General features: G+C 32.3%; 15 protein-coding genes across 21 annotated transcripts; 5 read left to right on the forward strand and 10 right to left on the reverse strand.

Moving 5' to 3' along the window:
* On the forward strand, positions 6201-11659 carry LOC109336490 (mitogen-activated protein kinase kinase kinase NPK1-like). Its single transcript, XM_019573114.1, has 17 exons — positions 6201-6632; positions 6717-6758; positions 7603-7668; positions 7763-7873; positions 7950-8030; positions 8115-8192; positions 8296-8378; positions 8907-8988; positions 9065-9165; positions 9421-9460; positions 9620-9676; positions 9765-9814; positions 9963-10110; positions 10182-10415; positions 10496-10821; positions 10910-10980; positions 11199-11659. The coding sequence occupies exons 1-17, from the start codon at positions 6354-6356 to the stop codon at positions 11297-11299; spliced, it is 1950 nt and encodes a 649-aa protein (XP_019428659.1). The 5' UTR covers positions 6201-6353; the 3' UTR covers positions 11300-11659.
* On the reverse strand, positions 12260-13964 carry LOC109336491 (microtubule-binding protein TANGLED-like). Its single transcript, XM_019573115.1, has 3 exons — positions 13670-13964; positions 13430-13491; positions 12260-13314 (listed from the first exon to the last, which is right to left on the reverse strand). Exons 1-3 carry the CDS (start codon positions 13834-13836, stop codon positions 12452-12454), a joined length of 1092 nt encoding a protein of 363 aa, XP_019428660.1. The 5' UTR covers positions 13837-13964; the 3' UTR covers positions 12260-12451.
* On the reverse strand, positions 14968-19360 carry LOC109336088 (kinesin-like protein KIN-14S). Its single transcript, XM_019572459.1, has 12 exons — positions 19227-19360; positions 19065-19148; positions 18821-18966; positions 18637-18733; positions 18285-18548; positions 17914-18193; positions 17335-17496; positions 16892-17107; positions 16768-16805; positions 16370-16533; positions 16175-16288; positions 14968-16077 (listed from the first exon to the last, which is right to left on the reverse strand). The coding sequence occupies exons 1-12, from the start codon at positions 19231-19233 to the stop codon at positions 15193-15195; spliced, it is 2457 nt and encodes an 818-aa protein (XP_019428004.1). The 5' UTR covers positions 19234-19360; the 3' UTR covers positions 14968-15192.
* Positions 22007-26425, forward strand: LOC109336089. The gene is made up of 9 exons (XM_019572461.1): positions 22007-22305; positions 22845-22932; positions 23524-23637; positions 24204-24286; positions 24487-24601; positions 24855-24946; positions 25218-25283; positions 25675-25768; positions 26046-26425. Exons 1-9 carry the CDS (start codon positions 22058-22060, stop codon positions 26148-26150), a joined length of 1005 nt encoding a protein of 334 aa, XP_019428006.1. The 5' UTR covers positions 22007-22057; the 3' UTR covers positions 26151-26425.
* On the reverse strand, positions 26633-33306 carry LOC109336087 (mannosylglycoprotein endo-beta-mannosidase). The gene is made up of 12 exons (XM_019572458.1): positions 33302-33306; positions 32960-33134; positions 32340-32478; positions 31776-32003; positions 31579-31637; positions 30999-31047; positions 30253-30483; positions 29697-29866; positions 29356-29560; positions 28255-28923; positions 27916-28143; positions 26633-27653 (listed from the first exon to the last, which is right to left on the reverse strand). Exons 2-12 carry the CDS (start codon positions 33118-33120, stop codon positions 26862-26864), a joined length of 2931 nt encoding a protein of 976 aa, XP_019428003.1. The 5' UTR covers positions 33121-33134; positions 33302-33306; the 3' UTR covers positions 26633-26861.
* LOC109335422 (putative UDP-glucuronate:xylan alpha-glucuronosyltransferase 4) lies at positions 37464-39866 on the reverse strand. The gene is made up of 2 exons (XM_019571556.1): positions 39119-39866; positions 37464-38537 (listed from the first exon to the last, which is right to left on the reverse strand). The coding sequence occupies exons 1-2, from the start codon at positions 39864-39866 to the stop codon at positions 37570-37572; spliced, it is 1716 nt and encodes a 571-aa protein (XP_019427101.1). The 3' UTR covers positions 37464-37569.
* LOC109336362 (mitochondrial Rho GTPase 1-like) lies at positions 41317-47979 on the reverse strand. Of its 2 annotated transcripts, XM_019572912.1 has the most exons (15): positions 47892-47979; positions 47572-47794; positions 47258-47390; positions 46815-46964; positions 46529-46705; positions 46124-46372; positions 45914-45982; positions 45698-45753; positions 45359-45440; positions 44870-45081; positions 44716-44785; positions 44438-44550; positions 43620-43770; positions 42517-42703; positions 41317-41652 (listed from the first exon to the last, which is right to left on the reverse strand). In XM_019572912.1, the coding sequence occupies exons 2-15, from the start codon at positions 47787-47789 to the stop codon at positions 41579-41581; spliced, it is 1941 nt and encodes a 646-aa protein (XP_019428457.1). In that variant the 5' UTR covers positions 47790-47794; positions 47892-47979; the 3' UTR covers positions 41317-41578. The 2 variants fall into 2 exon arrangements, with proteins under 2 accessions (XP_019428457.1, XP_019428456.1); XM_019572911.1 differs by lacking the exon at positions 47892-47979 and having other exon boundaries at positions 47572-47872.
* Positions 56798-58950, forward strand: LOC109335645 (protein YIPF1 homolog). Its single transcript, XM_019571802.1, has 6 exons — positions 56798-56952; positions 57166-57205; positions 57283-57363; positions 57494-57689; positions 58187-58454; positions 58557-58950. The coding sequence occupies exons 1-6, from the start codon at positions 56890-56892 to the stop codon at positions 58761-58763; spliced, it is 855 nt and encodes a 284-aa protein (XP_019427347.1). The 5' UTR covers positions 56798-56889; the 3' UTR covers positions 58764-58950.
* On the reverse strand, positions 58996-61310 carry LOC109335163 (uncharacterized GPI-anchored protein At3g06035-like). Of its 2 annotated transcripts, XM_019571256.1 has the most exons (3): positions 61173-61310; positions 59231-59763; positions 58996-59192 (listed from the first exon to the last, which is right to left on the reverse strand). In XM_019571256.1, the coding sequence occupies exons 1-2, from the start codon at positions 61249-61251 to the stop codon at positions 59264-59266; spliced, it is 579 nt and encodes a 192-aa protein (XP_019426801.1). In that variant the 5' UTR covers positions 61252-61310; the 3' UTR covers positions 58996-59192; positions 59231-59263. The 2 variants fall into 2 exon arrangements, with proteins under 2 accessions (XP_019426801.1, XP_019426799.1); XM_019571254.1 differs by having other exon boundaries at positions 58996-59763.
* LOC109335971 (glucose and ribitol dehydrogenase homolog 1-like) lies at positions 63671-67215 on the forward strand. Of its 2 annotated transcripts, none has more exons than XM_019572266.1 (4): positions 63671-63972; positions 65870-66246; positions 66448-66806; positions 67006-67215. In XM_019572266.1, exons 1-4 carry the CDS (start codon positions 63685-63687, stop codon positions 67026-67028), a joined length of 1047 nt encoding a protein of 348 aa, XP_019427811.1. In that variant the 5' UTR covers positions 63671-63684; the 3' UTR covers positions 67029-67215. The 2 variants fall into 2 exon arrangements, with proteins under 2 accessions (XP_019427811.1, XP_019427810.1); XM_019572265.1 differs by lacking the exon at positions 63671-63972 and adding an exon at positions 65033-65339.
* Positions 68320-71413, reverse strand: LOC109335968 (root phototropism protein 3-like). Its single transcript, XM_019572262.1, has 4 exons — positions 70597-71413; positions 70399-70468; positions 68951-70075; positions 68320-68803 (listed from the first exon to the last, which is right to left on the reverse strand). The coding sequence occupies exons 1-4, from the start codon at positions 70779-70781 to the stop codon at positions 68438-68440; spliced, it is 1746 nt and encodes a 581-aa protein (XP_019427807.1). The 5' UTR covers positions 70782-71413; the 3' UTR covers positions 68320-68437.
* LOC109335972 (nuclear transcription factor Y subunit C-3-like) lies at positions 72102-74446 on the reverse strand. Of its 4 annotated transcripts, none has more exons than XM_019572271.1 (3): positions 74429-74446; positions 74189-74222; positions 72102-73213 (listed from the first exon to the last, which is right to left on the reverse strand). In XM_019572271.1, the coding sequence occupies exon 3, from the start codon at positions 73210-73212 to the stop codon at positions 72436-72438; it is 777 nt and encodes a 258-aa protein (XP_019427816.1). In that variant the 5' UTR covers position 73213; positions 74189-74222; positions 74429-74446; the 3' UTR covers positions 72102-72435. The 4 variants fall into 4 exon arrangements, with proteins under 4 accessions (XP_019427816.1, XP_019427814.1, XP_019427815.1 ...); XM_019572269.1 differs by having other exon boundaries at positions 74189-74239; XM_019572270.1 differs by lacking the exon at positions 74429-74446 and adding an exon at positions 74345-74362 and having other exon boundaries at positions 74189-74239.
* Positions 81064-84886, forward strand: LOC109335969 (probable serine/threonine-protein kinase PBL7). The gene is made up of 6 exons (XM_019572263.1): positions 81064-81660; positions 81897-82141; positions 82851-83236; positions 83656-83788; positions 83971-84060; positions 84276-84886. The coding sequence occupies exons 1-6, from the start codon at positions 81375-81377 to the stop codon at positions 84441-84443; spliced, it is 1308 nt and encodes a 435-aa protein (XP_019427808.1). The 5' UTR covers positions 81064-81374; the 3' UTR covers positions 84444-84886.
* LOC109335970 (DNA excision repair protein ERCC-1) lies at positions 85438-89163 on the reverse strand. Its single transcript, XM_019572264.1, has 9 exons — positions 88889-89163; positions 88714-88813; positions 88507-88610; positions 87346-87445; positions 87146-87222; positions 86607-86706; positions 86388-86459; positions 86224-86292; positions 85438-86078 (listed from the first exon to the last, which is right to left on the reverse strand). Exons 1-9 carry the CDS (start codon positions 89128-89130, stop codon positions 85764-85766), a joined length of 1179 nt encoding a protein of 392 aa, XP_019427809.1. The 5' UTR covers positions 89131-89163; the 3' UTR covers positions 85438-85763.
* On the reverse strand, positions 97669-99248 carry LOC109336749 (E3 ubiquitin-protein ligase ATL6). Its single transcript, XM_019573546.1, has one exon. The coding sequence runs from the start codon at positions 99145-99147 to the stop codon at positions 98014-98016; it is 1134 nt and encodes a 377-aa protein (XP_019429091.1). The 5' UTR covers positions 99148-99248; the 3' UTR covers positions 97669-98013.

Raw genomic sequence — 118727 nt, forward strand, 5'->3', positions numbered from 1 at the left:
ATGAAGTCAAAACTTTAATAAATCATCTTTTATCTCAAATCATTATTTTAACTTGGAAATCAAAGATTAAAATATTCTAAACCACTTTTAAAACATAATATTTTCTAAAAAATGAAACATTTTCAACAACAACTCATCAAAATCATAAACTTTCAAGAATAAAATACAAATTTTTTTCCTAAACACATTAAAGATTCATTTGATGTTAAAATCATCACATTTAAACATATTCAAATAATAACAATAATTTCTAATATTTTCAAACAAATAATTCATCTGACCTTGTCCAAAGATATAGTTTTCCCATCTAAGAATAAGGACGAAATTTCAAGATTTACAAAAGTCAAAAACTACGTTAAGGTTCATATGATTTTATTATCATCCCTTTTAGTTATGTCTTCATAAAAAACTTAAAGAACGAATATAAACTCTACTTTATGAATAACATAATAAAAGCTCATAACTTTCTATGAAGTATGAGAAGAAGATGAAGAAGAGAAAATAAAAGACTACCTTAGTTTGTATAGGAAATTTAGTGTAAAAATGAGAGAATGAGGTGAGGTATTTATAGGAGAGTCTCACTCTCATCAAATCAGAAAATTTAATGCAAAGTAAGTNGTAAGTATATTTAGACTAGCATAGATGATGTGTCTAATGGTGGTGGAGTGAGAGGATTTGTTGAGTGATTTAGGGGTTTTTGAAAGTTTTTGCATTACTTGTGTAACAAGTAAGTGGCTCATGAAATGATGAATTCCAACTTTATTGATATGATATAATTTCCCGATAAACGTCGTGTCCAAAAAATTTCGGATAATTTCGTCCGGAAATATACAATCTCCCGATTTAGGACATTTGCTTGAAACATCAAAACTTGAATTTCAAGGTGAAAAATATCTAGATATGAGTTACACACAAACTTGGTGTCTATTTTGACTAGAAATAATATTTTGAAGTCAACGGAGAAATCAGAATTCAATTTCGAGTTACAGAACTCAAAAAATGGGCGCAAACTCGACAAAACGACCCGAAATCGTCTCGGAAACTTTTATTCTCTAAAAAATCTTGAAAAAATAGGGCAAGTAAGAAAATCATAATACAGACTAAAACTCAACTGAGGTTTAGCCTAAAACATTACTGATTAATTTCTATAATTAATCATTAATACTAATTACTTAATTAAAAGTGTTGTGCAAAACACGGTGTTACAATGTCAGTTTAGAAGTTTTATATATCATTAGTCCATCCTCCATCATTTAACTTTAATTATCATTGACTTTTGAAAAAATAACACAAATGAATATTGGATAATATAAATCTTTATACTGACAATATATAAATATTACATATTCCTTTTTTTATATAATAATAATATGGAGAAATAAAAAACTACAAGGAAAAAAGGACTAGGCACAAGAGTTTGTTGCACAATTTTATTACACAATGTCGTTGTAGAAATTGTAATAATATAAAAGAAGGTAGGGGTAATACTTTGATGTGTGAATTAAGTCAATGATTAATTTGATCTGTGTATTTTTATGGGTGTCAATTACAGATGTAATTTGACATGCTTTAGCTAAATCTCAACCCAAGCACATTCTTTCTGACTATGCAATTCAAAAAATTATGTTTCCTATATTAGTTTTACTCGGTGTTTAAAACCATATCAGTAGTCAGGGTAATGATATAATGATATAGTGGTTTAACCAATGATTCAGTAATTAAACCGTATGCTGGTTAAATTGGATATACCAACTTATATTGTAATCCATATTGATAATCTACTCAAAATTCACATAAACAAACAATTTAAGTATTTAACAAATTCAAAGTCTAAATTGCAAAATATATATCAATCCAAAAGTATCACTTAACAAACGCAAAATATAAATAAATGACACAAGTTCATAACTCACCCTACAAAACAAATAAATTTGGAGTTTTAACATTAAGGAATCAAAGTTGTCTCATATCGAGGTTCCATTTTTGCACCAAATTCTACATTCAGATAGCTGACTCCAAGGTACACAAATATCACTGAGATTACACATGAACCAAAAAGTGTAAGCTATGTATACCTTGGAAACATGAAACATGTGCCTTGGAGTGTTGAAGAATGATTGGAAAGGTGAGTCACTATGTAATGAGTTTTTAAGTTTTTAAGTTTTTTTTTTTAAAAAAGAATGTGTATAAACCAACCGGTTTAGTCAAATTGCTCACCAGTTTCGACTGGTTTCGATACTTGGCCGGTTCAACATCCGTACCGTACCGATTAGGGGTTCGGTTTGCTGGTTTTCTGGTGGAATCGGCCCCACGGTATGGTTTTTACATCACTGGTTTTACTATCACGGTTTTTCAAATTTTTTCACTTTTTTCACACTATCAAAAAATGTTTTTGTGTTTTACCTTTTTGGAAATGTAGTGTATTTTACTGTTTCAAAAAAATTCTGAAAAGAAGTTATCTTACTTTATCATAGGAGAACTGACCTTCCAAATGACCTCTCCCATATTGAAAAGAATGATACTTTGGGAAATAGAAAATAAACTAAGCCCCAAAGTTATAATATTTGTGAAGAATAATTGTTATTGTTTTTTTAAAATATTTTTTTATATTTTCTTCACATCCAATGGGAGAAGTATACCATTTAATATAAAAATTGAAAGTCACACCAATATAATGTATGCTACATCAATAAATTATTTGTTCATATCATATTTTATGAAGGACTTATAGCTATAAAACATACCCACATTATTGTTATATTATTTTTTATTAAGATATTGGAGAAAATTAAAAAAAATGTAAAATTTTATTTAAGGATTAAAAATTAATCCAGATTTTGGATTGACTAAAATACTTTATTGATTATGGAGATACCAAAATTAATTATCAATATCAATTGAGCACATTTTTTTGTTATAGATAAAATAAATTTAACTTCCTAATACAAAGTTTCAATGTAATATTTGAATATTGATTCACCTTGTTATGTTTTTACCTTTTTGTTCTCATATAAGTTCTCTATATCTTCCATGCTAGAGGGTATCAATTCAATTTCATGCTATGGTGTCTTTATCCGACTTTGATGCTAAAATCCAAATTGCAAACACAAGTCTTCTCACTTCCCCCACCAACTTGAATTTTAGCTTTAGTGATAATAGTTTTTGTGAGATTACTTTCTCAATTTGTCTATCATCTTTAGATCATCCATAAAAAACGTGCATGTTTCAAAACTAAAAAAAACAAGAAAAAAAGAAATTTGTGCATTTCTTTAAGTAATGTATGTCCTAGTCAATGTGAAAAAATGTGGATTTGCAATATGCAATAGTTTACTATACATATTTACTCGTGTCATAAATTAATGGTCTATGTTTGTGAGCTACATTGGGATGTACATATTAGCTGTAGGGGATTATATTTGAAATTTCCGTAGGGAATCTTGAAAAAGTGTTCCAACATTTTTAATAGTTAATCATAATATAAACTAGGAGAAACCTTTAAATATTGGGTCACATGGAATGCTACCAAAAATTAAAAAATAGTTCTCAACAAGGTCAACCTAGTTTAAAAAATATTAATAACTTTTTGGGGAAGAATTAGTGTAAAAGAATGTTATCATTATTATTTAGAGTGTGATATCTATATATTATCAGCACGAATATTTATATACATTTAACATATCATTCATTATTTATCTGTATTTTTTAAAATCAATAATAAATAAACATAAATAGTGAATGATATAATACAAATATATAAAACTCATATATTAGTAGTACATTCATATTTTTATATTTAATACAAAATTTTCATTGGTGTAAAATTATTCAACCTTGAATATTTGCCTAAAATATAGCTTATTCTTGAATAAAGGTAGAGTCTTATTCGCTAAAATTTCTTTTTTAACTAACCTTATAAACATGTTGATATTAAGGTACCGACAATATATTAGTTTAGTGATATAAGATCCCATTAGATTTTTAGGATGACCAAAAGTTCAAAGATTTGATTCCTATGAACGACACATGTTGAGATAGACAATCACGTACCCGAAAAGAATTAGTTCATTACCCAAAGGGTGAAAAGATACCTTTGGTAATACAAAAAAGTTGATATTAAAGTATTTCTATTGACACTTCTTATAAATCAAATATAATTTTATAAAATAAAAACTATAATATAATTAACGCTGACAATGTAAGAGTTTTATGCACTGTCAGTTAATTGTTCATCATTCATTTTTAATTATCATCAATTCTTTAAAAATTAATACAAATAATGATGACTGATAGAGTATATGTGTATAAATTTTTACACTGACAGTATATAGATATTACATTTTTTAATTAATGAGTGGAGAATGTCAATGAACACCTTAAAATATTAACAATGATGACATCTCTAACGATTGATAATGATGATATATCTCTATTATTACTAGCATGTTGACATACAATGTCGTGCATGTCAACCCGCTTTCATATTGTTTATAACATGTAGTTTATTATTAGTTTAATAATTCACACTAATATAGTTTAGTTCTATTATATTATGATGGTTATTTATCATGTTCCACATCCTTTTGAGAAACAATATAGGAAGAAAAATAATTAATGTAATTTGGTTGAAGAAAAAAATAGGAACAAAAGAAATTAAATTAACTATTTGTGGGGGAATTCATAGTTGCAATGAAGGAAAGAAGAAATAGTTAAGGAAATAACATGGAACATGCATCGGGTGGAGAAGGACATTGAGTTATATGGTTTTTTCAATGTTATTAATATCATAACATTTATCAAATTGGATAGGATACTGGTATAGTGGTAGATTTACTAATTAAACCATGTACCGATGAAGTTAGATATACATATATTTTATACTAATATTAATATTGAAAAATCAATAAGGAAGACAATAATTATTTTTAATTATACCACTTGTTAAAAAAATGTATATGTAGACCATATTTTAGATGTATAAAAATATAGTAGGTGTGCATTTGATCCTCCGTACCAACATTTTTGTAAAAATAAATTGTTTGCATTATTTTTTTAAATGAAACAAACCGGTATGGCCAATACAGTTTAATTGAAAATCGGCCAATATGACCAGTGTAATTGCATGATCAGTATAAATGTTGTATCGTACCAGTATTAAGACTAATTCATTGATTGAACCAGCCAATATGAATCGGTTTTGATAACAATGATTCTTGTAGAAATTAGAATATAGTAATGGCAAAATAGGGAATAATAAATTACACCATGGTAGGGTGATTATATTAGTTTTTGACTTTATGAAGTAGTATAAGTTTCATAATAAATTACATTAATTTATCTATAATTATAAATTTAACATATAAATATATAATCATTCCTGCCGTTATTAATTTTATATTTTGATTGTTACAAAATATATAATAAAAATAAAAATTATTAGTACTCGTAGATATCGGTTATTCACACCCACAAATAGTACGAAGTTAGGAATGAGAAAGGAATACATGCCTTGCCCAACCCCATTGTCATCCACGTTTATTTAAAAAACTATAAGTTTGATATATATATATATATATATACACATACGCGTGTCGACAACCACTTCGTGTTTGTCGACCCGCATTCTTATTTTCTAGTATTAAATATTTAATTTTTATGTATTTCATTTTAAAGAATTATATTTTTTTTATTGAGTATAGATAATATTAAATTTATGTAATAGAAATATATAATAATGAATTGTAATATTACTAAAACTTACATTAAAAATTGCATTGGTGATTTGATATTTTTGTTTGTATGTAACTTACTTTAACTTCCATTAATATTTATTTTATTATGTGAGAAAGCATTATAATAATAGTTAATTAGGGGGGGTAAAATAGGCAAAAGAAAATTATAAGATGTTTTGACTTTATATATAGTATAGATATAGATATATATATAGATAATTAGTACATTGTACATCATTAATATCTCAAATATCATGAACTCTTAAAATAAATTATATAAATGAATAATAAATAATATACTAACTATATATAAAATTTTATTCCGCATATAAACATTAAATTGATAAACTAATACTATTGGTGAATGCAATACACCCTTATTTACAAGTATTTTATATTTTTGGTAATACCAAGAATAAAGAAACAAATACTTTATATATAAACACTATTTTAATTACTTCCTTGAATCAAGCAAATAAAGCAAGGTCCAATTTTTGAACCTTGATTTCCAACACCTCTTTTCCCTCCTTACCCCGACCTTTGCCGACGCAGAAATAACTCATTTTTTTTGAAACCTTACTTACCAGTTACCACTTTCAGTGAAAGAGGGAAAGGTCAAATGCAATGCAAGACATTTTTGGATCACTTCGGAGATCTTTCGTATTCCGTACTTCGCCGGAGAATAACAATCACAACGACGCCGCCAGAACAACAACCCTTGCTGATAAGATCGGTTCCTCCATTCGAAGTTCTAGATTGTTCTCTTCTAGAAACTTTCTTCCATCGCCGCCGCAAATCTCTATGATCCGGTGGCGCAAGGGCCAGTTGATCGGATGTGGTGCATTTGGTCAAGTTTACATGGGAATGAATCTCGATTCTGGAGAGCTTCTCGCTGTTAAGCAGGTCATTTCTCTTAATTTTTAATCTCATTTTTTGTTCTTTGGATTTCGATTTGAGTTTGACTTTGAGATTGATTTTGCTTTTTAGGTCTTGATTGCCGCAAATAGTGCTTCAAAGGAGAAGGCACAGGTTTGTTACTATATTTACATTGCATTCTGTAATGGAATGTTCTGCATTTAGAAAGTTATCAGTCCTTTTGATTAAATTCTAGGTGCTTTTGTCAGTGAGTGTGTATAAAAAGAAATGCAATTAAAGTTATGCACAGGATCTCTGATTGCATCATCCACTAAAGCAATTAAATTGAGTTAATTAACTAGTAAGCAGAACAGTTACTATACTTACACCTATTATATATGTGTATATTTGATAGATAACATTTGATATGAGAGGGGAATTGTGCAGCCGGGTTTTGAACCCAGGTGCTTACCAACTGAGCTGCTTATTATATATTATATACACAGATATATAGGAAGGGTCAACTTACAAGGTGTAAGACCTTTTATACAATATAATTTTATTCGATCTAATCATTTAATTATAACTATTCTTCATCAATAAAATACAAAACAGTTTTGGGTTGATGTGAAATTATGCATATTTAAACCTAAGGCATTGCATTTCATTGCTGGCTTTTCCATTTTATTTTATTTCAAAATTGTTGGGACAGGAAAGTTTTGAAAATGATAAAAATCATCACATCGACAGTATCTTTTTCTTGACGTTAACGTGAAACCTTTTGAGGTTGGGGTTAGGGAATTGAGTGAAGGTTACGACTAATGAGAACACAGCTTTCATTTTGCTGAATTATGTGAATATCATCTTGCTTCATTCCACACTTGGGATGATTGAAATTTTGGGCAGTGATTATCTCTGAGAACTTAATTAAATTACTATAAGTCCTTGTATGCTGTTGTAGTGTTGTTTCATCAGCACTTGGTGTAATAATGTGATAACATTTGTATGCCATTAACAGGCTCACATAAAGGAGCTCGAGGAGGAAGTTAAGCTTCTTAAAGATCTTTCACATCCTAACATCGTTGTGAGTATGATCTTTTTTATTAGTGAATGACATTAACAAAGTAATTACCCCACCGAAACACTCTTTTTTACTGAATAGCTTTTTTGGACCATAGAGATATTTGGGCACAGTCAGAGAGGAGGACACTATCAATATTTTCCTTGAATTTGTTTCTGGTGGATCCATATCATCACTTTTGGGGAAGTTTGGAGCTTTCCCCGAGACTGTAAGTTTTTTAGCTACTGAATGAATTTACTTGATAATTCTATTTGCAACATTGTTGTAATTAATTCATTAATCAGGTCATTAGAATCTACACAAAACAGTTACTGCTAGGACTTGAGTACTTGCACAAAAATGGGATCATGCACAGAGATATTAAGGTGATTTTTCTTTTAAAGTCATTGATATACATGTCAACTTGATTCTTTTCCATTTGCTGGCGTGTCAGCTTAAATTAATTTCAGGGGGCAAATATTCTAGTAGATAATAAAGGGTGCATAAAACTTGCAGATTTTGGGGCATCCAAACAAGTTGCTGAGCTGGTAATTTCGAGCTTCTCAGTTTCTCCACTGTCCCTTAGTTATACTGTTTACATGATAAGGATTTTTTTCATATTGGTCTAAGAGGTTAATTACTTCGCTGCAGGCTACCATTTCTGGTGCCAAGTCTATGAAGGGTACGCCATACTGGATGGCTCCTGAAGTTATTCTCCAGACAGGGCATAGCTTGTAAGTCCTTTTCACATATTCCATGACATGCTGCTCTGTTTCCAATATGTTTGTAAATTGAGTTTACTCCTCTTTTTCCTCAACCTCTTCTCTACTCCGTTACCTCTCACATTTAAAACCTTTCTACTCTATGCTTATCTACAAATAAGCAAACAAAATTAAACTTAAAATTGAAATGTAAAATTAAACAGGTAGAAAACAATGTCTTTGTTTAGGATGTAGATAATTTAGGTACAGGAATTTTCCGGGAGCCACATAGGTGAGCTGTGCTTGTGAAGTTCATAGTCATATGCAATTTAAGAAGAGTTATTATATGTCAACTTGTCAAGTAATTTTCTTGTCTAGCATTAGTTATAGTGAATTAGTAGTGTGTTATACAATATACATAAATTGAAGGTCAACCTTTATAAAGTTTGTTAGGAGCTTCTTTTTTCTTTCTCTTAATTTTTTGTGTATAATTTATTTATTTTAATTTTTATGTATCCCTTGAAACTTAAAACCATTTTCTTTACACATTGATGTTTTTAGCTCTGCTGATATATGGAGTGTTGGCTGTACTCTGATTGAGATGGCTACTGGAAAGCCTCCCTGGAGCCAGCAGTACCAAGAGGTATAAAAAATTCTGATGTGTGAAGTTCTGTTTGGGTTGCTTTCTGAAAATCTACTAAAAAAGATTAGACCTTCAGGTTGCTGCTCTCTTTCATATAGGGACAACAAAGTCTCATCCACCTATCCCTGATCATCTCTCTGTTGAAGGAAAGGATTTTCTTCTAAAATGTTTGCAGAAGTATGCTACTTTTTCCCCTTTGCTCCCATTTTTTCCTAATTAGTTTTTTGTTGAAAATTTTCCTAATTAGTTTTAATTTTGGATTGTCGATGAATTCTCATGTCCTAAAATATATTTTGGAAATTTGATTGTGTCACATATATGGATCCCTTTTGTTGCTTAGTAAAAAAGAGGAGCTTAACCTCTCAATTCAAGAGACAGAAGAAGCCTGTTGTTAATTATTAGATCACAGTTCTTACATGTTATCCTTTGTAGGGAACCAATTTTGAGGGCATCAGCATCGGAACTGCTGCAGGTGAGATTCTATTTGTATTTCTCTTTTAACTTTACCTGAGAACTGCAACAATTTAAGTGGTCATTTGAGTTCTGCTCTATAAGTATCATAATATTTTGCAATAAATGATTCAGTTTCAGTTCTCTCTAAGATTAAATATAAGTTTGTAATTGGGTGCAGCATCCCTTTGTTACTGGTCAGAAGATGGATTCTGCTCCTTTGTCATATGCTGCCATGGTATGTATAGTTCAAAGTGATATATAAAAAGCAGTTTGAGTTATCTAATAAACCATCTTTTAAGGAGAATATCTTTTGCTTTCAACAGAGGAAATTTGAAGCTTATTCACCACCGTGTGCCCAAACTGTTGATTCCTTGTAAGTATTGGGGTATTATTTATTACCTTGTAATATTTAGCAGTTCTGTCACAGTAGAAACCATAAAGGGGTTGTTTTTAGTAGCATTTATTTGTAATTCATAAATGTCTTCATCAGGCTTTAGTGCTTTACCTTATAATTTATGTAGCCTGTGCAGCACAGCTGTAAATCCTCAAGACTTTGGAAATAAACAGTTGCGGGGAGTGAATGTTGATGACATGTGTGAGATAGATGACAACGATGAGTTCTCACAGAATGATGTCAAATACAGATCTTTGATGTCCAAAGATATTGAGGTGATTGGATTTAAGTTCTTATTTTGTATTTTTATTTAAAATTTCTGGAAACTAATTTTCTATATATTTAGAGTTTCAACCCTATGTCTGATCCCTCTGATGATTGGGGGAGTAAATTTGATCCTAGTCCAGACTTGGAAAAGAGAGAAGATGGTTTTGACATTAATGAAAGTTACATGCCACCCGGTCACTCTGAGGCTTTTAATGAGGGAGAGAAAGATTTTTCCTTTCCCTGCGTGCCTTCTCTGTCTGAGGAAGACGATGAGCTCATGTTGACAAAAATAAAAGCCTTTTTGGATGAGAAGGTATTGCTTTTAGTTGGAATCAAGTTAGTTCCCCGCTTCCAACTTTTCATTTGTCTAATTTTTGTGTCAAAATGTGGCAGGTTTTCGAACTGAAAAAACTCCAAACACCTTTACACGAAGAGTTCTATAATAGTTTAAATACGTCTTGTTTTCCCAATGTGGCTGATAGCACAAGTGATGAACCTACTCCAAAATACTTGAAATTACCTCAAAGTAGGTCACCAAGTCGGATACCAATTGGCAACCCACCTATAGTGGTTGATAATGCTGGAAGTCCTGGAAGTAATGGAAGATCCTCGTCAAATGTTGGCAATGTCAATGATGGTTCGCCGGACATTCGAGCATCTCCCCATAATGAATTGGAAGGACTGCCTGTAGACTCTCAGCAGGAGCCAATCAGCCTGAGGTTTGTTTGGTTAATTCTTTGCTCAGCTTGTGTTAAGCACCCTTTATTCGGTGTAGAGATATTTAAATTCTACATGTTGTGCTTGCAGTGTAAGCTTATCACCAGAGTTAAAGAAGATGTGGGGAGAAGAGCTTGCCATGGAGATGGAGAGACAACGAGGTTAGAAGTTCAAACTTGTTTTTTTTCCAGTTGTACTAAATTTACGAAAGATGCTTAAGTTTTATACTTAAGAAAGAGAAGTTTGCCTTTTTATTTTGTCCCTATTTTAAAAGAGGCTTCCAAGTTACAAGTTGTCTTTATCATGCAAAACTGTCAAACCACTTAGATGAATGAAACATATATATGCTAGCTTTTGTCATAATTTATTTATTTTGCAGAGAGGCGCCAAGCAGGTAGGGCGGGGAAGACATCATCGCCAAAGGATCTAGCTATACATCGTCCAAGAGAGCGGACAAGATTTGCATCTCCCAGCAAATAATACGTATTAGAGCATTCATCATTTCATCATGAACGGGACTAAGTTGTAGTCATTGGGAATGCAAACTCAATTGATGCCGCAGTTTTGTTGGGGATGTTAGTTATATTATACAAGATTTGGCCATTTACCATTAGACATCCCACATGCTCAGTTAAGTATTTCAATGTGTTAGCCAGAAGAAGCTTCAATGCTCTCCCAATTAAAAAACATTTTATACAGGTGTTGTAGATTGAGATGGAAATGCTCTCCCTCAACTTTGTGCTTAGATTGTATTATGAATATATAAATAATCAGAAATGTGTTGTGTGAGAGAGATTGCCTATGAATCTGATGCCATTTGTCTTTCTTTTTCTTCTATTATTCAATGTTGTTGCAGTAACTTTCACAAACTACCACTTCCAGCATGTTTGGCTTTCAGATGACAAAATTGAGTTAGATGAATGGAAAATAAAAGAGTTGAGTTGACTATGGTTTTGAGATTTTGTTAGTTAAAATAACCCATTCTCGTTTTTAACCAAAATATATGATTTTGGGTGAAGCTCAATTTTCTCCAACCAAGCCAATCGTCTTCTATATCACCATGTAAGTTAGGCTTGTTAGGTGCATGGATGCACCTCAAATTAAACTTAAAATACGACACTTTTTTGATGGGGATGGGGGAAATTGTTCAACTGTTGCCAGGTGCTCATACTTTGTTTCAGTTCTACCCATAAATTGCGACTCAATTGGACCCTTGTGAGTAAAGCCATTGTCACCGGTGGATTCCTTAAACCAGCCACAGATTCTGACCACCACCATCTAATATCTTGTGCTTGCACTAGTTCCTATATCTTCCATTGTGAACCACACCTAACGTAATCCAGCAGCAAAAAGGTGCACCATAACATCGAAGAATGCATAATAGAATTGGGCATCAAATTATTGGTGGGTGCAAACCGGGTAAAGTGGATCCTGGGAATGTTTTGGATAATAGATTTGTTCTTATTGGGACAAAAAATAGTTGGCATTGAATGTGTGATTGTGCTGAATGGATAAGAAAGATCCTTACCAAGTACCAACTAAACAAACAGAAACAATAGTACAAGTATGAACATTAAGAATAAAGCCGCGGCTTCAAATTAAAACCAATGTAGGTAGAGCATTTATATGTTGTTAAGTTCTTGGAAGAGGGAATTGCACTGCTGATGTTGGGCGCTGCTTCAATCCACTTACTAACACATCACTTTTCTGTACACTTTTCTTGCCCCTTAATGGTGAAATTAATCTGTTTGCCAGTCTTGAAGGAGAGAAAGATCGGCGGAATTTAGATGCAGCTGATCTCTTTGGTGAACTAATGCTCAAACTTGCAGGTCTCTTGGGTGATATAGACACAACTGGTGGGTGAAATATATGAAATTTAGATGCTGCAGCCAATCTCTTTTGAGAGCTCTTGCTCAAACTTGTAGTAGGTCTTGTGGGTGAAATTGACACAGTTGGTGGGCTTTTTTTAATCTTGACTTGAAATTTGGAGGTTGAAGGTGGAGACTTGACCAAAAATTTATGTGGTGTTCCTTTATTTTTGGATATGATTGGAGACCTTGTCTTCCAAAACTGTTTCTGCTGTGAAGACTGAGTGGACAAAAACAAAGGGTTGGGGAACAATACAGTCTTTCTAGCCCATGGCCTATTCTTGGGTGATACTCTATTGGCTATATACTTACTATTTTCTTTATCAAACTCTCTTACTTTCGGAGGAGAAACCTTAAAATTGATCCTGGAACGAGCGCGTTGAAGTGTCGGGGAATCTTCATACTGTAGTTTGGTTTGCTTCTCTTTCTTCCTTCTAGCCTTGAGCTGTGTGTTTTCATGGCATGCTTTAAGGTTTGTCCTTTGAGACAACGGAGTTTTCGGGTCCTCGGTGGAAGTTTTCATACCAGCTGCTGAAACTATTTCTCTGGCAAATTGACTTGCCTGTAAAATTTCACCAACAGTTTCACCTAAAAGCATTGCAGGCAATGACATTACCCTCCATTCACCTGCAAAAAGGGTTACAAATGAAGAGAAAGAACATATTAAGTAAAATAGATGCCAATTATTGCACATGACCCATTTAAATAAATTGACTTTGACTTAGCAATAGAACTACTTAACCTGTGTTTGCTGGAAATGGAAACTTCCCTTTAGGAGATTTGCTAGTGGCACCATTCTTAACCCTTCAATGGCAAGAACACAAACCATTCAAGTTCACAACTTGAAACAATGTAGCTTAATAATATAATGTTTTATAAACATCAAATTGAAACAAAATATATCACTCTGGTTACAAAAAAAAAGTATTTAAGAACTATTTGGCAACACCATAATATTTGAAGTTTTAAACAAAAAATGCACCTAAGAGATGTTTTGAGATATCCTCTAGTGGTTCCTGCAGTGACAGTGTGGTGAAGTTCATGAAGGCGAGCCATACAACGATCCACCTTGTTGAGTGTTTCTCTAATGAGAAGTGGATTGAGAGGGGGTAACACTTTCTTCTGCTTTGGTGGGCTTCTTGCAACCATGTTTCTTTTCACTCACACAACACACTATGCTCTCTCTCTCTCTCTCTCTCTCAGACACAGACCAAAACCAAAGTGTAAATGTGATGATGTAAAACAAATAAGATGAGTAGAGTCTTGTTTTCCAACGGTCGAGTAAGACTTCTATGTGTCTGTCTGTCCTCATTAAGCCAATTCCAACGGCTATTGCCTAAAAGCACACCTTTTTTCCTTGGGCCCCGAGTTTGATTAAGGACTTTTTTGGATCAATCAAATTACTTTATTTTAACAAACATAATGGTTCGTGAGAGAAAAATGTATACACTGATTTATACATTATTACTACTAGTGTGTACAGGCACTTCGTGCCTGCCGGTGAATATTATGTGATACTACATATTCAATTTTATATATTTCATTTTTTTGAATTAAAAGGTATTTTTGTGTTTGGTGTACTTTATATTATATTTTTTGTGTTTACGATAATGTTTAATTTAAGGTGAGATATGTGGTTAATTAATGTATTGATGATAGTTGCTTATGATTATATAGTTTTTTTGTAAAAATTAAATAATGTTAAGAGCAATATAGGAATGAAAATTACACCATGATGAAAGTTATTTCAAGTTTTGGCTTTATATATAGCATATATATTATCTACGAACAATGCATAATTTATCATTTTTTTGTACTATCTAATGCATAATTATTATTTTTTGTACTATCTAATGCATAATTATCATTTTTTGTACTATCTAAGGGATCTAGCAGAGTCCTGTACCAATAAACCAACATCTTGTTAATATAAATGACTCAGTCATATATTTTAAAACAATTATTTATATAATGCTAGTTTCTAGATCAAATATGACAGTGACTTTTACTGTAATATACATAAATGTTTACTTTTTGATTTTATCATGGATCTTATCATCCATCCTATTACAAGGAAAAAGAGACTAATCTCTGGACGTTACAAACTTACACTTCCAACTAGTGTTTGGAACGAATTTCGTGGCTATTTCTATTTAAAACATGAAAAGGGGAGATATTGACATTTGAAGCTGAAAATGAGAGATATGAACATGTGATAGCATCAGAGATTTACATGAAAAACATGTACATATGTTACTTGAAATTAGTCAAACTATGATGTTAATTTAATTGAAAGTAAAAGTAAGCATTGGAAACAATTCCAAACAAGAGTATTTGTCGTTGTTTGAGAAAACAAGGTTCACTGCATTTCACGTGATAGCATCAGATATGTTACACATCAAACAAACTAATATCAAATTATGATAGAAATTTAATTGGAAGTATTTGTAAGCATTGGAATCCGTTCCAAACATGAGTATTTGCCAATGTTTGAGAAAATAAGGTTCACTGCATTTCAGAGTAAGGTCGAGATGGCAAGAGCGACTTTCTATTATTTTTCAAGCCTTTCAGCTTAAGAGGACTCCACACTAAAGGTTTCCTTTGTAGTGCAAGGGCAATTGGATGCCTAGCCAACCGAGAATCTGCCTGTATTGGACTGCCCCTAAATTTGCTGCTGCTCCGAATAGACATCGGTGTTGTCTGAACTGATGAAGCTCTCAACTCTGGCAATGGAGCGAACAAACTTGAATACCGAGCTTTCCTTTGGTTATTCCTCAATGATTGTTGTCCCCCGAAACTGCTCTCACTAGTAAATTGAGAGGATGAGGTGCGTAGTGGTGTTTTGAGGTCATGAGTTGTGTCAGGGCGGAGTGTAGCAACGGAGACCCGCCTCCTTGTCTGAAGGACCTGCATTGGTGCAGCAGATGGTTGAGACGCTGAGGTGCGTAGTGGAGTTGTCATGTCATAAGCTGTGTCAGGACGGAGTGCAGCAATGGAGACTCGCCTCCTCGGCTGAAGGATCTGCATTGTTGATGGTGCAGGTAGTCTCACTGGCACTGCAATGGATACCCTGCTTCTTGGTTTTGCAAAGCTTTCTGTGTTTATTGTCATTGAATTCCTTCTTCTTCTGCCTGTGTTTTCCTTTCCATTCATGGAAGTGGTATATCTCTTTGATGCTAAAGGAGGTGATGGAGGCAAGAAATTAGTTATTCTTCTTAGTGGCATCCTTGATTTCGAAGGATTCAATGGTGGCTTCTTATTTGTTACGGGTTTCTGAGCTGCGGTTTGTGTTGATGACGAAGGTTGAGTTGAAACAGCAGCAAGTGACCTACTTTCTTGCTTTAGTCTGGTTTTTCTTTCTTCTGCTATCTGGTTCTCAAGGTCCCGAACCTGGCGAAATTGATCCAGAGTTGATGAGAAATATAACTTACAGGAAAATAAGACAACTTTTCTTAGTTACTTCAATGAATATTTCTGATGATTATACCTTTTCCTGAAGGTTTTTACAATGGTAATCTCTTGCAGCAAGCCTGAGTTGCAAGTTTTGCAAGTTATCCTGTAATTTCCTAGTTTCCTTCTCATCATTTTTGGCTTTTTCTGCCTGTTTTTGTGAAGAACTTTGGAGCGTTAGGATTAGAAAACCAGTTATTGTTATCAAAAGAGCAATTCTACTATAACTAACCATTTGCTTGTACTTAAACAGCTCGGTGAGGTCTACTTGCTTGCGAGCTGGGCCACTCTCAATTCCACGGACACGGGTGGCAAAATTTAGTGAACAAAGTGTCTCTCCTAAATCTGACGCACTTGGACTTACCTGCACAAACATCAATGTTTTGCAATCTCCTCCTGCATTTCAACCCCAGATCAACATTGCACATAAATAAATAAAAAATATGCACAGACCCACAACCCAGAGATCTTTTTAAAACAACTATATCAATTGCTATTGGATCTGTTTGATTTATCTAATAAATATAAATTTTACTATCAGTTATGAAGTACCAGATTGATTAACGGATTGAGTTACATATGAGTATTTTCAAAGGGTCACAAGTTCATAACACTGAAATGAAACCTCACCTAATGAGCTTTGCAGTATGTGAGTGAGCTTCGAGTTTCTGTCTCAAACAGAAGATACAAAATTAATGAGATAAAGGACCATTATGTAAAAATGTATGTGTATAAGAGGGGAATAGATAATTACCTGTATGGGATGTGGGGTGATTTGGAAGCAAGGGCAGAAATAACATCACCAAGTGCTGAAAGAGACTTATTTATAAATTGAGACTCCTTCAGTCTTTCTCCTTCAGCTTCAGTTTTTCCTACACGCTCACTTCCAGCCAAGTCTATTAGCCAAAGATGACTCCTTGTTCTCTGGCCATTGATTAAACTATCCCCCACAACAGTTACTCGCAACAAGCTGCATGTAAAATCACCTTTGTCATTATCAATAATGTGCAAGAAACATGCACACAGTCACCCAGAACAGTAGTGGTTTATTGAGATAATTGTTACATTGATTTACTGACACAGAATGTGACTGTGTCAACTTAAAAAGTGACATATTCAATTATTAAAATGTTAATTAAATAAAGCAGAAAATGGGACACATGAAGTAAGCTTATCAGTAAGAATTGTGATATATACCAATGAGAACGACTGCTAAGCTCGTTAGCACAGGTAGACCCCACCGATCTGACTCTGTTTCCTGTTTTGAGAATTTCCCACACATCTTCTGTTCCACTAACAGGAGCTTCAACAAGCCCTGGGACTTCTTGGGTTCCATCTGCAGCTTGCTTTATCTCCAACCTAGTTTAAAATTTGTTCTCCACTTCAGTCACATCACATTAGAAAATTCTACACATCAAAATTTTATGCTTGATTGTGGGTAGAGAGGGGAGATTTAGAGACTACATTGATTAGATTAGCTGCTATACGCAACTTCAGCTTTGATACATCAAAGGAATTTCAAATGCAGATAGTGGTTAAGCTTAAGACTATTGAAATCACATGGAGAAGGTCAAACTTAGAACCATGAAACTCTAATGTCACTGTTTTTTCAGACTCATTATGCAGCAAAGAAACAAGTCACTGGCATTATCAGCTCTTACTTTTATTAATAGTAATATCATATGGAAATAGCTGACTAGTTTAAAACAAAAGGAACTCAAATCCAATATACTAAATCAGAATATAAAAAGTTATTAAAGCGCAATGAAAACTAACCTCTTTGTTGGTTGGTTAGAATTTTCCGCCAAGAGATCTCTTATCTTCTCATTGTAGACCTCCAACATGCTGACACACAATTCATACTTGGTTATGCCACGTCTCTCTTCAGTTAACTGAAATAGTTCCTCCAGTGTTCTATAGTTAACTCCTCTGTGATCTGGTGTTCCCTCCATTGTAAATGTTTTCCCAGTTCCAGTTTGCCCATAGGCAAATATGCAGACATTAAACCCATCCAATACTGATATAACTATGGGTTTTGTCTGTGCAAAAACAGACTCTGCAATGTAAGACAATACAAGTTTAATCATTTCAAAAATGAACATATATCTTCAGTGCAACATAATCAAAACTTGAAAGTTGTCTTGTACCTTGATTATCTTCGGGCCTAAATACATGATCAAATTTAAATTGCTTCTTGGAAGAGTCAGCGCAAACAACTTGAAGCTCATTATCAGGAAGTGAATCAAAATTGACCACAGATGCAGACCCATTTGCAATTTCACTTCCACTCAATGGTCTACATCTGCAGAAAACTCTAATGTTCCCCTTCAGTTCAATTACTTCATTGTAAAGACGCCTACGCTCAGAGGACTCCTCCAGGAGCTTTCTTTTCAAGAGATCATTTTCAGAACCTAGTACCATACCAAAAAAAACCCTACTATAAGTAATCATAAAAAATGAGGCTGAATTCTAATTTTACGTTTATATTTAAGGTCATACCTAGAAGCTGAACAGACTTCAAAAAATCAGAGACAGGAAAGGATTTAGTTATGAGCCTCACTTCATCAGATAGGGCTACATGCTGCTGCTTCAAATCCTGATGCACGAATCATAATTTCAGTCCCTGAATTACGATAAACATCAAAGAAAGGGATATGCATTAAATCGAACCCTAAAAAATTACCTGAACTTTGGTACTCAAATCAAGAATTTTCTTCGGCATTTGAACTGTATCACCTTGATCGGGAGAATTTTCATGAATCCCATTGGATATGATGCCTTCAGCCATGACAGAGTTAGGGTTTTCGTTCAATTGATTTGGTACAACTTCTGTTGAGATGATATTCCAGAATGATCCAACAACAATTAATAACGTATTTTAATTATTTTGAGTTACTAATGGACAATTGAAAGAAAAAATTAGGAACCTGAGGCAACGATTGAAGAAGTGAGATTCTCAAGATCGCATTCAAGAACTAACGGATTAAGGATTTGAGTTTGAATCGTAAGATCTGAAAAAATGCAATAATTGGTTAAAGATATTATGATATAAGAAAGAATTGATTCATGAGAATGAGTAGGCGAATTACCGTTCATTTCTTTGTCAAGAAACGAAGAAGAAGAATTCCGAAATCAGAAATTTGCGAGTGTGAGCGAGGAAGAGAATAAGAAGAAGAAAAGAGAGTGATTCAGATTTTCAGAAAGTAAAAAAAGGAGGGTCTTCGTTTTTTATTTGAATTTTGAAGTTGGAATTGTCATAACGGCTACATGATATTTTGTGGAACGTTATCACGACACCCACTAAAGGTATTGGGCCCCGACCCGTTGGTTGGACAAAAAAAAAACAGATAACATGTTTAGTTTTTTCTTATCACAAATTGTATCTTTTATAAGTAAGAAATTAATTTTTTCAAGATATGTTTATATCTTCTAATAAATATTATTCCTAAAAATGGAACATTTAATATTTTAGTCATCCTATAAATCAAGGAAGACATAACCACTAGACGAACATTTTATTGATAGGACATGTTTAGTTTTATAACATATATATACTCTTTTCTTTTTTTAGTTTTTATTAGGATTTAATAGGTATAATGTAAATGTTTTTTATACCGTCAACAATTATTTATTGTTCATATGTTAAGTTCATTAATTTTCAAATAAACGTAATACAAATCAATAGTGAATATAATCTACTATATATTAATAAGAAGTTGATTTAATGATATAGATATTTTTTGATATCTATATATCATATAAGTTTTGACAAAAATTCAATTTCTAAGTTAGACAATTACTATGAGACTTCAAAAAAAGTTTAATTAATTATTTGTCCATATTGCAATAGAATACCTCTCCTTAAAAAACAGTAAATAGCTTATATATTATTTTTTTTACCGAGATAATCAAACTCCATACCCAAGGGTGAAGAGGGCCAAGTCTCATGAACAGACTCAATAAATATAAGAGAAATCCAGCTCAAGAGCACCTTAATATTAGCAAATCAAAGGGTTTTTTTTTTAGAGAAAAAGATGTATGTACTGACAGTTTATGAGTTTTATACACTGTTATTGTATCATTACTATTGATTTTTTATTATTGTTGACTTTTCAAAAAAGGTAATCTAAATAAACGGTGGATGATGAAGTGTATGTGTATAAATCTTTATATATTTTACACTTATTTTTTTATACTTTTGACCTCCCAGGCAGACCCAATAAAACATCATAAATTCAGACTTAGCCAGCTATTTTGGTTAAAACCCATTTCATTGCGACTAATCCACATAAACCATAGAATGAAAACATTCCCTTGAAATCAATTCCTCTCTGGGTATTTTTAATTTTTTATATTATCATTCATGTAATAAATGATACATTTTGAATGGCTGAGATTTTGCAACCATGCTTTTACCACTGATATTCCCTTTCATGGAACAATCTTATTTTTCTTAATAAAATTTAGATTAGGAAAAATATGCCTCGTATAAAGTTAATGAAATTTTACAATGATAATTTTCTAGTATATATCATACTCATTTGATTAATGTATTTCATTTATTTATGTGTTTTCTTTCTCCTCTTTACTTAAATATTTATATTTATATATTATGTTTGTTTATATAGCCTTGGTTCGTCAATTACATAATATTTGAGTGAAAGCTTAAACTAAATGAGACAAATTTTTTGTTGAACAAGCCTATTTGATCTAAATTTAGTTGGATTAATTTGTTGAAATTATTATTTTATCTCTAAACTCAAAAATCAAAGAAGGTACAATTATAAATATTATCTAAAAATTTGACATTGTATAAAAATTACTGAAATTAATTATGGCAAGTTTATTGAATTTGTTATGTTAATCTATTTTATACACAAGCAAAGTGTGACTCGGTTAAGTATTATATGTTTTTTCTCATTAATTAAGATTTGAGCCTGGCTTTTGAGTAAGAAGAAAACTTTGGGCGAATGTTGATTCCATTATATTATGAATGTGTTCATCTCAAAGAAGAATGTTTTTTAAGAGAAATATGTGACTAGACTAAAAAAAAAACAATTTTATCATAAGCATCAAAACATGTTTTAAAAAAATAATTCCTGAACAATGCTTAAATATGTTGTCAGACCATGTAAATATAGATAGTGTTTCTTTTAGATTTCTACTTTTTCCTTTAGTTCACACTTTAATTAATCATTTTAGTTTTTAGTAAGTGAATAAAATATCTTTTCATACTGACATAATTGCATACGGCTATACTTTGGGATTTATTTTTATCTTTATCTTTTTCAGCAAGTAAAAATATAACATGTGTACTATTTTGTTTTGTTTTAGAAATATTTTTGTAGAAAATGATTAAATATGACACACGTCATAATTTTAATAGTTGTAAGAAAATAACTTATCTTCTTATACTAGGAGATACTTTATTCTATATTAATAATGTAATTAACTAATATGACATATTAGTCTGAGGCACACTATCACTACAAAGTAAAAACAAATTTTAAACTATACAAAAATTAAAATGAAAATATATATAGACAAACAAAAAAAAGTGTGAATTTGCCATGCATGAAAACATATTGAATAATTAGTTTTTATTTTGCAAGCACCCAAAATGTAATAATATGAATAATATTAGTTCCTAAAGATTTCATAAAAAAACAATAAAATTTACTTACTCTTTGTTTAATTACACATATCTTCACTTAAAATTACCCTAACTCAAAAACTAATATGTGATCCACAAAAACAAAAACAAAAAAGAATTGAAGCTTTGTGTCTCAGTTTTCACGAACTAATGTGGTTTTGTGAAGATTTACCTTTTTTCATGATAAGAAAACAAGTTCATGGCATGGAGTTTGGTTTTGGAATATAGGAATAGAGTGTTTAAGGTAACAAGACAACATTAACAAAAATGGCTTCTTCTTCAACTATAACATGTAACTTCCACTCTAACTACCCTCCTCCAATCTCAGCCACTCACTTTTCCAACTCCTTATCTTCTTTCTCATACTCTCTACTTTCCCTTCAATCTTCCACCACTTCCTCATCCTTCAGAATTTCTGCCAAGTTCGACAAATTCCAAGGTGAACCTACCCAAGACCCTCAACTTTCATCCTCACTACAAGTACCACTAGCCCCTGTTGAGGTTGAAGATGACAGGTATTAATTATCACTTTACAATTTCCCGTTTCTAAATTATCCTTTTTCCTATGAGGAATGATATTTACATCCATTTTCTTTGTATCATGCTTAGATTTTCCTTGCATGAGAAATCCTATTATTGAAAAGATGTTGAAATGTGTTTTTTTACTTATTGTTTTATTGACTTAAAAAAGAAATTGGTAGTAGAATATTATTACTAGAGTATGTAGTTTCTTCATAACAGTGGATATTACTATCTAACATGTATGACTTTTAAGTCTAAGGGAACAGTGGATAGAGTTGTGGTTTCCATAGTACTCTCTATAAGGACTTTATGAGCTTCATTTTGTGTATGCTGGTTTGGTCTGAAGTCTATTCTGAAAAATTAAACACCATTTCTACAGAAAGCTTATGCTATTTAAAGTTTGTCCATCAATTTTGAGTCACTCCATAACATCTAGTTTATAGGAAGTTGATGCAATGATGATGACTTGTGTTTCGATATCGACTTTCCAATGGGTATAAGAAAAGTTGTTATTTTTTGGTTTTTGTTTCAGTTGCTTGCCTCCAGACTTGGAAGGTGCAGTCCGCCAATCAAGTCAGGCTGCTGGCTTATTTGTCTCTTCAGGAGGAATGAGAGCCGTAGTATGTGCCAAAACTTCATGCTGTCTTTGTTGATGTTGTTGTCACAAAATGTGAACCCATTTTAGGCTTGATTCCCCATATCATGTATATTATTGGAAATAAAAAATAGTATGAAAATTTTCAAATTATGTGTTGCTTGTTGCAAATAGAGGTGGATTCTTGTTTTAGATCTTTTCTCTAAGTACTTTTATGCAACCAAATGTCAGTACATGCTTCTATGTGGATCTTTTAGGTGAATTCCGGTCCTTTTGGCTTAAAGCCTTTAGGTTGAAGACCTTCTTCGACATTGCAACCTTTCTAAAGAACCCACCGAGCTTAAACTTGTTAAGATAAACTTCTTTCCAAATTTAACCTGTTTAACTTGACAAAAAGTAACACAATGATATTATTTTTGCTGAAGTTTTTGGATTGAAATCAAAATCTTCAATATTTTGCATCTCATGTTAGAAAATATTGACACATAGACTGTGTAGGCTGTGCAATGCAATTTCATAATTGGTTTGGTTTATCACTCAGAATGCTAATGATTCTTTGCTTTCAATCGTGTAGATCCCACACTTCTTGCATTAAATTTTCTTAACCTTCTTACAGGTTGAACTTTTAATCCCCCAACTACAATTTTTGGATGACGAGGGTGCACAGTTGGAGCTCTGGGAGTTATCAAAGATATTTTTAGATACACTTATGGAAGAAACCCAATGTCAGGTTTGTGACTTAGTGGGATCTATAACTAGGAGTTAGAAACTTTTAAGACATCAAAACATGAAGGACTTTCAAAATTCAAAATGCTTTTTCTATTCTATATTTTCAATCCACTAATGTATTTCTTGATGATGAGATTGCTTGTGTTGTTATGTCCTTGTAAGCCAAGTTGGTTTCCCTTGTATTTTCTCTGTTGTTGGATGTAAAAGCATTTGTATGCCATCTTTAGTATTGTACTTGTACTCCTACCAAGTTTTTTGTCTCCTCCTTAGCATGAGAGGCTTCTAATATGTCACTTGATTTCTATCATTAATTCTTAGTTATTGGTTATCAAGAGTTCAAAAATAGAATTTAAAAATATTAAAGAAACATTCCAGCAGTCTCCAAAATTCATTTGACATAAGGATTCACAAGAGATGGTTGTGCTATAATCACTGCCTTTTCTGCTTGACATAAGGATCCATAAAATAGATGCTCATAAAATCAGTAAATTTTACATTGTGTATACAAACACATTTATTTTGTATGTTGAAAAGTTGGTTGCTAAGTTCCATGGGTTTGATTGTTAGCGAGTTAAAGCCATATTTCCAGATGCTGGTGCAGCTGCTCTTCTTAAATATCGTTGGAAAGATGCCCTGTTTAGATTTGCAAGGTGACTCCCACTACATTGATTAATCCTCTGTTTTATTATGTTTAGATTTCTGCTTTTATCCATTTGATTCATACTTTTGCATTGCACTTAAGAACTTGATGGTAACACTGTTGCAATCCCATCAATGTTATTTTAATTTTATCCTTATATATAGTTAAACTATAGTTATATAATGTAAATCCCATTTTCTGTTTATCCAGCTTAAGTGACCGGAAGCCCGTAGACAGCGATGATGAGATTGTGATTATGGTTGTTCCTGATTACCAGATGCTAGAATATGTAGAGAAAATTGCATCCAATCTCTCAAATGATCCAGTACTTTCCTTAACTCTCCAGTTCCATCTTCAATGCAACCATATTTTGTCAGTAATTCTTGTGATACATGAAATTTAAACATCCATCTACTGAACAATGTAATGTCCTTTCCTCATTAAGGGAGAAAACTATATGTGAAAGCTTCATATATGTGTGTTTGACTTTTCATTATAGCACCTTGCATTAACTTTCCATGTATGCTAGTGTTTTAGTAGATATGTTTTTCTCATACAATCTGATCATATGTTGGCAGCCAAGGCCACTTATCATGTGGAATCCGCGTTTGATTAGTGAGGATGTTGGGGTTGGAATGAATGTCCGGAAGTTAAGGCGGTACTTTCTAAGGTATGTTTTTCGAGCTATTTTATTCAAATGTGTTGATTGGGAAACTTCTTAAACTTCAGATGACTATAAGAAACTTTAATGTCAACTAGAGTTGCATCTTTGTTTTGCTATGGTCTGCCCTCCTTTAAGCTAAAAATCAGATCATTTGAAGTTCCTTTACAGTTTGTGTTTAGTTCCTTTTGTACTTTCTTGATGCAGTTTATTTTGAAGAACCAATTCATTATTATGATAATATCAGATTACTGAACTCTAATCATCTCTTGTTGGACAGCACTTTTACAAATGTGTATTACATGCGGCCTATGCCATTCGGTGCAATCTTTAGGTGCTATCCTGGGTAAGATATTTTATTCCCTCCCATTAAGATTATTATACATAATTACTGGGCAGATTTCCTGTCTTGATTCTTGTCGCTCCCAATTTTCAGACTGTCTGCATACATAGTTACTTAACTCAATCCTAGACAAGCCAAAAGTTGGCATAACAAAATCACTTTTGGTGTTTAAAGTGAATAATTAGGTCCACTCTGTTTCTAGGTGTTGAGTGCAATCTAAACATGATTCAATATCATGTATACATTTTTCATCAAGTCATAAATTGGTGAAATTTCACACTGACTTTATGTTAATGATTTTTGGCTTTACCAGAATGGTGTGCTCCAATTTTAATAGTAAAATTCAGCACATCACGATTTGGTGTTTGATTCCTGTTTTATTGATCACATTCAGATTGTGGAAAGTGTTCAGTGATGACAAGGATAGGCCAAATAGATATTTGCTTGCCAAGGAATTGGTCAGCCGCCCCGATACTGAAGATCTTGAGGTCAGTAACTTCAATACCATACCACTTCTCCAGAATCCAGATCTTACAGATGCAATCATTTTCTATGTATATAGTTGAGGCAGTTATTGATTCCTGTTATAGTGTTAGTGATTATTTTAACTAGAAGGAGAAACATCATTAGAGAGGAAAGACAACAAAATTTGTTGGCTGATGATTCATAGTGAAAACAACCTAGCCTTAATATACATATTTCCCGAAAACCAATATGATAATCCATTAGTCTTTCTTGATGGGTATCCCTTCCTATATGATGCAGATTATATTTGGCGATGAGGAACAGAAGTCAGAGCAAGGCCAAAGTTTGTTTGAGAAAGCAGCAGGCATCTTCTCTTCGATTAATCGGTTCATGAAGGCTATGTGATGATTGGTGATGAATTTTCATACTTGTTCTCACCATTAGACCACTGTGCATCCCTTCGTGATTCATGTCGACGTATACATTTCTTCTTCAATAATTAATTGTTTTAGAAACCTTACAGCTTGTACCATATGCTAATACATGTATACATATTATGATGTATTTTGCTTTATGCCAGGTTGGCATGGTTATTCCAACTTTGCATAGAAGAAACATTTTTGTTTCCTGAAACTCTTGCAAACAATAGGACTTATCATATGACACACTCTTGCAAATGATACTATGGTCTAGAATTAATATCTACTGGTTAAGATATCACGTGACACACTCTCACCCTTCATTTTTATTGCATTGGTTGAAAAAACTAAGCAAAAAGATGAAGGTAATGGGACTTATCTGTGACATACAATGGGAAAGATGAACTTTCATATGTTGTTAGTGCAAACTTTTTGAATGAAAAAGCTGATTCAACTCAATATGAGTTAAACCATAAAGGTCATTAAATATAAAAGTTATTACAAAAGATGATTTCATACTAATCCAAGATAAATTAGAAAAAAAAACATAACTAAAGATAAATTGAGATAGATTCGAAGTAACGAAAGCATATAATAAGATTATTCTCCACCAGTCTATGGGGCACCAGCGTTTTCTGGAGCCTTTATTAAAGATAGAATAGAATGAGTTGATCAGTTGACAAGGTTGGTTGTGACATCACTGAAGAACTTCATGGATGGTTTGACCTTCCTGGTAATTCCAGCCATTCAGAGTAACTCGAGGTTTAACCCCCTGAGGGACCTCAAAAGATAATGTTACAGTCATGGCCTCTCCTGGAACTAGTGAAAAATAGTTATCTGAGTAATGAACTGGGAGAATTCTCGTGTCTCCCCCTTCCTTCTGGTCACTCTTTGAAGCGTGAACCGAAAAATGAAGAAAGAAAGCAACACCTATATCATTTCCCTTAATTTCAGAAACCTTCAAACCATCGTGTTTCCCAGCAACGCGTCTTTGTATCCTCTTAAGCCAACCAGTTTCATGTTCTTTTCCATCACCGCTGTGTACAGTTTTCAGTGAGTCTGTAGCAAACCAGCTATCACTTTGCCTAGATGTTAAGCTTTTAGAGTTTGGTATGTTAGATGTGTTTTTCACATGCATTTGAAATTTATGAGTGAGTCCATCAATGAAAACCTCAGATGTTATCTTGAGAGGTATTTTCTTCTCCCTATATGGCTCTAATAGCTTGTAATCTCCACCAGAAAGATGCAACCAATAAAAGTTTCGAGATAAAGTTTTAGAATCTGCCATCTTGTAGAATTTGAGAAGAAGAAAGTAGACTGGCTTTGGATTTTTTGACTTTGGATACTCCATCTCAACAATAGGTGTAACTTTCTTTGGCAGCAAAGAGAGGTTATCAATTACTTTGGAGAATGGACATTTTCCTTCCAGATCCCACACTGAGGCTTCAATAGCCATATTTGACAATTGTTCTGATGTAGTATTAACAACCTGTAAATATAAAAATGATACAAAACAATTAAGAAATCATTCCGAACGGAACCATTTAATAATTTGTAGAGAAAATTGTGATTTATTCCAATTTTCACCAGTTCATTACACTGATAAATTTATAATCCTTTAACTTGGTACTTAGGCTTTTTATCTCAAATTTTCACTTCATAGAGTAAAAAAAAAATGTCTCATCCTATAAAATGATGCATCTATTTTCATTCTCAGCTCATAAAAACATAAATTCTATTTAGAGACTTGCCTCTATAAAATATGTAGCCAGATTGAGCTGTACATGAACTGGCTCTGCAGCACATCGACAGCCATAGAAACCCGCTGTTTGGTCGAGTAGATGATCATAAAATTGACCTCTCAGACCTGTCCAAGGATTTTGTGTCTTCCAAATCAGTACACCTGTATATTTGCTCCACATTCGAGAAGTCCATCCCTCCAAAAGAGCTCTATATTGTATGTAGTTAACAAGCTGAGCCTGAGAAGTTGATTATAGCATAAAAGAACATCAAAGTCAACAACAGAACAAAAAAGATAGGAGGATGAAAAACGCCACATGACTTACAATTTTGATAAATATTTGTCTTACCTTCAAACAAAAATCATCAAGATCTTTCGCAGCACCATAAAGTTGAATCTGATCATGAACTTTGGTTGGTTTTGAATATGGAATGTATTTATGGTATTTCCATATGGGATTTGGAACTTCTTGTACATAACCATTTGGAAGTTTGTTAAACAATGGTATCTGCCATCCTTCTGCAGGCATTGTTGCTCTTATGGTAGCAGCAACTGGCATTCCTACAGAACCAACCTCTGGATTGAATCCGTATTTATAAAAACTATCCTTGAAAAAATCTTCTGGATTTTGAATTTCGTAAGGGCCGTCTTTAAAATCTCCCATCCCATTTGCGAATCCATCCCATAATGATCCTTGTATGTAAATGCGTGTGCCATCAAGATACTGGCTAGGATCCCCCAATGTAGGGGACAAAGCACCAACATTGTTGAAATTTTCATTTGCATGTTCAAAATAAGGATGAAGTCTTAGGTCATTATTTAGGGCAGCATTTATATCATCTGGTGGAGTTTGTTCATTTCCACCCACCCAGAGGGCAAGACTAGGATGATTTCTGATAAGCTTGACAGTGTCTCTTGCACAAACCAAGAAAACGGCATGGTCCAGTGGGCCATTTTCATTTGATATTGGATCACCGCGTCCATCAACATCTCCAGTAATCCAGAATTCTTGCCATACCTACAAGATATAAACCAGCAATGATCAATTCAAAACCTGCCACTCATGTAACATGAACATAGAGAATCTAAGATATTGGATGGGACCAAGGCCAGAGATATTTAAGTTCTAAAGCTGCTAAGTATGTAATGACCTTTTGGTCTAGCTGTAGCAGCACTTACTTTTGCTTATAATAAAAAACGCAAAATATCGATTAATCGCAAATAAGACTCAACTGAGAGGATAAGAAGCATAGACCTAATTTAAATAATGATGGAGTTATTCAATTTAATACAAACTACAACATCCACAAAGTAAATACTCAAAAAGAAAAGGAACACAGCTAAATTACACGGGCAGACAACAAAGCAGCATTAATGCAGTAAAAATATAACAGGAAAAAGAACAACAAGCAGCAGATATAAGCAAGAATGACAGTGTGGTACATCTTACAAGAAGGCCATAATAGTCACAATAATGATAGAATTCTGGCCTTTCAGCCAGTGCACCACCCCAGACACGAATCATGTTGAAATTCATATCTGCATGAAACTTGATATCTGTCTCATATCGCTTCTTTGACAATCTCAGTAGGCCATCAGACAATATCCAGTTACCCCCTCGTATAAAAACTGGCTCTCCATTGACTTTGAACAATCTACGAAATAAAATACATAAAAAACGTAATGTGAGGTAGCTTCATCTACTAACAAAATGGTAAAAGAGATAGCATCATCTACTAAGAAATAGGTAAAAGATAATAACAGTGGAGAAATATTAGAGACCACCATTACCTTCCACCAGTAGCTTTATCGATATGGCTCTCAATTTTGCGAAATCCAAAGTAATGGCTCCACAAATCAGACTCGCCAAATCCTTTAACAGCAACGTTAATAACAACATTGTGCAAAGCTTGCTTCCCCATTCCGTTGGGCCACCATAAATTGGGTTTATAGAAGAAAAGCTGCCAATTCAGACCGTTAGCATTCGAACAGAAGCATTGAAACATAAAATCCAAAGTATTCAAGTTAAACAGGATTAATAGTAAAAGGAGGCTACAAAAGTTATCACACGTTCTCAACATAGAAAAAAGAAAGTAACATAATTCATGCAGACAAGTGTCTTCACAAAACCTGTCCAAGAACCTATCACAGCGCTAAGAGATGACCATCAACACACATAGACAATAAGGCATGAAATTGTAAAAACTTACTCAAATAACCAAATTTCATGACAAAGATATATTCAATGTGTTCAAGTTCGTCACGTTTTAAAGGTCCAGGTTCTAGATAGACACATAAAGATAATGCGTTAAATTCTGTCATAAGCAGATTGGATGCTGTCACTGACCTCGGGAAATGTATATTGCATATGTGATTTAGCAGGGACTGAAAGGTGTATTGTTTGAAGCTTCTCTACTGAGTGAATGTTCCCCTCTAGTTCTGCTGTTACTTGGATAGTCAAAGAACACTCAGCAATGGTTAAGCTCCTATTTTCCAACTCAATTGTGGTATGCAGATATGCCCTCTTATAATTGTCAAAAAATGAAGATACTAAGTGGGGGTCAATTATTTTTACTGGCTGCATCAAACACAGAAACTGGAATTAGCTGGAAGTGTCATCGATTATAAAAAACAAAAAACTAAAGAATGCTTAATCAGATTTACAAAATATATGGAATGCATGTAAAGCAAAACTAACAAAGCAATTATGATGATGTCTAGCTGGTGTCTCTGCAATATTCTGATTTTGTTTTCTAGACATCTAAGTTGGAGCAACTTTGTTCACAAAATCTTGAAAACAACACAGAATGAAAAAAAGGTGACATTTTGTAAATGTTAGTAGAAGCATATCACCTAAAAAATAAAATGGAAACAAACCAAGCACTCTCGGTAACTTCTAAAACTATATCTGATAATGGCAATATATGGTAATATAAAACCCTCTTTCTTTTGGATAAAGGGAAAGGACAGTGCATTGAAAACAGAAGGATGAAGGTGGGCTTAAATAATCGGTCTGAATGGCTAATTCTCAAGTTTGTGGGAAAAAAAATACCAAAGACTACAGAAGGAACTAAAGCATTTCATACAACTCACCCCTGTAATATAGATGGAAACCTCATCCCATATTCCAGTATTCCTATCTCTGCAATCAAATTTAACACTTGCATTAGCTATTAATACATTTTGCTTTATATTGCTTTCCATGCTTCAGAAATCTAAAGAAGTCAACAGTCAACATGCAATGCTCAAGAAGTCCTATAATTTGTTCCTTTTCTCTTTTTGTGAATAGAAGGACACCATGAAGATGAAGTCACCAAAATAAATTTGAACAACATATCGTAAAGAAATTTCACTGCCACATGATATACCGAGACATGGTCCTAGTAATTTGATGCCTTTTTATTTTGCTTTTTATAGTTCAAACATTATGTCCTCTTTCACATCATTCATTCTGAGGGAACGTTAATGGCATAATATTATTTAATCCCATAAAATTATCAAATTCAATTATCCCTTAATGATGTTAGAATGATGAGGACATTGCTAGTTTGTTATCATGACTGCAATGATATATAACCTTGACGCCGAGTAAGCAAAACAGATAAAAGAATCGCATATTTTTTGTCAAGGAATTAAGAATACACACACCCCTTACAAGTAGTAGAAATGTCACCTTATAGGAGTCATCCAATCCCAACCCTCAACATATTGTGTGGCCACATCCTTTCCTATCTACACCAAAGGACAAAAAAGTGTCACTTAGTCTTTTACTTCTTAACTGATTTCAGAAGTAATCTACCACTTGAATTGATAATAGAAACTTTCACAGGCTAAAAAAAGTTAACCAATTAAGAAGGACATTTATTTGACCTCGTGATCACCGCCTTGTCCTCCCTGGGGAGGAATCATCCCAGGATGATCCGGAGGGTGAACAAGAACTGCAAGCAGGTTAGTGCCATCAGGATGAAGAATTTTAGTGACATCAAGAGAATGCCTCCGAAACATTCCTTTTGGAAGGACCATTTGGTGACCATTTAAAAATACATCAGCAGAGTAATTGATTCCACGGAAGTTCAGATCACAGTACTGATTGCCTGACTGCAAAAGGTTGAATAATTAGCAATGTCCATCAAACTCTATAAACAACAATAATCAATCCAGAATCAGTATTGTATATTCAAATCGACTTTTTTGGCGAGTATTGGATGCTTTCTCTATATTGAAAACCACTCCCATAGACTTTCAAAGCATCATATCATATTTGAATTTGGCTCAATTTAACATTCAACAAAAATTGCCAATAAAATGAGCACTATTAGAATATACAGGCGCATACAGAAATCCGATGTTACTAAAAATCAAAATAAGATCTTCTGACATGAAAATCTTAAACTGTATAGTAGTTAAATGAGAAAGCACTAGCAGAGATGATACCAGCTTAGAATGAAAGGTTGTAAAGAACCAGAAGGTGTAATAGTCTCTTCCTGAGTCACCAATATCAAAGATCGCTTCATTTCCAAGTCCATAAAAAGGATCAGGCACTAGTTTATTCTTCACCAAAGTTGCCAGAACACTGCCAAACAAATAAAAAAAAGGAATAGAACTTGTATAAATAAATAAAACTTTTAATCATCAAAACATAATAATTCACATTACAGAACATAGCTACCAAAATGCGCCGTACTGTTCTGTACGCATACATATTAATACCAACCAATATGTAATTCTTACTTATTACAATATTTTTTTGATACTAAACAAGGGTATCCCTTACTTTTTGGAACTATCCATTCGGGTACTGTTTCCTCCCAACAAGTGTCGCTCTCAGAAATTAAACACTTAACCTATTGGTTTCTGGGATTTGGCGGAGTCACATCACTCGACCAACACCTTATTAATTACTTATTACAATATAATTACAAGACATTATGCAATAACCAGTTTCCAACCGAAAATCGGGTAGCTACAGTGGAGAGAACTCCGTAGCAGTATTCAAGAATGAGTAAAAAATACATGAAAGTGCTATAAGTATAAAGATGAAGGGGATAGATTACGTTGAAGGAACAAGAGCTTCCATCCATGGTGAGGTGGGACCAGTGGGAGGATTAGTAGTTGTGAGTTGAATGCCATTGAAATGAACTTCAGTGGACCTTGCTGCCAACCACCCAGAATCTAGAATTGTCTTCCCTTCTGCTTCAGTCACATTCACCTTCATTATGGTTTTATGTTCTCTTTTCTTTTCTTGCTTTGAGTGAAGTGAGAGTGATGATGACACAATGATAATAGATAGATAAGATCTTTGTGGGTTAGCAGTTAATTCAGTCAGAAACAGAAAAGAGAAACATTGATTCAGCTCTGACACAAATCCAGCAATTTGTCTAAGAGATTTGATAGACGTGCACTTTGTCTATTTAAATCACTATTTTGGTAAGAAACGCTCTATTTGTTAGTTGGTTTTAAGTAAGAAAAAAATGACATGTCTTGAAATTTTTATATGAATCAAATTCTATCAATTAATATAAAAATTTTATTCTTTATTATTATTATTATTATTATTTTCTTAATTAGATGATATTTTTTTGATTGCATTAATAAACAAATGAAATATAAAAAATGAGACAAACAATCTTCATTTAGTTTTAAGACTTGATTCCCAAACTTTCTTTTTTCCATTTATTTCCTTACAAATACAGATATGGAGAAAAAAATGGACTGCATACTTGGACATAAGGAAGAGTATGGTCAAAATCGTCTCCAATATTATAGAAAAAATTGTATAAGTAACAAATAGAAAAAAATGGTACGATTGACAATTATAAAAAGCAAAATTATTAAATTGCATCTGCATTACTCGAAATGTTTTTTTTCCATGTGAAGTTAGCTTGATTTCTCCTATTTATAACGGTGTAATGCATTTTACACCTTTACATAAATATGAGAGAGTTGGGAGTGGTGGATGGAAAGAATACAGCATTATAATGTTATTTTAATCTACATAGTTGACTTTAAAATAATAAAACAATGATTTTTAATATTTTAACAATAAAATAACAGGCTGGGGAGATCACTAATTATTTATTTTTAGAATATGATACTTTTTGATTTAGATAAAAATTATAAATGGTCTAATGATGAAATATTCTATTAGATGTCAATAAGTTAAAGGATAAATAATTTGATCCTAACAATGAAATTTATTAAAAATAATAATCATACATATCAAAATGATTAGTTTTTTTTAAAATAAGATAAGAATATATTATGTAAAAATTGGTAGATATAATAGACATGTTCCTTAACAAAAGCACTACTAAACATTACTACTTCCCATCGAAAAAAACTAAACATTACTACTTTACACATGTACATAAGTTATTGAATGTATGACTATGCATAGTAAAATTCTGACACTTGTTTGTACTTTGTACGAGAGAATCATTTTGTGATACATTTTCCAAAGCTGAGTTTGGTCCCACTCTATCCGAGAAATAACTGCACATTTAAGATCATAATTAATGTTAATAAACTTTTAATGATCCAAATTTTTATTTATTTTTAAATTAAATAAGAAAATGGAAAATGATATATCATTGTACTAATTCTCCTACCTATAAGAAGATATTTTAATTATTAATGATTGAATTATAAGTGATATGTATTTTTTTTTGTAGGTATGAAGATTAGTAGGAGAATTTAGTATGAGCATATAACAATGCTCTTAGAAAAATGCATCCCTTTAGCGATCTCAACTTTTTCTTTATTTTAGGTTATTTGACAAAGGGCTGCATTATGCCAAATCATTAGTAGTACGATGTGATAAATAATGGTGTTGTAAGTGTGTTTGATACATATTTGGATGCAAGAGGGTCATCAGGAGCTTAATTTCTACTTTCTAGAGCAATTGAAGTCTCCTATGAGTACATTACTTTGTCATCTAGAAATGATTTTTCCTCCATCCTTTTTTACTCTTAAGATGCATTTGGTGATTCATTTGGCATATGAGGCTAGAGTTGTAGCACAAAATAGATCACATTAATTTGTATACACCAAAATAGTTAGGTAACTTATACTCTTTTATTTTTGTTTAGTTCTCCAAATTCAGATTGTAATGAAGATAATGAATATGATATGACAATTTTTATTACTAGAGTTTTTTCATTTATTTTATTCATTCATTAATGTCATTTTTATTCCTTGCAGATGAAGATTAGACGACTAATTTCTTTTTCATGCAACGAACTCATAAAGGAATCATTTTGATTTTTTTGGAAACACAATTTGTATCTATTTATATGTACCTCATCCAAATTGTATAATTTGTAGGATGGTAAGACTTCCTTATGTGTATGATATGTAGTTATGATATTTTTAGGTGAATATATTTAACTCGTTTTACATCGGATTGTATAACTTTTTTAATTTTAAATATTATGATGTGTTCCAATATTTATTTTTCCATTATGATTTCATATTACATTAGTCACTAAAACAAATTGAAATGAGACTATAAACATATGTATAACTCTTTTACTATCATCAATACTATACCAATAGGATAAAATTGTAGGTATAAGAAAAACATTCAAAAAAACCTATAGTGACAGAGGAAATACGTAGGTAACTTATAGTGACAGACAAAATCCGAAGTTATAGGTTGAAGTTTTATACTTACGCCCCCGACAATCATCACTAAAACCTATAGTGACGGTGAAAAACTTTAGGTATAGCGACTTAAATACGATGGACACAAACTTCCGTAAGTAAAAGTTCTTTGTAATATACCTACGATTTTTATCATTTACCAATGATTTTTGTCCGTAAGTATATGACAAATTTCTTGTAGTGAGTTGATATGTTTTTTTATACTACGAAAAATATCCCTTTTAGAATGCATAAAAAAATAATAAATAATAATAATGTATAAGTATTTTTGCAATTAGAGTTGTATAGAAAGTTCATACAACTCCATTCACCTAAACGTTTAAACAAAATAATAATAATAAAATGATTTCATGTTATACACTAATAGTATAAGTATTTGTATACTATTAACAAATCATTTACTATTCATATGTTAACAATCGTTGATTTTCAAACAAAATTAATACAAACCAATAATATATAATGTATTGACAATATATAAAATTTTACACACATTGATAAAAACAATAATTTGTTCATTTCATATCATTTGTTATTAAAGGTTAACGTACACAAACAAAAAGTATATTTTTTGTATTTTAAAAAGGACAAAAGATATGATGTAGGTAGTAGAAATAATAACCCATATTTATATTTATGTCATGACTCATGATAGATACAAATCTAATAAAATGATAATTGAAATATATACATCAATTCTCGTGCCTCAAAAAGAATAATAATACAATCATAATCTCATTTCTTATGGGGATTCCAATTATATTGTTATAAAAGAAATTAGTAGGAGACACCCAATCTCAATTATAAAGATTAGATTCCTTGTTATGGATATATTCTACATTAGTTGGATTTGCTACCACCGAGTTAAAACATTGCATCTATAACTCTAAGCAACAAAGGGTCAGAAGGAGACACTACAATAATTTTGGCAATTTACAAATGTAAAAACCATCTCCAAGATTAAACCCAAATGAAGTACATAAATATCTTAATTATATAATATATATGATTCAACTGTGCATAATAAACTTATATGTAACCTCCAAAACAATAAAACAGTAGGGTTAATAAAGCATTTGCATGGAACCTCAAGTTTTTATATGGTTGGGGAGGGATAGAGAAGAAAGAAGTTGAGGGGAGAAAAATTATGAAGAAAGTATATTTTTCTCTTCTTTAATTGGAAAGAGATAAAGGTGGAAAGAACAAAAATAATTAGGATACACATAAAATTCTTTCTCATCATATATGATTTGGAGAGAAAGCACAGGAGAAAGAGCTTGATACATGAAATGACAACTATAACCTTACAAACTCTTATTTGTTAATATTTTTTCATTCTTTTTATTTAATGGCGTTTTTGTCTTTTCAAATATAATGTTTTTTTATTCTACTTTATATTCAATCAAACAAAGAAGATAGACCAAGTTATTTATCTAATGGTGTAAGACATTACTAAATTTTCAGGATGACTTAAAGGTCAATAATTTAATTCGTAAAAGTGACACTTGTTGAGAGAGTCAATCGCACACTCCGAAAGTGGGTTACTTACTAAATAATATTAAATTTTATTCATTTTATCATTTATTTCTTATTTCTTTCCCTCTTTATCTTTCTCCTATATTTCTCTTTTCTCACTTTCTTCTCTCAACCAAACAAAACATTAAGTTTCACACACACAATATAAGTGTAATATTTATGTATTGTCATTATAAAAATTTGTACACGTTCAATATATAATCCATTATTTATTTATATTATTTTATTTGAAGAATCAATAATGATTAAAATAAATAGTGTATGATGGACTAATAACATATCAAACTTTTACATCGTTGAGTGCAAACATTTTTATTTCAAAAAATATTTGTATACATTAGTTAATTTTTTCACCCCAAATTATATAAAATTACACTACCATTCCATTTGTAGACATTTTGAAACATGCAATGCAACTTGCATCTTCTATCCTCTCGTCATGAAACTGTGAACCTATAACCTAATTCTAATCCACATAATGTTTCCTTCTAGGATCTTTAACCTCGATTTTCCAATGCACGTCACACAAAGTAGCATTTCTTGCTATTCTTCTGTGTTTAATTATCCTTTCCTCCATTTTCTTTGTAAGGCCACAATAAGATTGCAACTCCACCGGCATTGCATCATAAACCATCCACCACCTTTTATGAGCTGAATCACTTGCAAAAATATGGTGATTCTCCATGTCCCAATTACAATCATAATCTCTATAACAATTCCATGGCTTCAAACCCAAGTAATGCATGACATAAATGTCCTCAGGAACCTCATTATCTTGCTTCTCATTCTTCTTTTGAAAAATCTTGAGGTAGTTCAACTTTCTTGGCAACCTATGCCACCATGTGAATATTTCATTAACAAAACCTTGGTCACCTCCATTATATGGTTTCACCTTCAAACTTTGCATCATAAAATGCTCAAACATGCACATTGAAGGTTCAATAACCATCAACCCCGAATTGAATACCATAAGGTTATTAGGTGCAGCCGATAATTGAGGGTAAGTGAAGAAATCATCGATGTTTTTGAGTACTAGAATATCAGAATCTAGGAAGATGATTTTGTCATACATTGTGAGTTGCCATACTCTAAGCTTGCTATAGTTCCATTCATTATATGAACCTTTTTTGGCAAAAGGGTTTAAGATACGTTTAATGCGTCTAATTTTCCAACCTGCAGCTTTTAAACCTTTTATGGAGTTGGGACCAATGGAATAATCTGCAAGGAGGAGTAGGTCTATGTTATAGTTGTTATCATGAAGAATGCTGTTATTGCTTTGAAGGGTGATGCTTTGTGCTAGAGCTATTGCACCACAAACATAAGCTTCTGAGGAGTGGAGGATTGTTACATAGGCTAGCCTTGGAATTTGCATGGTGTAATTGTATTTCAATGTTGCTGCTGATTGTGACATATAGGCCCTCCACACCTCTTTACCTGAACATGATCATCATAAACAAAACATGTTACTTCTTTTATTTTCCGAGTGAGGCAAGCTATGAAATTTACATTTGATTATTCATACTCTTCATTAGTACAAGTTGCTTATTCATATTCCTATAACCAATTATGTTTTTTATAATGAAAACATAAGAGAATAATTACTTAATATAAAATGGGAATAATTTCTATTTAATGTAATGAATGGTAGCAATTTAAACAGATTTGATTTGATTGGGAAATTATTTTCAGATTTTTTTATCTAATCATGACCTAACTAGTTTAGAGTTTATGATTCAAATTCTACTCATTCCGCTTAAGGAAGCAAGACTCCTTACATCTAAATCTATTATATAGGAGTCTCCTACACTTGCTATCGCATTTTTTATTATCTTGTTTGATTTTGTAGTAAGTTAAGTTTCTAGGATATGTATAATAAAATTATAACCCACCAGGCCACTATGTTCTTCATTCTTTTTATTCTACTTTTATCTATCAAACAAGATGATCAAATAACATTCAAAAAGAAATAATTTTAAAAACTTATTGTATCTAGCTTAATTGAAACGAAAATGTACCTTTTACTGCATAACCAGGAGCAACCTTGCAGGTACCAACAGGCATAAGCATTTTTTGTCTAAGGCTCTTCAAATCAGGTCTATACACCCAATACTCACCTAATTGATGCAAAAATAGATCATCACATTTGAAAATATCTACGATGGGACCACAAGACCCAATAAACACAACATAAACATCTTCATCAACTTCCAACTCCTTCACCCACCCACTCTCCATTGCCAAATTAGCTACCACCAAATTAACTTGCAACCTAAACACATCCCTAACACCTTCCACACATGGAACTCTTGCCACCACCACATTGAGATCTTGATAATCCTCCAACTTTGGCATTGGCAAAATAGGGCACTTGGAATTATTTTCACTAATCCATTCAGGAAAAATGTCTTCCCATTTCATGTTTTGATCTACATGATCAAACTCAATAGATACTGTCTCTACTTGTGGGTGCAGTGCATCAAGTTGTTCATATAATAAACTGTTATCATTAATTGTTGTATCAATATTAACTAGACCCACCTTAATACTCTTCTTGCTCGTGCCAGTGATTTTTTCTATAGCATCAAACCATGCAGGCTTTGTTTTCTCCACCTGATCAAGTATGGTGGTGATAATAGGGAGTCTTTTGGGCTTCACGGGAAGTATAAAAAGCGAGAGGGTTATGGAGACATGCAAGAGAATGAGATAAGGATCAGCTTTTCTCTTTGATGATAAAAAGGAAAAGGAAAAAAACTTGGAAATCATAATTGGTTCCAAAAGTATTGCAAGTGTGATAGTTTTGAAGATGTGTATATTTGACGATATTCGTATAAGGTTTTGCTGGGTCGAAATTTTGCGTGAAGCCTTATTTTGGAGGCACCTTTTGTCACGATCTCATCATGATTACAACAAATATAATATTCTTGCTAAGAATTTGTTGGGGAAATGAAACATAACCAATCCATCACTAGGATACCATGCGTGCAGTGTGACACAGAACCTATCTATTGCCAATAAACTTTATTCCATAATTCGAAACTCTAATCTTGTATACAATACTAAATTAAAATGAATGCTATCGGACAATTTTAATTTATATGAATTTCCATTCCTTTTTTAAATCGCAAATACCTTCCATAGACATAATCGAATTTGATAAGATTATGATGAGCAATAAAAATCTTCATAACAAATATTTAAAACATTTAGTTTCTTTATGAATTAAATGTCGAAACCTCTAATTAACAATCTCCGCCACTCCATGTTTATTCTTCAAAGGCCTAGTTATAATGAGTGGTCCATTTGTGGTCAAATAGAAAAACTTGTAAGAAAATATAACCAATATGTCATATTTGGAAACATAAACATTTATATTTGTTAGTGTTATCATTTAATAATAAATTTTAATTAGAATTAAATTTTTAATATATTGTAAATCATTTATTGATTGTCTCTACATAGATATGTCTTCACACAAGTCTTTTTCTATTATTTATTATCCCTTGCGTGTCTTTTTTTGTTTTGAGGATAACATGCCTTAGAGAGGATCACATATAACCTTTTCTTTTTATCTACACATCTCTATTTAGTAGAATTACAATAAATAATACAAAAATATTATTTTATATTTTTATAATATATATATATATATTCAATTAAATGACACATTTTAATTGATATGAAACACAAATGAGCACACCAAAAGGAGATAGGAGACCTTCCTTCTTGAAACATAATGTTATTATACGAAAAAATAGATGGGAATAACCCGACTTCAAAACCGCATTCACCTCTCCCATCCATGCAGGGTGAGGTACCTACATGTAGGGTGAGATCAAGATCATATTGCCAAGCTTAACCTCCGCAAGTGTTCTGCAATAAAGCTCATCCCACAGGAGCTTCAACTTAGTTACAAGTTACAACTTCAAATTTGCTGGTTAGACAGAATCTATAATTACTATAGCACTTGAATTTATGCCCAAGAAGGCCATTCAACAAAATAATGGCTATCAGCTCAAAACAAATAAGTAGAGGAAGAGACGGGGGGAAGTGAAAACCAACATACAGTAGTTTGGTTCATATAGCGCACTTAAAAATCTGATAACCATTTCTATCGATTTTCGGCAATTGCAAGGCTAAAGGATCTTTAACTACAACCTTGTCTATAAATTGTAGAGATAGGCTTTCATTCTTTCCAACTTTCCAGTAATTAACTGGGTCGACATGATAACCCATTATTATTGTAACTTCACGAAGTCCCTAGCCAGCAAAAGATGGGGGGAAACACAATGAAAACTTGTATTGATATTGTAAAAGAAAGAAAGAGAGATAGAAGACAGTTTGAATCTCTACAACAATTGGCATAAAATAGCCAACTTAATGTTGAAGGTAGCATAGCTACGTAGCTAGCCAGGGAAAGATGCATCTTCAGATCACAGGGTATAAATAGAGGCTGGACCATTAACAAAACCTGTCTTTTAACCAGAAGAATTCTTCCTTGAAGCATATACCCGATAAGCAGCCAGACCAACTACAGCCACTGCAGCTCCAACTGCAATATTTTGAGATAATAAATTTAATGAACAATGGAACAAAAAGGGCAGAAGCATTAAATAAAAAACCACTATTTGTCTATTAAATCAATGACCTAAATAAATAAACCTGTTGTATTTTTTTGTTTTTTAAGTTTATACAGGAAGGCATCCCTCTAAGGGTCCTATTACGATTTGGGTTTTGGAGGAGAAAGAAAGGAAAGACTTGTAGTCGTCTCACAAGTGTATTTCATGACTCTGAAGTCTTCCATTTTCCTTCCCCTCCAAAACTCAACTTACAACGGACCCTAAGTAGTCTACTGTGTGGCCTTAGTAACTCGTGTATTTATTAATCTGCTAAACTTTGATATTGCTGATAATTTATAGCCTCAATAATCCTTAAATTCCAAGGTAGAACGATATGAAACAAGATCAAGGTAAGCCCAGAAAAAATATGAAACAGATCAACTGAAAGAGTGAAAAATGAAAATAACAAGATTCAGATAAAGGTAAGCCACTAGGATTGAACTAGTAGTGAGGAATTTGAGTAGTTTTCATGGAGTAATAGGTTCAAAACTCATTATTTTACCCCACACAAAAATAAAAAAGATTCACATAAAGGTAAGATGACGATAAGAAGCTTAATGAGTGTACAGACCTGTGCATCACAGTTGCACAATACCTCAAGATTATGAGACAACATACCAAAAACCTTTAAAATCAAAGCTGACAACTAAACAAAAGACAAAGAACATCTAAATCATGACAATCACATCACCACAATGCAAGCAAGATTAAAGGCACATTTCAGTTAACACATAAGATAAAACAGCTTAAAATGTGGAATGTAATGAAGGAATGAGTCAAGCCAAAAGCTGTCATACCTGAAACAACCATTAGAGAACGATTTATAAGCCTGTGGTACTGCTTGCGACTTCTCCCAGCTTCAGTTTCTGGAATGCTTAAATGAGGGTGTTCGGCAGCAGTTACAATACGGCGGAAAAGACTGTTGAAATCCCCTAACTTCACACTTATTGGGATAGGAGCCTCTACTCCCATATCCTGACTAACCTGCAAAACAGACAAGTCAAAAGTGTCATTGCAGTTGAGTAAGGGGAAGGCAGCTTCTTGAACATTTTTCAGCATAAAGCACATGTGGCTAATTGTTAAAATTACATGTACCCAGGGCTTCGCTTCACATCACATTACTCACACAGCATGACAAGAAAACTATATAATTATGAATATTAACAGAGCAGTCAGAGTGAAACCAATCAAAGATAATCTACAAAATAGTCATAATAAAACTTCTGTTTGGAATGAGTATCTTGTTTGGTAAGTTAGCCTTATTAGTTGTTTATTTTCTCATCTTCAGAGCACACCGGCTAGATGAATCAACCTTATGCTACAAATCTTATACTTAGCTAATATGGGAAAACTAACCCAATGCCTTATTTGTCTTCTCAAGTCAATTCTAATATGGAATTCGGAGATGAAAATCTGAAAAATCCAAATGGAAAGTAACATATAATTATGAAGTGTGTTTTATCTTTTGCATAGTCATGGCTCATGACCTGTATCTCTAAATTATGCCATTAAAATGGTAAACCAAGTAACTCACTAAAAAAATAAACATCCCAGTAAAATGTAAATATCTCAAAGAGGTGCCACAACACAGCTCTTATATATAAATAGTGAAACAACAAAAATCAAACTGGACTTCCAAGGTGGGGAATAAAATTTCATAACGACAAAAAAATATATCAATAGACAGACTATTACTACTTAACCATATTTTATGTTTGGAAAATTAAGATGAAAAAACAATTTCAAAACATGTTGTCTTCACTAACTCAAATAGATTTCTTTTCTAACCATCCAATAATTTAAAAGCATATGTTAAGCACAATCCAAAATCACAAGAACAAACAACATGCACACTTCTTATGCATACAATCATGCAAAGAAATAAGCCAATAAAAAATACCCTAGTCGACTCTTGTATAGCCATTGGAAATGAATCCAGATCATCTTTAGTTGCAACTATAAGGCAGGGCACCTCAAAGCCAGTATCTTCTCCATGACCAGCGATTTCTACCAGCAGTTCAGATGACGCCCTCCAGGAGGACTCATCAGACCTGCATTAATAATTTGGTCAGCTCTATATATCCACATTTTTTCAACTATGGGTTGTCCATGCGAAATGGCCATGAAATGATAGCTAACTCAGATTGCCATGGATGAGAAGCCAATTTAATCAAAGCCTTTTGAGTTCATATTATATAAATCCGAAATGACTTAATCATCTTGAATTAACTTGTCTTCAATTTATGTGTGTATATAGCAAATGCAAGTTTATAAAATTGTGTCAGATATTGTTTCTCTCAGCTATGCCTATAAGCTGTTTTAGGAAGCTCATCCAAACTCACAACAGATATTTCTAAGTGATTATCAATTATGATGTTAAATTATTGCTTATCAGCTAAAACTATCCAAACAGACTACAAAATATTAATTAAGAGATCAATTCAGGGGAATGAGTGGCACTTTCTTACAGATTTTATATATAATACTTTGAAATAAGTTATTTACCCTGTCCTGATGCAAAATATCAAAATAAAAACAAATACATGATGAGTGTTCTCTGCAATAAAATATTTTATTTCATGCCTTATCTGCATTCTGGGTTCAACATAAACATGAAACCATTTCTAAAAATACAATTATGAACTCAGTACCTTTTGCAAATAGTAAAGTAACAAAGATAATCCATAATGAATAGAGTTATTTAATATCAGCAGTCACCTGTCGTGAACAAAAACAGCTATGTCACATGAGGCTAAAGATTCCTTGTTGGACAGCAGATTTCTAACTCCATCTTCGGGAATCTCTCTCAGTACAAGATATTTTTTGTTTTCCTGCAAAAAATATGATAAAACGCATAGTTGAGATGAAAGAAATGCCACGAAAAATAAAATGAATACAAAAGAAAGACTACTCTAGTATTAGAAATGGGGAGGGAGAAGAAACTTTTTGCTTAGTAAGCAGCAGATATTGTAAAATGACACAAAAGTATCATTTACCACAGAAATATCAACAACATTTACAGCATATCGGTCCTCGGTGGTTGGGTTGGAGTTTTCCGAATATGGCCTGCATTGTTAATTCAGCAACAGTAAGGCTAAAGTTACATCACCAAGGCAGGAAGCTTCAAGATAAAATATAAAAGGAAAAAACCTTCCAATAAAAGAATTCAATAAGGCAGATTTTCCAGCATTCCTAGGCCCAAAAACAAAGCACTGCAAAACATTTCTTTCTGAACGTTGCTTCTTGCGATCTAAACGCCTTCGCCTAGTCACACGGATAGCGGATGAAGGATCACCAGTGTAACCAATGTATATCAGATTCTCCACACTAAAAGTTGGGTTCAGAAGTGTCATAAGTGCCCACTGTCCAGAAAAACGAAAAGAACAATGGTTATGAATGGCATGGCAGATAAAACACCATATGCAATAAAGGTACAAGAATCAGATATATAGCCATACATATTCAAATTAAGGAAATAGATAAAATAATTGGTTGACACAGTTTAAGCAACCTTGATTCCAAGGCACTTTCAAATTTGAGTGATGAAACTCTCTAACACAATAGACACACACTTATAAAAGCATCATTAAAAAATGCAGGGACAGTGGAACAGAGAGAGGATATAGAAAACTTGCACACCTCTGACAAAAATGCATCAAGCGATAGTCCTCCAAATGCATTTTTCTCTGCAGCATTCTCATATAGAGTTCCAGTCCAAGGACTGCAATCAATAAATCATAATAATATAAAATAACATTGGCAAGAGTCCTAATTAACATTCAGGCTTGGAAAAGGCATACATAAGAAAAATTACCATAGCTAGGGTTTGTAAAAAGATTGAAAAAAGACAAAAAGTATATACCAGATCCTCATAACACTTTCCCACTCCCAATTCAGTAAAAGAAACCAATGCAAAGTAATCTACCTGTAATCGTGGATAATAATGTATCAAGCACAGAATGTGAGAAATCAATCTACCTTTCTGGGGCTGTAGAAAACAATTCCTCAAGTTCACGAGGTCGCAACATCCCATCCTGGAGGAACAAAAGATATAGACAAACTTCAAGAAAAATTAGGCAGGTTAAAATTTGCAATCTACATCACAAGAAAGCCATTTGAGAAAATGTTTGAAAATAACATAACAGGAAGCATAGAAAAGTAAAAATATTCAAGGCATGTGCACAAATGACGTACTCCATCACCGTCAAAAGCATCAAAGATTGCTTTCAAGAAATCAAGTGCTTCATTTGTCAGCTCCACACTCTGCAGACATCAAAGCCAATTTATATCAGAACAAGATAAAAACTCACTGCGCTCCACAAATTGATCTCAGACAGGTAAACAAAATCTACACCATCCACAATCGACAATGTTAAAATTCATGATTCATCTCAAAATAAATACCTGATCGGGAGCCAGTTTCAAAGGCGGAATTAGATCATCAGCAAGCTTGATTTCATCATTATATCCGAACTTCCTAAGAACAGTCCATGTTGTCTCAAGACGCCCCTTTTCTATGAAAAGGGCATGAAGAAAGAGGAATCCTGTCAATGTAAGCCCACGCTCATTGACACCTTCAGACAATTTTTCTTGCACAACCTTCTTTACACCCACAATTTCAGATGGTTGCAAAGGTGCATTGAAACATTTAACCTGTTGACAGATTTGTTAGATTTTTTTCACAAACCTTATGCAAATTATCTTGCTAAAACATAATAAATAAACTTATAATCACACTTCAAAGTGCTAGATAATTAAAGGCCTGATTTCAATATTTAATGTTGTCATCTGAAAAGAGGGATATACAACCTGAAAATCATTCAGCTCAGCATCACTAAGGGCACCATCTCTGTCATGGTCACAGAGGATAAAAATCCGCTTCAAAGCCCGCACACATCGAGGCTTTAGAGTCTGTGACTCCTGATCAAATAATGGAGCTGTTGGATGAAGAACAGCCTTTTGCGCGTAGTAGAAGACTTCGGGGACCTTCAAAAATGGAATTCAATTATAATCGCATGAAACGTAATTCAGATATAACTCATCAGTACCTTCAATATAGGATGTCAAAGCATTTAATGCCATAAAAAGAAGATACCTGGATATGCCTGGATGCTGAACACTCAATGCAAGTTTCAATTTCTCGGAACTGTTGCATTATTGGTGACATCACCTGTTCTAGGCTCACCTGTTGATTTTCATCTCTCAAATCAAGCTTACAACCAACCACTATAACTGGGACTTTCACCTGCTCAATGGGTTCAAATATCTATGTCATCCATATGTACATTACACAAAAAAGCAGGGCAAAAAAATTATGTCAATCTAATCAAACTGTATGAAGCACAGATGTAAGTAGATCGGAACTGGTTTTTAACAGTTTCCACTAATGCATCGATGTCCCCCTCTTTCATTGTCAAGAAACAACTATTTTATCCCTCCTCTTAACTCTATATTCACTGCTGAAGAATAAAAAATAGAGCTGCAATTGAATATACAATCCTTCGATAGGGCAAAAAGATTAAAACATAAGATGATAACCTCTAATTTCCGGACATGTGGGAGCCAAAATGTACTCAGATTTTCAAGTGTCTCAGGCCGATCACAAGCATAAGTGAGAACAACTGTGTCAGCGCGCTGCAATTCTTCAGCAACTTTATCACTATCCTCAGATCTGCAAAATAATAATAACAAACAATAATTCAATCAACACATTCAGATTTTTAAGAATAAACATTAATCAAAGAATAAACAAATCTACAACCACAAATTCAAATTTCTGTTTAGTTTAAATTCAATATACAGTAAATAGCGGAATCAACAAACGAATTTAGAAAACAAGTTCACAATTATACCGAGAAGATGTATCAATGATTGTGATTGGAACACGATCAGGATAGAGATCTTCGGGCAACCTAGTAGGAGGCAAGATATGAGGAACATTAATGGGGAAATTTTCAGCAGCGGCAGTTATGATGAGACTTGATTTTCCAGTTCCTTGATCTCCGGCAACAACAATTCGAACTCCACTGTGACCATGTGGATTCACGGTTCCAGAAGAAGCTTTCGCCATAGAAACTGCAAATAATATGAAGAAAGAGAAAAAGGAGTGAGAAGAAGTTGGAGTGAAAGAGAAGAGAGAGGAGTGTGAGAGTGAAGGATGAAAAACCCTAACCTTGTATCGGTAGTGAGAATGGTGAAGGTAGCAAAATCAATCGATTAGTTATTATGTAAGTATATATATGTTTGTGCGTATATTTAAATAATCTTGGGTTTTGCAGCTATAATCAAGGCTTGTATCCATTCCCTAGGAGTACAAAGGGCTATCATATACTGATACTAATATGAGAAATAAATGTATGTTGAGTTGGAATATGAGTTTGTTAGACTAATACAATACGAGTATAGATATCATCATCTGATAATATTAAATTGTGTATAGATATTATATTCTGATATATATTATTAGTGTAATTTTGTTTACACATAACACATTATTTATCATTTATTTATATTATTTTTTTTACGAGTTAATGATATTTAACATATATGTCAACAATGTAAAAATAATTACATTGTTTGTATATACATATTAAATGCTTAACATTTTTTATAAGTAAAGTAATTTTAACATGTTATATTCCTTTATAATGAACAAAATATTATAGTGTTATATAATATATTAGCTACCAATGGGTATTGGTTCAAGTGGTACAAGTTTAATTTCCCTTAAGCAAAATCTCGGGTTCGAGTTTTGTGATTAAAAAAATATTCATTATGAGTGTTAGCCTCACATACATGTGGATGTTGTCGAGTCGGACAGGATTGCGTTTAGTGCGAGGATGCATGTGGTAAACAAAAAAACTTCTATATGACCACCAACAAGACATTGGCTTAGTGGTGTAAGCTGGATTCCCAATATTAATGGTTCGATTATTGGGAGCGACACTTATTTGGAATGACAGCCACGAAACCCAAAAAATATTAGTTCATTATCTAAAAAGTTAAATAATACTATGTACCAAAAAAAACTTATCTATAACTAATGTGTTTTTTATCAACTTACATTATTATTGTTTAGGATTGAGAGTAAAGTCTTCATTGGCCAAAAAAATTTAAAAGTAAAGAGAATAATACCTAATTAATATGCAATTTATTTGTTATATTTTCAATTTAAATAAAAAATATTAAAAATGTAATTCCATCTTATTCTTCTCTTCATAGATATTAAAATTACATTGGATTAATCGGTTCAACTAAAAACTATTAAACTTAACACATATTTAAATAATATAGTAAAAAATTATATTCGTCATACAATCATAATATTTCTATTAAAATTTAAAATATTGTTGTGGAAAATCATATATCACTAATTTGTTTATACTTCTAAAAAATAATTTACAATATCCAAACAATTTCTTTTAAATATTATCAAGTATATCCTATGTGTAACTGCTCCTCCAAACAAATATTATTCTCAGGAATTGAACTCTTAACTTTTTAAACAATTTCTTTTGTTAAAAGTAATGTAAATAAATTACCACCAATATTATACTAATTATACTTTTAACAGATAGATTATAATTACTTAACCCACAGAAATGCTAATAATACCGCGATAACAAAAAGCACCGCCGTCCACGTCTAGTTAAACTTGTGATGTTTGAACAAATCCTTTATGCATTTACTGATTTTCCTCTTAAACTCCCAATCATTCCACTCATAACAAGATTCTAAGACTGCCCCTCATACTTCCACTCATAGATATTAAAACTGTACCGTACCGGCCAGTTCAACCGAAAAATCGGTGAATCGGTCCCCTAACCGGTACGGTACAAGTGTTGAACCGGCCAAGTATCAAAACCGGTCAAAAACCGGTTCAAACCGGTGAACCGACCGGTATTTTATTAAACCGGTCAGTTTATACACATAAATTTTTTTTTTTTTTAAAACTTAAAAACTCATTACAAGGATGACTCATCTTTCCAACCCTTCTTCAACACTTCAAGACACATGCTTCCAAGACATACTTAGATTACACATTTTGGTTCCTAACATTCGTGTGTAATCTCAGTGACATTTGTGTAATCTTGGAGTACTGTCTGAAGATAGGATTTGGTAGAAAAGTATAATATTCATATAACTTTGGTGTTAAATGTTAAAACTCCAAATTTATTTGTTTTGTAGAGTGGGTTATGAACTTGTGTCATTGATTTATATTTTGCGGTTGTTAAGTAATACTTTTAGATTGATATATGTTTTGTAATTTAGATTTTGAATTTGTTAAAGACTTAAAGTCGTTTGTTTATGTGAATTTTGAGTAGATTATAAATATGAATTATAAATTTAAGTATCTCCCTATTTGAATTTTTTTTGTTATAGGTTTATATATATATAAATATAAGTAGGTATGTCCGGTTTAACCGGCATGCGGTTTAATTACTGAACCACTAATTGAACCACTGTACCACTATATCAGTACCTAACCGGTTTGATAACCGGTACAGTTTTAACAACACTGCTTCCCCTTTATATATTTTCCCATTGGTATAGGCGTAGAGCTATCATCTCCATGTTATCTTTTTTTCTAATACTACTAAATATATCTTCTTACCATTTTAAGGTAAGAAATTAATTCTTTTTTCCATTACTATCATGATATCCTGTACATTCGCTTTAATCCCATAGCTTAATGGATTAGAAGGCCAATCCATTTACATTTTTTAATTAACATTAAAAACACTTTAGGAAAGAAAAAATCATCCATTTCAAGACCACAGCTTTAATAAAGTAATTTGATTTATTAAAAAAAGTTGTTTTAAAACCGTTTTTTTACCATTGTTATGTTTTCCCCCCTAAAATCACTGTTTAAAAAAATTAAAATCATTTTTAAGAAAATCACCTTTTCTAAAAAAATTACTTTTTAATTTTTTAAAAGCACTTTCTTTTTCAAAAATTGACTTTTTGAACTTCCAGAAAAAAAAATCATTTTTCAACATTGAACGTTGAAGATTTTACATATAATTTTTTAGTGAATATTTAAATATACAATGTATTCAATAATAAATTGTTACTATTAATCACATTATATTCACATGTCCTGTGAAGAAAATAAAAAAATTAATAGACAATGTTTGTGAATATTTAGTTTTCGACTAATTGAATATTCAATCAAATAAATTTTCATTCATCTATGATTAAAATATCTATTATTTTTTGTCCATTTAAATTCATTATGTTTTAATAGATAAAATTGTTTTGTCTGAATTTGAATAGATTTTGAGTAATTTTTTCACAATATCTTAAGATATATTAGATCTATTTAATATTTGTTCCTAGGTGCTCATCATTTTTGTTGATATTGAAGTGACATCTATTTTAACTATATAATAATAATAAATAATAAATAAAGAAGACTTTGTCATTGCTTTTTTAAATAAAAAACTTTCCTCCAAAAGCTCTCTACCTCTTCCTATACATCCTCACACATATGATAACATGACAAACTCTTTTATCATTTGTTTTTTATATATCTATTTATTATATTATCCTTATTTTCATTATTGATGTCACTGAATTGAAATAATGATCAACGTACACCATGGCAAAAAATATCATAAATGATGTTTTAACTTCCCAAACACACAATTTTAATTATTGATGTCATTAAATTGAAATAATAGTCACTTACCAATTCGTTATATGCCTCTTCATTTCTCTGATTTGTCACATTATCCTTATTTTTATTACTAGTGGCATTGATGTCATTGAACTAAAATAATGACCAACTTAAGTCATGGCAAAAAATCATAGATGTTGTTTTAACTTCCTAAAAACAATTTTAATTACTGATACCATTAAATTGAAATCATGACCAACGTAAATGATGGTCAACAAAATTATAGTCGATGGTTTAACTTCCCAAAACAATTAAATCATGGCTCGCCTTCAATATCATTTGAAATCACAGATAAGCCACTTTTGAATTTCACTTTAAATCTGGATGAAGGAATGATTTATAAAATGATTTTCTTCATTTTTTCTTTATGCCTTTAGAATGTCATTTGCCCCCTCTCATTTCATTTTTTCTTTATTATATGGGTTGTGTTCTTCTTCATGTTTGTCTTCTTAATTTTGCTTTATATTTGGTGAGGCTCTTTGATTTTGAAAGAAAGTGATATGTTTAATTTACCAAGGATTATTATAGGGTGATCTTCTTCCAATTTTGTTTGCCATTTGTCTTCTTAATTTTTTTTTTATATTTGCTTAGGTTCTTTGTTTTTTAATCTTAACTTTGGTCATATCTTTCAATGAAGTGTTACTTATGCTGTAATTTTTTTTTTACTTTTCTTGTGGTTCATGAGATTCATATTCATTTATGTTTATTGTTTAATGTTTTCACTGTTCTTTATTTTTTAATCTTAACTTTGGTCATATCTTTCATTGAAGCAATGTTATTAAAACCGGACCGGTCATCAAACCGGTGAGGGTACTGGTTTAGTGGTTTAACCAGTGGTTCAGTAATTAAACCGCATGGGATTAAACCGGTTAAACCGGACATACATGCTTATATATATATGTGTGTGTGTGTGTGTAAACCTGTAACAAAAATATCTAATATGTAGATACTCAAATTTATAATCCATATTTATAGTCAAAGTAAGAATTCTCATAAACAAACAACTTTAATAAATCCAAAGTCTAAATTACAAATACAAATAGTAATCCACAAGTACTTGTCTTACTTAACAAACTCGAAACATATGACGCAAGTTCATAACTCAGTCTACAAAACATATTATATATTTAAAACTTTAACATCAAAGAGTTAAAGTTGTTTCATATTGAGGTTCCATCTCTTCACCTTTAAGTCCAAAGCTTGACTAATGTTATCTTCAACTAGGTTCACATTGCATCATCATCATCTTCTAAATTTAATTGATCTACAACAATATCATTTTTCATACATCAATTTTTATACAAGTTAACAATAAAATAAATTAGTTATTAGAACCAAAACTGATAATGCAATAAAAAACATTACATGTATGAAAAAAATAAAAAATAAAAAAGTTATTAGTTGTGCATCATCATCTTCTAATTCTATGCGGTATGTGCCTATGTGGGGTTCTTTAAAATTACATGTATGAACCAACCGGTTCAATCAAATTTCGGCCGGTTCACCGGTTTTGACACGGTTCACCAGTTTTTCACCGGTTTACACCGGTTTTGATGCTTATCCGACACAACACTTGTTTCGTACCGGTTATGGGACCGGTTGACCGGTTCTCCGGTTGAACCGGCCAGTCCGAATCAGTTTTAATAACATTCCATTGAAGTGTTACTCTTATTCTGTAAATTTTTTTTTAACTTTTCTTGGTTCTTGGTATTCATCTTCGTTTATGTTTATTATTTAATACTTTCACTATTTTTTTTATATATCTTACCTTTGGTAAAAACTTTCATTGAAGTGTGACCTATTATGACTTGATATTGTTTTCCTATTTTTTGTCTTATGTCACTAACTATTTCTCCTCCGTTGAACTGTTATTCGTATGCTGTCATTTCCTTTTTACTTTTCTTAGTTCATAATATTCATGTTCATTTGTAAAAGTGTGGGTAAACCCTTAGAAACGATGAGCAACTCTATGTCCAGGAATAAATCTAGCATTTGTTCAGTGTAAACGATAATTTCATTTTGAACTTCATTCAACAATTATGAAATATATTAATGTCAAGTATAATCAAGGAAGCATGATCATATTCACATTACTACCATACCCTTAAGGGTAATCATGCATCTAATTTTTTATCAACAAAAAAACAATTGATTAGAGAATATACTCACAAAACAATAGTTTACGATGCTTAATACAAAACACTCACATGAGTTAACCATAGTTAGGATTCTTAATAGTCAATCATAACATATAATTAATGTGTAACAATCTTTCATAAATGAGCTAAGCATTCTTTATGTTGCTTCACTTGGGGGCTCAAGCACCACTTAGTGGTATTGCCTTAATCCTTATGGAATCCATTGTTCTTACAATGTATGTTAGCTAGCTCTATCAAACGTCTTGCCTCTTTTGGGTTTTAGAAGTGAATCATTTGGAACTAAATTGATGATTGTTGGAACCATATTAGGTAATGTCTTGCCTCTGTTATGCTATAATATTATTTTTTACTTTTCTTGGTTAATGATATTTATTTGTGATTGTTGTTCAATTCTTTCACTAATTTTTTTAATATCTTTGTTTTGGCCATAACATTCATTAAAGTTTTACTATTAGGCTATAATTTTTTACTCCTCTTCATCATAATATCAAACTACACATTATTTTGATCTAATTTTGGTGTACAATCCAACATAGAGTAATATAATATTATCAATAGATCAATATTGACTTTTCTGTTTTACTTTTGCTTTGCTGTACTTTAAATGTATTTTTTCATATTCAACTTTTGATATATATTGTGATATGTTTGTTTCATATTGACCAATTTACTCACACTTATCTTCTTCTTTAAACTAATAGATACTCATATGTGTCTGAAATTATTTTCAAACATTATTGATATTAATCATGCATAAAAGTAATTTGCTCCTATACAAGTGCACAGGTAACTACTAGTTATAGTAGTAAAAAAGTGTTGAAAGCGTATGAAGCTCTTGCTGGGCTCCAGTAACACGTAGAGTCATAATGCTGAGCCGACTGGGCCCAAACACACTGCTGGAGAGAATAAAGGCAGACCCTTAAAAATGATACATCCACTTGCTGAGATCAAGGATGAAGCAACTAATACTCATCCATAATCATATCTATACTATTTATATGTACATGTATTATATAATAAATAAGATATTTATATAATAAATTTAGCATTATATTACAATTGTTAAAATTTAGTATGAAATAATAAATTAGATAATATATTATATTTTTTGTATTAATAAATGTATCTTATCATCTAGTGAGTAAGAAATTAATCTATTTCAGAGTATATGATTGCATATCATAACAAGCGTTACTCACAATAATTGAATGTTTGATCTTTTAATCGTTTTTGGGATATACTGGAACTTTACCACACTAGATCAACACATTATTCACTTAATAATAAAAAATTAATATATACATATATAATTTAATTAAAAAATAAAATTATAAATATATGAGTACTCACATAACAAGTATCATAAAATATGTTCTCACAAATAAGTTATTATTGCAAGTACACATTACATTATTTTTACAAGTACTTACATGATCGATTTTTTTGTCATCCCTAATAAAAACTGCATGTTGAAGTAATATTTGAAATAATGTTTGTATTTCGTTTAGCACTTTTCATAATTAAATCGATGGGCCAAGAATATAATGGCCCAAGTGATATTTCCTTTTATTTCAGCAACTATATAGGATGTAATATCCCGATGATCGATGAGTTAGAATTTAGTATTACTCGATTCCTTACATTTATAGTTTTTCTGTTTTTGCCTAAAATTGCTTTGGTAGGATTCCACAATTTAATAATAGTGTTTTTATTGAGCTCTTCTAGAACATTGGGTTTGGGTTCATGAAATGAAAGCTTCGCCTTAGACATTTGTCCAACAATATTAAGAGTGTGTTATTAAACTAGGATTGGTGAACGACTCGGTCAGAGTAACCAATGAATCGATGGTTGGATCGGTTAACTCGGTTTATATTAAAAATTCTAAAAAACTCATAATACTACATAACAACATTTAATAATTATATATTGAAATTTTAAAAACATTAGCATACCTCATTAAACAACCAACAAAGAAGATTTTACTTATATAAAATAACACAAACAAGTTGAAAACATTATTAAACAACATATAAACTATGTTTTAACTACAACAAAAATGTACAATAAATTTAAAATTTAATTAAATAAAGAAGATTTTGCTATAACATAAGTTAATAAATGACAAATATGACTACAGATAAGTTAAAAGTACTGAAAATGACATTTATTTGGTTGTATTTTAAAAAATAATATTTTTTGATTGACTCGGTCGATCCAACCGCTCCAACGGTCCGACCATCCGAGTCATTAATTTTAGGCTTAAACTAACTGAGTCAACCCCATTTTGATGCAAAATCAGTTAGATGAGAGGTTCGGACCGGTTAGATGTCCGATTCACTGTTGAACCGGTCAGACCAGTCGATTCGAAGCGGGTTTTATAACACTATTTAAGACTACCACCTAAGCTTTTCTCATGTGTTTAAATCTTAACACATAACTTCTCTATTTATTGGGTTAAAGTTCACTAAATATTTTGTTTGTTACAGATATATAATAATTTTAAGCCTTCATTTGTTTTTTCAAATTCAAGATCAATACATGAACGACAACTATATGAATGAAAGAAAAAAGGTGCAGCTAATAGTGAGAGCAGAAATAGCTAGGTTGCATTTTTATTTTGAAAAAAAATGTTAATTTTCAAATTGGTCGTCCATATCAAATTGTCTTAAGATTGTGGTATTAATGGATAAAGTTGTAATACTAAATTATCTTTAATTGTTAGAGTGATGGTTAGCAAAACCAGTTTATGTCTGAGTTAAGTTATATTAGTTACACTCAATCTTATATATTTATTTTTAAATTCAACAAATCAAATGAGTTAGTGCAATAAGTGAATTGTAAGACTCATCAATTTAGTCCATTATATTTAAAAAAATGAATAAATAAAATTGAATGTAACTAATATAACTTAACTCACTTATAAATAAATTTCTTCTAATATAACATATATTTAACACAATTAATGTAGACGGGAAAATGGAGAGGGCATTTCCTCTGGTTTGAAATTCATAGCTAAGTTTATTGAATCGTATAGGAATTTACTTATTTTATTCATAGAAAAAATATATGCACACAATATAATTTTTATACTATTATTATATTATTTACTATTCATTTTTTAATTATTATTTACTCATCTTAAATAAAATAAAAATAATACAAATGAATGATTATTTATAAATATTACACTATTTTATTTATAATATCATGCATGGCAAATGGTATACAAAACGCCACTGGTTGTAAAAATAGGAGTTGAAGGAGTGGGGTATGAACAAAACAAAAACAAAAAAGGAAAGAAAGGAAGAAGATATTGAAATTGGAATGAAAAAATGATGGCAGGACATCATCATTATAGCTCCATTGATCACCATAAGGTTTCAGGATCTGTGCCCGTAAGTCATCCAAATTCATCTTCCATTCTCATCATTATCGAATACATGCATGATACAGCACGTGAAATGTTCTAATTTTTTGTCTTTTGTTGTTTTTAGAGGATATAATAACAATAATATACTAGAGACAAGATACAATAATAACATAACATAACATAACATGTGCACTAAATTCTACCTTATGTAATATGATCTCAATTTCAATCAATTCAGGCAATTCCAGATCCACCACCTATCACTGTAAATTTCACAGGTTTAATTCCCCTTTATTCTCCTCAATTTCATTACTCATTATCGTATCTTAGCACTGAATTTTTTTTATCTCTGCAGGTTCAAATTTTCAGCCATTTCCTTCATCAGGAGCACAGGGCAAAATCACTAGTGCCTCTAGGCCTCCACGTGATGCTGATGGTATATCACATGATCTCATTTCATTACTAAAAGTAGTATCTTATAAAGAAGAGTGTGTTGGTAACATTGTTCTTGAATGTACTAATGATTTGAAAATGCAACATTTTATTATTGATTTTAATGCATGCAGATACATTTTCAAAACCTGCATCTGGTTCTGATGAACCCCAACAACAGCAGAGTAGTGGTTGGTTTCGGGCTTTCACTATTGCTGCTTACAAACCATACTTCGATATCGACACTTGTGATGTTCTAGAGAGGATTAAGGATTCACTCTTCCCATTTAGAGGAACTTTCAATGAAAAAACTGCTACCAACCCTGATTTGTTAGTCTCTCTAATTCCTCATTTTTATTTAACTTACTCATCACTCATTATTATACTACCACCAATGCTATAGTTAAGCGCTATACTCTTTTATTTATTAATAATCAGTTAATCACTATCATATTAAATAAGTGTTTTTTTTTTCTTTTGCATCTTCTTGATGGTTGTTGTGTGTGAATAATGAAAATAGTCAATTTTGTATAAGGAGTAGGTGTGAACTTATTGAAAGAGACAACTCTTGTTACATATATACCAGTGTCCCATGTAGAGGATGATGCATACCATTTTGAACTTTGGAGAACAAAACATTGTTTTACCATAATAAAGAGGATGAGCTCGGACATAACGGTAAGGCAGCTCATCAAAACAACCTCCCTGCATATATACACATTCACCATAAGGAAGTCTCGTGCATTCGACTGTCATTTGTGACTGTCATTTGTTACTACCTGGCAGCAAGTAATTTTTATTTCATAATAAATGTACACACTACACAGGTATGGACCATTCTGGATTTGCACAACCTTAATATTTGTAGCAGCATCCATTGGCACATTTGTGACATTTATATCAAACAAGCTCAAGAATGAGGAATGGAATTATGACATAAATCTGGTGACTTGGTCTGCTGGTTTGTTTTACGGCTATGTCACCATTGTTCCTCTTGGTTTGTATGTAATCCTCAAATACTTCTCAGTACCATCAGGCCTTGTCCAACTATTCTGTCTCTATGGATATTCCTTGTTTATCTTTATTCCAGCTATGGTTAGTTACTGCTAAATGCTCATACAAATTTTCTCCCTTTTAGAAAAAAATTATGAAATTTTACATTTTGATCATAACCATAAAACCCTTTGTTTGGTGCAGTGTTTTTCCATTGTTCCATTGGAGATATTTAGATGGGTGATTGCAGGTGTGGCTGGATTCATGTCAGCAACATTTGTGGCACTTAACCTCAGAGCACATATCATGTCAGCAGGTGAAAGCTGGTTCTTAATTGTTGCTAGCATTTTTCTTTTGCAGCTGGCCTTATCTGTTGCACTAAAGATCTACCTCTTCACAGTATCGGTTTGAGAGGAAAATAGTATCAGCATTAATCAGTTCAATAAAATATAGATAATGATGAAAGAGCTTCCTGTGCTTTAATATTTTCATTACTACAATTTGTAGCTGAAATGTGATGACCATATTAAACTATTATGTATTCATTCATTTCTGCCAAATCAGAGGCCAATAATGATAGTTTGTGTTTTTCAAGTTTTATTCTCATCAATAATATTCTTGGACAAATACATATCATCCCACAAGACTCAAATTTTATTTTCAAATATATTGACAATCAAATCACAATATACAATATTCAATATCCATCACAAGCAGATTATGAATTGTGAGGCTATTTGCTATCACATTACAATCCTGAAACAAGAACTTGGCAAAACAATACACTCACATTCCCATATCCACAATTATATAGAAAATAAATATACATTCTGTCTCAAAAGCAAAGAATAAGGAATGAATTAAAGCACATAAAAAAATCCACCAAATAAAGCATATGAAAAAGAGAGTAATCAAACAAAGAAAGCAGTGAAGAACAATGCCAAGACCAAGCAATAATAACCCTTCCAAGCATGAGCAAGCAGAGAAGTAGCAGAAGAAAACTCTCCAGAATAAGAGTTAGTGCTGAGAACAAGAACCATCCAATCATCCTCAGAACCAAGACCTGCTATAGTATACTTAGAACTATTAAGATACTTTGTAAATCGATATGTTTTGGTATAATTGAGAAACAAAGCATCAGAGTCCAACTTGTGCACACAAACAGGCATGATGATACCATCATTTGTGGTGTTGATATTGATCTTGCATTTGTCAATGTTCTTTTGGAAGTTAGGACTCTTAGGGTGGATACCAGGGACAGGATAGTAATTAAAGTTTTGACATGGTTTGTGTTCTAGATCTTCTGCTATCTCATTAGCTAAGCAAGATGCCTTATGATGTTCTGTGAGGATAGGAAGGTTCAGAAGTTGTCTATATCTGTTGAGGTCATGAAGTAGTTCCTTCTTCTCATCTGTAGGAAAAGAGTCACATTAAGCAAAGCAAAGGACATCACATTTTATGTGTATTTGTTTCGTTATAACAACAACTAAACTTTTATCTCAATAAGTCGAGTCGGATTTGTTTTGTGATATATGTTAATGAATTTTTTCATTGATAATTTTTTGGTCAAAAGACTTTTATTTTGAAAAAAAATGGATAAAACTTTACAAATAAGTACATAATCAATGATTGTAAAATATAAGCATATGTAAATTGGTGTATAATAAAATAATGTATGAGATAATTATGTATGTTATGATTCAGTATTACTTGATTGGTTAATCTGAGCAATTAGAATAGTTTAATAAGAATATAAGGTGGTAGCAGACTTAAAATATGAAGATGTTTTTTACAATAATTTTTTATACAGTGTAATGCTTATGATCTAGCCATTAAATGATAATTACACAATAGATTACTTGTCTCGAGTTTTGATAGATTAGAACATGAATGTAAGTATAATATAATCAAATAGCTCTTATTAAAATGATATATTGTATTAATATTTTACTCACATGAATAAAGTATGAGAAAAAGATGTATGTACTGAGAGTGTACAAGATTTATACACTTCATTATATCATCCATAATTGATGTTTAATTATTATTGATTTTTCTAAAAAAAAATAATCCAAATGAAGGGTGAATAATAGTGTGCATGTATATAAATTTTTACACTATCAGCATACATATTTTACACTCATAAAATTTTGATGATTTTGTATTAATGTGAAAGTTTATATACACGTAGAAGTTTTAATATGAAGGTTGATTTTATTATAAAATCACCTATCCAAAAGGGTGTTGTAGTCTACGTCCCAAGTTAATTAGAGTGCTACATTTTTTATTTTTTTCTTTTAATTTTTTTATTTTATCCACATATTAATATATGATTGGATTGAGACAAATAATGAAACACTACTGGGGACAGGTCCCATCCGAGTTTAACCACTGTAAATGGACCACTCTTCTTAAAATATAAGCATAAAAAATAAGAGAAAATAATTGTAAGGTCAACTCCTCTCTTAAAGAAACCAGTACTGGAATATGTGGTTGAGAATTTTTTAAAGAAGTTTTATTTATTTTTAATAGATTATAACATGTAATCATAATCGTTAAAAAAAAATTTGGTCACATGTCATTATCCTATCCAGCACTGGACTCTCCAGTACCATAGAGGATCCATTTCCGTGATAGAAATTAATGTAGAAACATTATTGACTAACTAACAAATCAGTTAAACATAGAATAGGACAAAAATAAAGATCATATAGGTAAAAAATAACAGTTTGGAAAAGTTTTTAGAGTAATATATACATTAGAATGATAATATTTTTCATTATATATTTGGACATGGGAGAGTGAAAGAGAGAAAGTTACCTGTAGAAAACACTGGACTAGGAAACAAATGGAAGGCAAGGAGAGACACAAGGCAGACAACAAGTTTAAAGGATGCCATGTGTGATACTTAAATGAAGTGCAAAAAGAGAGGACCACTTGCAAGAACAATATGGTCATGATTGTAGACCATCTCCATATATATAAGACCCTTAGAGGGGAATAATTTACAGTATAAGCTAGGGTGATTAAAAATAAAATAGACTTTTGCTAAAGATTAATAACAGGGTGCCAAAAATAAAATAGACTTTTGAATACTTTAATACAGAAATTCCGAAATGAATAAGGAAGTAATTGTTGTTAAACATTCCTTTTGCTTTTTCCTGGGAGGGAGATACTCCTAACTTTTATTGGTACCTTCCTTGTCAGAAGAGAGGACCTTCCACACTATTATTCCTTTACGTGGGCAACTACCGACGCTTGTTAAGTGCTTCTTCTTACACGTGGTGCCCATACAAAGTTTCTTTATTGGGTTTCACCACCATCAACCACCGCAACCAGCCGCGGTAGCTCTGCTACTTCTACCGCTACCTGTACGCAACCACAAAAATCGAGCTGCATTTGATGCACTTGATGTATTATCCAAAACGAAGATATAAACTTTTAGCTACATGGTTATATTTCACTTTTCAATTGCAGTTGTGATTATATTTACATAATTATAGAAAAAATGCATTAAACATGGTCATAAGTGTGATTACCAGACCAATTAAACATTTATTTAATGTTACAAGACCTCATTAAATTATCAGAATAAATGTTAGAAATTTAATTATATCCTGAAATGAATTAATTTCGTTGTAAAATGTAATTTAAAACCACATCATTACTATGAGATCTGAATTTATCAAAACCCCTCAACCATAGTTTCTTCTCTACACCAAAGAAATACGAGCTTAACTAGGTAATGGGATATGTCCCACGTGACAATGTATTAGGTTCAAAAGCACTAAATAGTAAAAGAGAATGCCCATAAACTATGTGAAATTATATGCATATCAAATGTTTTGGTATTATCATCCATCATATGTTGGAGTTGATGGTTTTACTAGCTGTTTATGAGTCAAGTGAGGGGAATGAATTGAAAGTTGTGAAATGGAAGGTTTGAAAACATTTTTGTTATCCCTTATTTCTATTCTAAAACTGATCTCGTAAACCTAAGAATCGAGTAATTTTTGTACATTAAAATGGTGGACATTTTCTAAAATTGAAACATTATGGTTGTTTTGCTCCCTTTTAAACTTAGAGATCTAAACTTTAGATCACACAAACATTCTGTGGGTAATGTGTTTTTATTACTAAATTAAACAAGTCCAAGTTTAAACCTTATTTCGTTTAAGGAAACCAAACCTACATAAGTAGAACAATCATTTCTCTCTATGCTTAGATCATGTCTAATACTGAAATGTTAGATTCTGATTAATTTTATGATTTATAATTTAATTTTATGATTTATAATTTAATTTTAAAATATTAGTGTGCACAAGTATTTCGTGTCTGTTGGCGAATATTGTGTGATACTACATATTCATTTTTTTATATTTTATTTTTTTGAATTAAAATCTATTTGTTGTGTTCGGTGTACTTTATATTATATTTTTTGTGTGATTATGATAATGTTTAATTTAAGGTGAGATATGTGGTTAATTAATGTATTGGTGGTAGTTGCTTAGGATTATATAGTTTTTTTTGTAAAAATTAAATAATGTTAAAGGCAATATAAGAAATGAAAATTACACTACGAGGGAAGTTATTTCAAGTTTTATCTTTATATATAGTATAAATGTAAAATTTTTAAGACAATATATTAATATCTTATCTCATAATTAATAATGCGTTGGTCTAGCAGTGTAGGATTTCACTGGATCGTTATTGTCGAATGTTCGATTTATGAGAGCAATATTTATTGAGAGAGTCAACCATAAACCTTAAAATGAGAAATATCTTTGGTAGAACTTATGATCTTCTCCATTAATGAAGAGAAATGTAACTTTTAATTATATATATCCTTTTAATTATAATGTAATCACACTTTTATTATTAAAAACAAGTGAAAAATATATATTTGGATGATGATGTTACTCCTTTAGTAATACAAAAGAAAAATGTAATGGAACTTTCGGCATTGAAGAGTATCTAATTTTTTTTCTTCCACAAACACATCATGATCATGAACTTTGAAGGATTTGTTTCGGCTAGACTAATTTATACTCCTAAAATGCGTCTATTGGTGGTCTTAGTGGTAAATACTCCCAGGGTGCCTCAAAGCTCTGAGTATGCCACATCAACGGCACAGTGAAAAAGAAGAAGCTAAGAATACGTGCACACTAAAAGCCAAACCTTGCGTTGCTCCATGTAATTAATAACCGTTTATAACGTGTCAAATGCATGCGATCCACATGACACGTCAACACCATCTTCTGCCACTCCTCACCACGTGTCATATCCATCTTCTTTATAATCTCAATGTCATTACCATTCTCCACTATATACTATGTGTTGCCGTAGACTTTGTTCATCACCAATTTCCTTAACAACCAAATCTACATTATTTTGCTTTAATTCCAAAACCATTCGTCACTACTTCAACTTAAACAATAAGTTTCTAACCACATTTTCAAGAACAACTCATAACATCCCAAAAAGCTTATTTGTAAGAATGGCTTCTGGTGAACAGAAATTCCCACCACAAAAACAAGATACACAGCCTGGGAAGGAACATGCCATGGATCCAGAACCCCAATATACATGTCCTGACTACAAGCCATCAAATAAACTTCAAGTATATAATTTGAGGATTTATAATTTAATTTTATGATTTGTAATGTAATTTTAAAATATTAGTGTGCACAAGTATTTCGTGTCTGTTGGCGAATATTGTGTGATACTACATATTCATTTTTTTATATTTTATTTTTTTGAATTAAAATCTATTTGTTGTGTTCGGTGTACTTTATATTATATTTTTTGTGTGATTATGATAATGTTTAATTTAAGGTGAGATATGTGGTTAATTAATGTATTGGTGGTAGTTGCTTAGGATTATATAGTTTTTTTTGTAAAAATTAAATAATGTTAAAGGCAATATAAGAAATGAAAATTACACTACGAGGGAAGTTATTTCAAGTTTTATCTTTATATATAGTATAAATGTAAAATTTTTAAGACAATATATTAATATCTTATCTCATAATTAATAATGCGTTGGTCTAGCAGTGTAGGATTTCACTGGATCGTTATTGTCGAATGTTCGATTTATGAGAGCAATATTTATTGAGAGAGTCAACCATAAACCTTAAAATGAGAAATATCTTTGGTAGAACTTATGATCTTCTCCATTAATGAAGAGAAATGTAACTTTTAATTATATATATCCTTTTAATTATAATGTAATCACACTTTTATTATTAAAAACAAGTGAAAAATATATATTTGGATGATGATGTTACTCCTTTAGTAATACAAAAGAAAAATGTAATGGAACTTTCGGCATTGAAGAGTATCTAATTTTTTTTCTTCCACAAACACATCATGATCATGAACTTTGAAGGATTTGTTTCGGCTAGACTAATTTATACTCCTAAAATGCGTCTATTGGTGGTCTTAGTGGTAAATACTCCCAGGGTGCCTCAAAGCTCTGAGTATGCCACATCAACGGCACAGTGAAAAAGAAGAAGCTAAGAATACGTGCACACTAAAAGCCAAACCTTGCGTTGCTCCATGTAATTAATAACCGTTTATAACGTGTCAAATGCATGCGATCCACATGACACGTCAACACCATCTTCTGCCACTCCTCACCACGTGTCATATCCATCTTCTTTATAATCTCAATGTCATTACCATTCTCCACTATATACTATGTGTTGCCGTAGACTTTGTTCATCACCAATTTCCTTAACAACCAAATCTACATTATTTTGCTTTAATTCCAAAACCATTCGTCACTACTTCAACTTAAACAATAAGTTTCTAACCACATTTTCAAGAACAACTCATAACATCCCAAAAAGCTTATTTGTAAGAATGGCTTCTGGTGAACAGAAATTCCCACCACAAAAACAAGATACACAGCCTGGGAAGGAACATGCCATGGATCCAGAACCCCAATATACATGTCCTGACTACAAGCCATCAAATAAACTTCAAGTATATATATACTCATACTTAAACTCTTACTTTTATTTTTATAAATAAATTTATGATTAGTTAATGACAGTGATTAATAATCTAATTGCAATCTTAATTGGCTTCGCCACAATCCAACATTTTCCTTAATGGGTTAACTATATTGATCATGAATATTCGTATTAAACAATCCATTGATTATTGACTATTTGTAATATACATGATTGATTATGAATTTATATATATGTCATGAATCGCTTAATAAAAATTAATCAATCATGGCATAAACACTTTGTAGATATAATGCCTCTCAACACAACATTTTATCATATGAATCGATTTCCTAATGTTATAATATTTGTGTTCTAAAGAGCTTGCAACAATTCATTATGCCATGAGTATGATGTTGCTACTTGTAAGAGCACACATTTTGAAGTATTGTTCAAATTATAAAACAGAAATAACATGTAATGATTTGTTTTGATACATATATGTCATATAATATATTTTTCTCTCATTATAGTTGACATGGTATGTTTACAAATTTCCAGGGGAAGATAGCAGTAATAACTGGTGGTGACTCTGGGATTGGAAGAGCTATATGCAACTTATTTGCCTTGGAGGGTGCCACTGTGGCCTTCACATATGTGAAGGGACAAGAGGACAAGGATGCAAGGGACACTTTGGAAATGATCAAGAAGATCAAAACTTCAGATGCTAAAGATCCAATAGCCATAGCAGCTGATTTGGGTTTTGATGAGAATTGTAAGAAAGTGGTGGATGAGGTTGTGAGTGCATATGGCCACATTGATATTCTGATCAACAATGCAGCTGAACAATATGAGTGTGCATCAGTGGAGGAAATTGATGAGCCAAGGCTTGAGAGGGTGTTTAGGACTAATATCTTCTCATATTTCTTCATGACTAGGTAAATGATAATATAGTGTAATATCTATACACTAACATAGTAAAGATTATCAATTTTATTTAAGAGTCAAATGATGATTGAAAATGAATATTGTATGATACATTGACAATATAACAGCGGTAACAAATTATATGAGTCATGCACAACATATGCGCTTAATAATAATATAAAAATGGTGCCTTGATGTTATAATATTGGTAGGCATGCCCTGAAGCACATGAAGGAAGGAAGCAGCATCATCAACACAACATCAGTGAATGCATACAAAGGGAATGCCAAACTATTGGACTACACCTCCACAAAGGGTGCAATTGTGGCATTTACAAGGGGTCTCTCTCTTCAACTAGTTAGCAAGGGAATAAGAGTTAATGGAGTTGCACCTGGACCTATATGGACTCCATTAATACCAGCCTCATTCAAGGAAGAAGAAACTGCTCAATTTGGTGGCCAGGTTCCAATGAACAGAGCTGGTCAACCTATTGAGGTTGCTCCCTCCTTTGTCTTTCTTGCATGCAACCAATGCTCCTCTTATATCACAGGACAAGTGCTACACCCCAATGGTAACACTATTACACAAGTTAAATATGGTTTTATATTGAACTTATTCTATAATTTGTGTCATTTATTTTTGAAGAAAATCAATTTTGAATAGGTGTCTAATAAATTATAACTTAAACAGATTATGGTTCTGATGTTTTTACACTATAACCAGAATGTGTTGAGGTTACTAATTAATATGGAAAAAAATTCCCCATGCAGGTGGAACAGTTGTGAATGGTTGAAGAATATGAAGATATATGGGAAAAGATGCATGGAGGAAGGAAAATTTAAGTGAGAGTACTACATGTGCACTTACTCGTTTGGTTATTTTGTTCAGAATAATGTATCACCTCTCTATAGGAGAGTACTTTTCTCCTCATCTCAATTCAGAATGTTGCATCTGTCTTCCTTTTACTTATTCTTTTATTTACTTCAAAAAGATCATAAAAGATATTTGGACTTTATAAAGTAAAATACGATTGCTGCTACAACAACAGAGGTTCTTCAAGGTTTGACAAACATACCAAGAACCTGATGTTCCAAAAGGGAGTAAGCGGGAAAGAAGTGAGAATTGAAGTATGTTTTCATAACCAAGAAAAACATGATTCTATGACTCATTGTACTCTATAATATGATGTTTGAAAGTAAGAGAGTCACATAATCAAGTTTTTCCTTTAACTATTTCCCTCTTTTCCTAATCATGGAACTCCTATCCTAGGCTTCCTTCTCAGCCTTCACTCATCTATGTTCCTCTCACCAAGTTCTTCAAGGCTTCGATTTTATGAGACTACATTAGAAGTATTTTTTCTGTTAGGTGAAACCAATTTTTCAATTCTATTATTGTCTTTGGTTTATATTGTTCTTCTACTCCAAGCTTTGGTATAGTAGCGTACTTATAAAACCTGCAAACCATGGAGACATATTACTGCATATAACCTAGAAGAATATGAATGGCTAAATATAAATAAACTTGAACAGTTAAAATGAGGGATTAAACTATGTCTTTTGCACAAAAGCACTGACCGTACATAAATTTCTTTGGCCTGATTTGAGGAGTATACTATCCTTGTAGTCCGATTAAAATAGCTTATGCTTTTTGCAATGCTGCTTCCTCTTCTGTAATGCTGTCATAGACTCTCAACTAGATGTAGCAAGAATCCATCAGCACCATGTCTGGCCACCGGAGAAATTGATATAGGAAGGTTATTAACTTATTGAACATGACAGAAGAGAATGTTCTGGTGCGTTTTATTTATAGAGAACACCAAACACATAATATTTTGTTTTTTCCTATTCTGATAAATTATCAAAGCCACCTTATTCTAGATATGTCTGCCAATTAAATGGACAAAGAAGGAAATGGCTATGGTACAGTGTATATCTCTATTTTAGAACCCAAGAACAAATAGTTAGTTGAAACTAATTGTTATACCTATCCCACTTTTTCCCACTTATCACCCTAAATGGAAGTTATTTCACTGGAGGATGGCAAGCAATATGAAGCATTTTGTTTTAAAACATTGAGGTTCAAGATGAGGCAAGTAACTATAGCATAAATTTCTTATGAGATACAAAACAATAACGTTAGCTATCACAGAAAAATAGAAGAGGTCCTCATTTTCAACTACTTTTACATGATAAACAATCTCTTTTAACAAATGCATCTCTTCAGTTGCTTTTGGAGCTTTATTTTGCAGGTATTTAGTTCCAAGATTTGTGTCTTGATCAGTTCAACATCTTTTCTCATCATCATTATCTCCTGGCCACTTATCTGCCTTCTTTGGAAATCTTTGCTTATGCTGATGACAGTCTGAGTATTCGTTCTTCGGTAATTCGATCCATTACTTGTCATTGACCTCCCCATCTTCACTTGTTCTAGGAGGACAAATCGTGTTGTTAAGTTCAAGGGCAACCTATCATTGTTCATCACATGCTGGCGCGCTTCTTGTGACAATCTATGGTATTCCAGGATTCTACACACATCTGTTCGATCTTCTTCTGCCAAATATGGATGTGCCTGCAAAATAGGAACAAGTCTCAGTTTTCAACCACCTAGTGCTAGAGACAGATGTAAAACAAGGCAAATATTTTTTGTCCAAGTAGTTCCACATAGATAGATCTTACTTAAGCTAGTGATTTAGAAATGATGTAACATCACTATTACCTTAAGGAACATGTCAATTGCTCTATAGAGGTTGTCATCAGAGGATCTAACATTTTGTGGTAATACTTCAACCAGTGATCTGAAACTTTCCATTGTGAGATTTGCATCCCTTGCAACATGGATGAGATACCCGTCCATCAACTTTCCAACATTATGGAGTTTCGGTACAGGATTGCTTGACATGCCACAAACATAACATTGCAACACCCTCAGGATAACAGCTACATCATACAAAGGATCATTTTCTCCTTGATTCTTAACCAAGAGATCTTGAATATGGCACTGCTCTAAGATCAAAGCTACTCTCCTTTCTAACACACACAATAACTCCGGATTTATTTTCAGCATTGCTCCAACCTTCAGTAGGTGAAGCAAAAAATTGCAAGTGACTGAATGTTCTTCGGTAGGTAGTATTCTAATCAAGCATTCAATTGAAACTCTACGAAGTTGAAGAGTCATGTGTTTAGGAGTGACCTTGTCAAGTCCATGTGTGACTTGAGAAAACCATTTTGTTGCCCAATGCTCTATACAAGAACCTAAAATCTTTGATTTTATTCCTCGTCTTTTAATACATGTAATCACTTCAATAAAATGATCTATTCGGAGAAGCGATAAATCCTCAAACCACCAAGCATCAAAACTGTATTCTGAGTTATTCATTTTACTTGTATTCACATTCAAGCACTCAGCATATTCACAATTGAAACTAGATGCATTTTGGTTTGTACATGCCTTCCAAGCTATTGCTTCTGAGCAACGCTTTACTATTTGTAACTCCTTGGCCCAAGAGGAGATAGATTCAGTGCTTTTAAGTACTCTAAATGTGTCTTTCCATGAAGATAAGATTAGAAAGCTCAGAAAAGCTTCTGTCTTGGAAATAAGATTCCCTTCTTCAAGGTCTTCACTCATTTCCAAGAAATGTGCAGCACAGTATACTGGGGCAACATTGGCTGAGGTTATGTCAATTTTCCATCCATAACAGAATTTGACTATTAATTCGAAAGTTTTTTTACCACCCGGAAGATTTTCAATTTGGATATTGAGGATATCATCGGCGCTTTCTCTGTTGATTTTCCTCTGAAAGACAAGCCTATTCAAATATTCGCTTCTTGAGACCATGGCAAGCTGGAAATCAACAAAATCATATGCAGGTTAAATCTCAAGAATATTAAATATTAGCCTAGTTTTAGTTTAGTAAAGCATAGCATTATTCACAGTAAGGAGGAAGAATTCTTGTAATGCCCTTCCCTTTATTTTCAGGTACTTAGTTCATACCAAAATCAAAAGATTAAAAAACTGCAAAGTTGGAGAAAGAATTCTGACAAGTAATCTACTTGTGATTCAGATTCCAAGGAGTAGTTGAAACTTGCAAGTTTTCACATTATCTTAGATATTGTACATGATCTTGTTATTATGGCAAGAAAATTAAAGTAGTAGTTTGGTCTTACCTTGTGCAAGTGAAAGCTAGAATCACCAACTTGTATGATCAAATCAATAGCTGAATTTGCCTGAGCAATCCTGAATCAAACAAATGGAATAAATCAAATTCAGAAAGCCAATAGGGCCAAGTTGTTATCCACAAGAAACCCATGAAGAGACTGCTGATTGCATAACTTATGAGTTATCATAAGCATATAAATATTTACCAGTTTTGGTTTCTTCTCTCTAAGGAATCAGCAACCATAGGAACATTAGGTGGTAAAATGACACATCTGTTAAGCTTCCTACCAGACACTGTCCCATCTAAGGGGTTTTCACAGTTCACAGCCACACTCTTCCTTCCTATAGTGGCCTTGTCATCATGCACTGGTAACTGAAACTTGTTCTTCATATCTACCTGAAAAGTTTCACTAGTGGAGATTATTTAGACAGGAACTGAAGAGTTTCAGAATGGATTATGGAGGATAATGTGGACAGAAATAGTAACACCCTTTCTTAATATAGTCATGCTTTGAGTTGTCCTGATTGTCCATGTATAATTGCAGAATTTATGGCTTTCAAGAGGGTTTGTTGCCTTTTACTATCTACTATCCCTGTCACTATAACCATTGGAATAAAGAGCTGGGGACTTTGACAGATTAGAGTCAATATTATAATCTCATCCACTTATTAGAAATACAAAGCAACCCTTCTCCATCTAAGTCACCTTCATCATTTAAGAATGTGTTCCCTTGGTGTATAACAAAAGTAGCACGTCTACCAAAACAGATTCTAGCCCTATGATTTTATATGGTCAGAAACTTGCTCTTGCAGCCTATATTTTTCTGCTACTAATGATCCAATTTATCATTCAATGCTCCTTAAAAGCATTTGGGCGAACTGGTTAATAGTAAAAGGTTGAGGTTTTCAATGAGATGGTTCTAAAATAGTAAATTTTTTGACACCCTCAGTTTTCCAATGTTTAGATTGCCATAGAAGACTATTTTTTGGGCAGTGTCATCATCGAGAAGACATTATTTGTTTTGTCTGGTGGCAATAAATAGGGTGCATATATTATAAAAATGATCAACATGTACTCTAGCAAAAACTTGAAAGCAAATTATATATGACACGCTTCACACAAGAGAAGCTAAATTCCTAGTAAAAAGTTTACTCTACACTTGTATTAAATATTACCATGTTTAGATAACAAATTTAAACCAAGAAATATTACTAAAAGTTCAAATGAAGGTTCTCACTAGCACATGATCTACATAAAGTTTTGCGTTGCATGCAAGTTATCAAGTATTCCCGATTATTTAGTTTAGCACTCAACTGATAACAGTGCAACATGAGTATAAGCAAGCCAGGAAAGATGGTGAATACCAGAAACAAGGGGAAAATCGAAAATGATTGATAACATTACAGCAAAAAAGGTATGAAAATTACTTTAGCTTGTCAAACAAAATTGTTTTGGGTTAAAATGCAACAAAGATCGTTTATAAAAGATCAGAGAAAAATGGCGATAAGGCAACTTAAGCATAAAAATATATTGACTAACAAAGAAAAAATCTCTACAGAATGTGATGAATTCATGTGGGAAAAAACTCAATCGTGTTCAGTGTGTTTTAAGCTTCAGAAGATAAGAAAACTAATAACAGAACAGACACAATGCCAGAGGCTTAAGTTCTTATCATGTTTCTTATTAATAAATCAGGTTGGAATAATCACAACAAAATCATAATCATGCATCTAGAGCTAATATCTGATAAGTCATAAATGGTTATTTGCCAATTTTTTGCAATACAAGAAGATTCTCTATAACAGAGAATGCTGAATTCCAACAAGAAAAGGAAGGAAATTAAAATTCAAAAGCCACAGAATTAAATTTTATTATAATGTCCAGAAATGAGCACTCCAACTCTAAGTTTAACTTGCAAGCCATATACAATTTATTGAAAATAGAGAGATAGTGGCTATAAGGCAACATGCTATAAAGCTCCTGCTGCTATTCGCAGGGTCGCCTAAAGTTCACCTAAATATCGTTGCACTTCCATAATAAGCAGCTAATGATCCGGAGGAGATGATTGCTGTTGTTCTGGTGGCTGTGGCCACATTTGTGGTGCCATGTAGGTATTATGAGACTGCTGAGCATACATATTAGGGTCCATCACAGGCTCACCCATTATGACACCGGGAGCCCCAACTTGGGGTGCATGTTGCGGTGGCATATAGCAATAAGGGAGACCATCAGCAGGCCCTCCTGCACCAGGCATTGTTCCCCTAGGCATTGATGCAAGAATTTCATCTTTCAAGTCCTCTCTAGGCACAATGTCAACCAAGAAATCGAAGATATCAGTTCTATTGATAGCTGCAGCAATGTCATTCTTTTGAAGCGTTCTCCTTTTGTTCTCTTCAGTGTGATTCCAAGAGCGCAAGGTTAACTCTAATATGAACATCTCACATGCCCTTGCAAATATGACCGGTGCCTCGGCTGATATCATTCTAACATCCTCATCAGCCTTCATAATCTTCTTGATCCTTGCCAAGGGAAGGCTGTGGTTCTTGAAATCAGTTACCTTCTCGATTTCTTGGTATTGGTTTGCCCAAAAGGTTTGGAGCTGTTGCTGAAGTAGTTGCTGTTGTTGCTGATGAATATGCTGATAAGCAAGTTGATTTTGTCCCATCTGAGCTCCACCTGGTTGACCAGTGGATTGAACGGTCCCATAGCCAGGTGATCCAGTTGTCTGGTTGTGCTGGTATGGATTTGAACCATATGGCATTGGTGCTCCACCACCAACAACCCCCATAGATGGGTGCTGGTTGTGCCCTTGATGGTCCATCCTGTTCCAGGTGAAATCAAACAAATCAATCCTACACTTCATATGCAACCAAGACAACAATACACGCATGCTTCTTTGGTCTTTGATTGCTCAAGCAATTTCAGGATGAGAATGGTAGTTAGGTAAAAAATGATGTTTCATGTACATGAACTGTAGGACAGCTATGAAGTCCATTTGAAGTTTTTAAATTTTGTAAACGATTGTATACAATAAAAGTGATACATAGAAATAAATATATGTAATGTCAAGTAATATATGTTCACTTCCATTGCGACCAACCAGTGTCAAGTATCAGGTACTACAATATACACATACTACAATCAATATACATGCAACCAAGTGTGGAACTTAGTCACTTACAACATATACAAAACCAGAAACCTAATGGGCCTCCATTGTGGTGATTCCCAACTATGTGTGATTCACTTCTCTGTGCATACATAAGCAGAACAACTGAAATTCAATCAGCAAATGTTACCCCAAAAGACTAAAACATCTTTCCATTGAAGAAGCTTCTTCATATCACTCAAAAATCTGATGAGCACAACCTACCAATTCAACTACATCTTCAGAAGTAAATTTGTTCAGAAGTTTATTTTTCCACATAACATCAACACAGGAAAACAGGTATATTTCATAGCCACAAATGTCCATCCGCATTATTTGGATTACACCAAATGACTCATGTTGTTGTTCCATCACACATTAGGTTCAGAGTACCGAAAACTCGCCACAGAGAAATCAATGAAAATAACATAGAACAAAAGGGAAGCAATAGGTTATGAAATTGTGGAAAGTACCCAATAATACAAAAATGTTTCTAAAAACTAAATAAAATAATACACATGTCGTACTTTTAGTGGCTGGAGGAATAAGTTATCCTCTAATATAAAACACAAAAACTGAGATAAGCTATTGTAGACAAATTTAGATACATAAATAAAATTACATGCAAAGATTGAGCAAGAGTTGCTACCTTCTCTCTATGACAAGTGATGCTTTGCTTTGCTCTGTAAATATGAAGAATATGAAAAGGTAAAAATAAAAGGACAAAATGATCAGAAATTATCCATTATTCCCAAGATCTATGAATGAGAACAACAAAAACACTTTTTGTAATGATTTTCCGTACAATGTGAAGATCCAAATCGGTTTGATCAAATAGCAGATAACGAAATAGGAGTAATAGATGAATATATGAAAGAACAGAGCTTACGTAACGATTAACAATGTTTTCTCGGAAACTAACCTAAGATTGGAAAAGTACCAAAATAACTGAGTATGACCGGTTCTGTGTACTTTGTCACAACACTTCCTTGTTCTTTTATTGTTTTTTTTTCTTTCCATTTTTATTCCTATTGGGCCCCATAGAGCCCAGATATTTTCATTATATCTAAGGAAATTCTATTTTGCAAATTACTTCATTAGATTGGATAATTAATTAAGTTTTCATAATAAAAGTTCTTCTACCTTAACAAGTCAATGATTACCAAAATAATGTTTGCTTTCCCTTTTTTGGGTAGAAAACCCTCTGTTTTCTTTCCTTTAATAAATAGTCCGATTTTGAATTTTGAATTTTATATATAATTTAATTTCAATCTAACTAACTATTATTTGTACCAAAAAATCTAACTAACTATTATATGAGATAACATTTATCTCAATTTAAAGCAAAGTATATGATAACATTTAAATCTAATGCATATGCTTTTAGGTTCAAAAATAATTATTTTCTGTTATGGAAGTATGTAGTGCAAAATGAATATTTAAATAACCCAGTGTTAATATGATTTTGTTCTCTTTACACATAGCTAACGAACAAGCTATGTATATAGGGGTGTAGAGGCCACATTGCCATAATAATTTGTTCTCTTTTACCTCATCGTGTGAACATATAGTTCGAGGTTTTTTTTTATACATTTTCCTTATTTTTTATAGATAAATAATGTGTTATTTCTCTGTCCCAATTCTATTTCTGCGATACGTAGAGACGGGCAAATTAGGGACAAATGATCTTCGTTCAAGACTATCATCATTGTTTCCACTGGAGTTGTTTTTCAGAAAATATAAAGTAGTTTGTTACTAATGATAGAGAAATAACAAAATTGTCAAATTGTTCTCATGGGTTACACAATCGAACACAGTATACCCTGACTTTGGCCAGATAGTTCTGTATTATCCTTGGGAAAACAATCAAATAATTTTTGGACAATTTGTTCCTATGTTATGTATTAGAGAATATAAGGATTTATGTTTTGTATTATATTTACAAAACACATAAATATATGGATTTAATGTGTATATATAGTGTAATTATTTTTTATATTGTCAATAAATCATTCACCATTTATATGTTAATAAATAATATGTTCCAAGTATAAGAAACTTTACTATGACAATGCATAAATATTAAACTCTAAATATATCATTTAACCTTTTATATTAATCAAGCTAATGACTTATATTGCTATTTTCTGGACAAGAGACTAGACCAATTGAACATGAGTCATGAACAATAATATTTAACTTCCCCAAACCTTTTTAGTTGTGTTATTTTCTTCTCCATCCTTCATTTAGTTTTATATAATTTATATTTTCATACACCAATTGTATCCAATACAATTTGACTGCAATTTGGTCTCAATAACCTGCTCTCCCAAATATGTGAGTGTTGACTGTCCTTCCAACGATATTTCATTATATTTGATGTCATTTTCTTTTAAAACAAACATGGATGATAAAAACCATTGGTTCAACATAGGAATGTGCATGTGTTTAGACTCAGAAGTTCAGTGAAGGAAGGTAGATGAGAAAATGAGTAGAGACTGTCATCACTAGCTCCCAACTTGGTGAAAGCGATGAGTTCAGCAATATTTTTCAATCAAGCTCATTTGAGACAAATTACAATGATAATATTTTCTGCACAAGATTTGGAACGTTATAAGATTATATCGAGGGAATAAAATATTTGCAAGAGTTGAGTACAATTAAATGAGTCATAATAGTATAAAAATTTATACAAAATCTTTTCCACCCATTCTTCTTCAACTTAACAGTCATTTGACTTGTATTTTATACCTTTTCTTTTTCATTATCTTCTTTTCAAAATCCAACTTGCAAACAGATTATGTCCGAATTCTTGTTACAATTTTATTTTCCAGTCCAATGGAAAAGTTCCACGTAATTAAAATAAATTTAAAAAAAATACAAAATAACATTTTTATATTACTTGGAGAAATCTGATTAGTTGAGGACATATGGACACAATAATTTTGGGAGAGAGGATCATTATTCCTATTTGATAATATATGCTAATATGTTATCTAATTCCTTCAATTACTATACATCATTCAGTATCATCTTAATTAGTTTGATTAATTAGTTACACAAATGAGTTTAAGAGAACTTAGACAAAAGCAAAATTCAACAAAACTTTGTTCTTTTATTTTCTTTTCTGATGTATGCTTATCAGATATAGTTACTGGGGGAAATTAAAAGTTGGGATAGAAAATTCCCATGCCTAAAAATACTACAACTGCTAGAAGAGTGTAATTGGAAGTGTTTTGAGTAAGGTTTTATGTTCTGGTCACAGTTGCATTGCTGGAGTTTCTGATTGATGCTCGCCAATGCAAACTGATGTGGTCCATAGTTACAGTGTGATGTAGTTGCTTCAGCCCCTCCACCTGCAACTGATACATGTTGCAACACATATCAAAATATCTCATATTTAGTTCCGTAATTCTCACATTTATCTTATTAGAGAATATCTCATAAAATTATTGTAAAGAATGACAAACCAAGTATCCAAGTAAACAACATATCCAAGTAAACAACATATCCATACCATACCATGTACTAAGGAAGAATGGTTAAGCCTATAATTGTTCTGGTAAATGAAAATTTGATAGAAAATCGTATAAAAGGTACCTTGCAGAGTGTAAATGCTATTTGTGAATTATTTTAACTCTACTTGTTAAATAGAATATCTGTTTAGGCCAAACAAATAAGCTCAAATTTGAGATTAGGCTAGATTCTTTAAATGACCCAAGATGTTGGAGGGAATATAGTGGTAATGATCACTTACCCACCCAAAAATCAAAAAGCATGTCACATTAAATTTGCAAAAGAATATCTCAGACTCCATCACTTCTCTATGTATTTTATAAGCTTTACTAGAGAATCTAATCAATCTATCAACATTCGTAATTCATAATGATTAACAAAATAAATGCAAACATATTTGATTCATGTTGCTTGAATAATGCCTAATAAATCACTAACCAAAGAAAGGAAAGTAATGGTTGGATGTTCAATGGTATTTATGCAAAATGGTTTGGTAAATTAAGGAAAGTACCGCAAATGCACATGGTAGATTGATATGATATGCATTTGAAAGCGAAATTTTAATTTGCATGAGAACAAGGTCCTACCCGTTAGAACCGAACCGGACCGGACGGTCCGACCGGTCTGACCGCTGACCGGACTCGAAAACGGCTCTGGTTTGCCATCTTAACCGAATGAGAGTTTGACCGCTTTGAACCGGAAAAAATCCGGTCCGACCATGTTAAACCCGGTTAAACCGGATTAACCCAGTAAGTAAACCGGACGGCTCACTTAAAAATAAAAAAAAATGGGACAATGTTATAATATTTTGTTTTACTACGATCTAAAAAAAAAGATAAAGATGTATTATTTCAATATAATTATGCATAATTATTAATTATATAAAATTTTACATTTATATATAACTATATATTTATAAATAAAAATTATTAATTATGTACGAAATCACCCGATCAGACCGGACGGTTTAACCGTTTAAACCTAATACAAGATCTTTGCCGGTTTGACGTCGGGCTCGAGTTTCACAACACTGGTCCTACCATAACTTTCAATACCCCAAAAGCTTAAAATGAATAAATAAATAAACTGCATCTACCCAGTTGAGAGAACAACAAGGAGTCAAAGACTGACCTTATAGCAAGAATGGGTCTTAATGGCTGTCATAGTCCAAACCAGGTCAGAGAAATTATTGATCCATTGATGTGGGCTTCTATCCACTTGTTATTATCTCTCATTGAATATTCTTCTCCGTGAAAATTCTTCAATTTACCTACTAATTAGGACCACATTTTACCATAATGAAATGATTTTGATTGGATTAATTTTTCTTTAGAGAAATTACATTTTTTGTGCTACCAAGTATATCCCATCACTATAGGAGTAATCACTATAAGAGTAAGTAACTAATTTCTTTTGTTAGGTATGATTGATCCTCCGAACAAGTGTCACTCATAGGAATTGAACTCATGACATTTTGATCAAATCTAGCAGAGTCTTACACCACTAGACCAATATTTTATTGATAGAAAAATTACATATGTGGCAACAACATAAATATTAATTATATTTTTTCTCTTATTTAAGTATTTTTTAAATGAAAAGAATAAAATTATAAATTTTACTGACTATCTTATCATTCTTTGCTTATTTTAATAAACAAAATATTTATCTTTTATTTTAAAATGAAATATATGAGTTTCCTTTCTTACTCCTCCTAAATTTAACTTCCAAATATATTAGAAATATTATTTATCATATAGAGTAAATTATTGTTCTTTTAGTAAATTCTTGTAACTCCAATATTGGTGGCTGAAAGCAAGGCTATACGTCACCTAAACTTCATAGTTTTACATCTGCCAAAAATGTGATAACTGAGATAACATTGAAACAGTGTTTCCTTTATTATGATGGTACAGTCCAGGTGGGTAGCTTCATCATTCATGTAGTTACTTCTATTAATTTCATTGACATGCTTTGTCCATAGCTGAAACAAGATAAGGACAACCTTCACAGATAATGAGAATAGTATGAGGGAAAAGTAGCAATTAGTTATTAGAGTAATGTATATACACAACAAATTCTACAACTTTACTCCTAATAAATTGTTATGTCTATTTTATATTTATTATCTTTTATTTTTACACGCATCTCAAAATACTCATTCTAAAAATAAATAATAAATACAAATTAATATATATTAATTATCAAAATAACATTTTTATTGCATCTAAAATAAGGTGGGAGCAAGGTGAGGAACAACCAATTGATCAATTTTTGTAGCAATTATTATTGAGACGCTTTTACGAACTTGTATTAATCCAGTACAATGACATAATTGACCAAAGGCACCTACTTTGTGTGCATTGCATTTATACAATTATTTCTCTTTTTTTAAATGAATTTCTTTGTTACATAATCGTTAGACATAACTTGTGTCAACCAGTTTTGTAGCTACTAATAAGTATCATAACTGACTCTGTGAATTGATATCGACATGCATAAGTAATGCTATTTGTATATTTTAATTTTAACTGCATCTATCTATCTTTACTTATTTTACATATTTTATCTTTATATGTATGTATAAAACTTATACAAAAGTCAATGGTTATACAGATTTATTGTCAAAATTGGCATTATTTGAACAACATTAGCAATAATTTTTGAAAGTTTGAGCATATTTTGTTTTTGTGGTCATGAATGACTTAACTTTATGGAGGATGAGAAGCATGTGATTTCGAGCCATATGATTGGCATACTTCCGTGACAGACAGGGGTATGACTTCTTGTTGCTACTAAGTATTAATTCCCTCATTTGCACGTCGTTAGTTACTTCACAATAATGTTAAACACATATATACGTTTTCCTTTTTTCATATTTACATACTTTATATTACAGATTATAGTAAAGGAGTTTTTCTCAAAATCATGTCTCCATCACCTCCTAATCTCATGAATAAAGTTCACTTAAAAGTATAATCATAAAAATGCATGTACTGGTAGTATATAACTTTTATACACTGTTACTGTATTATTTATTATTTATTTATATTTTATCATCATTGATTCTTCAAAATTTCACATTAATAATACATATATTATACTCAAACATAATTAACTAAAAGTTTATCTGAATAAAAGGAATACATAAATTCCTAATCCAGTTCTCAATGTTATTATGATGACTACAATTCATTTTCAATTATGTGAGATTGCATGTTATGCTAAGTTATCTTGTTATGTTGTTGTTGATAGGTTAGAGTGGTATGTTGTTTCTATTTAGATAGCAATTCCCTTTCTTTTGGGACAATATAGTGTATGATACTTCCACTTAATAAAGTCTTAGTAGGGTGGATGTATTATCAATAAATGTATTTAAAATTTTATATTTTTTGTTTCTGATTTATTCATGTGACATCGGCTTGCATGTTTTCTAACTTTTCTTCTAGGATTTATTAATATTACTGGAATCCAAACAAATTTTGCTGAAACTAAAAGAGCAAAGGAAAAAGAGTTAGCTTCTGTGTCTTACTTTGGAGGTATTAGCTAGTTTATATAGTTCTATTCAGCAGTTACTTTATATATATTCACTTTTATGGAGGAAACATTGAAAACAATGTTGTTTTCACCGTATACTGAAGCAATTGTTTTTATCTTTTCTTCTGCAACCTTCAGGACCAAAATGAATAGTAAACATACCAAGTAGAAAGATACAGTGGAAAATGTTTACTAGATCAGAAAGCATGCACACACTTAAGCATTGAATTCTCCCATTTTGAGTTATGCTTATGCATGACCAGGAAGTATTATTATTATAGGTGGTGACTGATGAAAATGCCAACTTGTTAGATGGCTCAGTTGCCTAGCTTATTTATCCAGCAGCAATAACAATAGCAATATCATATCCATGCTTACTGATAAACCAAAAGCACAAATTATCTTTTTGTTTTCTTTAACAAAAAAACAAGACTGAGAAAAGGACATGCTATATATGCAATTTGGTTTCGTTGCAGATGACCTATGATTAGGAAATTATTAGAAGGAAAACATGATCCAAAGTTGGTGCAAAAACTTAAAAGATTTTCTAACACAAAGAAAGAGACAATTCCTTAGAAGAAGAGACAAATGAAGTGCACCAAAACCACTTGATTATTTATTCACGAGAAAGAGAGGGAAAGGATGACCCTACCCTCCTAGGAAAGGAAGCTCAAAACTAATAAACAGTAATTTGCACCTTCATTGTTTACTATAAACAAAACTCCTCTGCCTCACCCTCTTTTCTCTTCCTTCTCATTACAACCTTCTTTTCCTTTTCACTCATGGAAGTCGATACTACTACAGAGAACCATACTTACACACGACAACACTCGCATTCGGAAAACCATAACCATCACCATGGCCATTTCCCCACCAAAACCATTGTCATAACTATCACAACAGTCACCACAGTTACAATCCTACTTACCATTTTTCTGGTCATATTCTTGCTCCGTCGGCAAAAATCTTCTACCAAGAATGAAACTTGCAAAGATAAGAGTAGAGTGCTACATGACACAAGCAGCAAGCTCATTGCTTCAACAACCTTAACCTTCACTTCTAGCCCAGGTAACTAGTAGCAATCTATGTAACAGTTTATTAATTTGTCTAACATATACTATATATGCAAATATGGTTTTAATTTTCTCTATGAATTAACCCTTTATGCAGATCATTACATAAATTTGTCACCAGTATACTATATAATTTTCTTCAACTATAATTGAAACTTGTCCTTAAATGTAAGGATAGGGGCTTAATATTTCAGAAGCTAACCTTTTAATGCTTGGACATATTAATTTCAGATGTGAAAAGAGGGTGTCTTCATGGTGGAAATTTAAACAGGACGCCAGTACCTAAATTTAGGGGGGTCCAAGTTTTCACATACAAGGAACTAGAAGTGGCCACAGATGGATTCAGTGAAGCAAAAGTGATTGGTAATGGAGGGTTTGGTTTGATGTATAAAGGGGTCCTAAGTGATGGCACTTTGGCAGCAATTAAATTGTTGAGCAGAGAAGGTAAACAAGGTGAGCGTGCCTTCAGAACAGAGGTAAGTGAGTGAGCTTCATTTAATGATACTATATCTCTCTGTTTTTGTTTTTGGTAGGCAATGATTTAATATCTCTTGTTGTTTACTTGCTCTTTCTCTATTTCGGTGTCTCCTTTCTTTCCCTTGTATTAGATGCATTTTGTTCAGAGACATTGTTTGTCCTTTTCTTAAGTGGAAAGCTTCTATTAAGGAAACTAAAACTAAGAACAAAAAGAGAGACACAAGAAACAAGTTATTTAAATGACAGAAGACTTTTACAACATATCACATGACATTGATGACATCCTTAATATACTCTGACATCTATATAGCTTATGGCATCACATTTGACTTGAGCAATGGTATTTGTTAGTGATATACTACATAAAATATTCTTAATTAGCATCTTCAAATCTGCAAAGAATATTTTCAACAATGGAAATAATTCATCATAACATGAACAGGTCAAGTTATCAAATCATCGAATGCTAGATACTACTATTTAATCATAATCTTATTAATTTATTCCTAAGCCTTAAAAATACTGCAAGTAAAGACAATTTCAGTTAACTTTAATTTTAAAAAGAATTCTTCGGCGTTTTGCAATCAAAATTGGGACTATGAAAATTGGGACCACGAAAATTGGAATGGAAGCCCCATATCTTTCTATCAGTCAAGCACATGGGTCTGAATGATAATGTATTCATTTCTTCCTCTGTATTTATTGCAGGTTGATCTCCTAAGCCGCTTACACTCTCCTTATTTGGTGGAATTACTTGGCTATTGTGCTGACCATAACCACAGGCTATTGATATTTGAATACTTGCCCAATGGCACACTCCATAACTATATTCACTCCTCCAACAATCAAACTCAACCGTTGGATTGGTGGGCCCGGCTGAGGATAGCCCTTGATTGTGCCAGGGCATTGGAGCTTCTGCATGAACATGCTGTTTCACCTGTAATCCACCGAGACTTCAAAAGTAACAACGTTCTACTGGACCATAATTTCCGTGCCAAGGTGTCAGATTTTGGATTGGTAAAGATGGGATCAGAGAAGATGAACGGCCAGGTTTCCACCCGTGTGTTAGGGACCACTGGATATTTGGCACCAGAGTAACTATACCAGTACCCCATCTCATCTTGAATTGTGAAACATGGGATAAGATCTAGTTCATAAAATGTTCAACAAATGAGTCGTGATTTTTCATTGATCAAGAAATATTATTACTGATTATTAAATATTGAACATTTAAATCAATTGATCAATCAAAATCATGGCACAAGATTGTGATACTGGACAAAATATCTTATATCCTAAAACACCCTACCTTATCCTGCTATATAAATTGCAATGTTAAAAAATGATGCATGCAAATAGTCATAGTCAAGTCCCTATCAAGCAGGCTGTAATAATTTTTTAAATATGATGGTCTTTCATGTAAGACATAAATTTCATGTTGCACGCCATTCATTATTTAGTTTACTTCACTAGATGTATAACTTGTCCCTTGAATTTTGGACATGATATGTAGGTATGCATCCACAGGCAAACTTACTACAAAGTCAGATGTTTACAGCTATGGTGTGGTTCTTCTGGAACTGCTAACGGGACGTGTTCCAGTTGATATTAAGCGAGCCCCAGGAGAGCATGTCCTTGTAGCTTGGGTCAGTAACCAGCACTCGCCCATTTCACTTTCAAAAAGATTCTGTTTAAATTAAAGATAAAAATACCAAGCATTTCCTCCAGAATGTTATGAGGAGGCTAACCCTTAACAGCTATAACAATCACCATTCTCAAACATGAATCATGTTCTTATTTTTGTAAAATGATCTCTGTCATTTGTCAGGCTCTTCCAAGGTTAACAAACAGAGAAAAGGTGGTGGAAATGGTTGATCCAGCTCTACGTGGACAGTACTCTAAGAAGGATTTAATTCAGGTGAAAATTGGTTTGATTAGTGATTGTTTCACTTATATTATCCTTGATGACTAAGAGCTGCATGACATTAAGTGCCAGCGTCTGGCAATAAACCTCGATCTCCCCCTTCCCCTTTAAAAAAAGAAAGAAAATAGAACTCTGCCTATCAAAAAATAGACTACTCATACTATTCTTATTAACTAACCATTTTCTTTTTGCTACTATGGGGTTTACAGGTAGCTGCCATTGCAGCAATGTGCATACAGCCAGAAGCTGATTACAGGCCCCTCATGACAGATGTCGCACAATCACTAATACCACTTGTTAGGAACCCATCTTCTCTTGGCTCATCAAGTTCCCTGAGATTTCAAAGACAAACACCTAGTCCTAGTCCCAGTCATTAGGTGCATGTTTCTTCAATGACTTGCTTGAGAATAGCAGAAGCAGCTGCCTTAGAAGCAAGTGCTTTTCATTCTTATAATGAGATAGTGGGGATGCAGTTTCATACTTGATAGGGGCATCATCAAATAGGCAACTTTGAACAGTTGAATTCTGTTACCCCTGCTGCCTTCAACAGTTGAAAAAAGAAAGAGAAATGCAAAACAAATAAAAAAAAGTTTCTAAATCTGCCAAGAGGACCAATAAAGACAAAATCAATTGCATTCTATAGACTGTTTTAATTTGTTTTCATTTTCTTATCCCTAAATATAAAATTATCAACTCCTTTTTACATTGTCTTTGTTATGACAAAGTTGCTAAATACATCGTACAGACTGAAGAGGAACATGCAGTTATTTAAGGTTAAGTGGGCATAGCTAATGCGAGTAGAACTTTTCTTCTGTAATGAGATGAAGCTTAATACCAAATCAAACTGAATCACTTTTGGCCACCGGAAAATGACATAGAATACAAGTTTTCACCTCCACATAGGAGAGCAATAGTTTATAGTTTCTTTGTAGCTGGCAAAGAGCTCACTTTTAAGACATTAGCTCATAAGAGGCAATTGGACAGCTATAAGGAAAACTGATCCACTTTATCTATAAGGAGAGATACTAACACACAAATATGCATATAACCGAATAATGCTGACCTGTTTGGAGTTCTGTCTCACTATTTCCTTGGCTGGATGTGAGGGATTCCCCAAAAAGCTTGAAAGCACAACAGGGACCGCTACAGGCCATTTCAATAGATATTTCCAGGATAAAAACATCAAGCAAAATGATCCTGGCAACCAACCCTCAGATTCAAGATAGATAAATTTATAAGGAAGACCAAACAGAGGAGGAGCCAAAACTCTGAATGACGTGAAATTATTACCCTTTACCACGTCCCATGTATATTTCTTAATGTAATGGAGATATGAAATATCCAAAATATGAGCACAAGTAACCTATGAGATAGAGATCATAAATGCCTCAGCCAGGTAGTAATACATTTTTTATTGTCGTTTGCTAACAAAGTTACAAAGTTATTACACAGTAACCAGTATTTAAATTTAAATCTTCAGAATCTCACTCTGAAATCTGAGTCTGGATCAGCATAAACCTATACAACTCCAACACTGCCCCAATATATGTGCGGGGAAGGGCAAGTTCCAGAATCAATAAAATTTAAAGGAGCCCATACTGCTTCTAAACCAAAGAAGAGTTCCATGTTGGTTTTCTTTACGTGAATGCCTTGCTCAAGGAAAAATTAACAAATCAGCAAAAAACTTAATAGTAATTTTATGTTTCAGCTTCTGGCTCTCCATTTTCCTCGACTTGTGAAGTGATGTTCCTCTTTCCATGTCTGTTGGAATATTTGGCAAAAGCCACAGAGAGGGCAGATTTCACGGAAATTTCAGGTTCCTTCTTCCTACGTTTGCTCACATCTTCTACATCCTTTTGCTTGTCTTCATTGACGAAGGAAGATTCAGCATCGTTCCTGATTGATGTATCTGGACTAGCTGGCTTGTTCTGGACAGCAGTCTCTGGAATAGGTTGCCTACTGGATTCCACACGCTTAAAAGGTTCATGGAATGTGTCCCACAAGCGCTTGACCTGATAACAGAGTGTACAGAATATTCAGTTTTTATGGTTACTACCACTGCGGGCAGTGGCACTGGGCACCAATTCATCCAGCCACATCCACAAGAAAATAAGCACAAATCATTGCCCTAACTCACATTCCGGGCCAGAAGTATACCTTTCTCTCTCCTATGCCAGGGCAACGAGCTAGATCTTCCATAGATGCACCCATAATGTGAGATAGAGACTGAAGACAGTAAAAGGAAAAAAACTCAGCTTGATGGAAGTGTTTTGTGAATAAAATCAGTCATTACATGCGTAATAAAGTAATGACATGCATACCCCAAATGTAGTACCAAGAGTGACAACATCAGTCTTGTTAACATGGCGAACCGTCGTAAGAGCATGTGTTAGCTACAGTTGAAAGTAAAATAGCTTCAGCCAATTTGATGACCATGCACAGAACTTAATCAACATAAGAACTGCATCCCTAATATGTTGTTATTGAAAGTACTGAAACCTATAATAAATTAATTTGTAGACCAAAAATCATAAGCATACACGTGATAGATAATCTGTATCCATTTGGCCTTGAATAATGTCTGCAGGCTTGTTTTCATAGACTTTTATGGTCTCCAAGTAACGGCCACATTCCTCCAAGCTACAACAACAGAAGAATGGAATGACACAACATCAATTAGACAGATAAGAGGAATCTTGCTTGATGCAACTATAGATATTGAAATTTATATACACGAACAGTAATCCCAAGCTCCGTTAAATGGTACAAATTCTGCTGAAACAAAAGTTCCATTGTTCCACAAGAAACAACAGTAAGCTTTTCTCCTTTAAAGAGGTACATTTTTTTCTATAACTATGTCACTTAAAACAAGAAAAGAAAAGGAAAAAATAGCTAATTGCATAAACATTCTTCATTAAGTTTCTGCACAAACTTTAATCCTTAATAAAAGGTTTTATAGCGTCAATTTTTTTAACTTTATTAGAGTTATAATGGCAGCATTCTCACACTCCTAAGAGTTGAGGAAAATTACATCTTCAATAAGCACTTCACAAGCAGTAAAAAGGAGTCTCGATTTCACCTCCATGCACATAAGAGGGTACATTCATGAAGCAGAGCTGTTTTTGTAACTTCTAGTAGAGGCTTTTTCACATCCTCCTGCGACCAATAAGAAATAAATAAGGAAAATGTCACTTCATGTAGACAATGGAAACATTAATGAACATAAACCAAAATAGATGCTACTAGAGGGTTTGAAGAATTATATAACAGGGGTCTGACCACATCGACATGGCATAAAACTACACGAAGCTTGAAATTCTTCTGCAACTCCCTTATTCTGTAATATAAGTAGTCTGGATGCAGCAGATGATACCGAAGGCTGCATCAAACCATCCCCTTCAGTCAGGTTGATGCATAAACAATATTTAACCCATTTACACATCTAATAAAAAGGGAGTCCCACTGCACGAGGCTCCCACCAAGTGGTGTGTGTAGAGAGTAGATGTACGCAGCCTTAACCTCTTAAACGATCAGGTTGTTTCAAGGATTTGAACCTATGACCTCCAGGTCAGAAGGCAAACAACCTTACCGTTGCGCAGAGGATCATCCTTTTTCACATAACCATAATAATAGAAACACGGAAAGTGAAAACAAGTTATACAGCATGATGATAAACCTGAAGGTTTCAAGTAGTGTAACATAGTTCATTTACTAAATATACAAATATATATGTTCTAATTACAAGAACTCAAAGATAATTATTCCATATATATGCCAAAACGATACTGACAGAGTATACCATGAGGAAATCCATTGTTGATTGGCAATATGATATGAAAAATCAACAAGTGGTCCAATATATTAGCCAAAAACATTTTAACCAATGAAACTTAGATAAATAATAAAAGAACATTACTTCAGCAAGTTATGTGCTCCGGGAAGCATCAATGAGACACAGGACACAAATACAATATCACAAGGCATAACGAAATTTCAAATTGAAAAAACTATAGGACATGGCACGACTATAAATTCAGTATAAGGTCGACATAAAAGCACAAATCTTATTAAAAGAGAGAAACAATGTTTTAAAAGTCAGCATAGGACATTTTAATCATAATAAAATGCTAGCAATGATCTAATTAGTAATTACTATGGCGTTTCTATCTATAATTGAATAAAAAATAGCAAAACTAAAGTGAAAAAAACTGTTAAATAAAGCTAGAAGTATCCTAATGTTCCCTAAAGTACTTATGAATCATCCATGTCGCTATTTTGGAATTTTGTGATTCATAGTATGTGGTCCAAAAATATGGAAGATATGTAACCAGGTATTCAAGTGTCCATTTAACCCTTGAAAGAAATGAGTGAAATAGTAAATGCACTGCGACACCATGTGTATTAGTTTATTAGGGGGGGAAAAGCAAGTTGAAAAAGAACCTGATATATAGAGCACAAGAGCTTTGGCCAAGCAAGTAATCACAAACAACATCAGCAAATATCCATTTAACATTCCTAATGTGTTTGAGCAACGGATTTCCTTTCTACAAGAACCGATAACAAAATTAATTTCAATTTCAGATAACAACAACAACAATAATAATAGTAATATAAGAAATAAAGTAAATGATAGTGATTTGATTATACCTGTCTGTTACTGACAAGGATTGCATTGCGATTTTGAGAGGATGAAGGTGCAGGAACCGCGGAAGCAGATGAAGTGGACGTTGAAGACGGTGCACTTTCCCTAATTCCAAAATGAATTGATTAATTAACAATTATTCGTTATAAAACAAATTTAGAAGCAGAAATGAAAGTATACCTTGATAAAGAAGAAGGTGAAGGAGCGGTGGTGGTAGGAGGTGGAGGTGGTGGCGGAGAGTAGAACTCGGAGGATTTGAGAAACGAAAAAGCTTCTGAGAATGTTTGCGTTTGAGACTGAGAAGGAACGAAGAGAGAGGGAGGAGTTGATTTCGATAGTGAACTTGCAACTACTTCTTCATATGAAGGTATTGTAATTACTTGCTTCTTCTTATTTCTATTGCTCTCTTCTTCCTTCTCCATCTTGCTTTCTTTCTCTTCTTCAATTTGATGCAGTTATTAAGATTGAGTATCTCTACTGGCTTCTGTTTCAAATGGGCTCGTTAGATTATTGGGCCTGGTTGCGAGGATCTAAGCCTTTCGTAGGCCCGTTCTTTGTTTTGACCCGTTTGGACTCGGCTCTTGCAACTTCTTATTACCAATGTTAATGTATGAGATTCATCACACCATTCTATCTCATTGATTAAAAAAAATTAGTAAATCAAATAGTAATTATTTGTGTTTTTTTATCATTAATAAAGTGCGACAATGAGTAGATCACAATTGTGGGATAATGGGTGTTATCCTCGTCCACATCTTTGAATTTTAATTGTTTCTCACACTAATATTACTTTGTGACCCATACTCAATATTTTATATTTTATCATTACCACTTTGAATCATTAATATAATATTGATAAATGTTTCAAAAAATATTGAAAGTAAAAAATATGTATACTCAATGTGTAAGAATTTTTTACATTATCATTGCATCATTCACTATTAATTTGTAATCATCGTTGACTTTTAAGTAAAAATAATACAAATAATTGATAAACAATACATTGACCGTAGATAAATCTTTACACTATCGTTGTACTCATCTTATACTCATGAATTAATGATATAACATAACAAGGTGAATAATCAATTCCAGTGGGTCTCACTAGAATATTAAGATAGAGTCTTGAAAATTATGATTTGAATTGTGATAAGTTAAGAGCATTGATAGTTGTATTATGTTGCATTTAACACTCAAATTTTAAGTTGAGCATCTAATTCAAACTTCAAATTCATGCAAGTTCACTTCCTTCATTAAAAACAACTGTCTATAGAAAAATACCAGCAAAGACTCCATTTAAAATTCCCATGGAACTATAAATATGAATGTCAACTTATATTTTATTGGGTTTTTCCTAGCATGTCTATCAACACGTATAAAATATTCCAATATTATTATGTGAGCCTGCTTTAGAAAATCCCATGTTTTATTTATTAAAATATGTTCATAGAAACAGCAAGTGCGGGTTTATTCAATCTTTTGTCAAGTGGATTCGATTCTAGTTCTATTTACATTTGTTCCTATCCTCTTTGGAGAATGTGGAAGCTTTTCTTTCTTTGTGCAAAAGAAGAATAGGGGAAAAGAAAGGTAGCGTGCAAAGTGCAAAAGTTCCCTTGTAGTTAGTTGAGCTATCTTTGATGGGGTCTAAAGTCCTAATATTCAACAAAGAGAGCACCTTCAGATTAACCCCCTCAGCTATCAGACATGTACCTTCGTTTCATTCCCTTTGTATCAGATACTCCGAATACTCTACTAATAAGGGCATTGGTCTAATGGTGTAAGGCCTCACTAGATCACCAAAGTCAAGAGTTTGATTCCTACGAGATGGACATTTGTTGAGAGAGCAGCACGAATCCCAAAAGAGTAAATGATACCCTTGGTAGTATAAAAAATATATTTTCATACTCTGGGAGCGGAGCCCATGTTAGTTGTTACGGATAAGGATCACACTTATATAGCTGAATTTATTATAAAACCTATTATTTCAACACATAATTTGGGGATCATATCTTTTCTCTAGTAATTTGTATTACTTTATATGTTATGAAATTTGATTCATTAAAAAAATATTTAATAATTAATTTTTTTAGTCAATCATACATGAAACTAATAGTGTAATTTGCATGATAGATATGTGCACCCAACTTAAACTATAATGCTTCCGTACATTGAGGAATTATATGTGCGGCTGGAACAAGATCATCTGTCCCAATTCTATGTTCTTACCTATTAAAAATTGACACATAAATAAATAGAAATTTTTTTAAAACAAAATGATACATTTTTATATTACTTATTCAAAGTTGATTGCACCGAGGCAGAGTTTGGAGATAAGGTATGAGACATAGGATCTCTGTCCGTGCGGCTGACCCAATTATTTTATATTTGCTGATTGATAAATCAAAGTATAGGTGTCCACCACGTCTAGTAGAAGAAAAAACCGCCATTTGAAGACAACTGCACTAATAGTTCAGCGGCAGGTAGGTGCAATCTGAAATTGGGATACTATGTGTTGTGTAATCAACTGATGTGCCAAATTCGTGTTCTCCTATAATACTAGTACTAGTGGAAGGGCACAAAAGTAGTTGGAAACTTTGAAATTAAGATGAATATATCTTGATTGCTAGCTTATGTTGAGAAGACAAATTAATTGAGAATTGTTTTTGTAGGAAGAGGAGGTAGGGCTAGAGTGAAGACATGTGTATTGAATTCAGGCAAGAGTCAGTCTTAGGTTGCTGGATGACTACCTAAAAAGACATTTTGACATTCAATAACTATAAATGGAAATATAGATTGAGAGATGGTAGAGTAGGAGTATGATGATGCAAAAGAATAAGTGAAAGTGTGGACTTCCCTCAATTCCCCTCTATAGAGGTTGTGTGTTGTATGTTCTACAATGAGATGCTTTAATCATGACAAATTATCATATCATATTTGTTTGGACAGGTGTGGATTGTTTTATCCATGTCAGATGTCTTTGTTGTGTCTTTGTTCTGGCTAGTACATCTTTTATTCATGGTGGTCGGTTTGACGCATGTTTATGCTCTTGTAGATTTATATTAGTCTTGTCCTTGTTGCATGACATAGAGTAGCTCACAATGTTCAGACAATGTGTTCAGCGTTGTAGTAGTGTGAACCATGTTTAGGCGGCGAGTTAATCATGTAACATATGTATGTGGTTTTACAGGTATTTACTAGGCAATGTCTAGTCATCATTGTTATTTCCCTTAGTTAGGTCGGTCATTCGAGCATGATCGACAACCACATAGGTCGAATCTTATTTGTCTGATAAGATAAGTTAGCCAGTATTTAACTAATATGAATACTAGAATATAACAAGAATTCTAGGTGAATCTAATGAATGTAACTAAACAACCAAGCATGAAGAATAAAATGAATTCATTAACATTAAAAGATTTCTAATTCTTCAGTATCTGTGCCAATATAATAACTAATGTAATTTCCAATTAAAGTTGACAATGAAAGCATGCCAATTAAAACTTAGGAAAAGGGAACCATCAACATTCACCTACTCAGTAGTCGTGCAATATCCCAGAATTAAATAATGTTATTAAAGCACTAGAGTTCACATATTAATACTAATGCTTCTATTAGATTTGGTTTCCCACAAGTGGCGCAAGGTTTTAAAGTCTGGTTTGCTGTGCCTGCAGTGTCTCACTTGGCAGTTTCGGTAGCTAGAACCTGTAACCACTTTTATTGAAACTTTTACATATAAGCAACTTAATTAGGGTAGGTAGGGAACCCAAGTACGGGAGATTCAAATTTAACAGGAAAAAAAAAAAATATATATATATATATATATAACATAATATATCGTATTGGTATATTATTTTCTAATGAGATTCTTCTTCGTTAATAAATAAAGAAGTAATGTGAAAAAAGTAAATAAAAAATAACATATAATGATGTTTATATTTTTTATTTAGAATAAGATTAAACTTTTATCTTTAAAATATAAAGGAAAAAATCATTTCTCTTCAATACTTGAGAGGAGTGACACTTGTTCATTCTTCTTAAGTTAATATATGCAACCGACAACAAAATCTGCTCTTTTGGGCAAACTGTGTGATAAAAAGATTTAATAAAAAATATCAACAGAAAAAGTTTACCAAAAAACATAAATATTACTAAATTGGAATTAAACTGTATGGAATAAGTTACAAAAATCCATCTATATTCAGATTTAAATGTGGAGGATTTGGCAAAAGGCCCATCATTAAAATATTTCCCTACCTTTCCACTTTAATAAAATCCCCAAACTTTTCAGAAGAACCACTCAAATGAATGGTTTACACATCGTTAACTTAAACGGAAAAGTGTAGAAATATGTAAAGTGACAAGCCCAGTTAGGTCTTCCCCTAACACTAACAGAAAGTAATGGTAAACGCGATCATGGGGTTGGTAGAATCTCTTTACAAAATGCATTCACAGCTACTTGCAGGGGGCAATATCCTGGAGTGCTTCCATGGACTAGGAATAGGACCAAACAAAATGAAAAATAATAGATTACAAGCATTAGAAAATAATATATATATATATATATATATATATATATAAAAGACACTTATTTACACCTAATTTAAGTTATAATGATTATATTTAATCTTATATATTCATTTTTTTAATGCAACAGACTAAAGGAGTAAAATTTAAAAGTCATATAAGATTCATTTTTTTCTCTCACATTCACTCACCCTTTCAGTAGGTTAGATTTTAGAAACGCCTCAAAAATCTCTTTCCATGCGAGTAAGGATCCTCTTCATTAATGAAATGGAGAGACAGTTACATATTTTTCACTTATTTTTAACGGTAAAAGTGTAATTTCATTATAATTAAAATGATATATGTGTAATTTAAGTTATATTTCTCTTACTTTTCTCCAGAGAGAAGAGCTTTGTAAAAGTAAAAAAAAAATAATGTGAATGTTGATGACATAATGGTGAATGTTGATGGCGTTTTCCAACCAACTGTCATTACCTATTTCAAAAAATATGTTATATGGCTTTGTCTATCATCTACACTAAAATAGCGCCCTAGCAGTATGATAATGGAAGTGTCATGGCGGAAAAAGCAAAATTCAGGGTAAATGAACTTTTCTTGGTATAGGGTTGTTGAAATAAATAGTGGGTCAGGTTTCCTAATTTTGAGTTAAACCCTAACTCCTTTTTATTTTTGAAGAATCTCGTTCCTCCTCTTTATCACCTTATAATCTACAACTACCTTATGTCTACGCCGTTGTTGTCTGCACTCACCTTCCCGTTGTCGTCAATATGGTTTCCTTTTTCTTATTTTCTTAATTGCTATATTATTCTATTTTAAAACTAATATTTATTCTATAATTTCTAATTAACTTTTAATTTTATTAAAAGTTATTACCTTCCATATAATATATTTAGTAAATTGCATGATCCGAATGTTCTGTTAATTTTATTTTTTGAAATGCAGTTTTTCTCCATTGCAGTTTTTTTTCCGAACTACACATTATTTTTTCTAATTAATTTTTTGTCAACCACTAATCCACTATGGTATTGCTATTTATATGCAACGCCATGCGCAATGTCATGATGACGAAATTTTAGCAAAAGCCTTGGCCGTGATCCACTATAGACAATACTCTCCTATGCTATTCATTATAAAAGCCAAGAAAATACTATCTTTTATGAGACTTTAATTTTAGAGTTTAAAATTTATGTACTATCAACACTACTTTTATTTGAGAGTTAATAATAATTAATTAATAATAAATAATTTGTTGACAGTATAAAAACACATTGTGGATATATAAATATTTCATCCTTAATTTTATTCTATATTTACAAACTTGATGTCACCTATAAGTTAAATATTGAAGTATCTAAGTAGATATGTTTATTGCCATTTGGTGCGTGTTTGGTTTGGTAGAGTAATAAAAAATTACAATTGGAATTGAATTTTCAAATATACCTCTGAATTTTTTAGCATGTTTGGCATAGTTAAAAATTTATAAGTCATGAAGTTCAAATCAGTATTCCATTTTTACTTTTCAAATCTCGATTCAAAATTTAAATACCCTATAATACTTAATAATTAATTTTGATTCAATTACACGATTACTTATTCTTATTAAAATTATCTATTATTCATCCACATTACTTTATATTCAAATTTGTCGATTAACAACACATGAATGATATATAATATCTTGAGAGAATAAAACTCAATTTCATTATAACTCAAAAAATATGGAAGCAGGGAGTTTGATATAGTTAAGAAAATCAATTTTTTCTCGATCATGATTGTCCTATCACTTGTGTGGATGATGGGAACAATAAAAAGAAAACTTTTCATTGCACTTAATTTGCAAATGAATTCCTGCCTCATACCGAGTCATATGAATTGCTCATCAAATTCTATTGCCATGTATTTTTCTACCCAAAAAAACTATTGAATTATCCAGTCTTCTAAGGCTAGATTCCATTCCTATATTAGGTGGAGCTATATTTATATATTCAGTTGAAAATTTGTGTACGAGTTTCAGGCTAAATTCAAGTCTTCCGGAGGCCAAGTCAAATAAATCATTCTCAGATGCAGCTTCCACGCCCATTCCTGACCGGAAGCCACCACTTTAATGCCAGTTTCCAAGTCAAAGTTTCTAGAAAGGTGTTGAAATGAATAACCCTTTTAAATATTTACTGGATTAAATTATGTGAAGTGTAACATCAATGACTTGTAATATGTTGCGTGAAGAGAACTTTGTGCACAAAACAGAATATAAGAATTGTTTTTTTCTCTTCTTTCAAAGGAGGGTTTTTGGTATTTAGTAATTAATGTTGAGGTCGTATTGACTTAAACTTATCATGTAGTTTATAGCTTATTCACTCCGTAATGATTTTGTAGAGTTGTTTCATGAACAAAGTTTAAATGGTGATTTTCATGTTTTCAAATTTATTTTGTTTAGTTGGGTGTAATAGTATATTTGTTAAACCGTACTCTTTAGATTAAGGTAATATAATAATGTTTTAAATTGTGGGTGTAGTCCTGAGTGTGGTTAAAGTGATTTTGGTCATCGGAATCGTTGTTATACAGATTGTGGTATAAAATACTATAAATTGTTTTATGAGTAAAAAATATTTTTGATATCTATTCTTTTACATTGTGATCAAATGAGTTACATTGCAGTCTCGTTCAATTTTACACCACAATTATAGTGTGACGTGTTTGTGGCCGTCACCACAATATTGCGGTCGTGATAGACACTAATATTGGTTGAGATAAAAAAATAAGAAGAGAGAAATATGTTAGAAAGAGAGAAAGAGATAAGAAAAATATGAGAAATATAGTGAATTTTAGTATTGTTTGGTTGTATAGAAAAAGAAGAGAAATAAGTGATTTTTCTCCCTTACTCTTCACTGGATAATGATTTATTGTCCAAAATTATGTTTCAAGTTTCAACCCAAGTCGATGATCAATGAAAATATTTAATGTCTATTAAAAAAATTAAATATTCATTATTTTTTGTTTTTTATTTGTATATTATTGGTGCAAAACATGGTTTGACACACAGTTTCGGACAATAAATCTATATCTTTCTTCCCATCGCATTTTCTCCGCACTTGGGAAGAGAAAGAGATATTGTGGGGCCTTCTTTTTTTCTCTCACCTCAAACTGTCTTCTAAACCAAAATGAGAGAAAAATGACATTTCTCCTCCCAATCTCTTTCTCTTCTATTCCTACCTTTTAAATGAAGGCTAAGATCCAGTAAAATAGAAAATAATTCAGGGAACATGCAACAACTAATAACTTACATATAGATAGTCATAGGCATAAAGTACCTGCATAGTTGTTTCCTGTTGAATGGAGCTTGGAGAGGATGTGTGAGTCGTGAGAGCCAGATGAAGGAGAAAACGGCGAGGAATGATGAAAGAAGGTCACGAAAGGAAACGGTGGAGGAAGGACAGGATATTCCGTTTTTGTTTTTTGAAATGTAATAATTTGATTAATTAAGTGGTTAAAAAAGTCAAATGATATATTTGCCAGCTCATTCATCGATTCTCGTAGTGATACTGATCGTATACTGAACAGTGGTAGTCTTTAGTTGAAGCCAAGCTACACCTTTAGAAGATCTTCCTCGTAATTGTTCTATTCATATCAGATGATCAAAATGAAGGTACATTCAGAATGAAAGTTTACGGTTCCCAACAACAAAAGAACCATGTCCCCATCATGTTATATTCAATCAAAATTTATCATATAATATTTAAATATAGTCAATATCATTATTTATTTATATTATTATTTTCATGAATTATGATGACAAAATATTAATGATGTATGATGTAATGAAATTTTATAAAACTCCTTTATTTTAATGCATGCATTTTTCTCTAATAAAAATTCACATACCACTTTACATTTGTTTTTTAATACTCAATTTTTTAGTTGATATCAAAATTTCATTAAATGAGACATAATTGAATACACATTTTGGAAGATAATCTTCATTATACATTTCATTTGATTGATGTTCCTTTACTTTTTATGTATTTTAAAAATAGTGCATATTCAAATGTTGATGTTTAAACAAAATTTCTTTATTTGTACTTATGCAAGAACATGGATCCAATGACTTCACCCTTGGATGACTTTATCATTCTAATTCTTTAGGTAAAAAAAGGTAAGATGATTCAGATCTTGATTAAACTAAAACAGAATTTAAAAATGAAGTAGTCAGATCTTTATCCAACTTAAACAATTTAGTGAAATGACTAAAAGTGCACAAATTAACCTTTCCAGATCCAGAACCAGCCCCTGTACAGTCATATCCAAATACCAAAGAGGAAACAACATGGTTTTAAATGGGCACGTTTACTTGCACAAAAGTGGTACAAGAGGGAAATGACTAATGAACGTGTGAAAGCTACTTACAAAAAATTCAATGCAGGTGGCAACTTTTCTATCTGTTCACAGAAGAAAAAACTTGTGGGAAATGGAAAATGAATAAGTGGCAAGTAACCCAACGACATAATAAAGGCCAATAATTTTATATTCCTATTGCAAATGTTCTCCACGCAACCCATTATTATTATTTCCCCCTGGACTGTATTCATGAATAGATTATCAATGTGTAATGATTCAGAAATTACTAATCTTCATCTTACAAAACTAATATCATAAAGCGATAAACTATACAAATCTTACAAATTTGAAGGTGAAAACAAAATCGTCGCCAACAAAAAAATAAAATAAAATAAAATGCATAGAAACTTTGAATTTGAAGTATGGGTGGTAGATCTAAACACAGCGCATTAAACCGGAAAGCGAGCAGAACCAACGGCAGCCGGCTGTGGCAGCGGTGGCAATGGCGGAAGCGCAGCTGAGTTGACTGCAGTGGCGTTATTAGTAACTCTTGGGGACCTAATCGATGACGCCCTAACTAGGAACGGTGGCGCCATGGTGAAAACCCACCGGTCTGATTTAAAACCCCGGTCCAACCGTCTCGAATATCTTCCTCTACTACTTCCCTCACCAGCTCCGGTTCGATAACCTTGCCTTGTACTACCTTCTCTTGGCAACATAACCATACTTCTTGCTCTATGCAATTCAGGGTTTTGCAATATCTTCTCTCTTACTTCCACAGGTAGTCTTAAGGTGAACCGTTCCGTGTTTTCACCCGGCTGGATCAGAGAATGCCCGGTCGAGTGAGAACGGGGGAATCTATTCTTTCGGCTCGACCGGGATCCTCTGATCCGATTCCGGTTCAGCGTTGGGTTCAATAAAACAACTTCCGGATGTTCATTTTTTTCCTCAGCTTGCTGTTCCGGTGCTGTTTGAACCAGTTCGTTCTGCGCTTCAATATCTCCCGGTTCACCTATCGTAATTGGGATACCTTGAACCAGCTCGCCCGGTTGAAGAGCGAGGTTGGCTCTACACACAGGGCATGTAGTATGAGAGGCTAACCACTCATCTATGCACTCAGGGTGAAACACATGGTCACATACAGGGATCAAACGCAGCGTTTCAGCGTCTTCAAATTCGCAAAGACAAACAGCGCATTCAAGAGCACCCTTTCCAATCTTGTGCATTTTCACCGCTGAGTATTCAAGTGTAGGAAATGTTTCAATCACAGAAGGGTCGAGGCCACGGTTCCCTCTACGGGATCGTCCTCCGTTACCGTTATTACGGACACTGCTGGAAGGTGAATCAGCGCAGTTACGAACGTAGATTGAGAAGAATCCCATTAGAAAAAGCGCGGCAACGAGGACTACAATTATAATAGCCAAGGAGGGACTAAAACGGTTGTAATAATTGTCGTTTTGGTTGTTTGTTGTGGTTTGGGTTTGTGTCTGTGCTAGATTAAGGGGTGTGAAAAGAAGGAAGAGAAAACAGAGGATGATGGTTCTGCTTCCACTTTCATAGCTCGAGTGATTTATGTTCTTCATAGCGTGTTGTTGTGTGTTGTGGACTAGGTAATGGAAGCGATTAGAGAAACGAGGGATCGCGAGGGAGTTTATAAATGGGGCAGTGGTGTAAGGATCTTGAATGGGAAAGTGAGTTTCGGTGTCGTGTACTTCAAGATGGTGAGGTCAGCAATATGTTGTGGCATAATAATGTTGAAGTAGAGATTGGTCAGAGACGGTGTACCACGTGGACCAATTTACTGCCGCAGAACCTTCGTCTTTAGGTACTACTACTACTCGGTATAATTTTTACTATCATCTATAATTTTAGTCTAAGATACCATATAAAAAAACTTTATGGTTCTTTAATAAGATTTTATTATTTTTTAAAATTACATATAATATAAAAAACTTTTAAGATTTTATAAAACACTTTAGTAAAAAAACCTAAATTATATATTTTTGTTATCTCAATAATATCATTTTTTTTGTTTTCCACAGGTATCCTCGCACTGTAGGCAATCCTTCCTAGCCGAGAACATCCACAGGTATGTGGGGCTAACTCTCCCATTAGACATTTTTTACTCCACAAGACTCGAACCCGAGACCTTACTTAGGAGGAATCAAGCATGTACCACTTGAACCAGCGTCAGTTAGTTTTTAATAATATCATTGATTAAGAGTAAATAATAAATTAGGGTGTTTATAATATAAAATTTAATTAAAAATATTATCAGATAGTATATAAAGATATGATGAGTTATATTATTAGAGACTTTATCTTTTTAGAAATTTATTATATTTTTCCATTTTACTTATATTAAAGCATTGTATGTCTTGAATTCTCTATTTTTTATTGGATGAAAAAGTGTCTAGCCAAATCTTGGTTTATTAATGCATGACTTGTTTAATATATTGTAATCTAAATTAACATTTGTACGTTTATGTTTGTTCTGATATTAGTCTAATTTGTTTAAAAGTTTAGTTTATCATTTTAGTTTATTTAAAAGTTTAATATAATTTAAGATATTTAAATAATTTAACAAACTTTTAAATAAATGGGTCACTTTTAATTGAGAATTCTATCATCTTAAAATTCCACATTTGAAACATTTGATGAAATAAATGATTACGTTCTCTCATTCATTTCAGGTATACTTTTCAATGTCAAATTTTTTGAATAAAAATGTATGTCACTACTAAAATATTAACAATCTCTATGTAAATGCACTTGATGAGTTCAAATTCTATTAACAGATCAAAAAACTAGGTTTTGAAATGAGTGACTCTTGAGTTTTTAAAATTCTCTTAGAACTTCAGGTCTACTAAACCATAAGATCAAACTGAAAATTGGGACTCGAGTAATGCTTTTGAAAAATCTAGATCAATCAAAAAGTCTATGCAATGGAACAAGAATGATAGTCAACAATTTGTAAAACCATGTTATTGAAGTAAGTATAATAACTGGTAAAAATGTGGCAAGATTTTATGCATACCATGAATGAATTTGTCTCATCGCAACCACCTTGGCTCTTCAAACTAACAAGAAGACAATTTTCGTTTATCATTTCATATGTTATAACAATCAACAAGCCACAAGATCAATCACAAGAGATTATTGGTTTATACTTATCTAAACCTGTTTTCAGCTATGCATAATCGTATGTTCGATTTTTTAAGAAGTTAGAAAATGGAAGGACTAAAGATATTGATAAATGAGAGTGATGGAAAACCAACTAACACTTCAATAAATGTTGCATTAAGAGAAGTTTTTCAAAACCTATAAATAAGTAAGTATATCTTATTTATTCTACTATTTATACATATCGAACTAATTGTATACATTTCCTAATATTCACATTTCTTTTTCATTGCAGGTTTTTTATAATATACCAAACACATGTATTTTTTGTGCACATTTATATTAATATGTACACATAAATTGCCTCGTGCACTTTTTGTATTCATTTATCATATCATGTTCATATTTAATGGAAGTCAAATATGTGTTGTCAAGCATGAGAAAAAATATTGCCATATGCAAATGTACGAATAATTTATTAGTGATTGTAGAGAATATATGCATAAATGTATGAATTGTTTGGAATTTTTTAATATTTTTTGAATTTCTGGGTATCCATGAAAACGTTAGATACCCAAGGACCTATAGGTAGCAAGCTCAATAGATACCTGCATGGGTTTGGATAGTGTACTATCCAAATCCATTCAAACTCATTGTCGTCCGTACTAAGATATCATATAAAAAACCTTATGATTCTTTTATAAGATTTTATTATTTTTAAAATAAATTAGATTATACATTTTTGTTATTTTTAATAATATAATTTATTAAGAGTAAATATTAAATTAGGGTAAGCTTATAATAGAAAAAGTTAATTAAAAATATTTGAAAAATATCATCACAGGGTATATAAGACATGATGAGTTGTATTACAAGATACATTATCTTTATAGAAATTTATTATATTTTTATTCATTTTACTCATATTAAAGTACTGTATATCTTGATTTCTCTATTTTTTATCAAAGGATGGAAAAATGTCAAGCCAAATCTGGGCTTATACATGCACCACTTGTTTAACATAGTGTAATCTAAACTTAACCTATTTGTAAGTACAAGTTTTTTTAGACATCAGTATAAGCTGTTTAAAAGTTTAGTATAATGTTGTAGTATATTTGAAAGTCTAATTTGACATAAGATATTTAAATAGTTCAATAAAATTTTAATTATGTTAATAGGCCTATTTTAAGTAAGGTCAGACTTAAATTTTAATTGACAAATCTAACTTCTCAAATTTCCAATATTTAATTGATTTATATACTTTTATTTATTATATATATTATACAAAATAATTAATAGAAATGTATAGTCAAATTATATAGGTTGGTCAATAAGCCAAAATAGACTTTTAAAACAAAACATATATCTAACCTATTTAGATTAAATAATTTTTTTTTGATTAGTGCGAGTCAGATTTATTTATTATAAAAGTTTAACTCTACAATGTTATGGAGGTTATGATAGACAACCTAACTTTATTTCTACACTTAATGGTTGTCCTTATCATTATTAATAAGTAAGTAAGTAAGATTATAATATTATAACATTTCATTAAAAAGATTAACAAAAATTTAGTGCAAAATATCTTATAAATAGATTAGAGGATTACTACATTGCCAAAAAAATTGGGGTGAACGGGTGACTACTATAGATGTTCCATTGTAGTGCATGTTTGATGGGATCTTTTGGCAAACTAAACCAGTTTCGTACTAAGTTTAGTTTATGAAGAAATAAAGAGATTACAACCCAAGAAAAGGAAATAAAAAATAAAATCTTCAATTTTGATGAGTTAATTATTACTTTAGTTTATAATCCCATATATTATAATCTAAAAATGAATCTATACAAAATACATGTTTAATTACATTTTTTCGTTTTAATTTAATTTGCGTTTACGCACGCACTCTTACTCTTTTTAATCTTTGGTCAGCGAATAAAAGGAAAATTTCTATTATGCACACAAATAAAACTACTTAATATGCTCACTAAATAGGATTTTCGGGTTAACTATTTAATATTGTTTTCAAGGTGAAATGATTTAGTAATAAATAAAAAATCATTTTGTTCTCTCAAGTTTTTGGTGAAGAACAATTTATTTCCTAATAAGTATAAATTATTATTTAAGTCTTCAACTTTTAAAGTTCTTAATCATGTTAGTTCATCTATTACTTAGTGTATGCTAACTTTAACAAAATGAGTGATATGATATTATGTTAAAGTTAGGTGTTTTGACTTCTAAACCAGATTCCTTCACACCTAAATCTTTACAACAAATATTCAATGTGTTCGATCAATCTTCACCCAAAATATCTTTTGCTGATCATATCTCAATTCAAGACCCTAAATATTGACAAAACAAGGTAAATATTGTTAGATCAGCTGCATAGGAAGAGAGAAGGGAGAGGAGAAGAAGAAGAGAGAAATGAGAGAAATGCAATATGAGATTAATGAAGAGATAAGGCCAAAGGGCCAATACATATAGGAAGCTAGAAAAGACAAGACTACCATTTACTAATAACTAAAATACATTTAACATTCCCCCTCAAACTCAAGATGCGTTAATCGAAAGCATCGAGAGTTTGTTAGTCAAGAAACGAAAACGTTGAGTAGAATGAGGTTTGGTAAACAAATCAACAATCTGCAATGAAGAAGAAATGAAGGGTAAGGTGATGGTGTCATGTTGGAAGTGGTGACATGTGACAATCTCAATGTGTTTAGTACGCTCATGAAAGACAGAGTTATGAGCGATTTGAATAGCACTCTTATTGTCACAGTACATGGGAGTGGGTTCAGGTTGATCAACACCCAAAGAAGCAAGTAACCAACGCAACCAAACTATTTCAGCAGTGGTGGTTGCCATAGCACGATACTCAGCCTCTGTAGAAGAGTGAGAAATAACATCCTGCTTCTTACTCTTCCAAGATATGAGAGAATCTCCTAGAAAGATATAGAAACCTGTAGTAGACTTGCGATCAGTAGGATCCCCAGCCCAATCAGCATCTGAATAAGCAGACAATGTCAAGGAAGAAGTTGAAGAGAAAAGAAGACTCTAAAACTGAGTGCCTCGATGATAACGAAGGATCCGAAGAACAGCTGCCCAATGAACATTAGTAGGAGAATTCATAAACTTGCTAACAATGTGCACTGCATAAGCAATATTAGGTCTGGTAATGGTCAGACACCAAACTACCAACAAGAGTGCGATATAGAGTAGGTTCAGAGAGAGGAACACCATCAGAAGATGTATATCTAGCATTAGTCTCAAGAGGACTGTCAACAGCTTTAGTGTCAGAGAGACTAACCAGGTCAAGAATATCAGCAATATATTTCGATTGGGAAAGAAGATAACCCCTAGGAGATGAGGCTACTTCAATTCCCAAGAAATATGTAAGAGTACCTAAATCCTTCATCTCAAATTGTTCTGCTAGTTGCGTCTTCAACTTTGTAATCCCATCAACATCATCACCAGTAATGATCATATCATCGACATATAAAGAGATGATAATGCAACCATGAGGAGTATTTCTGACAAATAAAGCGGAATCATGTGGACTCGAAGAGAAGCCAAGAGAAGTTATCACAATAGAGAATTTCTCAAACCAAGCGCGAGGAGCTTGTTTGAGCCCATAGAGAGATTTTTGCAGCTTGCATACTTCCCCCGGATTATGAGAAACTCCAGGAGGAGGAACCATATATATTTCTTCATGAAGATCACCATTTAGAAAAGCATTTTTGACATCCATCTGAGAGATATGCCATTGACGAACAGATGCAATAGCAATAAGAGTGCGAATGGTTGTTATCTTGGCAACAGGAGCAAAAGTTTCTTCATAATACATGCCATATTGTTGAGCATATCCCTTGGCAACAAGACGAGCTTTGTAACGCTCAATAGAACCATCAGACTTGATCTTGATCTTAAAGACCCAACGAGAACCTATAGCACGTTTGTCTGGTGGTAGAGACACCATAGTCCAAGTACCTGTTTTGTGCAAAGCAGAAAGTTCATCGTTCATAGCCTGCTGCCAAAGAGGATCAAGAACAGCCTCTTGATAGGAGGATGGCTCAGATAACCTGTGGAGAGAGGTCAAAGCAGAAGCAAAAGAAGTAGAATAAATGTTGTAAACAAAGTCAGGGAGCTGAGTGGACTTATGGATACGTTGAGGATAACGACGAGGAAGATGAGGTGGTTGAGGATGAGGATCACCAATCTGCAGAGGGTCATGGGCAGGCGGGGGGGTATGAGGAGCTTCATCCCTGAAATTCTCAAAATTAAAGTCATTTGGACCATCAATATCCGCAACAAATGGATCAATATGAATGAGATCAGACCTGGTAATGTTTTGAGAGTCAGATGGAATAGAATAAAAAGGCAAATGCTCAAGAAAAACAACATGACGAGAAATATACAATTTACGAGTAGAAGGATTATAACAACGATAACCTTTCTGACCATCCCCATAACCAAGAAAGACACATATGGCAGATCGAGGAGTCAATTTACTCCGTTCAACATGAGGAAGAAGAACAAAACAAGTGGAACCAAAAACCCTCAATGATGAATAATCAGGAGGATGACCATACAACCTTTCAAAAGGAGACAAACCTGAAGTAACAGAAGAAGGAATTCTGTTAATGACATGAACCGCAGTTTTGACAGCCTCACCCCAGAACTCAGAAGGAGCCGATGCTGACAGAAGCATAGAACGGGCTGTTTCAAGAATGTGACGATGCTTTCTTTCAGCAACTCCATTTTGTTCAGGGGTGTCAGTACAAGAGGCTTGGTGAACTGTTCCGTCAGAGGAAAGTAACTCAGAGAATTTGTTAGAGGTGTATTCACCACCTAAATCACAGCGGAAGCACTTAATAACAGAGTTATATTGAGTATTAACCAAAGCACGAAAATGACAATAAATACCAAAGAATTCAGAACGAGGTTTCATAAGGAAAATCCAACAATAATTGTATTCACCACCTAAATCACAGCGGAAGCACTTAATAATAGAGTTATATTGAGTATTAACCAAAGCACGAAAATGACAATAAATACCAAAGAATTCAGAACGATGTTTCATAAGAAAAATCCAACAATAACGGGTGTAATCATCAATGAAAGAGACATAATGTTTTGATCCACTTTTAGTAGAAATTGGGGGTGGACCCCATACATCAGAATGAACCAAATCAAAAGGTGCCTTAGAAATTGAAACACTTTTAGGAAAAGGTAAAGCAGAAAACTTGGCAAGTTTACAACCACAACAGTCAGAAATGTTATTTGGTTGTAATGATCCTAAGACTCCCGTTGATGCTAAGTATTTCATACGAGGAGAAGATACATGACCCAGACGAGAATGCCATAAATAAAACTTAGAAGAAGACAAATTCAAACGAAAAGATGATAAATCAACAGTAGGAGCTGCAACATGTGGAAGCTTCAGTTCATCCAAAATATAAAGCCCCCTGTCTATGGCCTGTCCCAATCAGCCTCTTCGATTGAGGATCCTGCACATAACAATGAGTTGAAGAAAATAAGATTGAGAAACCAGAATCACACAGTTGACTAACAAAAGCAAGACTTAAAGTGAGGTTATGTATATAATAAACATGAGAGGGAGATAATTTAGGTGTAGAAATAGAACCAACTCCTTCCAATAACATAGGAGTTCCATCAGCAGTCATAACAGATACACAGGACGACTTATGTACATATGTAAAAGATTTAAAGTCAGATGACATATGATGGGACGCTCCAGAGTCAAGGATCCATATGGAGGATGATATACCTGATGAACCAGCAGAAGACAGACCTACATTAGGAGAGACTGACATAGCATTGGGCTGAGATGCAAGAAACTTCTGAAATTGTTCTACCAGGTCAGACATGTTAGACCCAGAGTGAACCATCCCAGGGGTGGCAGATGGAGAAACAGCAGTAGCAGCAGTAACATTGGAAGATTGAGATGTGTGCTGAAAGTTCCTGTATTTCGACTGAGGCGGACGCCACTGAGGTGGTTGATAAGGTTGCTCCTTCTTCAATAATTTTGGACATTGAGCCTTCCAATGACCCTTTTCCTTACAGAAGCTACATTCATCATAATTGACTCTGCCTTGAGATTTTCCTGTCACAATAGGAGCAGCAAACACAAAGGGGCTTGGCAGAATCCTTTTGTCAACAATTCCCTTTTCAGAGTGGGACTTTAAATGAACTTCTTCAGCTAAAAGTTCATTAACAACAGAGTCAACAGATGGCAGAGGAGTGCGATGCAAAATGGAACCACAGAGACCTTCAAAATCATTCCGAAGAGCGATCAAAAACTGTACTAATCGCTATTGTTCCCGGCGATCAGTGTACGGTGTGAATGCTTGCAATTCTGCAGATTCAGTGAGTGCCAATTGGTCCCAAAGATTAATCATAGCAGAATAAAACTCTTGGATGCTTATGCTATGTTGTTGGAGAGCTCGGATATCAATCTCTAACTGATATTGTTTTGCAAAATTGGACTGCACATACAATCGTTTAAGGTGCTCCCAAACCTGAGATGTTGAATCATATTTTGCAATTTGAAAACCAATAGATTGCGAAACAGAATTATTAATCCAAGTAATAATTTTCGAGTTGTTCACTTCCCAAGTTTCTAACTCTTTTGCATAATTTTCAGTAGCACTATTTGTAGGTTTAACAAAAGTTCCAGAAACATATCCCCACATTCGTTTACCAATCAGAAAATTTCTCATCACATAACTCCAATATGCATAATTGGATGATCCATTTAGTTGCACACTAATGGATTGCAAAGAATCATCTCTTTCAGTTTCCATAACTAACAAGCACAACAGTAGGGAAATAGAAATTCAAAGGGAAAGAGAAACAGAAAACCTAACAAATTCGCCCAGCGAAAAACTGCGATCTGCGAATCTGAACTGTGAATCTGCAAAACGTGATCTACGATCTGCAAACTGCGGATGCTGATCTACCACAGCAAAGAAGAAGAAAAGATGATGGAACCCAGAAACATGAACAGGATCTGCGAAAGCTGTGGCCTTAGCAAACCTTGCTCTTGATACCATGTTAGATCAGCTGCATAGGAAGAGAGAAGGGAGAGGAGAAGAAGAAGAGAGAAGGGAGAGAAATGCAATATGAGATTAATGAAGATATAAGGCCAAAGGGCCAATACATATAGGAAACTAGGAAAATACAAAAGACAAGACTACCCTTTACTAATAACTAAAATACATTTAACAAATATTTGGGGTAGAGATTTAGAGGTGAACAAATTTGATTTTAAGTTAAAATTATCATTTAGTAGTGTTAAATAGTGGCTAATATGATATTTACAAAAAAAAAAAAAATTGAGGGACTAAATAAGTGTTTTTAGCCTGTGAGTAGGGAAAAGGATGATAATTATTCTCTTAATTTAAAAATAGTATGAAACAACTTGTTTCACTCACTATATAAAATTGTTCACCATGAAAATGCCACACATGATCACATGTTCATATAAGGTATCATACCATTTTTTTTGTTACCATTAAAAGATGGGGTTTATCAGATGGACTAGCGTGAGTCAAAGTTTTTAGAGGGAGGACTGAAATTTTAATTTAGTGAGAACTAAATTGTTGCTCACAAAAAACATGAGAGATTCAAATAGTGAGATGCATGTTTACTTTTTATTAGTTAATAAGATTATAAATCAAAAGAACAAACAATATGTAGTAAAAGCAAAAGATAAAAAGACAACATAAAACCCCAAATTAGTTGGATTTATGTGCTTGATACGTGTCCTTAGATTTGCTCGAATTTCCTTTCTATACCATATTGAGAATATTCTATTAACAATGGCTCTCCACTATTTTTGAGGGCATCGGGGGTTCTTCATTCTCATCTTTCCAATGTTGAGTGGTGTTAATAATAGATTTGATGAATCTCAAGTATTAAAGAAAACTAAATTAAAATTATATTTGTTTTTTTCAATTTAGCCAGTATTTTATCAAGTTATTCAGGCCAAGCTTGAGATGAACATATAATCTAGGGGTGAGCAGAGGTGAAGGATAAGATTTGTCTCTTACCAACTCTAAATGTTGATTGTGTTATTTTTTTGAACCTAAATCTAGATCCGAAGTTAATTAATCCGACCCTAAATATCAATTGAGAGAACATTTAAACATAGATCTGACCCTAGATTCGATTAAATATAATGCATACCCCTTTTAGATAAACTATTCTTAATATTATTTATTATTATGAATATGTAATTTGATATATGAAATGATATATTGATACATATTATTGATCATACACATATGATGAAAAATTAGAAAATCAATGATATTTTCGATTAAAGAGATATGATTACTCTATACATGATTGAATAAAAGCCATATACAAACATAATGAGTAAGTAACCATAAATGAATATGGGTTGAGTCCTTATCCCATCTGACCCTAATATTAATGAGACTAATTTTTAAACACGAACCACATTAGACTAGTTAAGACTCATCATGATCAAAATAAACTGAATGAATGAGTAGGGTGAGATCCCACTCACCCCTTCTATAACCACTCCATAAATGAGACGTATGAAAAATTAAAGGAGAATGGGGTAAAGTAAACTATATTTATCAAGTTATTTTGACCGCGTGATATTTATCATGTTTACTTTAATTGTTGTGGTTAAAGCAAATGCAATGTAAGGATAAAGATGATGTAAAAGCTAGATTTGCTAGATTAACCTACCATAGCTTTTGCACTAGTGCATCTAAAGTTATTATTAATATTGTTTCGGGATGATTTGTTATGGAACTTTTAGCAATCATTTGTAGTATTTTTTTTTCCTTTTTCACCATTAATATTTACTTTTACTTACTCTTAAAAAAACAAAGGACAAATGAATATTTATAAGAAAATAACTTTAAATATTTCAATTTCATAATTATTATTTCTTATATTTAATAATATATATGAGACACATTTCTTACAATATTATCATTCTCTTACTCTCTAAAGTTAATTAATTAATATCGATAATTATAAATTTATATAATTTATTATTTTAAAATTTAGCTATCTAATTTTATTTACAAATTTATTAATTAAAAATAGTAATTTATACATGAAAAATGAACGGATCTCACACTCTCTCTCACACACACGTACATACATAACACACACATATATAACAAACTTCCCGAAATGGAGATTTGGAATTAATACAAATACCACAATAGTCAATGGTAGACTATAAGGTTTTTTTGTTAAAAAGCAATTGATGTTTTGATCCCCTTCTAGAATCACATGATTTTACTCTCTATATTCCCCTCGGCCCGTTTATTCTATTTTTTAATTTAGCAGTCCACGAAGAACTTGATTTTAAAATGAAGAATTAAAATGGGGAAAACTGATTATTGGCGAAATCCCTGAAAGCAAGGGCGTTGGTCTTTGATGGCTTGTAATAGTCTTCACAGCAGCCAATGAAATTAATAAGGCTCTCCTGACTTTAGATGAAACACTGCTACTTGACCTCATCCATGTGCCTTAACCTCTTTCATATTGTTCCTTATCAAAATTTTATATATTAATAAAGAAATTGTAACACTTTCAAATCATACTTGTATTCCGAATGAAGAAAATATTGTTCGGAATTCAATTCAATTCCGAATGAAGAAATTACCGAACTCGCTTGTTTGTTTGGGCATAGATGATAAGCTCAAGTTATCAATGACGGTAATTATTTGTATTTAAAGTTTTTTACCCGCATGTGTAAAGGGTAGCAACCTTTATTCCATCATTAGTTTTTTTCGTCCAAAGTAAATATCTATATCTATATAAATATTTGTTAATTTGAAGTGTTAAGTGTCTATACATAGTTTTTTTCTAAGAGTAAATGTTGTACACTAAATCATATACTAACGGGTGTTGGTTCAAATAGTATATGTTTAATTTTCCTTAAGTTAGATCTCAGGTTCAAGTCTTGTGCATAGAAAAAATATTTGCTGAAAAAGTTAGTGTAAATATTCTCAGCTCGGACAAAATTACATCCGATAGATAATATAATCGAGAAACAAAAAAAACACTACATCATATAAATTAAACATTACCAGAAATGTCATACAAGAAAACAAAATTTGTGGCAGAAGATAAGGTGCTTCAGTCATGTTTGGTATTTAGCATTAATTGTAATAAAAATATTAGGGCATGGATCAGTAGCAGTCGTAGCACGTTACAATATTGCGTCAAACTTCACCAATTGTATATTCAATTCGCTTCTGCATTTGCACATGGAAAATAAGCATTCAACTTGCGGGTGTTAAGGGGGATAAGGCTGATTAACTTATTGTCTTGTCTATGAAGTATAAAATAAATAAATAAGTATTTAAATATTTATCCATCTTGAATGGATAAATATAAAAAACAATGTAGGAAATGAACTAAGGCTTAAAAAGGTTTCTTCAGTTGATTAAAAATTGTCTCCTACTCATAATTTGAGTATCTTTATGTGTTGCTAGAAAGGTGAGACTTATCATATCTAATAAGTCCAGAGAAAATTTGCTTTGCTTTTTTTGATGAAAAGAAGGAGCTATAAGAAATTATGTAAGAACAATGTATTATCTTTTGACCATCGTTTGGGAATCTTGGTAAGCAAAAAAAGAGAAAATATTAATGAGAATTATGTGTAAAAACTCAACAGAAAATCATGATACATTTGCAACTGACCTATTTTTGCAGTTGTAATTTACAAAATTTACAACCCTTACACTTAACTCAACCCCAAAAGTTGGGTCATAGGTTTATGATTGGTTTCATCTCTTTCTATAATCCGATTTGGGCGGCATTACCAAATGCTTCACTGTCTTGTTGCCTTAGTCCAATTAACAAAAAAGATCACAGTATTGTTGACTTAGTCCAACATTAATCTTCAATTATTGTAATGTTTGTTTATAATTAATAATATTTCATAACTTGGCATCTTAATCAGGCTGCAAATCTCGAAAGCACCGTGTATATATGTTATCAGCTAGACATAGTATAAAACATGCACGTGCTTTGTATCAGAGAGAGAGAGAAAAATGAACACACTATGATATGTAGATCTGCTATATATAGATATATACATATATATGCACAAGAAGTCAGTATATTATGATTACTATGTCATTACATTTCTTCTTGATTTTGGTTGGTTACACTGATCATGTTCATCAGATATGAAGGTAGTGGCCTTAAATAAATAATAATTGTGCTTTGGACATTTAATTATACGGTCCAGTGATAACCAGTTTTACCTATAACGTGCATATGGTCAAAAATGATATAAAACGTAATATTAAAAGTTGATCTCAATATTAAATAGTCAGTGATAAATGATATAAATAATTCATTGTTGAGAATATAAAATATTCTATTGAGACATTGACTCGTGAAAATGATCCATAATCCTAATTACTATTGAAATTATCAAATTCAAACTTTTTAAGTCGTTGGTCACTGGTGTATAGTTGAAAAGGTCTATGTTTCAAATTGACCGTCTTTGTTTTTTTTGTCAGCGCTTTCCCTTCCAGAAAACAACACCATCTAGAGATGAAGTTAGCACATACGACACCAACCACAATTGGGACAAGAGTTTCGAATTATTTTACAATCTACCTAAGACACCTTATTAACTTTAAATTTTTTTACGGTCATTGCAAACTTGTTTTGAAATCAAATTATCTAGCAGTTGCATTTACTACAAAATATCATGTATACAATTATGTAATAAACTAATAATACAATTCTTAAAGTTGTGAATGATTTAAAATCATCTATCAAGAGAACTCTGCGGTGTTAAAGAGTTTGATTGTGTTTGGGAAAACTGACCGAAAAGTTGGGAGAAGACTAAAAAATTAGAAGGTAATAAATTTACTTATAAGACTAAAAAGTCAACAGTTAAAGAAGGCCTGTTTGGTAAAACTAGTTATTAATTTGGCTGAAAATAGTAAAATAATTTGAAAGAGGAAGTCTATGGTTATAAGAAAAAATCACTTTAAGGGAGTTCTGATGTGAAAAATATTTTTAAGAGTTTAACCCCTACAGAATATTCAGTAGAAATTATCCATTTTAATATTATGTAGAGTTTAGTATCGACACATTCTCGATCTAAAAGTTTTTTATATTATCTATATATTATGTATTATTTACATGTATTATATTTATTTAAGAGTTAATGATGAACATAGATGATGTAATGCAAAAATTCTTACACTGTCTGTATATAAATATTAAACTTTTTTAAAATTATTTTATAAGAAATTAAATTAGTATATTTAATGAAAAAGTAAATATTATATATTGCTAGTTGAAAAGATTTCAAATTCATGCAAAATGTCTTTATTTTAAAATCTTTTTAAGTTAAGGCAGTCATTTGGAATGTGATTTTAAGACCTTAGTGGTCTGGTGAGGCCCAATCGTTATCCATATTGGGGCAGTAGACCATATATGCATCATAAGCCACATAAACAAATATAAGTGAGGAGAAGACGTTTATTTTTTATCTTAAATTTTAAATTTGATCCATTATTTTTTTGGAAAATCCCAAAATTCCCATATATCTATTTTCCCTTCCATAATTTTTCCTCTTCATTTTTTAATTTCAGCAAACTCCTTCCATACATTGCTTACATAAACAATACGGTACATACCATATTATATGTTAAGTTGGTTTTTTGTTTTCTTAATTGTTTACACTTGTATTATCCTCACAACTCACAAGTGCAAACTAGAATGGTTTTTTTAACTAGAATTCCAACTCACACATGTTAGAATAACAAAACAAACTAATTAATAATACAACACATGGTATATTCATAATCCATCCCCCCCTATGAATGGTTAACCTGATTGTTATTTTGTAAGCTACAATTAAAAGAGTTACCCACCAGTAACTTCACCCTAAACATAGAGATACTATTGTAAAAAATTGCAGTCCGACTTGCGTTTTTCGGAATGTATAAATTTATATTTCAATTCATGATTGTTGGAAGAAGTTTAAAGATGAAAGAAAAAATAAATTGGATTTAATATGTATACACTGACAATGTAATTCAGCAAATCATCCATCATTGATTTATTAACAATGATTGACTCTCAAATAAAAGTAATATAAATCAATGGTAAATGATATATTGACAGTGTAAAAAAAGTTTACACTGTCAGCAAATCATCTACCGTTGATTTATTAACTATGGTTCACTCTCGAATAAAATTAACACAAATCAATGGTGGATAATACATTGACAGTGTAAAAACTTTACACTGTCAGCAAATCATCCACTGTTGATTTATTAACTATGGTTGACTCTCAAATAAAAGTAATACAAATCAATGGTGGGTGATTCACTAATAATGTAAAACATTTTACACTACCGGTGCATAGATTTTAAATTCAAATAAATTTAGCATTGATCATAATGACATAAATAGTTGTTTATCTAAGTGATGCATGGAGAAAGTTTGCTAAAGATGAAAATATGAATACGAATGGTTATGGTAGATATAATAGAGTCGGGAGTTCTTTTGGAATTTTCAAAAACGATTAGCTCAAATTTAAAATTTATGACTAAAAATGTAAAATTCCATACAAATATCAACTATAAGAATAATATATACAAATATTTTTCTCAAGATAATGGATCTGCCATATTCTGAGAGTGGCTCCTCCTTGGGTCCTGATCATTTGAGATCATGTGAAGGGCACAAAAAAGTATGCACCAATTAAATCTACATGCCTCCTCCTATATATTTAATAAATGAAAATAACTTATCATAAATTATGTATCAAACATTTCCTATAACAATAACAATAAAGCAGCAAAATCAGAAGAAAAAAATGAATCTTTGACTTTCTTTAATTAATATGATTTTTTTTATTAGTACTTGAAACATATTTTGCGACAATATACAATTCTCCATATTTGGCAACTACCTTTTTCACTTAATAATTAGCAATATATTGATGGATTGAATGAAATTAAACCTGATAGAGTTTTAGCATAATTAAAAATAAAGAAAAAAAGAATATTTGCAATGTCCACTTCATTATGGGCCCCAAAAAAATAAACATGCAACATGAAGGAATGTACACGAATATCACGAAATTCTTCTTTTAGGTCTCTATTTATTAAGCCCTACTTTTGTTGTTTGGAATTTTGTTAAGGTTCAGATCAACAATTATTATCATCATAATCATGATGAGAAATTAAGTAAATAGTTGTTAGTTAATCCAATCCGTTTTACCCTGTTTCTGTGAAACTTAACCCATATAGGAATATCCCAAACTTATAACCTAGGACCTTGAACCGGGAAAGAGACAAATGCTATTTGAACTTGGTTGTGAGTGTGAAATCTAAAAAACTTCTAAGTCCCTCTTAGAATTTTGAAAGAAAACAACTCACAAGTCCAAAATCGGATAGATGAGAAACTTGAAAAAATCTCTAAAAAACTTCTAAGTCCCTCATAGAATTTTGAAAGAAAACAACTCACAAGTCCAACATTGGATAGATGAGAAACTTGAAAAAATCTCATGTTATAATTAGAAGTCCCCTCCCTTCATATTTTCTTGCCCCAAGTTGAATGTGCTTTCATTCAACTTTTTTTTTTCTCTCATATTTTTCTGTCGATGCATTTCCGACAAACTTCTCTCATTTCTTTCCGTGATACTAAGAATTGACACGAGTAGTCATATTATGGGCATTTTGATATTGTGGGTATTCTTATAATTGACACTGGTGGTAGCCATATTGTGGATATTTCGAGAATTGATACAGATATCCATATTATGGTGGGTGTATTCGAGATCGGTTCTTACAGTGTAGTAAGAACTCGATAACAGAGATGTGAATTGTTTTATCCTAGGGATGACGTAGTTGATAATCTACTGACACATTTTCGGCAGTGACACGAAACGTCTTAAAGAGAGCGATCTAATCGTGACTCAGTTAATAAATATTATTTCATGTCATTTAGCACATATACCCTTTAGAGTTCATAAATGACAAAGGTATGTGCATTTTAAACAACTAATTCAAAACATAACATCACAATCTGCATTCATTTTTTAACTCATTGCTCTTTAATGTAATTAAACTACTAAAATATTACCAACAAGAAGTTGATTCAATGATGTAGGACCTTGTTTATATACGTATGGGTTTACCAACTGGCAACAAGGAAAAAACGAGTCTCTTGGCAAATTATTTGGTGCACAACGATTTGGCCTATGTAGCTGCCAATAGCTTAAGTGATTTTTAACTCAAGAAGTCTGATTTGTGAGAGGTCATGGACTTAATAGAATTAAGATATTGACCTTGGTTGAAGGTGAAAGTTCTAAACTTTGGTTACGCTTTCTGCAATTGGTTTTATTTTCCTATGGTTATATGGATCATCTTTGATCCTATGTTGGCCTGGTGCATTTATCTTGATTGTTTCATGTGAGTGCATGTTAATGAATGACAGAGACATCAAACATAATATCATTTTTTGTTTGTTGAAGAGATGATATGTTGTGGTTTTAATTCTTCAATATATGGGATTTGATTAAATATTACTCATGCTGTGGTTTTAATTCTTTCATATATGGACTTGTTGAAATATTTCTCACTCTTCAAGATAAATATTTCTTTACTTGAAATATAAGCCCTATAACTCCAATTTATTAATTAACAAAATTTGAATAGACACGGTGTAATATATATAAACAATATTGACTATAAATTAATTAAAAGCAGTTTTAAAAGAAAATCACTTTAATAAAATTTAATAGCTGAAATTGTTAATTTCAAATGGATATCTTTACATGAATGTCCATTTTTGGTAATTTAAAAACAATTTTGAAGAGACAATAATTAGTTATAGTTTTGATTGAATATCGTCACCATGTTATAATGAATACAACGCTATGCGGGAACAATGATATGGTATAAACTATCTCTCATGTTTGGTACAGCGAAAGTGATTATTACGCAGTGTTAGCCACAAACAATTAAATAAAGAGCATAAAATAAATATAAGAGAAAAAACAAGAGAATTTGTTAATGAGGTTCTGCCAATTGTGCCTACATCATCGGGAGCGCTGAGCAGCTACCAAAATATTATTAGAGAATAAAGATTACAAACCCTAGCACACTCATGGGCCCATATACCCATGAGGTGTTTCTATTTGGTGCTTATATCTGATGCACATTACAACAAGGACCTAAGTCCAATATATAACATTGATTACTCTACTTCTTCAATGCTAGGCAATGTGAGACTAATACAATAACATATTTCAAACATCTCAACCTTCTTAATCAATGATGTTGAAATAAAAAAAAGTGGCAATTCACTCACTTCATTCTTCATCTCAGTCATAAATTAAGGAAATCTAATGGTTGAGACTTACTTTCTAATTCAAACTATTATATTTCTCAAGAATTAATGACTAGAATGATAAGTAAATTTAAAAAATTTACTCTTAAATTAAATTAAATGGATCTCATCCAAAAAATAATAAATTTTTAATTTTTAATTGAAAACACATATTTTTATTAATACAAGACAATGTATAAAATATTTTATAATATCTGTTCTGTTTGTAGATGGAGGGGAAAGATAATTGGGAGTTGGGACAGTGAAAATAGAGATTTGATGAATATGGAAAATTCAAGCTCTGTGGGGGCTCCCAGGATTGAAACTATTTGGCTCATGACTCTCTATTTTCTTTTCTGAAATAATCACACGGTGGCATTTACAAGGTGTCCTAAGTAAAATTTGAATTATTACACTACGCTAACGTTCGTTAGGTAAAATCATAAACCATTCTCATTATTCTTTTTATTCTCACAAGTGGAGAAGACAAAAAAATATTTATATACCAAAAATATGAGTTTGATACATTGTTATTGTATTATCTACTATCCATTTTTATCGTTAATGACTTTTTAAAAAATAAATAAATAAATTTGAGTAAATTACACTGACACACTATGAGTTTTAGCAAAATTACACAAACTATCACTCCCTTTTCTACACCTACACAAACCTCATAATTTATATACTTTTATAAATTTTATTACATTGACTACCCCTTGTAACACCGCGGATTTTACGAGTTGGAATTATAAGATTTTACTAATATTTTAATTAATTATATATTAGAAAATGAATTTATGGGAATTTTAGGTAAAGGTAAGGAATTAGACGAAACTCTAGTTGAGTTTTATTCTTAAAATTTTATTTCCGATTTTGTAGTAAACTTTGGTAATTTTTGGAGACAGTCGATTCTGGACCACTGTCGGGGCCGAAATCCGCCCGGTATGGCTCAAAACGTGTCTTTTTGAGTTCCGTAACTCGGAATCGAATTCCGATCACACCGTTGGATTCGTAATTTAATTTTGAGTCAATATAGACCCTGATTACACTCATACCTATTTTCTAAATATTTTTCACTCGGAATGCCGAAATCCGAAATTCTAATCGGATATTAGGATCGGGTGATTTATAATACCTGATCGAGTATTGGCCGATAATACTCGGGCATGTTTATCACACATGTCTGCAAGGTGATCATTTCGCATTGGGATGAGAGATTTGACTTCCATAAAACAAATCTCTCATCACTTTCACCATATCTCATAAGCATCACTATCCACATTCAATCCTTGATCTCTCAACATTCAACCAATGGATGTTGATGAGATTTAAGTATGTTGTTGATGAGTATGTCAAGAACATATACAACTGTTGAAATTTTCTAAAACACATTCTAACTCATTTTCTCTTCAAAACCGAAAATGATGTTGTTCTTGAACTTATGAAAATATTTTGTTGAAACCATGAACAACTTGTGTTCATGGAGTTGTTGTAATATATTACTATATATATATATGTTTGTTTTAGCCAAAGGGGATGATGATAAAATCAAAGGAACCTTTAGGAAGTATTTTGGAAAAATGAGAATGTATGTATTTTTATTTGTTGTTAGCCTTAAAACCATGGCTTGGAACAAGTTGGAAGAGTAGAAAC

This window comes from Lupinus angustifolius, chromosome LG20 (genome assembly GCF_001865875.1).
Source record: "Lupinus angustifolius cultivar Tanjil chromosome LG20, LupAngTanjil_v1.0, whole genome shotgun sequence".
In the NCBI taxonomy this organism is placed as follows: domain Eukaryota; kingdom Viridiplantae; phylum Streptophyta; class Magnoliopsida; order Fabales; family Fabaceae; genus Lupinus; species Lupinus angustifolius.

What these genes read in the sequence shown, in the direction of transcription:
- LOC109335645 (XM_019571802.1), top strand. Translation starts at nt 56,890, where the DNA reads ATGATGGCAGGACATCATCATTATAGCTCCATTGATCACCATAAGGTT. An exon ending in TATCACTGTAAATTTCACAG is followed by an intron (nt 57,206 to 57,282) that starts GTTTAATTCCCC and finishes TTATCTCTGCAG; the next exon opens with GTTCAAATTTTCAGCCATTT. An exon ending in TTATCTTTATTCCAGCTATG is followed by an intron (nt 58,455 to 58,556) that starts GTTAGTTACTGC and finishes TGTTTGGTGCAG; the next exon opens with TGTTTTTCCATTGTTCCATT.
- LOC109336491 (XM_019573115.1), bottom strand. Translation starts at nt 13,836, where the DNA reads ATGGTTGCAAGAAGCCCACCAAAGCAGAAGAAAGTGTTACCCCCTCTC. An exon ending in TATCTCAAAACATCTCTTAG is followed by an intron (nt 13,492 to 13,669) that starts GTGCATTTTTTG and finishes TTGCCATTGAAG; the next exon opens with GGTTAAGAATGGTGCCACTA. An exon ending in TCCATTTCCAGCAAACACAG is followed by an intron (nt 13,315 to 13,429) that starts GTTAAGTAGTTC and finishes CCCTTTTTGCAG; the next exon opens with GTGAATGGAGGGTAATGTCA.
- LOC109335422 (XM_019571556.1), bottom strand. Translation starts at nt 39,866, where the DNA reads ATGATTTCCAAGTTTTTTTCCTTTTCCTTTTTATCATCAAAGAGAAAA. An exon ending in TCCTGGTTATGCAGTAAAAG is followed by an intron (nt 38,538 to 39,118) that starts GTACATTTTCGT and finishes GATCATGTTCAG; the next exon opens with GTAAAGAGGTGTGGAGGGCC.
- LOC109335968 (XM_019572262.1), bottom strand. Translation starts at nt 70,781, where the DNA reads ATGAAGAACAAGTTTCAGTTACCAGTGCATGATGACAAGGCCACTATA. An exon ending in GAGAGAAGAAACCAAAACTG is followed by an intron (nt 70,469 to 70,596) that starts GTAAATATTTAT and finishes TGTTTGATTCAG; the next exon opens with GATTGCTCAGGCAAATTCAG. An exon ending in CAATTGACATGTTCCTTAAG is followed by an intron (nt 68,804 to 68,950) that starts GTAATAGTGATG and finishes CCTATTTTGCAG; the next exon opens with GCACATCCATATTTGGCAGA.
- LOC109336749 (XM_019573546.1), bottom strand. Translation starts at nt 99,147, where the DNA reads ATGAAGAACATAAATCACTCGAGCTATGAAAGTGGAAGCAGAACCATC.
- LOC109335970 (XM_019572264.1), bottom strand. Translation starts at nt 89,130, where the DNA reads ATGGAGAAGGAAGAAGAGAGCAATAGAAATAAGAAGAAGCAAGTAATT. An exon ending in TCCTTGTCAGTAACAGACAG is followed by an intron (nt 88,611 to 88,713) that starts GTATAATCAAAT and finishes CGGTTCTTGTAG; the next exon opens with AAAGGAAATCCGTTGCTCAA. An exon ending in ACCCTCTTATGTGCATGGAG is followed by an intron (nt 86,707 to 87,145) that starts GTGAAATCGAGA and finishes CTGTTGTTGTAG; the next exon opens with CTTGGAGGAATGTGGCCGTT.
- LOC109336087 (XM_019572458.1), bottom strand. Translation starts at nt 33,120, where the DNA reads ATGAAGGTGAATGTGACTGAAGCAGAAGGGAAGACAATTCTAGATTCT. An exon ending in GAAGCTCTTGTTCCTTCAAC is followed by an intron (nt 32,479 to 32,959) that starts GTAATCTATCCC and finishes TTTGTTTGGCAG; the next exon opens with TGTTCTGGCAACTTTGGTGA. An exon ending in TTTCCATCTATATTACAGGG is followed by an intron (nt 30,484 to 30,998) that starts GTGAGTTGTATG and finishes TGTTTGATGCAG; the next exon opens with CCAGTAAAAATAATTGACCC.
- LOC109335163 (XM_019571256.1), bottom strand. Translation starts at nt 61,251, where the DNA reads ATGGCATCCTTTAAACTTGTTGTCTGCCTTGTGTCTCTCCTTGCCTTC. An exon ending in TAGTCCAGTGTTTTCTACAG is followed by an intron (nt 59,764 to 61,172) that starts GTAACTTTCTCT and finishes CTTTTCCTACAG; the next exon opens with ATGAGAAGAAGGAACTACTT.
- LOC109336088 (XM_019572459.1), bottom strand. An exon ending in TAGGCCCGAAGATAATCAAG is followed by an intron (nt 18,194 to 18,284) that starts GTACAAGACAAC and finishes CTTACATTGCAG; the next exon opens with AGTCTGTTTTTGCACAGACA. An exon ending in TCTAACCAACCAACAAAGAG is followed by an intron (nt 17,497 to 17,913) that starts GTTAGTTTTCAT and finishes ATTTTAAACTAG; the next exon opens with GTTGGAGATAAAGCAAGCTG.
- LOC109336089 (XM_019572461.1), top strand. Translation starts at nt 22,058, where the DNA reads ATGGCTTCTTCTTCAACTATAACATGTAACTTCCACTCTAACTACCCT. An exon ending in TTAAGGCGGTACTTTCTAAG is followed by an intron (nt 24,947 to 25,217) that starts GTATGTTTTTCG and finishes CTTGTTGGACAG; the next exon opens with CACTTTTACAAATGTGTATT. An exon ending in ATCTTTAGGTGCTATCCTGG is followed by an intron (nt 25,284 to 25,674) that starts GTAAGATATTTT and finishes GATCACATTCAG; the next exon opens with ATTGTGGAAAGTGTTCAGTG.
- LOC109336490 (XM_019573114.1), top strand. Translation starts at nt 6,354, where the DNA reads ATGCAAGACATTTTTGGATCACTTCGGAGATCTTTCGTATTCCGTACT. An exon ending in TTGGAGCTTTCCCCGAGACT is followed by an intron (nt 7,874 to 7,949) that starts GTAAGTTTTTTA and finishes TTCATTAATCAG; the next exon opens with GTCATTAGAATCTACACAAA. An exon ending in TCATGCACAGAGATATTAAG is followed by an intron (nt 8,031 to 8,114) that starts GTGATTTTTCTT and finishes AATTAATTTCAG; the next exon opens with GGGGCAAATATTCTAGTAGA.
- LOC109336362 (XM_019572912.1), bottom strand. Translation starts at nt 47,789, where the DNA reads ATGGCGAAAGCTTCTTCTGGAACCGTGAATCCACATGGTCACAGTGGA. An exon ending in TTGAATTCTTTTATTGGAAG is followed by an intron (nt 44,786 to 44,869) that starts GTTTTTTCCTTT and finishes TTAACAATGCAG; the next exon opens with GCCATATTCGGAAAACTCCA. An exon ending in CTATACAAGAGTCGACTAGG is followed by an intron (nt 42,704 to 43,619) that starts GTATTTTTTATT and finishes TCTGTTTTGCAG; the next exon opens with GTTAGTCAGGATATGGGAGT.
- LOC109335971 (XM_019572266.1), top strand. Translation starts at nt 63,685, where the DNA reads ATGTGTTGCCGTAGACTTTGTTCATCACCAATTTCCTTAACAACCAAA. An exon ending in AGCCATCAAATAAACTTCAA is followed by an intron (nt 63,973 to 65,869) that starts GTATATAATTTG and finishes ACAAATTTCCAG; the next exon opens with GGGAAGATAGCAGTAATAAC. An exon ending in TCATATTTCTTCATGACTAG is followed by an intron (nt 66,247 to 66,447) that starts GTAAATGATAAT and finishes TAATATTGGTAG; the next exon opens with GCATGCCCTGAAGCACATGA.
- LOC109335969 (XM_019572263.1), top strand. Translation starts at nt 81,375, where the DNA reads ATGGAAGTCGATACTACTACAGAGAACCATACTTACACACGACAACAC. An exon ending in ACTGGATATTTGGCACCAGA is followed by an intron (nt 83,237 to 83,655) that starts GTAACTATACCA and finishes CATGATATGTAG; the next exon opens with GTATGCATCCACAGGCAAAC. An exon ending in CTAAGAAGGATTTAATTCAG is followed by an intron (nt 84,061 to 84,275) that starts GTGAAAATTGGT and finishes TGGGGTTTACAG; the next exon opens with GTAGCTGCCATTGCAGCAAT.